The sequence below is a fragment of the Pipistrellus kuhlii genome, unplaced genomic scaffold (genome assembly GCF_014108245.1).
Source record: "Pipistrellus kuhlii isolate mPipKuh1 unplaced genomic scaffold, mPipKuh1.p scaffold_m20_p_100, whole genome shotgun sequence".
Lineage (NCBI taxonomy): Eukaryota > Metazoa > Chordata > Mammalia > Chiroptera > Vespertilionidae > Pipistrellus > Pipistrellus kuhlii.
Window position 1 is genome coordinate 164,230 of NW_023425406.1, and position 141,008 is coordinate 305,237.

At 52.8% G+C, this 141,008-nt stretch overlaps 2 protein-coding genes across 16 annotated transcripts; one reads left to right on the plus strand and one right to left on the minus strand.

Moving 5' to 3' along the window:
• The first annotated feature begins 14,656 nt into the window (after positions 1–14,656).
• On the plus strand, positions 14,657–67,466 carry ATP2B3 (ATPase plasma membrane Ca2+ transporting 3). 11 transcript variants are annotated; one of them, XM_036429985.2, is made up of 21 exons: positions 14,657–15,006; positions 19,764–19,961; positions 20,175–20,432; positions 20,795–20,920; positions 21,554–21,679; positions 25,042–25,083; positions 27,137–27,301; positions 27,603–27,817; positions 28,493–28,735; positions 29,284–29,525; positions 31,912–32,146; positions 35,801–35,980; positions 36,151–36,238; positions 37,033–37,139; positions 37,734–37,925; positions 40,265–40,478; positions 43,467–43,678; positions 45,248–45,355; positions 47,253–47,435; positions 52,903–53,056; positions 64,427–67,466. In XM_036429985.2, the coding sequence occupies exons 1-21, from the start codon at positions 14,799–14,801 to the stop codon at positions 64,450–64,452; spliced, it is 3,522 nt and encodes a 1,173-aa protein (XP_036285878.1). In that variant the 5' UTR covers positions 14,657–14,798; the 3' UTR covers positions 64,453–67,466. The 11 variants fall into 11 exon arrangements, with proteins under 11 accessions (XP_036285878.1, XP_036285882.1, XP_036285872.1 ...); XM_036429989.2 differs by having other exon boundaries at positions 52,903–53,016; XM_036429979.2 differs by having other exon boundaries at positions 52,903–52,989.
• A 4,808-nt stretch (positions 67,467–72,274) lies between these two features.
• CCNQ (cyclin Q) lies at positions 72,275–97,813 on the minus strand. Of its 5 annotated transcripts, none has more exons than XM_036429999.2 (5): positions 97,791–97,813; positions 90,686–90,869; positions 85,869–86,001; positions 83,414–83,641; positions 75,993–76,534 (listed from the first exon to the last, which is right to left on the minus strand). In XM_036429999.2, exons 2-5 carry the CDS (start codon positions 90,853–90,855, stop codon positions 76,445–76,447), a joined length of 621 nt encoding a protein of 206 aa, XP_036285892.1. In that variant the 5' UTR covers positions 90,856–90,869; positions 97,791–97,813; the 3' UTR covers positions 75,993–76,444. The 5 variants fall into 5 exon arrangements, with proteins under 5 accessions (XP_036285889.1, XP_036285892.1, XP_036285887.1 ...); XM_036429994.2 differs by lacking the exon at positions 97,791–97,813 and adding an exon at positions 95,480–95,751; XM_036429995.2 differs by lacking the exon at positions 97,791–97,813 and adding an exon at positions 95,480–95,750 and having other exon boundaries at positions 75,993–76,474.
• Between the last annotated feature and the right edge of the window lie 43,195 nt (positions 97,814–141,008).

Here is a 141,008-nt window from a genome sequence, read left to right on the forward strand (position 1 = left end):
ACCCCTAGTGTAGGCAGTAGAGCGTGATCGGAAGCAAAGCCTCACAGCTGAGGATGGCCAGACGGCCTGGTTCGCCAGACCCTCCTGGATAAAAAACAGGAAAGCAAAGCTGGCAACCCACGAAAGAACAGGGAGATGTAGAGTTGTTATTGGCCAACTCCGTTCCAGCTACTGGGGGCTCAGAGGCTTTGGATATATACACTGAGTGGCCAGATTTTAATGATCTCTGAACGCATAATAATCTGGCCACTCAGTGTATATCCTGTATAATAAAAGGCTAATATGCAAATTGTCCCCTCGACCAGGACTTCAACCAGCAGGCAGGTCGGGCAACTGCCCAAGTCCCCTCCCCCAGGCCAGGCTGGCAGGAACCCAACCATGCACAAATTCATGCACCAGGCCTCCAATATATATAATTTTTCTTTTTTTAATTTTATTTTAGAGAGAGAGGGGGGTCCAGAGAGGGAGAGAGAGAAACATCGATGTGAGAGCAGAAAGAACATTGATCAACTGCCTCCTGCACACACCCCTGCCAGGCATGGAGCCTGCAACCTGGGCATGTGTCCTGACCAGGAATCAAACCGGTGATGACAAGGCCTTTTGGTCTTTTTGCTTCCCTTTGGGAGGCACATCTTTGGCTCATTCCGAATGAAGGCACATTCAAAAGAGCCACCGTGATCACACTTCTTGGACTGGCCTGGGAATATCGTCAGTCCCTGGATGGATGTCCTGACCCTGGGCATCCTGCATACCCACATTTTGATGCAAACCCTGAACCAGGGTGGAGGCTCATGCAGCACTGGGCTCTACTGAACCACTGTTCATGTGATCTCTGGCCCAGGCCAGGATGGTGGCACCGGGCATGACCACACAGGGAGCCCTTCTCCACAGTGGACCAGCCTGGCCGAAAGCACTCAGTGCTCTGCGTGCCCAGCGTGGGGCATGGCATGGCCTGGGCACCTGCTTTCTGGGTGGAATTCGGGCCTCCATCTGCCATACCAGGTCCAGGGGCCTTCCCTGACCACCCATATGGGCCTCAGCTCTGTTCTTCCGGGAAGAACCGGTAGTGAACTGTCCAGTCTTAATTTGGAGCTGCAGGCCTAGGAAGGTAGCAGGTGGCCCAGGGCTAGGTGGACTGGGCTCCTGGGAGGCTCCCACCTGCTGTGACCCAGCGCCCACAGCAGCACAAGAGGGAGGGACAGAGACCCAGGCCCATGCTGGCACCCCAGCTTCTCTCTCTCCTGTGGCCCTCACTCCTCTTTGGTGGATGGCTACAGTGCGGGGCTTGCTAAGGGGAGACTCAGACCCCGATGACGTGTGTCATCATAGAGGAGACACACAAGAAGGGCCTTTGTGCCTCTACAGGAGCCCCACCCACTCCCTCCCAGCATCCCCTGGGCCTGCAGGAGCTTTGTGGTGGCCTCTCCAGGCTTTTCTGGAAATGCTTCTGGATTTGCACACCCAGTCCTCTGTAGGAACCAGCTATTCAGAACCCTGACGGCTCAGTTTGTGTGATTCAGACGGTAGCAGGCCCTGGTGACTTTCAGGTTCTGCTCTCACTGCCTGCTGGGGTTAGTGAGGGTACTGGAGTGGAGCCGAGAAGCCTTGCAGGTGTCCCTCCCCGAGCTGCAGCTTCAGAGGTGCCTCTGATGTGGCCACTGTGTCCTCCTCCGTGGTGCATTGGGTAGCAGACGTACCTACCTGGTCAGCTGGGAAAGGTGGCGCGGATGCTTTGATGTGCCAGTTCTTTGGCCTGGGTCATGGAAGACCAACTAGATTCAATTCCCATCTTTACTCTGCGCACATCTCCTCTGCTCCCCCTTTGCAACCATGCCCAAGACCAAAGTCTTTTCTGAAGGCTCAGAGTGGCCTGTGGCCAGGGTCCCTCAATGGTAACAGTCCTTCCTCAGCTCTTTCTCCTCATTGATTGGGCGCTGACCTCCAGCCAAACTCGGTCCCATAAGGTCCCAGGAGGCCTATTCTGCCAGCAATTTGAGACCCCTGGGTAGAAACCAAGTCAACTCACATATCTCTGGTCTCCCATTTGGGGACTGGCTTTCTAGAACCTTATTGGCCATAGAGAAGTGGGTGTCCTTCCATGACAGCTCTCCTGGCCCCTGACCTTGACCCAATGAGCCCCCAAACCCGTCTTCCCCAGGGTTTCAACCTATTTCCAAAAACAGACCTGCTCCCCACCAGGACGCACAATAGGGCTCCCCTGGATCCTGTCCCCAGGAGGACACATGTGTCCCGGCAGACTCTTCTAGTCACCCCTGGGTCTGCAGCATCCCAAGGCCTCGGTTAGCTGTCATTTCCTTAACTATCTGTTTAGGCCTTGACTGCTCCTGGTGTCTCAGAGATGGCTTTGGGGATCGGCAGGGTGGGCAGCCTGGTACCATGGACAGAGTTGGGGAGACATGGGGGAGGATTGGGACTGGGCACCCTTATTCTGTCCATGTATTCTCTGTCTGTGAAGGCCTGGAGGACAGGGCCCCACGACTTCCTAAACCCCAGGTGTGTGTTCTCTGCTCTTTGTGCGCTGAAAGCATGTCCCAGAGGCCAGCCAAGGTGTATCCGGGTCCCCTGTACCCCATGTCTTCAGACACCACAGGCCAAGCCATGCTCTTCAGGGTAGGCTCGAGACCTCACTGGCCACCAGCTATTCACAGGCTGAAGCAGGAGTGGCGTGGGCCAGAGTGGGCCAGGCCCGGGTGCGAGGAGGGGGCACTGGCTCCAGCTCCCTGCTGCAATGCAGTGCTCTTGGCCACAGCTGCTGTAATTGGATAATTAGTGTCATTATGCTTCCTGCCCATCGCTTCTCGCTCTCCTGCTCCCTCCAGCTCTCCTTTCCCAGCTCTCTCGCCTTCTCTGGCAGGAAACAAATGACTCCCCCCCCACCTCGGGGCAGAGTCGTGACCCCCTTAATGACATACTTCAAGGCTCCAGCCAGAAAGGGGCTTCCAACTTCCTTCTGGGACCTAGGGGCACTCTTTGTGGTGAAGGCCACCATGTGGGTGTGTACCTCCCTCCAGAAGCATCCTGGGGAGCCAACTGCCCCCACAGTGCCTAGCGCTCTCCAAGAAGAATTGAGGGCCGGGCAGGCTCCATGATGGCCTAGCAACAGGGAAGCATCTGACCGGCATATAGGGTCGGCCTCTGGCCAAGGGGAATGTTCTGGCCTCACTGGTGGAGCCCGGTCCTGACCTATGGAATTCTGGGGTCCAGATGGGCTCAGTCAGAGAGAGCTCAGGGCTTCAAGGCAGGCAGAGGGAGGGCGAGTGTGGCAACAAGAAACATTCCTGTCTCTCATCTTCCTGGAGAAGAAACCCTCTAGGGAAATGGGACCTTCCTAGGTATGTGCACTTGGCAACCCCTATCCTGGGAACTCACACGAACCCAGCCAGAAGGAGCAAGGACCCATTGCCCGGACAAAAGGAGAGACCCAGAGAGCTTGAGTAACTTGTGCTGCCTCACACAGCCAACCTTGAATCCAGCATCTACAGTCTCAAGCCCTGAGGTTTACAGGGACAGATGACCTGTCTAGTCACTTTGTTGAATTCTTTTTTTTTATGTTGAACTTTTAAAAAATTTATTTTTGTTGATATTGAGAAGAAGGGAGAGGGAGAGAGAGAAAAACATCAATGATGAGAGAGAATCATTGATCAGCTGCCTCCTGCAGTCTCCACATTGAGGATCCAGCCTGCAACCCGAGCATGTGGGAATCGAACTGTGACCTTCTGGTTCATAGGTCAGTGCTCAACCACTGAGCCACACTGGTTGAGCTATGTTGAACTCTTAAGCGGCTTTAATTATGTATTTGTTGCTTTTCTGGAGTTTTATGGGCAATCACTTGGCAGAGGAACAATGTAGAAATCTATGGAGCTAGACCACCTGAGTCGACCTCTGTTCCTTGCTGGCTGTGTGACCTTGAATGAGCTCTTTAACCTCTCCGTGCCTCAGCAACTTCAGGTCTAAAGGGGGGACAATCTTCCTGCTTCAGAGGCTTATAACCCAGAGGAATGCATCCTCCTACCAAAGCAATGGTCGGCAAACCGCGGCTTGTGAGCCACATGTGGCTCTTTCTCCCCTTGAGTGTTCTAACACCACTTCTTCAAAATAGACTTGCTTAAGCTGAAAAACGACTTCTGCGCATGGGCCACGAAGTTTCAATCGCACTGCACGTGCACGCCTGCACGTGGTATTTTGTGCAAGAGCCACACTCAAGGGGCCAAAGAGCCTTGGTTTGCTGACCACTGCCCCAAAACATGAAAAAGAGTACCCCACACAGCCCCCTTGCCAGGCATTGCCTGTGACCAGATTGTCCTTCTGTCTCTCTCTTTGGTACTCTCATGGTTCTGTCTCCCCCTGCTTTGGCTAGAACTTCTAGGACAATGTCAATTGGCACAGGTGAGGGGGAGCCCAGCTCCTAATCACCACATATTCCAGGGAGCCCATGGAAGTACAGGGGTTGGTAGGTCATGGAGACTCCATGGAGGCCTCTTGGTTCTCCTAGAACCAGAGTTGGCTTTGGACAAGTGTTGGTGTCCCTCATTAGGGCTTCATAAATGTTGGTGTTCCCCATACAGGCCACCATAGTGCTGAAGTTCTTGACCCAGCCTTACAAAGAGTTCAGCATTCTGGAGAAAGGGGCTACGCGTAGATGATTAAAGAGTCCAAAGATGAAAGACATTTTTGAAAGGCATTGAGGGTCAGAGGAGCTTCACCTAGGGGGAACTAAAGACTCTCCCTTGTCCAAGGACCTGTGCTTTTATTATAACATAATTTGTCCCAAGGCAAGGTGGAAACATACACTTCAAAGGGGAAGGTATCAAAGGGTACAGAAGCATTATCAGTATGGGGAATAGCCTACAGCTGTTCAGGTGTTTGGCCAACAGGAGGCAATAAAATGGCCTGAGCTGTCTGGCAGTTAACAATCCTATTCAGGTTTGGGGGAAGTGCCGTTTAGCCTTTTCCAACAGGTAAATTACATATGTGGCTCACCTTTGTTGAGCCCCCCCCAAGTCCCATCAACCTTTTGACAGAACTTTTATAATTATTACATGCTGGAATTGGTTTTCAGCGGGCGTGGAGGGAGGCAGGCGATGGAGGCTGGGTTCCTCCCTGCATACCTGAGTTTGCTAGGTGATGAGCTTGACCTCTTTCATAGAGACCCAGCTTCATGGATATATAGAAAGAGAGAAATTGGTTTCTTTCACACACAAACATCTAGGGCTGGAATGACAGCTACTTGGCTATATGGGACCCAGGCTCCTTTGATGATGTTGCCATCCTCAGCAGGCAGTGTGCCAAACGGAGTAAGATAGCTGCTCCTGCTCCTATCTTGACATCATCGTTCCAGCTGGCAGGAAGGAGGAAAGGGGTAGGGGAGTTCACATTCCTTCCCTTTAAGTACACAACCCTGGAGTTGGCCTTAAACCCCCCGACCCCAATGTGATTAGAATCCCTAATGCTGTCCATGAGTAAGGCATAGCCCAGGCCTTTTTGCTCAAATCCCATTGGCCAGCACATAGTCACATGGCCATATGTAGCTACACCAGAGTTGGGGGAATATAGTCAGTAGCTGGATGACAAGACACCTGGCTAAAAATTAAAATACGACATAGGAAGAGGGGAATTGAAATCAGAGACTAGCAACTGTCTGCCACAACCTCCTGGGGGTTCGTTAGTGCCTCCTAAAGCCATATTGTATTAATAGCACCTGTGGTCTGGAGGCCAGGCCTTCCCCGCATGTTCTGGCCATCCCTTCTGGTCCCTTCTGAGGACAGGGTGGGGTTAGCGCCTCTGAGGAAATGCAGAGCAGCAGCAAGAGAGGAGGCAGGCAAGGGGAGGGGGACGGGGACACAGGGCCACACTTCTTCCACGTAGGTGGGGAAGAGCCCTGCCAATGGCCACCAGCAAGCTCAGCCTCTCAACTCTGTCTGCTTTTCTGCCACCTAGTCGGCCACCAGCCAGCTGAGGCAGGATGAGGGTGGTGTCAAAGGTCGTCAAGGCTAAAGGGTGGGGGTAGGAAATGTATTGAAGTGTCTGATTAGGTTTTCACTCCAGGTAGAGGATGCTCCTGAGAGTTAAAATCCATACGGGTATTCCTAGCCAGTTTGAATCAGTGGAGATAGAGTGTCAGCCTGTGGACTGAAGCGTCACAGGTTCGATTCCCGGTCAAGGGCATGTACCTCGGTTGCAGGCTTGATCCCCAGCCCTGGTTGGGGGCGCATGCAGGAGGCAACCAATCGATGTGTCTCTCTCACATCAGTGTTTCTCTCTGTGTGTGGCTCTTCCTCCCTTCCACTCACTCTAAAAATCAATGGAAAAATATCCTTGACTAATGACTAACAACAAAAAATCCACCCGGGCATAATCATCGGTTGACCTGCAGTCAAGGCAATAGGACTGTTACTATCATTGTGCAGCCCGGGGCATCATGGAAGGCTACTCTGGACACAGTACAAAAGGGCTGGTGGGACCGGTTTGGTTTTTCAATTGCAGCAAAATACACCTTGTATAGAATTTACCATCTTAACCTTTTTTAAGGGTACAGTTCAGTGGCATCAAGTGCATTCACATTGTTATACATCCATCACCACCATCCATCTTCAGAGCTTTTCATTTTCCCAAACTCTGTCCCCACTAAACACTAACTCCTCATCCCTTTTCCCCAGCCCCTGGCAAACACCCTTCTATTTTCTGTCCTTATGAATTTGGCTACTCTAAGGACCTCATATAAGTGGTATCATATATTATTTGTCCTTTTGTGTCTGGCTTATTTCACTTAGCGTAATGTCCTCAATGTGTGTTCATGCTGTAGTGTGTGTCAGAACTAACTTCCCTTTTAAGGCTGAGTAATAGTCCACTGTATAACTAGACCACATTTTGTTCATCCATTCCTGTGTCGATGGACACTTGGGTTGCTTCCACTTTTGGCTGCTGTGAATACTGCTGCTATGAACATGGGTGTGCAAGTCTCTTAGAGAGCTTGTTTCCAATTCTTTTGGGTAGATACCTCAACGTGGGATTGCTGGATCCTGTGGTAATTGTATGTTTAATTTTTTGAGGAACCACCACATCATTTTCTGTAGTGGCCGCACCATACTTCATATTCCCTGTTAGAGCATGTCTTAACTGGATAATTCTGGGCCTTTTCTGGAGACCCCCTGTCCACCCCTTTCTGACTGTGAAGCTCCCGCTGGGACCAAGATTGATTTTTTTTTTCAAGATTTTTTTTATTTTTAGAAAGAGAGGAAGGGAGAGGGAGAGAGAGAGAGAAACATCGATGTACAAATGGAACATCAATCGGCTGCCTCCTGCACAGCCACTACCTGAGATCGAGCCCGCAACCCAGGCTAACCCAGAATCAAACTGACAACCTTTTGGTGCACAGAACAATGCCCGACCGAGCCACACCAGCCAGCACTGGGACCAAGCATTTTTAAAAATCCCCTCCAGGTCTGGTAACCGCTGTTCTAGATTAGACTAAAGCCCTGAGTTACCAGTTCTCAAGGGGTTCACCAACCTGGGTCCCTGCCACCTCCAGGTAGCTAGACTTGTTGGATTTTTCCGGGTTCCAGAATTCTCCTTGGCTGGACGCTAATTAGCCTGTCCTCTGAGCATCTGTCTTTCTGCTGGCCTGAGATGGCCCTTTGAGCCTGGACCTGGCGCTGAATGGGAAGCATCCTTTGGCAGCCCCAGTGGGTCCCTGCGGTGCTCCTGGTGGCCAGTGGCAGCACGACCGGCCCTCCCCTAGGGACAGCCCCACAGGGTTGGAGGTTCGAGTGGGAGGGTGTGTTCGTGAGTTTAAAGAGAGGGTGCCGTGGCAGTGGTTGACCCTTTTCTGCTGTTATTGTTTTTGCCCAAAGCTGTTCCCTGGGAAAGCCACTTGACGTGTGCACAGATTGTACCAGGAACTAGAGGGAGGAAGAACAGAGGGGGGAGGAGGGGCTGTCCCTTTAAATCTGTTTTCTCTGTTTTATTTCCTTTCCTTTTCCCATCCTCCTCCCTCCACTAGCACAAGTGGCGGGGCTGTGGAGGGCCCAGGAGCTGCAGTGACGGTACCTCTGAAATATTAATGAGGCTGTTCTCTGCCTCGGCTCCTTCTCCTGCTCCCTCCTCCCTTCCTGACTAAATGCAGGTCTTGTCCTTGAAGCCCTCTTTTCCTCTCCTGGGTGGTCGCCAAGGTGGTCAAGCAGAGGAGGGGGGGGGCGGGGGGAGTGAGGCCGGGGGCCTGGCAGGAGAGCTAGGTCCTGGCCCAGGAAGGGGCGTCCTGGCAAGTCAAGGGTTAAAGGGGCACCTTGAGCCACTGCTCTCACCTGCCTGGATCAAACCAGTCCCAGAAGAGGGCAGGGCAAGTGGGGTCCCCCCCGAGGGCCCCTGCACCTGCTCCCCCGCCTGCTCTCCACCTGCTGCTAGAGAGCTTGACCCAAAAGGGGCCCCAGCTGGTGTGCAGGCCCCCCCCCCCCTGCTGACCTGTGGGGCCTCCTGCTCCTGCTTCCGTGGGGCTGGGCCTGGGTTGCAGGTGCCTGGAGGTGGAGAGAGGAGGGGACTGTTATTTTAAGGTAATCCCCACCATGAGTCACATAGCTGAGCCGTGGTTTCTTCTGGAAGGTGAGCCCCTGCTCGGTGGATCTGTGGGGAGATGTGGAGGGCAGAGCGCCTCAAAGAGGGTGGCACTGGAGGGCACACGCCCGAGGGCGCAAGGGGCAGGCCTGCATCTCTTGCCCTCTGATTCTGTACCAGGCTGCGTGGGATTTGGCCTTGCTGGGTTATGCCCCCTTCTTGCCTCAGGGCATGGTTTCCGGGGCCTGTGGAAGCCCTGTGAGTGGCAGGACCCCGCCCTTCCCCTCAGGCATCCGGCATGGGCCCATTAGCCGCGCGCAGTGACTTGGAAAGGACACTGGGAACGGGGACTGCCTGGCTTCTAGCTGGTCTACCAGCCGGTCTCTGTACCCTGTGGAGGCAGCAGATGCCCCGCCATCAACGCGGGGACAGGCACCCGCTCAGACCCCAGTAACTGCAGGCTGGCGGTGGACAGGGGCTGCTACGGGACTATATCTCCCCAGTGGAGAGGCGGGGGGGGGGGGGGGTGTTCTGATGCGCTGCAACTTCTGACGTGGGGAACAGCAGTGGGATTTCGTCCTCCCTTCCTTGTTCCCTCCCTCCGTGAAGGCGACACAGGGCAGCCCCACACGGAGCTGAGGAAGCGGAAAGGTCCTGTCTCCTGGCGGCCAAGCGGCCGGGCCACTCGGGACATCGTGACTCTCCCCCGGAGCATAGCCAGGAGGTCTGATCAGGGCGTTTGTGAGGGTGCCGTGAGGAAAGCATCTGGAGTGCGGGCCCCAAGAGAGGGCACCCTGGCACAGAGGTGCCTCCATCTCTTTCAGGAAGTTCTAGAGCCTGGGGGAAGGGTTCAAGGAGGCAAAGTGGGGGATCCAGGCAGATTAAGTCAGAATGCTGGGAGAGCACCCCAAGCCAGGACAAAGGTAGCCAGAAAGGGCCAGAGCTGGGGAGATGATTCCTGGGTTTCTAATCACGTGGGCATGAGCCACTGGGCCTGGGGACAGGAGACCTCTGGGTGGCCAGGCCCTGCTGGAGGGAAAGGTCCAGAAGGCAGTGTGTGGAGCGGGGTGGGGGATGGGAGGAGAAGGGCACAGACTTAAACACAGACTCCCTCTTGCACAACTGGGGCAAGCCCCTGAGGTAGCAGCCTGTTGAAAATGACAGAGCGAGAGTGAGGCGGGCAGGGGAACCACCACAGGTGTCTGCTCTTGCCACCCCAGAATCCTGGCCAATTTGTGCCAGAGTGGAGCAAATGCCAGAAGGTCCCAGTCCCCCTGTGTGGAAGTTTTCAATTCAATTAAGCCAATTAAAGTCCGAAAGATGAAAGAGGACAGAAATGGTACATCCCCTGCCCTTTCGGTGCTATAAACCGTTCTAGGCAGCCAGCCCAGGCCGGAACATCTCTGTTCTTGGCCATTTCAGTGGTGGCTGCTGTCCTTCCTCAGACCGACAGAGGCCATTGCCCAGACTTAGGGAGAATCCAGGAAAACAAGAGCATATGCCATTTGGTCTTTCCAGCTGCCAGCGGTCAAAGGTTGACCTTGATTTAACTGATGGCTCCTCTCTGCTGCCCTCTGGCCTGTGGCGTTAAGACGAGGGAGATTAGTGCGAATGAGCACAGGCTTCGACTTGAGAAGCCCGCAGAGCTGGAGCAGGGCCCCGGCCCACGCTGAGTGGCCTGCTGGAGGTCATGGGCATCCCTGCCCTTCATCCCTGCACCGCACCCTCACAATCTCCTCTCTGAGACAGTGATTCCCCCATTCCCAAGGCTCCCAGCTCCTTGGCCAGTCAGGCCCAGGGCTGACATGCAATGGGCTTCCCAGCAACTCAATAACCACGTGTCTCAAAGAGCTGCGACCCCAAGAGCAGAAAAGACATGCTCACAGCTTGTTGCAATGTCAAGCAGAAGACAACAGGCAGCCTAGTCATGAGATTTTAGATTCAGTGTGGGCAGATAGTTTCTGGGGAACGTTCTATTGGAGTTGCCACTTGAATGCGTTGCAGGTGGAGATGGAACAGAGGGTGTGCAGGGCAGGGCACGTGCAGAGCTCAGAGCTGGTAGGCTGCTCATTGCAGCAGGACGAGCAGGGTCGTGGGCAGGCCAGTGTAGGGCGCGGCTGAGCAGGCCAGAGCTGGAAGGGCCTTTGAGGGAAGTCCTTTGAGGGAATGGGGCCTTTGGCTTGATGGGGGGTGAGGGGATTAAAACAGGGGATGTGGTTTTCTGGAGGCCAGGGCAGCGCCTCGGGGAATGTAGTAACCCACAGCTGGCTGGTGATCAGCCACCCAACTGGAAGGAGACTCCTTAGATGGTAGATGGGACATGGGACCTACTTGTTGGGGATGAGGGAGAAGGAGCAAGCCACTCAGGTGCAGGCAGGGTGCCAGGGGACATTGAAGCATGGAGGGACACAGGGCCAGCCGAGAGGGGCAAAAATGCTTTGAGCCAGGCCTCACTTCTTCACCCAGTCCCCTTATCATGAGTCACTGTGGGCCCAGTCCGCCCCAGCAAAGACAGCTCACAAGTTAGGAGCAGCTCAAGGACCTGACGTGGCTCAGTCTGGGCTGCTATTGCTTAATCAAGGGCAGGGCCATACTGGGGGGCAGGGGCAGGGATTTGGAGGGGGAGGACGGAGCTGGCCTTGGATGAACCCTGGAGGGGTGGGGGATAGGGATGCTATGCTGCTGGCTTGCAAGGTACCCTGCTCCGAGGAATAGGCATTTCCATCGAGCCGCTGGGATGCGCCCACCTAACTATGCATCATTCCCTCTGTCACCCCCGGAGCCCATCAGTGCCATGTGGCAGGAGTCGGCACTCATCCAAGTGGGTGTAGAGGCTGAAAAGATAAAAGGTTCCAAAGAAACAACATTCTTCATCTGCTTCCCTTCTAGAAAGAGCCCCTACGGAGTCCTGAGGCAGCTCCATGGGGGTCACACAGGCACACAGCTAGCCCTGGTGCCCTGGCCACATGTGGCGGGTCTCCGAATGCAGACCAGTGGCCTGCCTGCCAAGGACCTGGGTGACAGCTGAGCCCAGGAAGTGAATGCCCGCCACTCTCTTCAGCCAGTACGAGCAGGGCTGGCATGGCCTGGGGACTCTGCTCAGGGACAACTGGCTCAAGTTTATGCTGGATGCCCTGGCCACCCAGCCCCGGCCCTCACAGGACCAATTGTTCGGTCCTCTCCCAGCAGCCCTGCCTGCCTAGGACCTGGGTGACAGCTGAGCCCAGGAAGCCGACTCACAGGGCGTCTGTGGGCCCAATGCTGGCTGGAGCCTATGAATGCTTAGGTAAACCAGACCCTGCCCCTCCCTCCAGCAGCCAGCAGGCTAAGCAAAGGACCCGAGTGGGGTGGGGGGAGGAGAAGGAAGCTGGCAGGGACAAGGGCATGGGGTAGGACAGAGATGCCAGATGATGCTGTCTGCAGAGGACCAAGGAGTGCAGGTGGCAGTCAAAAGCTTCCATTGCTGTCTCCTTGGCCCGCCGAGGCCTGTGATCAAAGGCAAGAGACCTGGGTGGCCTCATGGCTCTGCCACCTCAACTCAAATGGACGAGTGATTCCTGCCGTGTCCCACCTGGGTGGGTGGGGTGCATTCCTATAGCACTCCAAAAGGAGCCCAGCCTGCCCCATGCACCACAAAAGCTTTGCTTCCTTCCAATCCCAGCGCTGTGCTGCACCCAGGCATCCTGAGCCCCATAGCCCCTGCCCTCACCCAGAATGACCCACGGAAGCTCCCGCCTTCCTCTCGAGTAGCCCTCTGATAGGTGGTGGCCCATGTCACACATGGCTCCAAGTGATCTGCAGCCCCCTTACCCCACCGACCTGTTCCATTATCTGCCTTTTTCCTGCTGTCAGAACACTCTTTTCTCCAGAAGAATGGCTCACTCCACCAACTTGCTCTGGTCTTTTCTTTTTTATTTAAACACTAGAGGCCTGGTGCAAGAAATTTGTGCATGCCCTAGGCCTGGCCGGCGATCAGGGCCCATCTGTGGGGCAATCCATGGGGCTATCAGGGGGGCCCCTGTTGGCACCCACCTTGGCTGGCCTGGGGCCTGTGGACTGCGGTCAGTTCCTGCTTTGAGTGTATGCCCCCTGGTGGTCAGTGCATGCCATAGTGACTGGTCATTCTGCCAGAAGGTCGATTTGCATATTAGGCTTTTATTATATAGGATATTCCCATTGATTTAAGAGAGGAAGGGAAAGGGAGAGATAGAAACATCAATGATGAGAGAGAATTATCAATCAGCTGCCTCCTGCATGCCCCACACAGGGGATTGAGCCCCCAACCTGGGCATGTGCCCTGATTGGGAATTGAACCATGACCTCCAGGTTCATGGTAGATGCTCAACCACTGAGCCACACCATTTGGGCTGATCTTTTCTTAAATGTGCCCCTTCCCTGACTCCTGCTCCCAACTGAAATTGCACCCCCGTCACTCTGATGCCGGTTTCTCACCAGCGGGAACTGCTATGTATCCATCTCCCAGGCAGATGGAGAGCATGGAAATGCATTCAGTCCTGTCCACCCGTCTGTCATCTTGTCCACCCTTCTGTCCCCGGCACAGGCATGTAGTAGATGCTCAGTAAAGACTTGTCAGATGGCAAACTGAATGGACGGACAATGGGGAGATGCGTGGGTGTGGAAGAGGATGGCACATTTGTGGGTATGCCACTTGGTTTCCGCATCTTCCGGCAATGAAGGCTTTTAAAACACGGGCAGCCTTTTCTGAGGCGCCTCTCTGCTTCACAGACGTCTCAGGCAAGGACTGTCCTAAGTGCACGTGCTTTTTCTTGGCAGGTGGGGCCAGCATCCGGAGGAACTGAGGCCCCACCATGTCATAAGCCCCTGAGAGCTGTGGTGCATTCACTAGGCTCTGAGTAAAGGCGGGGGCTCTCCTGAGAGCAAGCAGGCCACAGGACTACTGCGTTTCCATGGGTCGTTCTAGGTCAGAAATCTGGATTGGTGGCCAAGTTCTGCCTTCAGGAGGATCCTCAGAGGTGAGGCATGAGGCTCAGCTGAGCCATGTTGCCAGGAGGCCTCCGCTGGTGTCAAGGCCAAGGCCATGTGCACGGAGACTACTTCAGCCCTAGGAGCTTAGCACATGGCCTTGGTGGATGCTTCCACTCATGCGCAGACAGGCCGCAGGCGGGGAAGGAGAGGTAGAGGAAGATCAGCTGGAAAAGCTAGAGGCTGGGGATAGGCAGGCTCAGCAGGCCCCTGTGCTCCAAACCGCCAGACCCTGGGCAGGTGTGGGCAGAGGCGGTGGGGTATGGGGACAGTGAGAGGGATGACAACTTCATGATGCTCTGCAGAGGAGTGAAGATGATGTGGCCAAGGGTCAGCTGGCTGCTCTCAATGCAAAGGGGGTCGGGGGTGGCACTGTGGGGCAAGGCAACAGACCTGTGGCTGCTTGCTGATTTCTCCTGTGTGCCCTGTCCCCCACCCCACCCCACTTCTACTCTCTTTATCCCCTCCTTTCCACCCTCCCTTCCTTACCCGTTCCCTCTCTCCCTTACCGCTTCCTCTGGGCCTCCTCTCTTCTTTGCCCTCACTTCTCAGGTACCCACAGGGCAGCAGAGACACCCTGACCTGGCACTCAGCTGGCCTTGTCCATGGCTTGGCCTGCTCCCGGGACCCCTGAGCATCACTGAGCCTGCAACTGTGAGCTGTGAGCAGCAGAAGCTGAGCCGGGATTTATAGCATGCGGGCCCCACAGGGCGAGTCTTAATCAGGCAAGAGCTGGAGCATGATGGATTGGACTGATTCCCTGGAGGAGGGGCACGGCCATGGGAGGACTGTGGCACAGCTAACCCACCCATGCTAGGGCAAGACCCTCACTAATCAGTCCCACCCTCCCAGCTTAGGTGCTCGTGGTGAGCAGGAGTAAGGGGTGGCCCAGGCAGGTGAGCCTGGAAGAGTGTGGGGGTCACTGACCCAGCTGGAGGGAGGGGGAAGGATGTTGTACTTAGCGGTATTTAGCAAGTCATGACTTGGACTGAGTGCAGATTTGTGGAGAATGTTCTAGAAGAGTGGACCTTGGTTTTGCCTCAAGCATGCCCCTGGCTTCTTCTCCCTTCCTTCTCCCCAGGTGTCTATACTTGGCCACTTCCCTGCTGCTGCCACTTCCACTACACCTCCCCCAGGCATTGGCACCTCAGGTGGCCGCCGAGGCCACACTGAGGCTGCACCTGTGAGAAGGCCCAGCACTTTCTCCTCCCAGTGTGACAGGCAGGATGGGCGACATGGCCAACAGTTCCATCGAGTTCCACCCCAAGCCCCAGCAGCAGCGGGAGGCCCCCCATGCAGGCGGCTTTGGGTGCACGCTGGCTGAGCTGCGCTCCCTCATGGAGCTCCGAGGGGCCGAGGCTCTGCAGAAGGTCCAAGAAGCCTATGGGGACGTCAGCGGGCTGTGCAGGAGGCTGAAGACCTCGCCCACAGAGGGTAAGTCTGCCAGCAGAGACCTGGCACAGCCACCCAATGGCAGGGGACTCTGGGCATTGTGCCACCGGACACTCTAGGAATCTCCTGAGGATGTCCCCTTTCTATAGGCACTCTTTTTTAAACTACTTTTTTATTGATTTCAGAGAGAAAGGAAGGGAGAAGGAGAGAGAGAGAAACATCAATGATGAGAATCATTGATCGGCTGCCTCCTGCACTTTCCCCACTGGGGATCGAGCCTGAAACCCAGGCATGTGCCCTGACCGGGAATCTAACCCATGACCTCTTGGTTCATGGGTCAACACTCAACCACTGAGCCATGACGGCCGGGCCCTAGAGACACTCTTGACCTTGACCATGCCCTCCTCCGGTGGCCATTTCCCCTTGAGCAGGATCTGGTCTGCTATGGAGTGAGAAGGTCACCCTCTGGGCAACCTGCAGTCTTCAAGGAGCTGTGGCAGGATCCCTGCATCCGCACCTTCATAATGAGTGGCTCCCCTCTCTGGTCTCTTCTTCGGAATAATAGAAACGGAGTGACAGAAAAGGAGAAGGGAGGAGACAGCCTGCACGCATGCGGGATGACCCCTTTCAGTGTTCCAGTACCCCACGTGCTCAGCACTGTGTCCAGTTAATAGAGGCCAGACAAGGAGGAAGAGGTGTAGAGTGGGGCTCTCTGAGGGCTTGGGTTGCAGGAGGCCTCTCCCCGGCAAGGGAGGGCATGGCTTGGGGACAGTGGGGCTTGAGGGGGTGGTGCCCAGAGTGCTAAAGGAGCAAGCCAGAGTCAGCGTAGATCTGAGCAGATGTGCTACAAGGAGCCTTTGGGAGCCTTGGGTGCATCCTAGAGAAGGTTCTAAGCATGAAGGCCTGGCTGCCATTTTGGGTCCCCTCCTCTGCCCTGAGGTCCTCACCTCCTGATCTGAAGGCGATCCTCTGCCCTGCCCTTTGCCAGCCTCCCCCAGTCCTGCCTTCTGGGTCTGCCCAGAAGCCAGGACCACCAGGAGCCAGGCTGGGTCCCAGGTTCCAAGAGCTGGAGTGTTTACCTGCCCAATGGGCACCTCCCTGGCAGGGATGCTGGGCCAGTGCTGATGGACCTCACAGCTCCCCTCTCAGCCATCACATCAGTCTCCCAGGGCCCTGGCCATCGTCTGTCTCCTGCTCCCTGGTCCCATGTGTCTGTGGTGGCACATGGGCTGGCACTGGGAAGTAGAGATGGCCCACCGGGGAGGAAGCGGGCCGAGGACCAGGTGGGAGGGCGTTCACCTGACCGGGTCAGGAACTCCAAGGTGGGTGGCCTTCCCTGACTTCCTGGGTCTCCGTTGGTTTGCACTGTGAAGAGGTCCAGCCCTACACGGCGTGTCACGGGGGGCAGATGGTTTGACTCAGGGCCAGAGGTTCTCTCGCCTTCCCTCCTCCTTGCCCTCCCCCATGATCTGGGGCCATTTAGCCACAAGAGCTCTGGCCTCCCCCAGATAAAAGGAAGCAGATGGGCTTCAGCTGGCAGTTCTTTCCTCTGCCTGTCAGGCTTTGTTAAATATTTAAAATGTCAAGGCCCCTGGGAACCTGCCTGATTCTGCCCCAGCAGTTCTGGAGCGCACCCGGTGCCTGTGGAGGGGCAGGAACGGAGAAGGGCAGGTGCCCAGGTGGGTGGTCTGTGTCCCGAAGGATGAGTGGTACGACGACCACCAACCCCTCTGCTGTTCAATCCCCGGAGCCCTCAAGGTCTGGGCGCCAGGATATGGGTGACTGGCCCTCCAGCAAGTGTGGGATTCCGGAACACCTGCTGACTTAGTCCCCCAGTTCTCAGCCAGACCCCCACTCACTCTTGCTCGGTCACAGTGGACTGAACCTGTCTGAGGGGCCAGCTTAGCTGTGCCCCAGGCCCTACACCAAACCCCCACGAAGGTGGGCAGACTGGGATGCTGGCAGAGAGGTGCTTTGGGAAGAGTGGGGAGGTGTAGGGTGTATTGCAGGAGGGCAATTTTAGCAAGCCAGGAGAATTCCAGAAGCCAAGGAACTGGGTCTTAGGCCAAGCTCAGTAGTAGGCCTGCTTGGGAGACCTGGGTCCTGGCCCTTCCCCTGTCTGGCCTCCACCAGCAATCATGGGAAGGAGGGGGCGGATTAGCCTGGAGCCACACGATGTGGTCTTAATCCAATTCCAATGGCATCTGGCCTCTGCTCTGGGCAAGGCGCCCAACTGTGTCCATGCCAACCGGCGGCCCCTGTCCCCGAACCCTGGACCTGGGCCGCCCTCGGGGGCCTGCTAGGCCAGGGCATGCTTGGAACCAGAGGGGCTGCAGCTGCCTCCCCACCCCGTGACTGCTTCAGCTGTCAGGACCCCTGAGCCCACAGGAAGATCAAGGCCTCCAGCTGGTCTAGGGCAAGGGCGAGAGAAGCATTGCTGCAGTATCAAGGGCAAACCAAGGCCAAGGGACAGGCTGAGAGGGAAGGAGGGAGGAAGGGAGGGAGGAAGGCAAGGAGGGAGGGAGGGAGCTCCTGGGGACGAGGCCCCCTGAGGGCCCAGCTTCTCTCGGGGACAAGCTGGGTTTGTGGGGCGAGGCTGGCGGGATGTAGATCCATGTGGCGCCACAGGCGATAAGCTCTGGGTGGGGGGTTGTCCCTCTCACGGGCTTCTGATCCATGTCCTTTCCTCGAGCAGGGGGAGGGGAGACCCTGGGTGTGTGTCTGAGAGACCCGGGGTTCAGTTCAAATGCCTCCCTGGCCCTGACCACACCTTTTCTATCTCCTGTGGCTCAAGGACACAGGCCCTGGGCAGGAATGGGGCAGAGGCCCTCAAGTGGGTCCCCAGCCCTTAGGAGCTGAGGTCTTGAGCTTCTCCCAGACACCCAACTGGGAAGCTGCAGACTCCAGAAACTTGAGCCACAGCTGGCCCGGCACGATGAGGCCAGGGGGAGAAGGGCAGGGACAGCTGCGGCTCTGCTGGGTGGGGAGGAAAGCATGTGGTCACCGCCTCACTCAGGAGACGTGCCAAGCCTGTGCCGGCTGTGGGCTTTCGCCTTATCAGTCCTTCCACCCCAAGGGGCCCCCCACTGCTCATCCCCAGAAGCCTTCTCTCCCTGCCCAGGGCACACCCACCCTACTCCTTCCCCATTCCTTCGGCATCACACTTAGCACTTCCTGGTCCTCAAGTCCTGTGGGGCCTGGACTTATTTGCCTTCCCAAGCTGGCTGGGAACACCCCATGGACTGGGACCTGGCCTTTCTGGGCCTCCCCTGTCCCTGACAGAGACGCTGGGAGTGGCTGCTACTGCAAGTCACCAGCTGTCCACCAGGTGTCAGTGTGGGCCTGGCACTGGGGGAAGAGACTAGAGAGGCTGGGGGACAAGGGCAGGGGTGGGCACAGGAGCACGAGGGATAGATGAGCCTGGGAGGAAGGCGAATCTTGAGGGCTGAGGGTGGGGCCAGAGGACTTCCGTCATCCCATCTGCCTGCCCCTGGGGACAATGGCCAAGTGGGTGTCTGGCCTTGGGAGGCAGTGGCCTGGATGCCAGTCCCACATGGAAACTTTGGATACTTCCAGGCATGAGCCTGAGGCAGACACCCAGGGGTCTCTGGACAGGCCCGGGCAGGAAGTGGGGTTTCCCAGGAAGAGAAGTAGGCGTCCAGCTTCCAGATGCCAGGCTAGTAGCCCCTTTGTAGCCCTTAATTCTCAGCCTCTGCATTGACCAGGCCCACTCTCCCTCCCTGCCCACACAGCAGCTTGTCCAGGGTGTGGAGGCGCCTCCTAGGGTTCTAGTACCATTGGCTCGGGCCCCTCTCAACTTGTCAGCCCTGTCATAGTGTCTCGTCTGCTCAGACCACAGGGGCCCTGTTTCCCCAGCCTTCACCCTCCTTGTCCTCTGCCTAGTGGCCCAAGAACACCATGGAGTGAATGAGAACCATTGACAAGCCCATTAGCCTTAGAGACATTCGCAACTGCCTAGCGTGCAGATGCAGTGGGGGTCCTGTCCTGCCCTCCTTGTGACCCCCCCCCCCCCAGCTCAGGGATGGAGGCTGGCGCTGCTATGGGGTCTGGAAAAGGCATTGGGAAGCCCGGCCAATGTTGCTCAGTGGTTGAACGTCAATCTGTGAACCAGGAAGTCACTGTTTGATTCCCAGTTAGGGTACATGCCTGGGTTGCAGGCTTGATCCCCAGTGGGGGGCGTCAATGATTCACTCTCATCACTGATGTTTCTCTCTCTCTCTCTCTCTCTCTCTCTCTCTCTCTCTCTCTCTCTCTCTCTCCCTCCCTCCCTCCCTCCCTCCCTCCCTCCCTCCCTCTGAAAACAATTATAGACAGAGAGAGAGAGAGACTGGCATTAGGAAGGAAGCAGCTGCCTCTGGAGGGCAGGCCATGAGAGCATGGGGTTGGGAGGAGTCTCTGTACCCCACCCAGACATGGGTGCCAGGCCCTTGCTCAATGGTATGAGCAAGACTGACAAGATCCCATCATAGTCTCTAGACCTCCCCGGGCACCACAGGAGGATGGCCCAGCCCTTCCACATGCTTCCACATGCTAGGGGCTCCGCATTGTCTAGTGGCTACATGCCCATGCTACCCAGGCAGCTGGGCACTCCCACATACATGCTCCCACATACATTCTCCCACATACATGCCAAGCCAGTGCAGTTTCCACTTTCTGGTGCCTTCGATCTGGAAGGAGAGACAGGCTTGCCAGGGAGCAGGGGGAGAAGGAGCAGGGACACGTGGGGCAGGGCTGCCGGCCACCTTCCCATCATGCTCTGCCTCTGCTCTCCTGTGTAGGCCTTGCCGACAACGCCAATGACTTGGAGAAGCGCAGGCAGATCTATGGCCAGAACTTCATCCCTCCCAAGCAGCCCAAGACCTTCCTGCAGCTGGTGTGGGAGGCCCTGCAGGATGTCACCCTCATCATCCTGGAGGTGGCTGCCATCGTGTCCCTGGGCCTCTCGTTCTATGCACCCCCCGGAGAGGAGAGCGAAGGTGAGGCAAGGGCCCAGAGGGGAGGGGAGGGGGGCCCCGGCAGGAAAGGGCAGGACCAGGACAGCAGCACAGGACAACGGATGGCAGGGAGGGGGGAGGATGGAACCTGAAATGAGGGGCGAGGTCATAGGTTGTCCCCACTCCAGCAGCAGGAAGGAGCTGGCTGGGGCAACCCTCTGCCACCTCTGCACTCTCCTCTGTCGCCCTACATAGCGTGCGGGAATGTGTCGGCTGGGGCAGAAGATGAAGGGGAGGCCGAGGCTGGCTGGATCGAGGGGGCAGCTATCTTGCTGTCTGTCATCTGCGTGGTGCTGGTCACGGCCTTCAATGATTGGAGCAAGGAGAAGCAGTTCCGAGGCCTGCAGAGCCGTATTGAGCAGGAACAGAAGTTCACGGTCATCCGGAACGGGCAGCTCCTCCAAGTCCCCGTGGCCGCGCTGGTGGTGGGGGACATCGCCCAGGTCAAGTATGGTGAGTGTGCCTGCCATCGCTCACTCTGCAAAAGAAAGCTCAGCTCTCATTTTGGGGATAGTGTGAGCTGGAGGAGACCGCCCCCACCCCCTAGGCCCCCATTGCAGACCTCCTCAGGAGCACATGGGCCTCAGCTGTGGGAGGCTGGAGGTGGGGATTGTGGGCAGAAGGCCCCAGGAAACAGGCTGTCCCCACGGCCTGCCAAGGGCTACCTGGGACCCAGACCACAGGGCTTGGGGTAGGTGGGACCCCAGAAAGGAGGAGGCTGGAGGAAGAGGGCTCTGCATCCGAGGCAGGAGGCAGCAGGGTGGAAGGCCGCCTAGACCCATAGCCTGTGGTTCTGGCTGCCTGGCCGGCCTTAGGAGACCTGCTGCCTGCCGACGGCGTGCTCATCCAAGGCAATGACCTCAAAATCGACGAGAGCTCCCTGACCGGAGAGTCCGACCACGTGCGCAAGTCAGCTGACAAAGACCCCATGCTGCTTTCAGGTGAGGCCTCAGGCCACCAGCCCAGCCTGGGGGAGCTGGGAGGTCACTGGCCACCAGCACCCAGGAGCCTTGGAAGCCTTCAACCCCCACAACCAGCCCCTCTGAGTAGCCCTTCTGGTTAGGGAAGCTAAAGACTTCACCCCCCTCAAGGCCAGAGCAGCCTGTGGGGGGCGTGGTGGTGGCGCTCTGGCCCCAGGGAAGGGCATGGGTCTTTCCAACCCCGGAGGAACAGGATGTCTTGAAGGAAGCCCCAAGAGGTGGGGGCTGACTCTGGGTCATCACAGTGCCGTGCTCTAAGCCAGACCCCCAAGAATATCCAGTGAGGACAGGGTTCCCTTTCCAGAAGGTTCTGTCTTAGCCCAGGGTTTATCTCAGTGGCAAATGCAGTCCACAACAGGATGGAGAGGCTGGAAATGGGTCTTGCAAGCGGCTCACCCCGGGCCTGTGGGACAGAAGCTGCTCCAAGCCAGGGAAGATGTTTTGGTCTAGACTTAGGGTCAACACAACCTTCAGGGGCCTCCAGACGCTGAGTCCTGCTTCTGGGATTCCGGGACAGAACGTGTAGGTGCTGAGCATGCCTCCCATCCGGTGGTGCGAATCTCTGTCTCGGTCTCTCTGTGTTGGCTGTGCCAGGCACTCATGTCATGGAAGGTTCTGGAAGAATGGTGGTGACAGCTGTGGGTGTGAACTCCCAGACAGGCATCATCTTTACCTTGCTTGGAGCTGGCGGAGAGGAGGAGGAGAAGAAGGATAAGAAAGGTAAGGTCATGCAGGCCTCCAGTTCCCAGCGCCCATGAGGGGCTGGCCCCCCTTCTACGTAGCTCGCTCGCTCTTCTTTGCCTGCTGCTGGCGGTTCCCCGCTAGCCCATCCCTGGCTCCAGCTCTGGCTCTGGCTCTGGCTCTGGCTCTGGGAGAGACAGCCATACCCTCTCTTCTGATTTCTTTGGGGATCCTCTCTTCTGGGGCCTTTGCCCCAAAGCCAGCAGGTCAACCCCTCCCCCCAATTCTGTGTAAGAGCAGCTTCCTTCAGATGGCGGTTCCCCAAAGGCATGAGGACATGTGTGCCAGGGTGGGGGAGTGCCCTGCTTGGTAGGAATGGGGTCAGAGTGACAAGATCTTAAGAGAATGCTGCCCACCCTCAGGGGTGCCCAATTACCATAGTAAAGTGCTGAGGGTCCCAGGCCAACATGGAAGCCAGGAAAGGCAGGCCAAGGGGGAGGACTCCCATGCAGAAAGCACCCTCCCCCAAAGGATGCCCAGGTCGAGGAAGCTAGATGGGCAGGGGTCCTCCCCGCAAGAGAAAGCAGCGTTAGGGGACAAATGTCTTCTGAGAAGCCAGCTCTGTAGCCACCGTGGCCTCCCTGCTGCCTCCTCTTGCCTCTGCTCTGAGCCCCAGGCATGGCCAGTGTCCCCTCCAGTCCTCAAACAGGGCTCACAGCTGCCCTCAGCATCCACCCCCCTGTCTTGGTCCCGCGGGTCCAGATCCTATTTTCTTCCATGACACAGGTCTTCACCTGCTCATGACTCTCAGTGCTGACCTGGGTCTCCTGGTCCTGGGGTCAAAGCAGGTGGGGCACAGAGTTTTCTAGATGTGCCTCACCCCTGAGGGATCTACCAGGGCCTCTACCGGAAGATGGCCCTGCCCCATACACATGAAGAGAGCTCTCACTGCAAGCCTGCAGCCAGGGCCCCAGTCAGTGAGATGCTGGGGCTGGTGAGCTGGGCATGGATGTAGGGCCAGCAGTACTGGCCTTACCTCAGTCACTCAAGGCCACTGTGCCTAAAGAGCAGGTGGGATCGGTGTGCCCAGCCCCAGCATTACGGGGACAGTTCAGCACAAGGAAGGACGTGTTAGTGTCCCCAGCCCTTGGCCACCCTGCTCCTGGAGGTGGTGAGAGAGGAGATGGATGAACTGCCATTGTCTGGAAGCTTTCATGGGCTCCGCCTCCTGGCATTTTCCAGCTCCTGGCTGGCCAGGCCCACCCCTCACAACCATCTGGCACCCGTGGACCTTCTTCCGTCTTTGCCTGATGGTCCTTCATCAACACCCTGGTGGTAGTTAATAGGGCACTCTTCTTCCTAGGCCCCCTCTCGTTTGACCTTGACAGAACCCCTCCAGCAACCCCCCAGGTCCCTCCTTGCCCTTCTCCAGCACCCCAGGCTGGGCTACTTAAGAGGAAGAGGGGGCATCTCCACTAGCCAGCTTCCTGAAGAAGGGGGATTCTGAGGGGGGCCTGGAGAGGGAGCAGAGCTGGCCAGGCTCAGGGGAAGGGTAGCAGCACCCAAGAGCCCTCGCTGACATCTCAGCCCAAGGACCACTGTGGAGACAGGGAAGTGGCCACGCCCAGCGCCTCCCCCTGGCCCTTGCTGCATCCTGAACGCTCTGCTCCCTGCCCACTTGCTGTCTCCCCACCTGTTTCTTACCTGTTGGTCTTCATTCCTAGCTACCCTTCTCCTCGAGTGCCCTCCTCCCCTTCCTCCTCCCCTCCTTAGGCTTCTGTTCCTCCTAGGCTGAGCTCAGTCTGCCTCTTCCTGCAGCCCTCACCCCAAACTATCCTCCCTCCTTCAAGGGCCTCCCTGGGCCCTGTCTGCAACCTGGGACCTCTGGGGCCCTTCCCTCTCCACCTCCCCCTCCCCGGGCTTCCAACAACACTCCTTCATTGTGCTGCCTTGTCACCACATGTCTACAGATGTCTCTCCTCTACCCAGAAGTCTCCACCTCTGAACCCCTGCACCCCCTCAGGGGTCCCAGGCAGAGAGGATCCAACCCACACTCCATCCTGCCCCGCAAGGGGTCTCTCCCTCCTTCCTGGGGCCCCCAGACAAGACCCTACTACCTGGGAGTCATCTGGGGGGCCCTGCGTAGAAGGGGGGCCCTGTGTTCATGGATCCCCAGCCCATGAACAGGTCAGTCCATAAGCCACTTCCACCCCAGGTTAGGTCATCTCTGAATCCAGCCAGCTCACATGTGGCCTCCAGGGGGCGCTGTGGTACAGAGCCCTGCCCCAAGCACAAGGCCAGGCTCCCTCCCTCTCCTGTCAGATCTCCTGTGCCTCAGTCCAGAGCCGCAGCCATTGGAAACCGAGTGCTGGTTACCTTGACCTTGGGAATCTGTCACTACACAGCCTCTGGCACCCAGGATCAGGCTTTATGGTCACAGAGCAGCTTCAGAGAGCTCCTGCATTGGTGTCAGAGTAGATGGCTACAGGGACTACAGAGGAAGCAGGCTGGGTCCTTTCCCTCGGGTGCACCCACAACCTGAGCCCCCCACTTGGGGTCCAGCCCATTCCATGCCCTAGCTGCTCCCTCCAGCAATAAGGGCCCAGTGCCCAGACTGGCACCTGATCCTGGAAAATGCCTAGGGTTTCCTTTGTCCTCAAAGTACACATAGCCCAGCCCAACATAGCTCAGTGGTTGAGTATCGACCCTATGAACCAGGAGGTCATGGTTTGATTCCCAGTCAGGTCATATGCCCGATTTTGACCTTGATCCCCAGTGGGGGGCATGCAGGAAGCAGCCAATCAATGATTCTCTCATCATTGATGTTTCTCTCTCTCTCCCTCTCAACAAATATATATATTACACATAGACTTGACTGCAAGCCAAGGTGCAGAGGAAATGGATATGCAGGCCACCAGGGATTAGTAGCCGCCTAGACTCTAGCTAACCTCCTCGTGCTGAGTCTGGGAGCTGCATATTTTTACTGGGGGGCCCTGCTCAAGGTGGCAGAGCTGGGACCAGATACCTGACAGCACTCACGCCCCATGGTGACAGCCCTTCCAGAAACCTACTGCCAGCCACACATGACCCAGGGTCCACTGAGAGCTAGCGTAGGGCTCCCTGGAGGGCTGGGGGTAGGGGGTGTCAAGGCCAGTGAGGAGCCCTGGCTAGGGGTTTCACTCATGAAGCCCAAATGCTTGCAGCGCCCATGTGCCATGTGCTGAGAGGTGGCGAGAGGGCACCACGTGAGCCTGGAGAGGACAAGGGCCCTCCTCCCTCTCCTGCCTTCCCCTGTGCTCGCCGCTGGACTGTGCACCCTGCTGTCCTGTGTGCATGTGCGTGTGCCAGGGCCATGTGGATGTTCTCAAGTCTCCGTGTCTGTCGTTCCTTTTCCATTGTAGGCAAGCAGCAGGATGGGGCGATGGAGAGTAGCCAGACCAAAGGTAACGCGCGCCCTGCGCTCAGGATGGGGTGGCGGACGGAGGGCACGACTCGGGGTGGGGGGCTGCCCACCTCAAGTTGCAGGAGAAGCACCTGGACACCAGGTGAGTGGGGCAGGGCGGCCCTCTGCAGGCCCCGCCAAGAGTGTGCAAGGATCACCTGGGAGCTGGCATTCTGGTGAGGAAACTGAGGCTCAGACAGGGTAACTTGCCCAAAGCCTGAGCCAGGCCCTTGGGTTTCCCAGTTCAGCTGCCATCCAAGGGGCCGAGGCCCACTCTCCTCTCAGCCCACATGCTGGTTGGGAGCCGAGCCTCCATGGCCAGGATGAAGGCTTATCAGTGGTCATTTGTAGGCACTGGGGACCCAAAGGTGGATAAAGCACCGCCCCAGTCCTCAGGAAGGTCACTATCCAGATAGAGGGACCAGGAGCCTGGCCAGTGTTGCTCAATGGTTGAGCATCGACCCATGAACCAGAAGGTCATTGGTTTGATTCCTAGTCAGGGCACATGCCTGGGTTGTGGGTTGATCCCCAGTGTGGGGCGTGCAGGAGGCAGCCAATCAATGATCCTCATCCTTGATGTTTCTAGCTCTGTCTCCCTCTCCCTTCCTCTCTGAAATCAATTAAAAAAATATTAAAAATGCAGCGTGGGACCCAGGGACCAAGACATTTTGGACAGGGTGACAGCCTGATGACTAGGGTCCAGGGAGGGACTGGGGCAGGGAGTGACAGTCAGTGGGGTACAAGGTTATAGTGGCCTAGCTGGGCGGGGCCTTGAGTGCTGCTGAGGCCACGAGCTCTGGCCTGAGGCTCAGGAAAGAAGAGGCCACGGCTGAGTGGTCTCGGGCAGCCAAGGAAGAAGGAATGAGTGGGAAGACCAGAAGCAACAAGGAGCATCTGACACAGAGAAGTGGCAGGAGGTGTTCAGAGGCCGTGTCAGGAGCACTCAGAGCCCCATTGAGTGGGGACGAGAGCAGTGAAGTGGGAAGATGAGTGGCAGGGTTGGGTGCCCCCTTCAGGTCACTTGAGGCAGTGCAGTTGGAGACCCTCAGGGCACAGAGTGTGTGAGGCCATAGAGGTGATGGAGGCAGGGTAGGGGACATAACACCACCATCGCTACATCAAGGGCAGCAGGGCCACTGGAGGAGCCACGAGGGGGCCGCCTGTTCCAGAGAGAAGGCAGGGAGGTGGCTGGAGGAGAGGAACAAAAGAGTAGTTCCAGCCCTAACAGGTTTGGTTCAGTGGTTAGAGTGTCGGCCCATGGACTGAAAGGTCCCAGGTTCGATTCCGGTCAAGGGCATGTACCTTGGTTGCGGGCACATCCCCAGTGGTGGATGCATAGGAGGCAGCTGGTTGATGTTTCTCTCTTATCGATGTTTCTAACTCTCTATCCCTCTTCCATCCTCTCTGTAAAAAAAAATCAATAAAATGTATATATTTTAAAAAGAGTAGTTCCATGGAGAGAGGGGTAGAAGGTCCAAGGCCCAGGACAACAGCCTCTGGCAATGAGGGAGCGGGTTGAGAACACTTGAGGTAGTCTGAGTCCTTTTTAGAATATGGGGGGGTGGGGGAGGCAAGAAAAGGAACAGCCTGAGCAGGGAGCAGAAGAAGAGCATACAGGGGCTTCTGGGCACCCCTGAGCAGAGTGGGGCTTGGACACCGATGGGCCAATGAGTCAGTCATCTCAGGGTTCTGGAATGTTCCTTGGACCCCAGGCCTCTGTTCTCAGGCACTGAGATTTGGAGTGTTACAGGACTTGCCCCCCTGTCTGTGTGCCCAAGTCACTTGTGCTTGTGTCTGTCCTCCCTCCCCTGTGAGGCCTCAAGAGAACCATCTCCATCCCAGCCAGGAGGGCCTGGGCTGCCCAGGACCGAGGAGGGAGAGGACCAAGCCCCATGCCGAGTCGCACTCAGAAATCGGAGAACTCTCCACCCACCCCCACCCCGATCCTGTGTTCTCTGGTCTGGTGTGGCATGTCTTTCATTGTGAAAGCCCCCTGTAGCTGTCACCCCAGCAGCCAGGCCCTAACCTTGGCTGTGGGGTTCTTCTGTGTACAGCCAAGAAGCAAGATGGGGCAGTTGCCATGGAAATGCAGCCGCTGAAGAGCGCGGAGGGCGGGGAGATGGAGGAGCGGGAGAAGAAGAAGGCCAGTGTGCCCAAGAAGGAGAAGTCGGTCCTGCAGGGCAAGCTCACCAAACTGGCCGTGCAGATCGGAAAAGCAGGTGGGGGCTGCAGAGCCGTGGCCCGGGGCCCCCTCGGGTGAGGAGGACACCAGGGCCATGGGGAGCAAGTGGGAAACGGATATAGCAGGTGAGGTGAGCCAGACAGCAGGGGGACAGGCCAGGGGGGTGATGGCCATCAGATGCTAAACTCGCCATAAGGCCTAAGGCAGGGAGCATCTCCCCGAACTCAGCTCAGCTCAGGTTGGCATCAGCTGCAGCATCCTTCACCCCCTCCCTTTTGCTCTCTCCCTTTCCTGCCCCTCCCTGCCAATCCCCTCTGTTTCCTCTTGTGGCCCTGCAGGGCTGGTGATGTCCGCCATCACCGTCATCATCCTGGTCCTCTACTTCGTGATTGAGACCTTCGTGGTGAAAGGCAAGGTGTGGCAGGCCGAGTGCACGCCGGTCTACGTGCAGTACTTCGTCAAGTTCTTCATCATTGGTGTCACTGTGCTGGTTGTGGCCGTCCCAGAGGGCCTGCCTCTTGCTGTCACCATCTCCTTAGCTTACTCTGTCAAGGTAATCATACGAAACACGATCATTGAACTAAGAACCCTGTGAGACCAGGATACAAACCCGAAACTGGGCTGTGAAGCCGGTAAGCACGCTGGACACAGGGAGGACTGGAGAAAGTTTGGGATCCATTGCTCAGGGGCGGAGCGGGGAGGCTAAGCTGGGACCTGGAGCGGAACTTGGCCATCCTTCCCCACCCAGCTTCCTGGGTGCAATCACACGAGCCAGGAAGCAGGTGAGCAGTGGGATAGATTTGGCATCTACAGGGTGAGAGCAGGGGGCACAGAGGGGCCAGAGAGTAGACGGGACTGGTGCCACTTGCAAAAGTGGAGGTGAAGGAGGGGGGTGATCAGGAGAGATCCCACTGGGAGACAGTGGGTGGCGCAGGGCAGAGATTGGGGAAAGCTTCAGGGCCAGCACATGACTTGAGAGGGCATGTGGGCAGAGGTGTAGTCCTGGGCAGCGGGGAGGCCCCGGGTAAGCTCTGGGGAGAGCAGCTGCCAGAGCCAGCCTCTCAGCCTCCCTGATAGGGTCCTTAGGCCACACCGTAGGTCTGACCGCCACCCTGCAGCTACTGCAAGTTGTGCCTTGGGCACTGCTGTCAGCCTCCAGTGTGTTAGTGCCACGTGGAAAGCTGATGGGCCAGAGCAGGGTCACCCAGGATGTCCGTGCCCTTTCCAGAAAATGATGAAGGACAACAATCTGGTCCGACACCTGGACGCCTGTGAGACGATGGGCAACGCCACAGCCATCTGCTCGGACAAGACGGGCACACTCACCACCAACCGTATGACCGTGGTCCAGTCCTACCTCGGGGACACCCACTACAAAGAGATTCCGGCCCCCAGCGCCCTGACCCCCAAGATCCTCGACCTCCTGGTCCACGCCATCTCCATCAACAGTGCCTACACCAGCAAAATACTAGTGAGCCAAGAGCGGGGCTGGGATGAGACAAGGGGTCCGGGGCTCACTGTGCTCTCTGGAACACTTTTAAAAAAAAATGATTTCAGAGAGGAAGGGAGGGAGGGAGAGAGAGAGAGAGAGAAATATCAATGATGAGAGAAAATCATGGATCGGCTGCCTCCTGCACGCCTCCCTACTGGGGATCGAGCTTGCAACCCGGACATGTGCCCTTGACTGGGAATTGAACTAGGACCTCCTGGTTCATGGGTCGATGCTCAACCACTGAGCCACACCGGCCAGGCTTTTGAGCTACAATAATCTCTGGGGTGGTGGTCACCTTTCCTTCATCCCTGGCCCCAGTACTTCCGCCCTCGCTGCTTGTTTTGGAAACCCCTTCCAAGCCCAGTGAGTGGTGTGAAACCTGCCCATCTAGTCCACCCCAAAGGCACTCTTCTGGCTCTCTGCCACCACACCCTAAAGACGTGACCATGGCTGCCCTGGGGCCCCAGGGGGAGCAAGGAGGGTGGCCATGGGCCTCCAGTGCCATGCTGCTTTGCCTCTCCTCACAGCCTCCAGAGAAGGAAGGTGCCCTCCCGCGCCAAGTGGGCAACAAGACGGAATGCGCTCTGCTGGGCTTCGTCCTGGACCTGAAGCGGGACTTCCAGCCTGTGCGGGAACGGATTCCGGAAGACAAGCTTTACAAAGTGTACACCTTCAACTCGGTCCGCAAGTCCATGAGCACGGTCATCTGCATGCCGGACGGTGGCTTTCGCCTCTTCAGCAAGGGCGCTTCCGAGATCCTGCTGAAAAAGTGAGGGGGAAAAATAAAAAATTAAATTAAAAAGTGAGGGGGCTGCGGAAGCAAGCCCAAGGCTGGGGGCACCAGAGGCTGGGGCCAGCTGAAACATACAAGCATTCTGGTATCACTGTTGTGCTGAAATACATTGAGTGGCCACATTACTATGATCTCTGAACGCATAATAATCTGGCCACTCAGTGTATATCCTATGTAATAAAAGGCTAATATGCAAATTGTCCCCTTAACCAGGAGTTCGACCAGTAGGCAGCCATGTCCCCTCCCCCTGGCCAGGCTGGCTAGACCTCACCCATGCATGAATTTATGCACTGGGTCTCTAACATCTTATCTAATAAAGAGAGAATATGCAAATTGACCATCACGCCATGAAAAAGATGGCAGTGCCCATAGCCACAAGATGGCGGCACCCAATCCCCTCAGCCCTGCCAGAGTCCTCCAGTCCTTTCAGCCCTGTGGGGAGGTGGGGAGGATGGCAGGCACACAGTGTGTCTGGACTCGCCCTCAGCCCCCCACCACCCAGGGCCAGCCTGTGGCACAGGCAAGCCTCGGATGGTAACTGCCCAGCTGCCCAGGGCTGCCTGAGGATCAGGTAACCAGAGCCAGCCAAGGCTTGTGCTGCCAGCAGTGGCAGCAACAGAGGCATGATGGGGCATCACCTTCCTCTGATCAGTGGGTTGCCTCCCACCCCTGAGGGCTCCCAGATTGTGAGAGGGGGCAGGCTGGGCTGAGGGTTGATGCTCAACCACGGAGCCACCTTCTAAGATGAGATCTTTCTGTGACTCTGTGCACATAGCCAGCCTTCCAGGGCCTTCAGGATGTAGTCCTCAGGAGGACGTCCGGGGCTCCCAGAACCTGTAGGACGACCAAGAGCCCCCCCCCCCCCCACACACACACACACTGGCTGTGTCCTGACCTCTGCTGACCACTACCCCACCCAAAATGCTCTCCCCAAAACTTTCCCCATGCACAGCCTCACCAGTATGGTTCAAAGGCCACCTCCTCCCTGAACTCATCCCATCTGGGTCCTACTGAGTGTAACAGCTGGATTTGGAGAAGTACTGAAGAGGGCTGTAGTTGGGCACTGGGTTGTGTGAACATGAACTAGTTACTCCCCCACCTGAGGCCTTGGTTTCATGGAGATAACAGGAATACTTACCTCCTGGGAGTGTTGAGAGAATTACAAGAGTGAATCCGTGCCAGCTTTTGCTGTGATCATGGCTCCCCCGGGCCTCCTCAGCCAGTTCCTCTCTTTCACCCCTCCTCCGGAACGCCTGCCTCTTGGCCCGTGGCTCCACTGCTCCTTCCTCTTCTACACCTGAATTCTACCAGCTCTTCCCATCTTGGCCCTCTGAGAAGCTTCATCAGAGCTCGTCCCGAGGTTGCTGCCTTGTCATGGCCCACTACCTGGCATTCAGTTTTGGCCAATGTGCCACACTCCTGTTATGTGAGGGGCTGTGATGAGCCTTGCGCTCTGGCCTCCCAGGGGTCTCCTAGCTTACATTCAGCCCCTGGGGCCGCCAGAACAAAAGACCATAATCCTGATTGCTTAAGACAACAGAAATCTATTCTATCCCTGTTCTAGAAACCTGAAGTCTGAAACCAAGATGTGGATAGGGCTATGCTCCCTTTCAGCACCTCCAGGGAAGGGTCCTTTTTGTGTCTCCCAGCTTCGGCTGTCACTGACAGTCCTTGTCATTCCTTGACTTGTAGATGCATCACTCCAGTCTCTGCCTCTGTCATCACATGGTTTTGTTCCCATGTGGGTCTCTCTCTCTGTGTCCTCCTCTGTTCTGTGTGTGTGTGTGTGTGTGTGTGTGTGTGTGTCTGTGTGTGTGTCTGTGTGTGTGTCTGTGTGTGTGTGTGTGTGTGTGTGTGTTAATCCTCACTCAAAGTGTGAGTTTTTTTCCCCACTGATTTTTAAGGAGAGTGGAAGGAGAAAGAGAGAAAGGAGAGAAACATCGATATGAGAGAGACACATTAATCGGTTGCCTCCCACATATGCCCGGACCACCCCAGGGGCTGGGATCGAACTTGCAACCAAGGTATATGCCCTTGACCAGAATTTAAGCCCACAATCCTCCAGTGCTCAGGCCAACATTCTAACAGTTGAGCCACACCGGCCAGGGTTTTTATTAGGACACCAGTCATTGCACTGAGGGTCTACCCTAATCCAGTGTCACCTCAGCTTTGCAACCAACCTATTTCTAAATGAAGTCCCATTCTGGGGTTCTGGGAAGAACATGAATTTGGGGGGACACACTATTCGGCCCCACACAAGCAGAGGGCCTCCCTCCTTAGAGAGATCTCTGCTGAATCGGATGGAGGCTCAGACTGACGCCCACCCAGACTCTCATCGCCCCTTGCTCTGTCTCTGCCGCAGGTGCACCAACATCTTAAACAGCAACGGGGAACTGCGCAGCTTCCGCCCCAGGGACCGGGACGACATGGTGAAGAAGATCATCGAGCCAATGGCTTGTGATGGCCTCCGCACCATCTGCATTGCCTACCGGGACTTCTCTGCTGCTCAGGAGCCGGACTGGGAAAATGAGAATGAAGTTGTGGGCGACCTCACCTGCATAGCCATCGTGGGCATCGAGGACCCCGTGCGGCCCGAGGTAGCCATGCTCTCCTCTGGGATAGGCCCAGAGGATGGGGGTCAGGGGAGGGGCAGCCCTTCTTCCCATTTGGCCCCCAGGGTGTGGCCTTTGGACCTAAATGGAAGGAGAGAACACTCTCTTTCTGCTGCCTTTCGGGCTGTCACACCCCTTCCTGCCAGAGTTAGAGGTAGAGCAAACTGGTCGCCCCCAGGAGTCCAGAAAGGTGGGTGACGACAGAGCCTAGGTCCTCCAAGGGCACAGCCAACACACCCCAGATCAGAGCCTCTACGGCGCACTTGACCTCTCACTCTGCACCCATAGGGGGCTCTGTCCTGCCTGCTGGAAGGTCCCTCCTGCTTGGCCTCCACGCTTCACTCAGGCTCTGTCTCCACCAGGTGAGAGAGGGTGGCAGCTAGAACTTCGACAGCCGTGACACCCACAGGACTGGTGTGTGTCACCCCTGACTTCCTGGGAGGTGCCTACAGTACAGTGGCAGCTCTAGACTTTTCCTCCCAGCTCTCTGGGGCTGTATGACACTGCCAGAAGCTGGAGTGCCTTTGAGTGCATCACACAACCAGGAAAATGACATTTCTTGACTACCAGGACCCTGGCCAAGGCCATAACCAGCCCACCCTCCCCTTCCTCCTCAGCCACTTCCCCAGATGAAGGGATGTGAGTGTGAAACAGCTCTTGGCCACAAAGAACAAGGAGCTCTTCTGGCCTGGTTCCCTGGCCCAAGGAGCCCTGAGTTCTGGTAGAAATATTTGTTGATCAAACTGAAGCTGAGTCATAGATGTGAGGCTGGAGACCTTAGGTGTATTTGCAGATCTTCAGGTCCGAGTTGGCTTGTTGACAGAAGCACCAATGAGTCTACCATAAGGGGAGACGGGGGCACATGGAGCTGCCCTGAGCGGCTGCTCATGAGTGGGGTGAGGCCCGGCTCTGCCCCTGTTCAGTATCTTTCTCAGAGTGGGATGTTATTATTGTGGTAAATTTTCATCTTAGAAAATCCGGAACCCAGGCATACGTGCCTTGAAGGGTACAATGAAGGCCCAGCTGTAGCAGCTGCCAGTGATGGTTGCTTGTTTATTTTTTTATTTTTATTTTTTAATATATTTTATTGATTTTTTACAGAAAGGAGGGAGAGAGATAGAAACATCAATGAGAGAGAAACATCGACCAGCTGCCTCCTGCACATCCCCCATTGGGGATGTGCCCACAACCAAGGTGCATGCCCTTGACTGGAATCAAACCTGGGACCCTTCAGTCGGCAGGCTGATATTCTATCCACTGAGCCAAACTGGTTAGGGCGATGGCTGCTTGTTTAAATTCCAGAAGCGACCTTAGCCAGTTTGGCTCAGTGGATGGAGCACTGGCCTGAGGACTGAAGGGTCCCGGGTTTGATACCAGTCAAGGGCACATACCTTGGTTGCAGGCTCAATCCCTAGCCCTGGTCAGGTGCATGCGGGAGGCAATCAATCGATGTGTCTCTCATCGATGTTCCTCTCTCTATCTCTCCATGTCCCTTCCACTCTCTCCAAAAATCAATGGGAAAAGTATCCTTGGGTGAGGATTAACAACAATAAAAAAATCTAGAAGGAACCTGGGTGACAGGGCCCAAGGAAAGGAACAACATCTCGGGCCTGAAAGAGGCTGAGTGAGAGTCTGCACAACAGATGGCACTGCCAAGGTCAGGTTGGGGAGGCCAGGCGACGGCCTGCAGAGACCAGCCAGCGGGGAGGGGCCAAGGAGTGAGGCCAGGGCCCAGTGGAGTCCTGGTGCTGGTGCAGGCAGGAGAGTGGATGGGTCTCTGCTAAACCTTGGGGACCCGGATGACTGCAGCCAGAGGAGGACTGAGGTTCAGCCCTTGGGAGGAGGTCACAGGGAGTCTGGAGACAGGCTGTATTAATGGTGAGCGGGCTGGGCCACAAGGAGGCAAGTGGGAAAGGACAGTGCCTGATGAAGGAGAGGATGCCCTGGGAGGGAGAGGTCTCCCTCTGCAAGGAGCAGGGGAGTAAGGCTCATCATGGCCACTTGGTGGCAGCAGAGAGTGGTTTCCAGATGCTTCAGGACTGGAGGGAACTCCCTAGAAGGGAAGTATCTCCTGGTAGCTTATTGTCCAGCACCCCACGAGCTGCAGAGAGCAGACGGTGTCCCTGAAGCACATGACTAGGGTTGCAGAAGGCAAGCCCCCTTCCTGGTCACTGTCACAGCCCTGAAGTGGAGCCCCTCTGACTGGACTTCGGGGGCCCCCTTCTTTCTCATGCCCACTCTCCCTGGCTGAGATCATAGCCACTCCCCATGACCTCAAGGTCGTGTCCACCTACAGGCCACCGCCCCTGGGGTCTCCCAGCTGTGCTGTCGCATCCCCACCACCTGGTGGCCCAGCTCACACCCCTGTCCCTGGGCTCCCAGGCCTGGCCGCTCTCTCTCCTCTGGCCCAGCCTGTTCTCATGGCCTCTGTCTTGGCTGGGAGCGCTGAGCACCCATAAGGTGGATGTGCTGGGTCCATTGAACAGAGCAGGGAGCCAGGTCCCAGGCTGCATCCGGGCATCTCACAGGCCTACTAGGCCTGACCTCTTAATCCAATTTCTTGAGCCCTGAGCCTGCTGCTCAGAGATCCTTGTAGCCTCTGCATTGGTTTGGGAGCAAAAGCACCTCACTCCCTTTTCCAGGATATATATATATTGATTTTAGAGAGGAATGAAGAAGGAGAAAGATAAAAATATCAATGATGACAGAAAGTCATTGATTGGCTGCCTCCTGAACTCCCCACCATGGGGATCAAGCCCGAAACCCAGGCATGTGCCCTGACTGGGAATTGAACCATGACCTCCTGGTTCATAGGTAAACGCTCAATCACTGAGTCATGCTAACTGGGCCAATGTTATATTTTGAAAATGGAAATGTATGCTATGTAACCAAGCAATGTTTCGTTTCTTCTAATGAGTAGTAAAGCCTGCAACTCTAAATGTCTTAGGTTTCATATTGTTAAAAAAAAAAAAAAAAAAAAAAAAAAGTGGGGGAAGATGAGTGAGAGAGTTGCTCAGAGTGTGGCCACCAGCCAGCTGACAGCTTGGAGCCTGCCCTAAGTCAGGTCCAAAGAGACAGCCCCACAGTGAGCCCTGCTGTCTGGCAGGGTGGCTGGGGGACAGAGGTTCCTTTCTCATTCTTCCCGAGCTAACTGACAGCCACCATGGTCAGATGGCCTGGTCACCAGGGCTGATCCCAGCTCAGCAGCTCTGGGTCCCTATATATCACAATGGGAAATGAGGCTGCCGTAGTGGCATGCTTCTATAGTCGCCTTTCCATCCACAACTCAGGCAGTGACCCAAGACAGAGCTTCCAGTAGCTTCTCCAAGCCTTGCTTGCAATGTCAGGGCCTAGATCGGAGCGCTGCTAGTCCCAGAAGCCCAGTGAAGGAGGCACCTTGAGGAGGATGTGGGCTGGGGGACTGAGGGAGGCGCCCTTGCCCACTATGAGCTAGGCTGATGGCAGTGGTAGAATATACAAGCCATTCTCCCTGATTTCTCAGGCCATCCTCTCTGCAGAAGTCCTTGCGCAGGACCATGGGGGTGGGGGCAGAGGGTGCTGCAGATCTGGGTGCAGGAAAGCCTGGACACAGCAGTGTCTTGCCTTGATGGCCCCACCCACCTCAATCGTCATTTCCAGGTCCCTGAAGCTATCCGCAAATGCCAGCGTGCTGGCATCACAGTCCGCATGGTGACTGGGGACAACATCAACACAGCCCGGGCCATCGCAGCCAAGTGTGGCATCATCCAGCCCGGAGAGGACTTCCTGTGCCTGGAGGGGAAGGAGTTCAACCGGAGGATCCGCAACGAGAAAGGCGAGGTAGTTGTCAGCCCATTTGCCCTTCCACAGGGGCCTGTGCGGCTGGCTCAGGTTGGCTCGGCTCCGTCCAGGTCCAGGGTTCTGGCCATTCCTCCACCCTCCCCCACCACCTCTGCTCAGCCCTGACTGGCCACCAGGCTCTGCAGTGGCTGTGTGTTTCCCCCTCCCAGATCGAACAAGAGCGTCTGGACAAGGTGTGGCCCAAGCTGAGGGTCCTCGCCCGATCGTCTCCCACAGACAAGCACACTCTGGTCAAAGGTAATGGAGCTCGCTCGCTCTCACTCACCCCTGCCCCTGCCCCTGCCCTGGGTGGCATGATGCTGGCTGGGTGTGGCTGTTACCCCTGCTTGATTTCTGCTCCTAGACACCCAAAGCCAAGGACCCGTTGCGGTTGGAGAGTTGGCTTGTGTCTCCGAGCAAGACACTGGCATTCCCTGAACCTCAGCTTACTCGTTGGGAAAACAATGGAGGCCCCTCAAAGGGCTGACATACCAGAGCTCAGTCCTCCATTTCTCTGGGCTAACAACGTGAATGGAAGATGGCAGTTGAGCCTAGCCTCTAGTAACAGATGGGGAAACTGAGGCCCTGGAGAAGGAGACATTTATCCAACTCACATGGTGTTGGGCTCCTTTCTTCTTTTTTTTAAAAAAAATATTTTTTATTGATTTCAGAGAGAAAAAGAGAGAAACATTAATGATGAGAGAGAATCATTGATCGGCTGCCTCCTGTTTGAGCTCACAACCCTAGGCATGTGCCCTGACCAAGAACCGAACCCTGACCGCCTGGTTTACAGGTTGATGCTCAACTGCTGAGTCATGCTGGCTGGGCTGGGCTCCTCCCTTCCACCAAATCACAGCACCCTGCATCATCTCACTGAGTGATGGACCTGGGCGGGAGGAGGGGGCGGGGCTCTCAGCCTAGACACAGAGACTTGAGCACAGAGGTTTGGGGTAGGAGGCACAGTCAAAATCCCAGAGGGTTTTCAGAGCCAACGGCCCCTATGCCTTTGCCCTGCTGCCCTGGACTGGTCACATGGCCCTGCTGTGTTTCAGGGATCATTGACAGCACCACTGGTGAGCAGCGGCAGGTGGTGGCCGTGACCGGGGACGGCACCAACGATGGGCCAGCGCTCAAGAAGGCAGACGTGGGCTTCGCCATGGTAAGCGACCCGATGCCCACCCGGCTCACCATGCCTGGCACGGCCCATGTCTCTAATACAACAGCTCTAAGCAGGAACCTGGGAGTTAGTGGTAAGGCAGATTGCAGAATGCCTGGATTTCCTTCTTGCTCATTGTGACCGCTTGATTTGGTTTTGTTTTTAATCCTCACCTGAGGATATTTTTCCATTGACTTTTAGGGAGAGTGGAAGAGAGGGAGAGACAGAGAGAAACATCGATGTGAGAGAAACACATTGATTGGTTGCCTCCTGCATGAGCCCCGACCAGGGCCCGGGCTGGGGAGGAACCTGCAACTGAGGTACATGCCTTTGACTGGAATTGGACCCGGGAGCCTTCAATTCACAGGCTATCGCTCTATCCTCTGAGCCAAACTGGCCAGGGACACTCTCTTTGTTTATGAGCAAAGCTGTGAGACAGTCTGCGGTTTGTGGTACAAGGACATGTTGATGAAATGAGAGCTGCTCCCAGCTGCAGGGAGCCCCATTGGGAGGGAGCGGCAGGGAGTCAGCCAGGTGGGCCGGGTGATCAAAGGGGAGTGGGGAATGGGCTCATGTGCCCGTGTGTGCGCCCCCCAGGGCATCGCAGGGACTGACGTGGCCAAGGAGGCCTCAGACATCATCCTGACTGATGACAACTTCACCAGCATCGTCAAGGCGGTCATGTGGGGCCGCAACGTCTACGACAGCATCTCCAAGTTCCTGCAATTCCAGTTGACGGTCAACGTGGTGGCCGTGATCGTGGCCTTCACTGGCGCCTGCATTACTCAGGTGGGCACTGTGGACCGCCTTGCCCAAGGAGAACCCTGGGATCTCCCTCCACAGCCCCTGGGACCTGTAGGAGGCAGCCAGTTTCTGAGGCCCCACCTGCCCCGTACATCTGGACCCCAGTGCGGAGAGCAAGCCCAGGGACCCTGCTGGCAGGAGTGTGCAGGCAAAGAGCTCCCAGGTTGGGAGAATCAGGTGTTTCCTTTGCTGATTTTAATTTTTACTGAGATAAAATTCACATACCAAAAAAAAAAAAAAAAAAAAAAAAAAAAAATCCCCTAATTGGGAGTGCACAATGCAGTAGCACTTAGTACTTTTACAGTGTTGTGCAATTATCATCTCTATCTAGTTCCAGAATCCTTCCATCATCCCAAAAGGAAGCCCTGCACCCATTAGCAAGCACTCCCCCGCCCCACTCCCCCAGCCTCTGGTACCCACCAATCTACTTCCCTTCTCGACAGATTTCCCTATTTATTCTGGACATTTCGTATAAATGCAATCAAACAATGCAGTTGTTTGTGTCTGGCTCCTTTCGCTTAACGCAATGTTTTCAAGGTCCAACTGTATTAGATGGATCCAGACTTCATGCCTTTTGGTGGAGGAATAGTGTTCCATTGTATAGCCGCAGCACGTCGTGCGTCCATCCCTCCGTCCATGGGCACTTGGGTTGCTTGCACCTCTGTGAATAACGCTGCTGTGCACACGCATGAATGCGGCTTTATGTGGACTGGCATTTTCAGTTCTGCTGGGTCTAGACCTACAAGAAGAAGTGCTGGGGCCTCTGGGAACTTGTATTTAACCTTTGAAGGAACCTCTTCACCTTTATCAATAGTCCACTTCTTCCCATTAGTGAGTGTCCAGAACTTGTCTCACTTTCAGAGGTTTTGTATTTGTTTTTAATATACACTTTTATTGATTTCAGAGACGAAGGGAGAGGGAGAGAGAGAGAAACATCAATGATGAGAGAACCATTGATCAGCTGCCTCCTGCACACCCCACCCTGGGGATCAAGCTCGCAACCCGGGCATGTGCCCTGACCTCTTGGTTCATAGGTTGATGTTCAACCACTGAGCCACACTGGCCAGGTGGTTTTGTGTGTTTTTTTAATCCTCACCTGAGGATTATTTCCCCATTGATTTCTGGAGAGAATGGAAGGGAGGGAGGAGGGGGAGGGGGAGAGAAAAAGAGAGAATCATCACTGTGACAGAGACACATTGATTGGTTGCCTCCTACAAATACTCTGACTGGGGCTGGGTAACCAGCAACCAAGGTACATGCCCTTGATCTGGAATCAAATCTGCGACCCTTCTGCAGTCTGACCCTCTAACCACTGAGCCAAACCAGCTAGGGCCAGAGTTTTTTTTGTTTGTTTGTTTTTGTTGTTTTTTTGAGATAAGATTCACATAACAAACTGCACCATAATCGCCATTTTATCCATTTCCAAGTGTACAATTCCATGGTTGTTAGTGAATTCACAATGTACAATCATCACCACTGTCTCATTCCAGAAGGTTTTCATCACCCTGCCTGCTAAGCAACCACTCCCACTCTCCCCTTCCTCAGTCCCACGCACCCATTCATCTGCTTTCTGTCTCTGCGGATCTGTCAGTTCTGGAAGTTTCATGAGAACAGAATCATACAGTATGGGGTTCTTGGTGTCTAGCTTCTGTGGGTCTTATTTTTAACCAACAACTGAGATGAGGAAGAGAAGGAAGGCCCGGTGCAGAGTTTCTGCCTCTTCCTGCTCCTCAGAGTGTAGGGGATGGGACACCACCGATTAATCAGGCTCTTTCACAGGCGGGGGCAACTGCCAATCTCCTGCTAACAATTTGGGCCATACCTTCTAGATCACTGCCGCCAGGTAAGAAGAGGAGACTGGCAACATTTTAAGAGCAGGAATCAGCCCAGTGAAAACTCTCAACTAATCTTAGAAAACATAGGGATGGGGCCTACCTGGGCCTGGCTCAGTGGTAGCACGTCGACCTATGAACCAGGAGGTCACAGTTTGATTCCCCATCAGGACACTTGCCCGGGTCGTGGGCTCGATCCCAGGTGTGGGGCATGCAGGAGGGAGCCGATCCATGATTCTCTCTCATCATTGATGTCTCTCTCTCTCTCTCCCTCCCTTTCCCTTCCATTCTGAAATCAATAAAAATATGTTTGTTTGTTTTTTAAAGGAAACACAGGAATGGAGATGTACCTTTTTATAGGAAGGTTGAATTTGTTGCATTTTCATTTAAATAAAATCCCAGCAATATTGCCCTGAGCTCAGTTGCTTCCCAGGAGCCATGGGCCTGTAGGGTTCCCAGCACCACATTGGAGTGACTGCCTCCTCTCTACAGGACTCTCCTCTCAAAGCCGTGCAAATGTTGTGGGTGAACTTGATTATGGACACATTTGCCTCTCTGGCCCTGGCGACAGAGCCGCCCACCGATTCGCTGCTGCTGCGGAAGCCATATGGCCGGGACAAGCCCCTGATCTCCCGAACCATGATGAAGAACATTCTGGGCCACGCAGTCTACCAGCTCACCATCATCTTCACGCTGCTGTTCGTGGGTAGGTTGGCCCCAGGCATATTGCGTTGCTACTGGATCTTTGGGTTCCCGCCCTGTCTGGGGGTGGAAGGCACAGATGAGCACCTGGGGACCCAATTTCCAAGGAGGACCCACCCCTTGGCCCTCACCTCCCTGCTACCTCTCTCCAAGTATGCCCCACCCAGGTGGCACAGGCCCCTAAGCCGCTGAGAAACTGTCCAATGCTCTACCCAGACCAGGTCACTCACCCACCTGCCCACTCACCCCATGACTATTTGCTTCTCCAGGAGACAATGACCAGAGCACTCTACCAGAAGTTGGGAGGAGGAAGACCAGGAGAGAAAGGGGAGAGGAAGAGGAAGAGGGGGAGGGAAGTAGAGATGGGAAAAGGAAAGGGGGGTAGAGGAGGAGGCACAAGAAGGGAGGCTGGGAGAGGGAGAAAAGGGGACATGGAGAAGAGGAAGGGAGAAGAGAGGAAGAAGGAGGAAGGAGAAAATGGGTAGAGAGGCTGAGGGGGAGCAGAAGGGGAAATGAAGAGAGGAAGAGGAGGGAGAGGGATAAAAGAGGAGGAGAGGAAGGGGGAGGAGGTCAGAAAGCAAGAAGGGGTAAGGGCAGGGGAGGGGAGAGAGGCAGAGACAAGAGTGTGGACAGTAGAGGGAAGAACTGATGGGGAGAGGCTGGGCAGAGGGTGCTCAGGGCGATGATCACAGGGCTCCTAAGCATTGGCTCTACCAGCCCAGACATGGAGGGCACCGAGCCCTCCAGCACACTGGCTCCTGGGAAACCTGGTGCCAATGCTGGCTGTCCAGTCCTCTGAGTTCCTTCTGTGTCGGGTAAGCTCTATGGAGCAGACTCCTTATTATTATTATTTTTTAAATCCTCATTGAAGGATATTTTTCCATGGATTTTTAGAGAGAGTGGAAGGAAAGGGGGAGAGACAGAGAGAGAAACTTCCATGTGAGAGACACCCATCGATTGGCCAGCAACGGAGGTATGTGCCCTTGACCAGAATCGAACCCATGTCCCTTCGGTCCGCAGGCCAACACTCTAGTCACTGAGCCAAATTAGCTAGGGCAGATTCCTTTCATTATACTGGGGGGTGGGTTTGCTGGTTGGTGTGTCTGTGGCCTCTCTCCCTTATACCAGGGTGCTCCCCATGTAACTGTGACCCTGGACTGTAGGTGGCCTGGGTCCCCATCACAGCACTCCAGAGCCTGGTGAGGTGAGGTTTTCAGCCCATATTCCTGGGAGCAGAATCAAAGCTCAGTGTGCAGGAGTCACAGCGGGGGCTCCCAAATGTCAGTATCTGGGGACCCTCTGGGGAGCTTTTTCTATGATTTCTTGGAAGCAGGAACCCCGTGGCCTGTCCAAGGGCCTAGCCCAGCTGCCTTGTCCTAGGGCAGGGCAGGGCAAAGGAGGGCTGGGCTGCCCTCCACCCTGCAGCCCCCTGAGTCCTTCCCAGCCCACCCCCAACTCCACCCAGCAGGCAAATGAGAAAAGATGTGCAAGAGCTCTGTCTTAATTTCTTTGTTTTCCTTTTTTCAAATATATTCCTATTGATCTCAAAGAGGAAGGGAGAAAGAGAGATAGAAGCATCAACAATGAGAGAGAACCATTAATTGGCTGCCTCCTGAATTCCCTCTACAGGGGATCGAGCCCGCAACCCAGGCATGTGCCCTTGACCAGAATTGAACTCGGGACCCTTTCAGTCCACAGGCCGACGCTCTATCCACTGAGCAGGCACACAGTGTGGCTGGACTCGCCCTCAGCCCCCCACCACCCAGGGCCAGCCTGTGGCACAGGCAAGCCTTAGATGGTAACTGCCCAGCTGCCCAGGGCTGCCTAAGGATCAGGTAACCAGAGCTGGCCAAGGCTTGTGCTGCCGGCAGTGGCAGCAACAGAGGCGTGATGGGGCATCACCTTTCCCTGATCACTGGGTTGCCTCCCGCCCCTGAGGGCTCCCAGATTGTGAGAGGGGGCAGGCTGGGCTGAGGGTCCCCCCTCCAGTACATGAATTTTCATGCACGGGGTCTCTAATATATATATTTGTGTGTGTGTTTGTGTGTATTTGTGTATATATCGATACATATATATATATACACATACACATACACACACACTGAGTGGCCAGATTATTATGCTTTCGAAGATCATAATAATCTTGTCCACTCAGTGTAGACATACCACTTACTTTACTTCTTTTTTAAAATATATATATGTGTGCTTTTTTTAATTGATCTCAGAGAAAGGAAGGGAGATGGAGAGAGATAGAAACATCAATGATGAGAGAGAGTCATTGATTGGCTGCCGCCTTCACGCCCTATATTGGGCATCGAGTGGATAATCCAGGCATGTACCCTGACTCATAACGGAACGCTGATCTCCTAGTTCCATGGTCAGCAAACTGTGGCCCTCGAGCCACATACAGCTCTTTGGCCCCTTGAGTGTGGCTCTTCCACAAAATACCACGGCCTGGGTAAGTCTATTTTGAAGAAGTGGCATTAGAAGAACTTTAAGTTTAAAAATTTGGCTCTCAAAAGAAATTTCAGCCGAAACGGGTTTGGCTCAGTAGATAGAGCATCGGCCTGCGGACTGAAAGGTCCCTGGTTCAATTCCGGTTAAGAGCATGTACCTTGGTTGCGGGCACATCCCCAGTAGGGGGTGTGCAAGAGGCAGCTGGTCGATGATTCTCTCTCATCGATGTTTCTCTCTATCCCTTTCTCTTCCTCTCTGTAAGAAATCAATAAAATATATTTTTTAAAAAGAAATTTCAATCGTTGAACTGTTCATATTTGGCTCTGTTGACTAATGAGTTTGCTGACCACTGGCCTAGTTCATAGGTTGATGCTCAACCACTGAGCCACGCTGGTCGGTCCTGTCATTTCTTCATTCCTGCCCTCGGGTTTCAGGTTTTGGTGCCTCCCTCACCCCTGCCCAGGTCCTGCCGCTGACCTTGGCTGTCTCGCCGAGGGGTCAGGGCTGTGCCCCTCATGTGACCCTTGGCTTACAGGGGAGCTTTTCTTCGACATCGACAGCGGGAGGAACGCGCCCCTGCACTCGCCGCCCTCGGAGCACTACACCATCATCTTCAACACCTTCGTCATGATGCAGCTCTTCAACGAGATCAACGCCCGCAAGATCCACGGCGAGCGCAACGTCTTCCATGGTATCTTTGGCAACCCCATCTTCTGCACCATCGTCCTGGGCACCTTCGCCATTCAGGTAGGGGGTGGCCCACTCTTGGGGAAGGCGGGGAGCATGTCCCCCTGTTACTGACCTCTTTACTATTTTTTAATATTCTTATTGATTTCAGAGAGGATGCAAGAGGGGGAGAGAGAGAGAGAGAGAGAGAGAGAGAGAGAGAGAGAGAGAGAGAAACATCGATGATGAGAAAGAATCATTGATCGGCTGCCTCCTGCACGCTCCATACTGGGGATGCTCAACCACTGAACCATATCGGCCAGCCTGGCCTCTTTTTTCCTTTTTCTTAAAAATCCTCACCCAAGGATATTGTTCCATTGATTTTTAGAGAGAGTGGAAGAGAGAGGGAAAGACAGAGAAGAAACATTGATGTGAGAGAAACACATCGATTGGTTGTCTCCTGCACATGCCATGACCAGAATCCGGGCTGGGGAAGAGCCTGCAACCAGGGTACGTGCTCTTGACCGGGAGGTGTCCTTGACCAGAATCGAACCTGGGACCCTTCGGTCCACAGGCAGATGCTCTATCCACTGAGCAAAACCGGCCAGGAGGTGCCTCCTCAGACCTTCTCACAGGTCCCGCTGGGTCTGTCACAGCCATTTCTAACACGGCCCTTTCCCTTGGAGGTGCCCTTGTCCCCAGTGCTGACACACAGGCCTCTCCCCGCCACAGTGCTGCGACAGGCTTGCCAGGCTGCTTCCCAGGAGGGCTGAGCCTTTGAACAGAGGGTATATTCATAAAACGTGACATACCGTGAGGCCCACAGGCCAGAATACTTGTTCCTCACAAGTCTTGGAGGAGGGGTCTGCCCCCCCCCTCCGCGATGGAGGCCACGGGGGCCAATCAGGAGGCTGAGGGAGAGGGGGGTGGGGCAGAGGAAAGGGAGGGGGGCGGGAAAAGATTAACCAAAGAACTTAAATGCATATATGCATTGTCTGTGGACAACAGGGTGATGAAGGCCTGGGCAAAAACCGAGTGAAGGGGGCAATAATGGGGAAGAGGAGACATCCACATCCGTAATACAACAATAAAGGTTCAAAATATGTTTTAAAGAAAGAGAAGCTGTGAGGTGGGGTGAGCAGGCTGAGGACGGGCTAGTGCAAGTGATTTTAGGGTTGGGGGGCGGGAGGGCTATCCCTGATTGTCTGGAACTTGGCCCTGGGTGAATGGGGCGGGGGGGGGGGGGGGGGGGGGGCCGGGGAACAGTGGCCCGAAGTGTAAGCCCAGTGGTGGAGGTGGTTGGTCGCTATATTTAAACTCGCCACTAGGTGGAGACTTTCTCTCAAGGAGGAGGCGATGAGGGAGCAGGGGGCCTGGCGGGGTGACTCTGGTGTGCCCGGGGCTGAAAGAACAAGGCGCGTCCAGCGTATGCACGCAGCGTAAATGTTAAAGAATCTAATTTACAGAGGCTGGAAATGCGGTTCGCCCGCTGAGCCCATCTGCCTGGGAAAAGCAACAGCCTCTCTGACCTCTGAACAGGGAGGAACCAGCCCGCAGGGCAGGATGGGATGGGCCTCGCGTGCTTGTGGAGGAGGGTGGTATGAATAGGTGTGCCGGCTGGACCCGCCTCCCTCCCACCCTCTCCTGCAGATTGTCATTGTCCAGTTTGGTGGAAAGCCCTTCAGCTGCTCCCCACTGTCCACGGAGCAGTGGCTCTGGTGCCTGTTCGTTGGTGTTGGGGAGCTGGTCTGGGGCCAGGTGAGTGTCTGTTTTATCAGCTTCCCTAGTCCCTCCCCCTTCCCCCTGTTTCATTGGCTTTTCTAGTCCCGCCCCCTCCCCCTGTCTCATCAGCTTTTCCTAGTCCCACCCCCTTCCCCCATCTCATTGGCTTTCCCTAGTCCCACCCCTTCCCCCGTCCAATTGCCTTTCCTAGTCCTGCCCCCTTCCCCCTATCTTATCAGCTTTCCCAGTCCCGCCCCCTTCGCATCTGCTCTGCAGCAGTCCCGGTGATGGGCACAAGGCCCAAGGCCCGGGAATGGTGGGCAGCTCAGGGCCCCCACCCCTGCTCCTTGCTCCAGAGCCTTGGAGCCCAAGCCTGGGAAAGCATGTGGCATATTCAGGTTGGTGGCACCACACAGCAGGGCTCAGATGTGGGACATGCCACGACTCAGGTGGCAAGGCCACTGTTAGCAGAAAGAAGGTAAAGGGCTATAGCGGGAATGTCCCGGGGCCTTGGCAAAACCACCCATCACTCCCCTTTTCATGCTGGGACCTGAGACTCATCCCTGAACACTGGGTGCCTTGGAAAATCCCCACCTATCTGAAAACAAACAACATCTTGCTAAATCCTCCACGGGCAAGAGAAAATGGGAGGGAAATGAAGAAATACTTTGAGCTGAGGGAAAGTGAAACCCTGGAACCTCGAGCTCTGGGCTGCAGACAAAGCCATGTGTGTGTGTGTGTGTGTGTGTGTGTGTGTGTGTGTGTTGCGGGGAGGCGGGTCACAGAACCAGATGATTAAGTCAGGAAAAAAGGGAGGGGCCCCCGGGCCTGTGAAAGTGTTTCTCCGGAATCTAGAACACTGCGTACGTAGGATGCTGAGCCCAGGATCCACCCTGTCCTGTGTGTTACTCATCTCAGGCCGCCACAACACATACCACAGACTGGGCGGCTTTGCCAGCATAGGTTATTCTCCAACAGCAATAGGGCCTGGAAGTCCAAGATCAAGTATACATGGGGCGGGTCCAGGAGAGACCGGGCGCAGCTTCCAGGGCCTGGCACTGGTGTGACGATGTGCAGGGGCGCTGCTTCAGGAAAGCATCCGGGGCGGCAGTGTGCAGGGACTTTCCTGGGAGTGGGTCCTGCAGGCCCGGGGTGCCCACGTGGCTGGCCTCAGCCTCAGTCTCCAGCCCCTGGAGGTCTAGGTTGTTTATCGGGCCCAATCCCTCTCCCCCTCAGAAAGCACTGTCAGCATAGACTACCTGCAGGGCGCTCGCCTGGCAAACCAAGGCCGCCTCCTCAGGCAGCGCTGCCAGGTGCCTAGAGCTCAGGAACCTGGAGGTCCCTCCCAGGAGCTGAGGGCCAAGGCCAGAGCTCAGTCTGGTAAGGCGAACCTCTTAGTACACATGCTACATGGGAAGGTTGCACCTGCTGCTCCTGTGACCCTCTGCTTGGCCCTCTGCTCAGCTCCCCAGGGCCAGTTCTGGGTCTGCGCTCTCTCTTTCTTTTTAAAAAAATTTATTTTATAAAGATATTTGTATTGACTTCAGAGAGGAAGAGAGAGGGAGAGGGAGAGAGAGAAACATCAATGATGAGAGAGAATCACTCATCAGCTACTTTCCACATGCCCCACACTGGGGATCGAGCCGGCAACCCGGGCATATGCCCTGACTTGGAATTGAACCGTGACTTCCTGATTCAAAGGTTGAGGCTCAACCACTGTACTACACCGGCCGGGCTGGATCTGCTCTCTTTGATGAACACGGGAAACCACGCCCCTCAGTGGAAAGAGGCTGGCTCTCCCTCTGGAGTGTGGATTTGGCACCGGGCATGAAGCCTTCGGGACAAGAAGGGATGTCCAGTCCTGGGGGTGGGGATACACAGACCCTGCTCTGATGGCCACCCCCACCTCCTGCCCCTCGCCTCTGGCCCCCAGGTCATCGCCACCATTCCCACCAGCCAGCTCAAGTGCCTGAAGGAGGCGGGGCACGGGCCTGGGAAGGACGAGATGACCGACGAGGAGCTGGCCGAGGGGGAGGAAGAAATTGACCACGCCGAGCGGGAGCTCCGCAGAGGCCAAATCCTCTGGTTCCGGGGCCTCAACCGGATCCAGACGCAGGTAAGCTGCCACGCGCTAGGCCACTCGGCTTTTCTGCTTCCGGAGGGTGGCAAGCCAAAGCAGTAGGCAGCGGATGGGCGCGCTGAGCCCGGGACTGACAGGCAAAGCCTTGGGTCTCGCGGCCCCGATCACTGAGGGCAGTTGCTAGTGTCCCTGTGCTGTCCACACACATACCCTCTGGCAGTTGTGGCACTGAGGTGGCCCAGGGGCCTCCCCTAGTGGGGACAGGTGTCAGCTGCAGATGTGCGCTGTGACCAGTCACTGTGTCTCTGCCCCAGGTCACAGAGAAGGGACATTCTGGGGGTGACCGAGATGCCATTTCAAGTAGCCCTGGGCCAGCTCAGCATTCACTGGGTTATGGTGGGGATTCCGTGGGACGATGTCGTTTGGGACATGGACTCTGGCCACCAAGTTGGTCCTTTTGGTCACCCCACTCTACCAATATCAGGGCTGCTGTCCTCTATCTAGTCCCATAGCCACGACTGCCCAGGTTTCACAAGAGCCTGCCTGCCAGGGCCTGCCCCCGCTCTCTGCCCCCAGCTCTTCCCAGCCAGCCTTCTTGCCAGAATGTTCCATACTCTCTGTCTCTCCATGGTTTTCCCACGCGCTCACTTGTGATCCCATCGCAGCCTAGCCTCTGCCCTCCGCGTCCCAGAGGCTCCCGTCAAGGTCTTCAAGGCATCCTCCCGGCTCTCGGGGTCAGGCTGTCCCTCCTTCCTTCCTGCTTCGAAGCTTCTTCCCAGCGCCCTTCTGGAAGCGCCATCATCCCTGCTGTCCCTGGCGGCTTGCTGTCCCCTCTCCACCTCGCTCTCTGCTCCCGCCTGCCATCCCCGCCTCCCGCTGAGACATCGGTCCACCCTGCTGTGGCCCTCGTGTGTTGAAAATCCCCCGGACCCGGGGGCGTCGGACACGATAGGGAAGGAAGGAGGAGCGGGTGAGAGCTGCCCCATGTGCGGATCAGGGATCCTGCCTGACCCTCAGCCCTCTGTCCCCTCCGGTCACCCACAGCCCCGTTCATTCAGCTTCATCCAATCCCCGCCGCCCTGCTCCACTAGGCCGCACGGACGCTGGTCTCTTCTCGGCCAGTTCCTGGGGGCCCCTCACTCACCACCGCCTCCTCCGTCCAGCCTAGAACCGCGGAGCGCCGCGCCCTCGCCAAGATGCCTCCCAGCACCCACCCTGGGCCTGGCCCAGACCACGGGCCCTGCAACCCCAGCTCACCTACTCCCAGACCCCCAGCTCCTGACCTGTGACTCCAGAGCCCCAGGGACATCTCAGAGCCTCTTCTTGTCTCCCCGCACACCCGGGCCTCGGCATGGTTCATCGGCTCAGCTCGGCCTCCTCGAATGCAAGTCCCCAGTCCTGCTGCCACCCCAGACCCCTCCCAGCACAGCCTCTGCTCAGTATACCCCCTCCCAGCCCCTCCTGGCCTTCCTGTGCCCCCTCCACCCCCGCCTCCAGCCCAGGAACCCCAACCCCCCTGCCCCTGACCTGGCTCCGATTGCTTCTCCTCCTGGGGTCCCACCAGAAGGAAGGACCCCGGACTGTTCAGCCCTTCTCCAGAATCTGTTTAGGCAACTTGGACCCCCTCCGCCTGAGGCAGGACCTGAGCCACATCTCTCTCCATGTCTGCCCTCCAGCCCGGCACAGATCACCGCAGGCTCGTCCCAAAGACTCTTCCACGCAGTGTGCCCAAAGCCCCAGGCCCAATGCTACCTCTCAGTGCACACAGCTCGGCAGCTGCTCCGCACAGCGCCTGGGGGGTCATGGGTCTCCACCTCAGGCACCCCTCCTCTCTTCCCCAGCCTCCAGCCTCAACTGTGGCCACGAGCTCCCAGCCTCCTGCCGGCTCCACCAGCCCTTGCTCAGCTCGGGCCCCTCCAGCGCCACCCTCCACACCTTCGCCCGTGTAGCCTCTCCCCTTTGTCCTAAGGGTGAAGTCCAGGGTCCAGACAGTGGCCTTCGGGCCCCTGCCTCTTGGTGTCACCCCACACTCCCTGTGCCCCTGTGACCCCTGCTGCCTTTCCAGATGTGTGCTCCGCTCCCCCGCTTCGCTGTGCCTCCGTGCTGGCCGCTGGTTTGGGCTCCAGGCCTCCCCAGCTCCCGCTGTGTCCCCTCGGGGGGGCCCCACTCATCCTGCAGCTGCCCACTCAAAGGCCACCGCCTTGTGAAGCCTTCTCAGACTCCACTCCCTCCCACCGCCGTGGACCGTCGTGGATGCGCGGCACGCACACTCGTGACACTTCTTTCTCCCCATGGCCAACCATCTGTGCACCCTGCCCAGGGCGCTGGAGTCAGTGAGGAGCAGACTCCCCCAGGGAGTATCCCAAAGCTGCAGTGTGCAGGACCGCCCCCAGAGCTCAGGGTGCTTCAGGGCTGGGTGAGGTGGCACCAGAGAACTCCATGTTTAAGGGGCTCCCCCGGGGTCCGAGGGGCTTCTGCAGTGGAGCGGCAGGGGGCCAGGTCTCTGTGCTACGTCCCTAAGCCATGTGGCCAGGGAAGAACGTCTTAGGTCGGGCAGAACACTGAGCGCCTGGTAGAATAGGAGTAGCCTATGGAGCCAGATGTCTAGGTCTCCCCATTGCCTTCTGGCCACTCAGCTATAAGCCCCGCCCACCCTGGCCTGGCCCTGACAGGCTCTTATCCATCATGCAGAGCGTTAGCAGGGGTGGGGTCGGGAGTGGGAGTGCAGCAGCACCTTGCCTGCTCTGGTCAGCCCAATTCGCGTCCATCAGTGAACCTAAGGTTGAGCCTAGCTTTTCTAGCAGCTGAGACAGCAACCCTACTCGGATGTGAGGCATCTCAGGAGAGGTCAGCACCCGCCACTTTTGCGTCTACAACCCGTGTGCCTGTGGGCTCTGCGCAGGCGCTGCTGCCTGGCTAGTGGAGTGGTTCCAGCAGTCGCAGTGTTGGACTTCCAGGCTGTTGACACTCTCAGTGTCCATGTAGACATTGGTGGGTCAGATCCCTGCTTTCCACAAGAGCAAACAGGGCCCAGAGAGAAGGGACTCAACCAAGGTCACCCAGTGAGAGTGTGGGCCTGCTGGGGCCCACGTCTCCGCGCCCTGATCCACTCCTTCCTCCGGGAGATCTTGAACTTGTCACATCACATCAGATCCACCACACTTCTCAACAATGCCAAGCCGACTTGTTACTTTAGCTCACTTTTGAACAGTGTCTGTTCTTTTTTGTTCAAACTGCCTGCTTGAAAAAACACACACACACACACACACACACACACAAAAAAAACAAAAAACAGAAATAAAGCTTTCCCAGGTTGTACGTACACCCCAAGCTAAGAGAAACATTGGGTAGTTGGCCCTAGATTTGCCACAAAATCCCTGCCCAGGCTTCGGAGGCCAGCACCGCTCTTCATGTTGCTAAGTGGGGGCATCTCTAACCTGCTACTCGCGCTCACCATCATTTCATACTAACATATGAATGCACCACAATAAAGAGAGAATCCTTGAAATCCAGAGCACGGGGGTTTTTGGAGCGCTCATGCCGCGGTGTGTTGCACATTCTCTGTGAACCAACGAGAAGTTTCGGCAGCAATCGGGCTTCCGGGGGTGGAGGCTGGATGACAATTGTGCAGTATTTTGACTGATACCATCATCCCATCTGGACGCCATATGGAGAGGCCAAATCAGAGGCAAGAAAGGCATCTTCCCCTTCCCTCGTCACCTTTGCCACAGCAAGAGTCCCCTCTTGAGACAGATCTACGTCCATAGCCTTAGAAACATCTGCTCATTGTAGAGAGAAGACCCCCCCCCCAAAGGAACGGCGACATCACGGCCTGGGTCATGGGTCATCTTCCTTTAGTGTGTGGAGGCACGCCATCAGAGTGCCAGCCCTCCACGGGGCTCAGCGTGCCTTCCTCATGGGTCTCAGTCTTGGTCCTGAGGGATCCCCTACTCAAGAGCGGGATGTGCTGGGCAGAAGCGGGGCTCGGCGGCTGGATCCATGACAATAAGTCTTTTCTGTGGCGTGCTCATTTGGGTTGGGGTAGGGGAAGTCTCATCACTCAAACTGCCTTCTTCCGAGAAGCCTGCCGCATGTCAGATACCCCGCTGAACCTGGTGGCCACGTCATAGCTACCGCAGGGGCTGGAGGGTGGGGCAGGTCGTTGGGCCCAAATCAGGTCAACAATGCATTCCAGGCTCCAGAAATACATACTTGCTTCACTGTTCACATCATCCAATGAACTGTAGAGCACTTTCCACAAATCAAACCCACCTTCCGAGACCACAATTCCCCCAGCCACCCCCATATTGAGGGCATTCCTAAAGAGATGACCAAAAGCATGCCACCCCGACTAGCCTCCCAGAATGCAGGTACATGGGCTCACAATGGTAGGCATTCACTGTGGCCACTCAGTTGCAGTTTCTGGGAGCCCCACACACGGGTCTGTCCACCCCTTCCAGCCCCCAAGCCCGTCCAAGGCCGGATCAGGAAGTCCAAAGACACTTGACTCCCAGCAAGTTCACCCGTATGGTTCTCATTTTCCGAAGACCCACTTCCCTTTTGACTTCCAGGAAACTTAAAAGGTGGGGGACAAAGCAAAAAACCTTGTCTACTCCCCAGAGTCCAGGCTCTCTGGTCTCCCTCCTGTCTTGCCTGTGGCCCCGCCCCCTCTTTTTATTTTTCATTTTTTAATATACAATATTTGTATTAATATCAAAGAAGAAGGGAGAGAGAGAGAAACATCAATGATGAGAGCGAATCATTGATTGGCTGCCTCCTGCATGTCCCACACTGGGGATGGAGCCCACAACCCAGGCATGTGCCCTGACCAGGAATTGAACCTCCTGGTTCATAGGTCGATGCTCAACCACTGAGCCACACTGGCCAGGCTCCCCCCTCTTTTTAAATCCATTCTTCCACCAAGGCTTCCCCTGGGTGCCCCTCAATCACTTGGATGATCGTAGAAGAAGCGTGATGACCACACCTCCCAGCAGGGCAGGGCAGGGCAGGCTGGCAGGGTGAGGTGCAGGGTAAACGAAGGACAGGCCCAGGGAAGGGTCCCTGTCCCCCTGCGGTGCCACCAGGAGCCTTGTTCCTAATAGGAGCGTGTCATATCCCTCAGGTGTGTTGGGGCGGACAAAAAGGTTGAGACCCACTGTCAACAAAGTATGACAGACACAGGTATTGATTGACGAGTGGCTTGCCATGAGCTTACCGTGAATGCACATGACTAAACGTTTGCAGTGTGCCTGGTTGTTAACCGCCCGCCCTCCCAGCCTTCTGAGTGCTAATCAATTTGCTCAGCAAAACCCTCTCTTGGCGGATGACACAGGGGCCGGCCTGGACCATGGCCACGGCCCCGCCAGGGAGCTGGGCGACCTAGATGAGGCTTTGCTGACACCATATATGCCCAGTGTGGTCCCTGTCCTCACCCAGCCCCACCCCCGTGCTCTAGCCCGGACAACAGTGCAAGCCAAACTTTATCTCATTTTCTCTCCCACAGATGGAGGTAGTGAGTACCTTCAAGAGAAGCGGTTCATTTCAGGGTGCCGTGCGCCGGCGGTCTTCGGTCCTCAGCCAGCTCCATGACGTAACCAATCTTTCTACCCCTACTCACGTAATTCTCTCTGCTGCCAATCCCACCAGTGCCGCTGGGAGTGAGTCTTGAGTCCCCTTTTCTCTCATAAATGGCATCTCTGGGGGAGAAAAAGCCTCTCCAACTCTTCCTTCTCTTTTTTTCCAGTCTTGCATCCTCCGCTCACCGTGGCTTTTCCGTTCTTTCTTTACTGCCCTGTCCAGTCCTTCCCGCTCAGATGGTGTGTTTCTCCAAAGCCATATTCTCTTATGAAATGTACTGAATCCATGGCACTGCTGGACCTTCTGTCCTTTTTTGTTTTGATTTTGATTTTTGATTTTTGATTTTTGGTTTGCATTGAGTGCTCCTCCTGTCATTGGTTTTTCTTTTCTTGAACTTGTCTGCACTTGCCGACGGTTCTCCATGAACTTGGGCTGCTTCTGGCAGTGTCTGGTGGCAGGGGTGGCGGGGGGACCTCGGTCGGTGTTTGGTGGGGCAGCGAAAGGGAGGCAAGCAGGCTCAGGGTCACCTTCCAGGGCTGGAGGGGATGGCAAGGGGCGCTTGGGGCATCACTGGCAGCGGAAAAACCCAGCCCTCCTATTCGGGACTAAAGTGTCAGCTTTCAGAACTTTCCTTGAGGTGCTTTCCAATGGCACTAGGCCTGGTGTGAGCTTCAGGGGGCCTCTGTCACGTGTCCCTAGATGGACTTGGTGGTGGCCAGCTGTTTCTGCTCCAGTGCTACCTGCCCCATGGGCCCTGCCCTGAGCCCTCCCCACCCGGGGGTTAGAGGTGCCTGCACTTACCTCCATTCCCATCAGTTCCCAACGTTACCATCACTCTTTCCAAACAGGCCTGGGCATGAGCAGGTCTTACTTTGATCTGGTCCACCCTTTCTCCTCCTCCCTTTGAGAAACCGGGAGAAATCAACTCCCTTCTATATGGTCCATGTGTCTGCCATGTCCATCACCTTTCAAGAGAACCCAGGGGCTGGCCTGGAGAGGTAGACACTCCCATAACCACTCACATCTTTTCACGAAGACAAAGGGCGAGCCACTAGACCATGGAACCCGCCAGCCCAGGGAACGGTGCGGGCCCCCTGCTCCCACCCAGAGCCTCCTGCTTCTTATAACAAACCGGAGCTTTTCCAAAACCCAACAGTAACCCTTCGAGTATGAGCCCAGAGCCCCTGCCGGGATGGTTCGATGCTTCCTCTTTCCTTTCCTTCCAGTGAGACCAGCAGCTCTCCCCCCGGTGAGCACACCACTTGCCCGCAGACGGGACCATTAACCACGCCGTTTTCCCCACCAGACCCTGGGATTTCCTTTTGCTTGGTTTCATCTCTTTCCCTTGTTTCCTTTGTCTTGTCTTGTCCTTTTTTCCTTTTCTTTTGTTCTTTTTTTTATTTTATTTTTTATTTATTATTTTTTTTTTTTTTTAGGAACTGGTGAGAGGCCCCAGTTTGGGGGTGGGGGGGTGGGGGGAGGTGCATCCCTCCTCTTGCTAAAGCTGCATTTCAGGCCACTCTGCCCTTTAAGGAAGGGATGTGAGCCGCACCGGTCCCCGCCGGGCCACCTTGTCCCCTTTGGAAACACACACATCCCTTCTCCAAACCGCAGCCACATACTCGTCCATCTCCCTCTCACACTCGCTGGGCCACCCACCGGGACCACAGCTAGTGGCCAACAGATGTCACAGGCGGACTGAAAAGCTGTGGCGTCATCCCAGAGAGACCCAGAGGTTAAGGACGGGAGTGGTCACAGCCTCCTAAGACTCAGCCAAGCCCCGATGGGGTGGCATCTTCCTTCCTGAAAACAAGGGGACCTGAGGGGATGCAGATCTGCCTGAGGGACACACTCTGACCTATACCTGTCCCTCCCCCTACACTTGACTTCCTCCACATGTCCCTTTGCCATCTCTCTCTGCCCTTCCTGTCTATCCATCTGCCTGTCCGTTGACTTGTGAGAAAAGCAGCCAACATGGACCCCACTGCGCATGCCCCTGAGGCTCTCTCCATAGTTAGCCTTTTCCCACCAGTGCGCCAGCCCGGGCCTCCCCTCTGTGCTCCTGGCGAGGCCTGCTGGCTTTGGCTCCTTCTGAGTTCCTCTGGCTCACTTCCTGAGGTGGGGGGGGGGGCTTCTCTCTCTCCTCTTCTTCAGCTCCTAGTACCTTCCTTTCTTCTACAGCCACCTGTCCCCCACCCCCACCCCCATCTTCCCACTTCCAGGAGCCCAGCAGAGCCACCTGTCCTCCTGGTCGAGAGCCACTCCAGGGAAGCCTACCTTACACGTGGCCAGACGAGAAGGGCCGCTGTCCCTTCCACACTATGTGCCTCTGGGCAAGGAGCAGGTGGCAGGCCCCGCTGAGAGCTGAGCACCTTCTGTGACAGCAAGGGGTTCCCGATGTCCTGACTCCCAAGGTTCAGCCTAAAAGGCTCACTCCAGTTAAGTGGCAGCACCTCAGAAAGAAAGGACCCCACTGTGGGGAGAGATGCTGATTGGAAGACCAGGCAACACCTGGGGATGCACCTGTTTCTGGAAGCCGCCGACCCAAACTGCTCCGTGCCACCACCATGTGGCAGATCGGTTTGGAACTCTGAACCGGACCCCAGGAAATCACCAAAGCCAGCACCCTCCTCGGGGAAGGCCTAGCAGAGTTGGGGCTAGCCCAAGGCCATCACCCTCTCTTGGAACTTGCCAGAAGGCAGGCAGGGTGCCGGCCACCACAGAGCTCCCAGCCTAGGCGAGAGGCAGCACTGTAGGAGGGGTGGTGGTCGCAGGGGACAAGGTTTCCCCGAGGAGAACTCCCATTCTTGTGCAAAGGTTCCTGTCTTCCTTGCCCACCTGCCAGCCAGTCCACACTTGTCCCATGTGCTGGGGCAAGTGTCTCCACACATCCCAGCCCCTGAGCTGACATCACTTCCGGTGGGAGCCTCAGGCTCTCAAAGGAAGCGGAAGGCCCAGTGCAGGGTGTGGACAAGGAGCCTGAGGGCCAGAGCAATCCGTGGCCTCGGCCCCAGCACTTAGTGTTAATGCAGGGAGTATCTGGAGCTTATCCTTGGAGCCAGAGGGAGAGGGGCAATCCCTAGAGGGATGACCAGGGGAGACCAGAGAGGCTGTGAATCTTGAGACTCAGCGTGTCCACACCCACACCTGCCCACCCTTCATAGCTGACCTCTGGTCCCCTGGGCACCCCACGTGTGCGCACACATGTGCATCTTTGCCCACTCACGAGTCCCGACACCCTCCCTTAGTCACACACAATGACCTCTCAGTGGGGGACAGGGGGAGCCTTGGCTGCCTCTCCCATATTCACTGAGCCATTTCTCCACCCTCCCTGGCCTGGGGACCACTTCCCATCATGGCTGCTTTATTCTCAGGCCAGTGTGTAGCACCTTCCCCTACATAGCCACTGCCTCATCTCACGGGACCTCAGCTGTGGCCTTGAGGCCCGCCCATATGAGTAGGTCAGGAGAGAGCATTCATTAATAATAACCATGTTCAGCCTTTTTTTTAAAACCAAAGGTCTACAAAATCCTATCCCCTCTTGGTACATCAATCCCCCCTTTTCCGCCCCAATCACATTCCCCAGTTGAGTGTCAGGATCCCCTAAGCCAGTGGTTGGTAAACTCATTAGTCAACAGAGCCAAGTATCAACAGTACAACGATTGCCATTTCTTTGGAGAGCCACATTGTTTAAACTTAAACTTCTTCTAACGCCACTTCTTCAACATAAACTCGCCCAGGCCGTGGTGTGTTGAGGAAGAGCCACACTCAAGGGGCCAAAGAGCTGCATGTGGCTCGCGAGCTGCAGTTTGCCGACCACGGGCCCTAAGGTGTGGCTAGCAATGAGTGGCAAGTCTAGGCGCCAGATGGCTGCCTCCAGGTGTGAGTTGGTACACACAGACACATCCTGGCAGGCCCTCCCCAGCCACACATCCAAAGTCCCTTCCCCACCAATTGCCCCAATGGCCCTCCCATGCCAACAGGCAGCTGAGCCAGGCCCAGCCCTTCCTGAAGTCACGCCCGGGCCTCTATACTCAAACATTTACAATGGTTCATGACAGGACTCCTGACCTGGCCTTGATAAAGGGACAGGCACCGGTGGTGAGTTTGCTAAGATGTGGCCAGAAGGACTCCCTTTGGACTCTTTCATTCTGATTAACCATGCCCCAAACAGATTACAGCAGTTGCTTAATTTTTTAAAATATATTTTTATTGATTTCTGAGAGAAAGGGAGAGGAGAGATAGAAACATTAACGCTGAAAGAGAATCCTGCATGCCCCTTACCGGGGATCAAGCCCACAACCTGGGCATGCGTCCTGACCTGGAATCGAACCGTGACCTCCATGTTCATAGATCGATGCTCAACCACTGAGCCACAGCAGCCAGGCAGCAGTTGCTTTATTTTAATTGGCTTTTGCAACCTTCTGTCCAACTTGGCAAAGCCGGGCCAGGTGAGCCCCCGAGATTGCCTTGGACACACCCTTCTGGAGCCCAGAAAGAACACGCTCATCACACACACTCAAGGGCGGCAGCCCGTCACTGAAGCAGTCCCAGGGACAAGGAAGCCTTGCAAAGGAAAAGCAGCCTGTTTGCTCCTTCCTCAGGAAGTTCATAGATTTACAGCCAAGTCTCCCCACTCGGGTTTCTGGGAAAAGTGTATTGGCATTTTTTTCTTGGCTATTGCACACTGGGCATGGTCTCCACGCTAGGAACAGTACCAGCCCTGCCAGTCCCCAGCCTTCCTGCAACCATAGGCAAGGGCCTTCTGGGCAATTCCTAAAGCACACGGCAGCTCACAGCCTAGGCCAGACCCCGGAAGCCCTGCTCTGAGCCCTCCCCAGTAGGCACTTCTAGGCTGACTCCCAGGGCTGGGAGCCAGGGCCCAGGGAGCTCAGGAAACTGATACGAGGCCTTGCAACTGGACATGGCCAGGATGAGAGGGGGGCTGATGCCCTGAAAAGCCCGGACTCGCCGTGCGTGGGTCAGCTCAACGCAACGTCCTGCTTACATTGGCACACATGCCTGCACACAGGCTAGGGGGCAATCTGCACACAACTTTGGCTTGCTGACATCCACCAAGCTGTGTCTGTGATTTGGTTTGGGTTCAATCCCTCAGGAAAGGGCCAGCTTTTTGAAGTTTGCATTTTCACGTTTCCTAATCCCATGGCAAGGACAGGGAGCCCTCCCTCTACTGCCCCTTCCATCGTGGCCACGTCACCCCACACCTCTTCGTGTTGTGTTCAAGTCATGGTTCATGCTCACACCTGCAAGGCGCGGGGCGGGGTCTGGGCCTGGGAAACAGTTCCCACAGCGCCCCCTGGCTGCGGCGTCCAGAATTTGCTCTAAATCCAAAGCTCAGATTCCAGGGGAAGCCATCTTTCTCCCTGCAGAAGGTTCTGGATTCGTGGTTGGTACAGAGACAGGCGTGCTGGTCAAGTGTGGGGGGCTTTGAGAGAGCAGCGGAAGGGTGTAGCAGGAGTCAGAAGAATTCAGTGAGCAGAGGGCAGAGAGCGTGGGGACCCCCCAGAGCCTGCCTCTCCCACAGCACAGCAGGGCAAGGCCAGAAGGCGTCAAGTATAGTTTTTGTTGATTGTTGTCATCGTTGTTCAGGAGCCTTTGCTATTATTTTTCTCTTCTCTTCTTTCCTTTCGGTTCCTTTTTGCATTTCTTTAATGGGGTGGGCATTCCCCCAGTCCTTGGCTTGCCTCCCTGCTTCCTCGGCCCTTCTGTACCCCCACCCCCACCTGCATCACCAACTAAAGGGATTTGAAGGTCCACCCAAAAGCAGGCACCTCCACTTTCAGCTGTGACCTCTGCCCCTTCCTCAGGAGTAGGGTCCCCTTGCAGAGTCTGACATAAGCAGCCGTGGGCTTCAGCTCGGTGTGCCTGGGGTGGTCCTGGGAGTCTGGAGCATCCTCTACCATCCCCACCAATGGAACCCCCGGTTCGGGGGGAGACAGGCCAGGGCTGACATGTGGGGCAGGGGGTGGGCAGCAAACACAAGCAGAGAAGCCAGCTTACACAAAGTCAGGTGCTCATGGCCTCCGAAGAGAATAAGGCAGAGCAGGAAGAGTGTTAGGAGTGCTGTTTTAGACAGGGGCTGTGTCCGGGACTGGCTGGGCATGGGAACCAAGTGCCAAATCAGGAGAACAGGCCAGCAGGGGAGGGTCTGGCAGAAGAATACCCTGGGCAGGTGCAATGGCTTGGGAGAGGGAGGGGGGACTCAAGCCAGCTAGTGACGTGGGTACAGAGACCCTGGGCTGGCAAAGCCATCGTGGAAGACACTGCCAGGCCAGGTGGGCCCCCTACTTTCAGCACTCGCCCCTGAACCCCTGCTGGTTGCAGGTGCCATGTTAGGTGCTGGGAACATCAGTGAGCCAGCCAGACAGACCCCTGCCCTTGGGGGCCTTATGTTCCAGAGAGAGGAGACAGAGGAGAGGATAATTGGATGTGTAGGCTGTTTAAGGGTGAGCCCTGTTGGGGAGAAAATGGATCAGAAGTGGTGCAGGGGTGCTGAGGGAAGCACCTCTTAAAGAGGGACAGAGGTGAAGGGGAGCTGGGGGGGCTCACTGGAGAAGAGCCTTCCCGGCAGAGGGTGTGCAAAGGCCCTGGGGCAAGAGTGTGCCTGGCACACTTGGGGAACAGCCAAGAGGCCTAGGCTGGAGACAGCAAAAGAGGAAGAGGAGGAGAAGGGCTGAGACAGGCTCTGCCAGGACTTCCGGTTTTCCTTCGCAGGAGGCACAGCTACTGAAGGGTTTGGATCAGTGGTGGGTGTAGCAGGCTCCAGTTTCTCTTGGAAAGGATTGCTCAGGCTACCGTGCTGAAAATAGACTCTGGAGGTCGCGGGCAGCAGCAGGAAAGCCAAGCAGGAGGCGTGGGGGTGGGTTGCTGTGGAAGAGGCAGGGGGAACTATGAGTGTGTGGAGAGAGCCGTGGAAGGGGCTGGTGGGGAACTGGTCCTGAGCAGGGCAGATCTGAGTAGCAGGAAATGCATGGGTGTAGACCAAGCATGTCAAACTCGAGGCCAATGGGCTGCATGCCTAAATGAGGCATGCGGCCCGCCGGCCTCGAGTTTGGCATGCTTGGTGTATACAAAAAAGCCCAAAGATGAGCCCTGGGCCCTTGGACGTGAGAGGATGGGGAGAGGAAAGAGGAGGACCTGGAGGCTAAAGGCAGGCTGGGAAGCAGGGGTGTGGTAAGGGGTTCCCTGGGTACCCAGCAGGGAGTTCCCAAGGAATGGAGTCAGGAGAAAGCAGGGTGAAATGGAGGCTGTAAGTTCCAACAACTGTCTCCAAGCCATCGCCAGCAGCCAGAGGCGACTTTGGCACCAAGAGAGGGTCTCTTTCAAGATGGGACAAATGAGTAACCTAGATAAGGGACAGGGAGGTGGTTGGGCAACATCCTGAGTGGGTCCAGGGCCAGGCAGTAAAGGAAGCAGCAGAGCTGTGGGGGGGGGGGGGGGGGGACATAGTGTCTCAGTTGAGGTGACACAGGGAGCCCCCCAACCCCAGCACGCTGGATCCTCCTTGACCTTCTCAAAGGCCTCAGCCACACCCTCAGAGTCACTCATCCTTAATGGGGACTGTTTCCATGTCTCCTTTTAGTTTATTTTTTAAATATATTTTTATTGAGCAAGGGAGAGGGAGAGAGAGAGAGAAACACCAATGATGAGAGAAAATCATTGATTGGCTGCCTCCTGCATGTCCCACACTGGGGATTGAGCCCACAACCCAGGCATGTGCATGAACCGGGAATCAAACCGTGACCTCCTGGTTCATAGGTCGATGCTCAACCTCTGGGCTCTTTTTTCTTTAAAATTCTCCTGCTGGGGTGGTTGAAGTCCCCATGGGCCAGGTGGGGGAGGGCAGGGCCTGACTCAGTAGTCAGAGAGCAGGGCCCCCAGGGATGCCTGCCACCCAGGAAAAGACAGAGGGTCCAGGCAGGTGGAATCTCTGCCCTCAGGGCTGGTGAAGCCCAAGAGGCCTCAAGGGCCTGGCAGTGGGACATTCTACCACGAAGAGGTTGGGAACCAGGGCCCATGGGATACACTGATGGGCACTGGGCTCAGGTGTCCAGCTGAGGCCCAGCTGGAGCCCTGCCCTGAGACGGGAAGGCTAGGTGAGGGCCAGAGTGGGCAGGGCCAAGCTGAGGGCGCTCCACAGCCTTCTTCAATGGCCATTGGCCATCCAAGGAGAGGTGAGGGCAATTATATGATATCATAATCAATAAAAAAATTTTTTTTAAAAAAGGAGAGGTGAGGGGCAGCAGGCACATACGTCTAGCGCACTGGGAATGGGCGGGCCCCAGCCTCGGACACGGGTGGTGGCAGTACAGGGTGTGCTTTGCATCAAGGCGGCGCTGTAGGCGGCATTAACAGACAGCCTTGAGGGTGTGAGGTCCCTGTAGGAGTGGTAGAAATGGAGGGGGTGGCCTGAGGACCCCACCCTGGGACCATCCCAGGCCAGGAGAGGAGCCTGAGGAGGCAGTGAGGGCCATGTGCTGTGAGGACATCCCTGGGACCCGGGTGCAAGCTTGGGCCTCCAGGGTGGCATCTCTTAGAAATGTTTGCCATTTCTCACCAAGCCAGTGATTTGGGAATGGACCATGCCCTTCAGTGCTGAGTGGCCTAACCCTCCCCTCCCCCGCAGCTTCCCCATCATAAGACAAACACCAACCTTTGTTAATAGCCTGAGATTTGCATGCAGGGGAGTGGAACCTGCAGATCAGCTAAAGCCCCCCAGCAGCGGGAACATTTGAGGAGTCCCCTGTTGGTGACTGAGCGCCTGCTGGGTGCCAGGTTCTGGCAATAGGCGGGCCCAATCCCTCCCCCAAAGCCAGGGACAAGACAGGCATCAAAGTGAGTCTCTGATTCCATCCAGGAGGAGCGCCCTGGAGTAAACTTCTGGTTTAGAGCAGCAGAAGCTGGGAGGGGAGGGCTGACTACATTTCTTGGGCAAAGACTTGGGAGTTCAACTAGGTGCACTGAGCAGGGACCTGGCTTGATCACGTGACCCAGCTCTGAGTGAGGGGACGGGCTCAGCAAGAGGAAAAGGTGTAGCCAGAGCCATGAGATCCTGGCTGGCAAAACCACCACATAAGGGTCCCCCATGGTCAAGGGCAACATTGACAGCAACTTGCTCTCATTTCTGTGACTTCAGGGGTGTGGCCCACCACTGAAATGGGTATCCCACACCAGCACTCAGCCACCACAGATATCATGGTGGCTCCCCCTGAATTCTGCAGCAGAAAAGGCCCAAATAGTGAAGTCTATCTCCAATGGCTACAAAAGGAGGACATTTGGTTTCTTTTTATTAAACCTGGCAAGTGATTCTCGATTTCTGGGGGGAATTAAGGACTGGGGTGCAGATAGTCGGCCGTCTGCAATCCAGAAGACGTGGCTTCACCAAATTAAGGGAAAATCCTAACCTGATTTCATATATGGAGGTAGAAAATGCCCATTTTATGCATCTCTTTGGCTCCGTGTTTTGCACTTGAGAGGCTATGAGTTTAAAGTGATCTAGGAGCGCCAGGCAGATGCTGAGGGTTGAAAGGAACTCGTTGTCAACACAGTGATTCATGGTCTAAAGGGACAGCAAACTTCTCCTTAAAAAAAAAGGGCTTGGCAGGCCAAGTCTCAGTCACACCTACACAATGCCCTCGGATCTCCAAGGCGGCCATAGGCAATGCATACATGAAGAGCACCGGCTGTGTACCAATAAAACTTTATTTACAAATCCAGGTCAAGGGCCAGCGTTAGCCCTCAGGCCACAATTCACCAACACCTTATCTAAACCAAGAAAACCAAATCCTAGAACCTTGGGGCTGGAATGACTTTGGGACTCACAGGTGCTCACCCACTTACATAGGGAGGGACTGGCTTCCCCATCCCAGCACAAGGCCAGCCAGCTCAGGCCCAGGCTGCGGGCCAAAAAGTGAGCAAAGAGAGGCAGAAACTCTGGCTTGGAAGCCTGATGAGACTTGAGCCCATGTGTAGAGGGTGGAGCACCAGTGAAGGGAGGGGTTAGAGAGACCCAGTGGCTAATTCTGGGAGCAGGATCTTGCAGGAGGTGCAGGGTCAAAGGGCCACCAGGGGTGGGGGCGGGGGGGAGGAAGAGCAGGGCATTGTGGGAAGCTCTTCCCTGTGGGGAGTTATGTTGACCTGAGGTCTGCAGATGCTAGCGGGGTGGCCAGGGAAGGAGGCATAGAAAAGTCAGAGTAGAAGGACAGAAAGAAGTTGCCTTGGAGAGTAAAGAGGAGGAGGGGTACACATCATGGGAAAGGCTGGAGGGGCAGGTAGCAGCTGATTACAAAGAGCCTCTGGTGGCAGGAGATGTGTGGATGGAAGGGTCTGCTAAGGAAAAGATGAGCCGATCAGATGCACCAAACTGTGGGCCAGGCGCTGTAAAGAGACACAAGGACCTGCCAGCGTGGATCAAAACATCTGGACAGGACAGACTTAGTAGGTGCCACTCTAAAGTGGAGCCATTTTCAGTCTTGGATGCTTCCAGATGGGGCCCTGGAAAGCTCTGGAGCTGGAGCTCTGAGGAAGGGCCTGGGCCACAGGCCCTGGTTATAGTCAGGCGAGTCCCAGAGCCATATCCAGAGCTATGCCCCAGGAGGTGGACCTGGGGGTAGTGGACAGAGAGGAGGGTCAGGGCCAGGCCAGAGGAAGGAGCAATGGATGAGATGGGGCCAGAGTAGCCAGCGAGGTACGAGGGGCCAGGCATGGGCAATGTCTGGGAAGCCGGAAATTTCCAGAAAGAGGAGCAGTTGGCTGTGTTGAGTATCCTTGAGGGATCAAAAAAGATAGAGACACAGAAACGCTGCTGAACTTAGCAGGGACGCTGATGGCTGAATGGCGTGGGCATGGTGGGTGCTGGCTAATGGCCAAGAGAGCTGGGAGGGAAGCGAAGAGATCCCTAGAGAAGCCAGGCAGGGAGACCCACTCAAGAAAGGTTGGCAATGCACCCACAGACTCTCTGGTAAGAGAAGGTGAGGAGCCGTCTCCCAGTGTTCTCCCTTTTTTGCATCATCTTTCTGTTCGACCAAATTGGAGTTCAGATCTGGCTGAGACCCCAGGGGCCACCTAAGCCAGAGGAGGTAGCAGCCGAGAGCCCGGTGCTTCTGTCACTCAGGGCTTCCAGAATATCTGCCCGGGGCAGCCTAGGGAAAGCCACCGCCACTCATCCTGCATGTGGGTCAGTTGACAAGACCGAGACCCAGACTAAAACCCTCACCACAGCCAGGCAGAGCCACCCCAACCGGCCCGGCCCATTCCAATGGATGAGCATTTGTCACACGGAGATCCCCTGCCATGGATGTGGGTGGAACTTGCCAGCACCTGGCCTGCCATTGACTGTCTACTTTCTTTCTTCTTTCCTCCCCTCCTTCCTTGCTCCCTCCCTCCCTCCACTATCCCCTCCCCCATCCCTTGGGCCCCTGTCCCTCCAGATCCGAGTGGTGAAAGCATTCCGTAGCTCGCTCTACGAAGGCCTGGAGAAACCGGAATCCAAGACTTCCATCCATAACTTCATGGCAACGCCCGAATTCCTGATCAACGACTACACCCACAACATCCCGCTCATAGATGACACGGACGTGGATGAGAACGAGGAGCGCCTGCGGGCCCCCCCGCCCCCCTCCCCCAACCAGAACAACAACGCCATAGACAGCGGCATCTACCTGACCACGCATGGCACCAAGTCAGCTACCTCGTCAGTGTTTTCTTCCAGACCCGGGAGCCCGCTCCACAGCGTGGAGACGTCCCTCTAAGCATAACTGCTGTCCGCACGCGCACCCACCCTGCACACACGGGCACCCGGCGGGACACACAGGCCTGCAGCAGGAGGGCACAGCCACGGCGGCTGGACACACGTTGCTCGCTCGCACAGCACTTGCAAGAAGCCAAACGATTCAAGGCTTCTTACCTCGGACCAAGGAGATGGAGGAGGAGGAGGAAGAGGAGGAGGAGGAGGAGGAGGAGGAGGAGGAGGAGGAGGAGGAGGAGGAGGAGGAGGAGAGCAAAGGAAAAAACTAGAGAACAAGAAGAGCCATGTTCCCCACTTTTTTCTATCGAAGCTTTTTTTTAATGAATACTACAGTGCCACCAGATTTCTGTCATCGGGCTGTGCGGTGGGGCACAGGGTTGGTTTCAGTTTCTTGGCAATTTTGTTGCACCTACTGGAGAGTCACCAGATCACCAGATTCATGCAAAAGGAAAGCCCGCCCGAGAGAGCCACCTGCAAACGTATGCGAACCGCCAAGCACCCCATCCCCGGGACACATGCAGTCTGTGCGTGTGTGCGTGCGTGTGCGTATAGGCATATACGTGCATATTTAAAGAATAAGGAACTATTTATCGGCATGATCTTTCCATTGCTCTTAGCAGATGTTCTTCTTTTGAAATTTCATTATTTATTGTGACAGGTTGATTTGTTCAGGGAACTAGACTGCAAGAATCTCTTTTTGGTTGCTTGCCTTGCTTCACACTCCTCCCCTCTCCTCCCTCCTCCTGGCACCGTCCCGGGCAAGGTCATCATCGCGATTCCCAGCAGATGGACAAGGTTAAGGTGCAAGCAATTACAGTTGAAACATTTGCACTTTGAGACTCCCTACCTACAGAGGAAAATAAAAAGAATCCCTTTTGGTGGAATTTTTATTTAAAAGGAAAATACCAAAGTATTGATGAGGATGATTCCTCCCAGGAGGTAGAAGGGGGCATTTTGCTTTCAGTTTCCTTTGGTTTCAACTCCAATTCCAAGTGCTGAATTCTGGCTGCTGGGCTTTCTCTGACCACAATCCAAGTTCAAGACTCTGCCCTGTGCTGCCTCTGATCCCATGTGGGGACCCGGAACGGGGGGAGGAGTGACAAGAGTCAGACAGAAACCAGTGGAAGAAGAGGTACCATCAAAACCCAAGAGGAGCTGATGTGGCTGCGATACAGACCCAGCCCTCCTGCACCTCCCACCGGACTCCCATTCTTTGCTTTGGCAAATGCCAAGTAATTGTTGCCGAGGCGCCCATAACACTGCTCAGAAAGTTCTCAGTCACCACCCTCCTAGCACTCTTCCGAAACCAGTCTTCTCGTTCAACAACTAGAACGCTTGAAAGCATGGATTTGTGTCTGCAGCCACTTACAGTGACATTAGGGAACCAGATACCGAGGCAAAGCCCCCGAGAGCCATGGCACCTCGCGGCAGTTGCTCTAATCCCACCTGTGGCACTTTCTCGTGAGTCTGGAAGGCTGAGGAGGTCAGCTTCACCACGTGGGCCGAACACCTGATCTGCAGGCACGGAGAGCTGGGCCTGGGCTCCCCAGATGGTTCCCTCGGGAGCCTCTCCTTGCAGTGTGGGCACCCAGTGTGCCAAGCCTCAGTTTCCCCGAATGCACCCTAGCCAGGGAGGGAAATGCAGAGAAAGCAGAGATCCTTTTAACATTGGAATTCACCTGCCTCACGTTCCCCAGAGGGAGACAGTCGGGGTCCAACCTCGGCTCCTCCGTGGGCCTGTCACTGGGGCCTGGGGCTAAGCCACTGGGGGGCGGCTGAGGACTGAGGGACAGAGGGTCAGAATGGAAACTGCAGGTGCAGATGGGCACACTGAGCAGTTGAGCAGCAGCTGGACTGGTGTCAAGGCTGATCCGCCCATCACACCTCTCACTCGCTCCCCACCAGCCGGGTCTTGTCTTACCTCCACCTGCACCGTGAGCATCCGCGCTGGCGGCCAAAACACGCTCGGGCTGCGCTGTGAGCATGGATACCATGTGACCCCTGAGCAAGAGTAGTCAAACCTTGGGCAAAGGAATTTCGGTTCAAAAAGAAAATCCCACTTCAAATGCCAGCTCCAGATAACTTAAAGCCATCCCTTTCTTCCAAAGGGCACATCAAGAATGTCACCCATGTGTACATTGTCCCCTATGTCCTTGTTTCGACCACCACAAAAAGGGCAACTCAATTCGGTGAGGGTCTGTGTTCTTAACCAAGAAGTCAAGTTGGATAGGTTTCCATTGAAGGAGATGAGCTCCATTGCGCTCCACCCATGGGCTTCTTTTCATTCTGTTGTAGATACACTGGTAGAACTGACGATCCATATATATTTAAAGCACCCTCGCTGCTGCTGTACAAAGTTGCCTACTGTACATGTCGATTGTTTAGTCCTAGGTTGCCTTTCCGTGGGGTGTGTGGTTCCGAAAAGTGGGAGGGCTGTGACCTCGGCTCATTGCTCTGGCTTCTGTTGTCTTCAGTCCGAGGGACCTGTGTCACCAGGGAGCCCCTCTCTATAAAACATTATATTCTATGGAATGGCTTGGTCAACCGTGTTCAGTTATTAAATATGTTTTACATTTTTATCTGCCTGTTATAAAGATGAAAAAAATATCTTAACGAGGAACACCACAGATGCATACTAATTTAAAGTCTGTAGTTGAATTTCCTAATTAAAGAATAGACCAAAATTTCTGTGTATAAAAAAATGAAAGGCTTCTACAATCCTGGTCTGGGTAACGGGTGTGATTTATTTGGTGGATTCTTATCTGGAACATAAGAAAGTTGTGTTTGTCTGCTTCACCTGCTGGGCCAAGCTCTGAGAGTGGCGGGGTTCCCCTGAGTGTATGGCCACCCGTTTGATCATATTGAAGGAGTTCACCCACCTTGTGGGGCCAGATGCGCTCCTGGCAGAGGTTAGCACAGCAGTCCTCTGTCTTGACCTAGAAAGGCCTGGCCTGAACATCCTCCCTGATATGTTCTCAGAGGCAGGTGGGGGACCAGAGATGATCACAACAATCCAACGCCAGCAAATCAAGCCCAACACCAAGATCTTTACACATGGGTAGACTCCCTCTTTTTTAAATTATTATGTTTTTATTTGTTTCAGAGAAAGGAAGAGAGAGAGATAGAAACATCAACGATGAGAGAGAATCATTGATCAGCTGCCTCCTGCATGCCCCATACTGGAGATGGAGCCCACAACCTGGGCATGTGCCCTGACCAGGAATCGAACTGTGACCTCCTGGTTCATAGGTTGACACTCAACCACTGAGCCGCACAGCCAGGCTAACTCTTCTTTTTATTATGCTAAAAGATAAACAATATAAACATTACCATCTTAATCACTTTAACCAGTTCACTGTCATTAAGCATATTCACTTTGCTGTGCATACATCCTCACCATCCACACACAGAACTTTTCATTTTCCCAAACTGAACTAACTCTGTCCCCACTAGACACTAACTCCCCAACACCCTCCCCTAGCCCCTGGCACCAACCGCCCTACTTTCTATCTCTATGAGTTTGACTGCTCCAGAAACCTCACAGAATTCAATCATATTTGTCCTTTTGTGACTAGCTTATTTCACTTAGCACAATATCCTCGAGGTTCATCTATGTCAGTGGTTCTCAACCTTCCTAATGCCACGACCCTTTAATACAGTTCCTCATGTTGTGGTGACCCCCAACCATAAAATTATTTTCGTTGCTACTTCATAACTGTAATTTTGCTACTGTTATTGAATCATAATGTAAATATCTGTATTTTCCGATCGTCTTAGGCGACCCTGCTAGCGGTCACGACCCACAGGTTGAGAACCACTGCTGTAGAGCCTAAGACCATTATAAAACACATATTTACATTATGATTTATTAACAGTAGCAAAATTATAGTTATGAAGTAGCAACAAAAATAATTTTATGGTTGGGGTCACCACAACATGAGGATGTATTAAAGGGTAGCAGCATTAGAAAGGTTGAGAACCACTGATCTATGTAGGAACATGTATCAGAATTTCCTTCCTTTTTTTTTTTTTTCCGTTAATCCTCACCTGAGGATATTTGTCCCATTGATTTTTACAGAGAGCAGAAGAGAGGGGGAAAGACTGAAACATCAATGTGAGAGAGACACATCAATTGGTTGCCTCCCGAATGAACCCCTAACCAGGGCTCAGGCTGCGGAGGAGCCTGCAACCAAGGTACATGCCCTTGACTGGAACCAACCCAGGGCCCTTTAATCCGTGGGCCAATGCTCTATTATCCACTGAGCCAAAGCAGCTAGGGTAGAATTTCCTTCCTTTTCAAGAATGAATGACATTCTATGGCATGGATAGCCTCTGTTTTGTCCATCCATGCATCCATCAATGGCCACTTGGTTTGATTTCACCTTTTGACTACTGTGAGTGATGCTGTTGTGAACACTGGTGTACAAATATGTGTTTGAGTTCCTACTCTCAACCCGTTTGGGCACATACTCAGAGTTGGAATTGCTAGATTATACAGTAACGCTATGTTTAATTTTTTGAAGAACTGACAAACTGTTTACCACAGCACCTGCACTATTTTATACCCCACACCCCACCCCAAGCAGTACCCAAGGCTTCCAATCAGACTTCCTCTTTAACCCAAAGCCATGGCAAGATAAACTATTATTTCTCTCATTCACTTGCTCCATGGTCATTCACCCATTCATTTCTTCACTCACCAGGTGTCTTTGAACACCTGTGTTAGGGGACATCTGTGATCTATGGCCTGTACCCAGCAGAGTCACAGAGTCAGCTCTGACCTGGGACTTGCAAATGACCACTGCAGTGACAGCATCAAGACTCCTGCATCTCATTTCCCCGTATTCCTATTTTTCCACTCCGCACGCCACCCTTTTAGACTTGGCAGTGCCAGAGGATGCATTTTCCAGGGAAGGTGCCAGGAAAGGAGAAAAATAGTTTCTCCGTTTTCCCTCTCAACCACCAGAATCTATATTTCTTAAAAAAAAAAAAAAAAAAAAAAAAAAAAAAAAAGACAAATAGCTAAAAACAGCAAACAAATAACAAAGAGCCCTTGCTTCTTCATTGATGTGTGAGTCCACCTTGAACCATGAAGCTAAGTTAAGTCTCGATTGAGCCAAATACCATAGCAAGATAGCACCTGATGGAGAGATATTTTGCTCCCCCCAAAAGAATCATTCATTTGTGTCTGTGGATTCTTTTCCATGGATTCACACTATCAAATATGACATTGGAGGGAAATGGTACTTAACCAAATGGCTTGGAGCAACACTACAACACTCATCCCTCCACAAAGCTGACCCTGTCTTCACCACCCAATGATGCCCTGTGAGCCAGGGTTTGTCCTGGTAGCCTGGGGAAGGCCCATGGAGGAATTTTTGGGGGCGACTGTTCCACAAACTGGGGGGTTTCAAACAACAAACATTTATCCTGTCATAATTCTGGAAGCCAGAAGTCTGAAATCAAGGAGTAGGCAGGGACGTGCTTAAGGGACGGGACCTTCCTGTCTCTCCCAGCTTCTGCTAGTGGGCCGGCAGTCCTTGGCTCATGGCCACATCACTTGTCTCTGCTCCACTGTCACATGACCTTCTCTCTATGCATCTGTGTCTTTACTTGTCCTTCTCCCTCTCTGGGTGTCTCTTCTCTTCTAAGGACACCAGTCATGTTTCACTAGCCCCCCACCCTGCCACACACACACACGCACATGCACACACTCCTGTAGGATCTCATATCATCTTGGCAACACCTGCAAAGACCTGATTTCCAAAAAAGGTCCCATCCCTAGGGATTAGGATGTGGACACCTCTTCTGGGGGACACCATTCACTCCATCACAGTTGGAAAGGAAGAGATGGGTCAAGTCCCTCATAGGACCTGGCTGCCATCTTCTTTCTACCAGGTTGACATGCAGAGTAAGGCTCAGCCATTTATCACTTTACAGTCATGAAGATGTGCTCTGGACTGAAAAGCTCCCTGGGAGCTTCTGGTCCAAGACAATCTTCTCAATCTCCTACTGCTGACCTTATTTAAATTATTTTCATATTTCTTCTTTTTTAATACATTTTTAGCTATTTTTAGAGAGGAAGGAGAGGGAGAGTGAAACATCAATGATGAGAGAGAACAATTGATCAGCTGCCCCCTGCATGCCCCCTACTGGGGATCAAATCAGAAATCCCAGGCATGTGCCCTGAATGGGAATCGAACCATGACCTCCTAGTTCATTGGTTGATGCTCAACCACTGAGCCACGTTGGCTGGGCTCATTGCTGATCTTTTCGACACTAAAATAAAGGAGAGGAGACATTATATATCTTTAATCCTCATTTTTTTTATGGTAATAGGAAGCCCAAATGAACAAACAAATACCACATTTATATCCTGTGTCCAAGTATCCTTACAAAACAGGACTGGCATGTCACACATTTCCGGACAGTGTCACATATATCCCAATACCTTCCCTTCATCTCTACTCCAATGACAACACATGCTGACGGTGGAGCTTCCAGTCCTGGCCACATCAGGAAAACACACAGAGTGACACATACTGAGATGACAAGTCCAGAGGCCAGCCCTGGGTTCTGAGCCTGGATGCCAAACCGGTCCTCCAAGGGTTTCCAAAGCCAGCAAGTCCCCAGGACAGTGTGATGGGCCACAAACAGATCAAGAGACCTCCTCCTCCTCCTCCTCCTCCTCCTCCTTCTCCTCCTCCTCTTCCTCCTCCTCCTTTTCTTCTTTCTCCTCCTCCTTTTCCTTCTTCCTTCTTTTCCTCCTTCTCCTCCTCCTCCTCCTCTTCTTCTTCTTATTATTATTATTATTACTATTTTAATTATTATTATTGCTTTTCTCCCCTCCCACCCCCCCCCTTTTTTGTCAAGAGATTTCAAAATAGTAATCACCATCTGAGATGATTTGCTACAACCTGCTCAACTTATAAATTGGAAAATTTCACCTGACTGGTGTGACTCAGTGATTGAGTGTCGACCTATGAACCAGGAAGTCTCAGTTCAATTCCCAGTCAGGGCACATGCCCGGGTTGTGGGCTCCATTCCCAAGAGGGAGTGTGCAGGAAGCAGCCATCAATGATTCTCTTTCACCATTGATGTTTCTCCCTCCCTTCCTCTCAGAAATCAATAAAACTCATTTTTTAAGTGGGAAACTGAGTCCCATGGAGAGAAAGCCACTCACCTGGTATCCTGTCATAAGAAAAGGAAACCTAGCCCTGTTTGGCTTGACTCAGTGGATAGAGCATCAGCTTGTGGACTGAAGGGTCCCAGGTTTGATTCCACTCAAGGACATATGCGGGTTGCAGGCTTGATCCCCAGTGGATTGGTGTGCAGGAGGCAACCAATCAGTGATTCTCTCTCATCATTGATGTTCCTCTCTCTCTCTCTCCCTCTCCTTTTCTCTCTAAAAATCAATAAAGTACATATTTTTTTAAAAAGAGAAAGAAAAGGAAACCTAGACTCACAAATTCTCCACAAAGACTGCATTAGCCCCCGCCATCCAGAGCTTTCTGGGACATGCTCTCCTGGGTCAGCATGGTAGCTATCATCGGCATGTGAGGATGCTCATTGATTCCTTAGGGAGCTTTACCACTGTCCCCTTGGCTCTGACCTGCCCTGGGCCGGATGTGGGGAGGGGACACATTGGAGCAGACGTAGGTGGAGAGCCCTCCCCTCCAGAGCAGGGGTTCTGCCTTCTGAGAGCTGAGAGCAGGCCTCCGGTCAAGTGCATGGGGCAGCTGCCTCCCTGGAGCTGACCCTGAGGAGATGCAAAGAAATGGAAGCTTCTGTCAGAGCCGAGATGACAGGGAATCCCAAAGTGAAACGTCCATCTCTTAGTTCTATTCAAATCAATAGTCAGTACTGGCCAAGTGCAGGGCCCTGTCAACACAGCACAGGCAAGGCCTGGGGGACGGAGGGTCGGGGTGCCTGTGCCCCATTTCAGGGAAGAAGGGCATGACAGAGGCAAGGTGCTTTTTATTTTATTTTTAATGTTTATTGATTTCAGAGAGGAAGGGAGAGGGAGAAATAGAAACATCAGTGATGAGAATCATTGATCAGCTGCCTCCTGCATGCCTCACACTGGGGACTGAGCCCAAAACCCAGGCATGCACCCTGACTGGGAATTGAACCATGACCTCCTGCTTCATAGGTCGATGCTCAACCACTGAGCCACACCAGCCGGATGTGAGTGCTTTTTTAACAGCAGAAGCAGAAAGGACTGGCAAGAGCACTGAAGCTGGCCTCATAGGCCAGCCGGGCTGGGCCCCCCATCTACTACCCTCCAAGCCCAGAGTCCCAGCCCTGGGCCCAAGCTTGGGTGCCAGCCCTGTGCTCCAAGGGCTCCCAGTGAAGCTGGGTGTACACATGTGGGAAGGACACAGAAGAAAAGGGGGCACGTGCTTGGATCCCTGACTCTGAAGATAGCCAGGTCACTTTATAAACTCAAGCAAGGCCCACTGCCTGACAGTCACGAGTATGTGACTCCTCCTTGTGGCCCAACCAGGGAGGAGAGCACCAAAGCACCTTGGTGGGCTCCAGGCACTTCAGCCATCCCCATACCATCGGCACCCCAGGACATGGAAGCCACTGTCCACAGCCCACACTCCCCTGGTAACAACCTCCCAAATGAAGTGAAGTGCCTGGGACAGTCCCCCAGACCCTACGCCATCATGTGTTGATAGGATGGTCCCATCAGTGTGCATTGAGCCCAGTGGGAGTTCCCAGAGAGAATCCAGGCTGGTCTGCTTCTCTAATGCATCCAAAAACCGTCCTTCGTGGAGAGGTACCTTTTGAGCCCAGCTGGTGTGGCTCAGTGGTTGAGTACTAACCCATGTCATGCCACAGGCCAGGTTTCAGGCTCAATCCCAGTGTGGAACATGCAGGAGGCAGCTGATCAATGACTCTCTCTCATCATTGATGTTTCTCTCTCCCTCTCCACTCCTGATATCAATAAAAACATATTTATTTTTAAAAAGAGGTGCCAGCCGAAACTGGTTTGGCTCAGTGGTAGAGCGTCGGTCTGCGGACTGAAAGGTCCCGGGTTCGATTCCGGTCAGGGGCATGTACGTTGGCTGCGGGCACATCCCCAGTAGCGGGTGTGCAAGAGGCAGCTGGTCGATGTTTCTCTCTCATCGACGTTTCTAGCTCTCTATCTCTCTCTCCCTTCCTCTCTGTAAAAAATCAATAAAATATATTTTAAAAATAAAAATAAATAAATAAATAAAAAGAGGTGCCACCCTGGCCCAACTTGCCCAATGATTAGAGAATCCACCTATAGACCAAAGGTGACTGCCAGAAGCCGATCATTGTTTTAATAATAGAAAGCTGTGGACAGGGAATTTGGAGTGCTGGTCAACCTTAATTGCTAAAGGGTCAGAGCTAATTACTAGATATTGGTAGTTGAAGCAACCCCACCTATTGGTCCTAAATTCACTGATTGGTTTTTATTGGAGTTTCCTGCCTAGGGCATATAGGTGTATCCTATAATTTTAATCTTAATAAAAGGGATGGAAAAGCCAGAGTGAGGAGTAGTCCTCGTACTAGAGTTGGACTACTACCTGGCCCCCATTTCCCAGATTAAATCTTTTCTAAAGTCTCTTTTCATTTGTGTGCAGCCTTCTCCAGAACCCGAACCCTGAATCACGCAGGACGTGAAAGGGGTTTCCACAGGTCACTTATTCAATTCCCAGTCAAGGGCATACACCTCCGTTACAGGTTCAATCCCCAGCCCTGGTCAGTACAGGAGGCAACCAATTGATGTTTCTCTCTCTCCCTCCCGCCGTCCCACTCTCTAAAACTCAATGGAAAAATTATCCTCAGATGAGGATTAAAAAAAATAAAAGAGGGGCCTTTTGAGTGGGAGTCGGGATGGGGATGGGGTGCCATGGTTCTGTGATTCTCTCCCCATCTAGACTCGGTATTTTGGCATTAAACATTACTTCCTGCTGGGTGAAAAATGCCAATCTGCCGAAACCGGTTTGGCTCAGTGGATAGAGCATCGGCCTGTGGACCGAAGGGTCCCAGGTTCGATTCCAGTCAAGGGCATGTACCTGGGTTGCAGGCACATCCCTAGTAGGGGGTGTGCAAGAGGCAGCTGATTGATGTTTCTCTCTCATCGATGTTTCTAGCTCTCTATCCCTCTCTCTTCCTCTCAGTAAAAAATCAATAAAAAATTTTTTAAATGCTAATTTGTAAAGGTTTACATACTCTGTGATTCCAACTATATGAACTTCTGAAAGACAAAGTATAAGAGCTTTGGAAGATCACTGGTTGTAGGGACTTGGAGGGAGGTAGTGATGAATGGAGCACATGATTCTTAGGGCAGAGAAATTCTTCTGTATGAGTCATGATGGACACATGTCAGTATACATTCGTCAGAACCCATAGAATCTACAACCCAAAGAATGAACCCTAATGTAAACTATGGCCTTTAATAATAATGTATCAATGTTGGCTCATCAATTGTAACAAATGTACCACACATGTGCAAGATGTACAGTACTAGGAAATAAGGGGGGAACAAAGGTATGTGGGAAATCTCTAATTCCTGATCATTTTTTCTAAAAACCTAAAATTTCTCTAAAAAAATCATAATGTTTGCCCGGCCGGCATGGCTCAGTGGTTGAGCATTGACCTATGAACCAGAAGGTCACAGTTCGATTCCTGGTCAGGGCACATGCCTGGGTTGCGGGCTGCATCCCCAGTGGAGGGCATGCAGGAGGCAGCTGATCAATGATTCTCTCTCATCATTGATGTTTCGCTCTCCCTCTCCCCTCCTCTCTGAAATCAATAAAAATATATTTTTAAAAAATCATATCCTCAGGTGATTAAAAATAAGTTTATTAATGCTTAGGAAAAAGTGTATAACTTCCTACTTATATGTTAGTCAGATATGGTGAGTTTTGTTTTGTTTTGTTTTGTTTTTAATCCAAATGACAAATCCCTAAGCCCCCTTTCCAAAATGTATGCTCATTCCACCAAGCAGGACAATTGCCAAGCCCAAGCCTTGTGACTGTCCCAGTGGAGGAGTGATGACACTTAGGCTCCTTTAAGACACCGGCATGACATGGGTATGCACTGTGCCATCATGCCCTCAGGAGGCGATGCAGGGCCCGCCCCAGGACCATCTCAGGAGCACCGGGGACAATCCCACATGGACAGCAGAGCATTTGAGGGGAAACCAAGCCAGGACAGCACCCCTAAACACCCTTGGCAGCACTGGCTACAAAGCAAAGAAACTCTGTGCGTTTGTCATATCTTTTATTAAACAAAATAAAATTTTTTCTATGTTAATTCATTCATACTTTCTATAAATCTGGCCTTTAAAAAAAATCCCCTGGGGTACACCATCCCATCCATTCTTGGAGTTTCCTTCCACTGATCCCAAACCTCAACTGTAGTCTACGTCCTTTCAAAGGACAAAAAGCAGACCTGGACGCCTCAGAGCCGCCCACAGCACACTCCTGCCCGCGGGAGGTGCTGCTCCCGGTCACCATCTGGACCATGGCTGCCGGGGACAGTCAAAGCCTGAGAATCAAAGTGGCATCATGTCATCGCCTTCACCGGCCCGTCTGCAGCAGCACAAAACCAGTCCTCCCAGCCAGTCCTCTGGGGACCGGCGGTCACGGCGATGTGGTGGCGCCGCCCCCTGGCCGCCGGGTGTCCCAGGCTTCTCTTTGGGCAGGCCTGGACCAGGGCCTTAAGGGATCTCTGTGTCCATGGTATAAATCTGAATGAGATCAGACACAATGTTATCAATGATTGGCTTGGTAAGGTCTTCACTAAACACCTAGAAAGGAGAAGGAAAACAGGTTCCGATTAGACTCCCTCTGTGAGAACCGAGGCTCCTGCCGCTAAGTGTCAAGTCGCGTTGCACGGGGTGGGGGAGGGGGATGGCACGAGGACTTGCTATTGGAGGTGACGGCTGCTCACTGCAATGACAGTTCAGTCCCCACCTGCTGAGGTTGATCACAAAGCAGAGAACATTCCAGATGGAAAAGGCCTGGGTGATCACCTGACTCCAACAGGAGAGGGGGCCTGTCCCAGGTTACACAGGCAGTTGGTCACAGGGCTGAGCCCAGAACATAGGCTCCTGCCTCCCCACCATCCTAACCCGGGCCCTCTCAGATCAGGGGGGGCCTCTCAGGTCAGGGGGGTCTCTGGGCATCTTAAGAGAGAAAGGGGTGGGAGTCCACTTCCAGAAATAAGCAGGCTGGGTCACCTGGACCCCACCCCACCCCAGGCTGGCCACTTCTCTATAGGGTGGACCAGCCATCCCCTTAACTGTGCCGGAGAGGTGACAAAATTGTAAGGCAAGTCCCCAGGAGCCCAAATCAAGGATGGGGTGCAGCTCAGGGCTGACCCTGCATGTTCCCAGGGAAGTTCTGGCCTTGGCCCTCAGCTCCTGGGAGGGACCTCCAGGTACCTGAGCTCTAGGCACCTGGCAGCGCTGCCTGAGGAGGCGGCCTTGGTTTGCCGGGCGAGCGCCCTGCAGGTAGTCTATGCTGACAGTGCTTTCTGAGGGGGAGAGGGGTTGGGCCCGATAAACAACCTAGACCTCCAGGGGCTGGAGACTGAGGCTGAGGCCAGCCACGTGGGCACCCCGGGCCTGCAGGACCCACTCCCAGGAAAGTCCCTGCACACTGCCGCCCCGGATGCTTTCCTGAAGCAGCGCCCCTGCACATCGTCACACCAGTGCCAGGCCCTGGAAGCTGCGCCCGGTCTCTCCTGGACCCGCCCCATGTATACTCATTTTATTTTATTTTTAAAATATATTTCATTGATTTATTTTTTTGACAGAGAGGAAGGGAGAGGGATAGAGAGTTAGAAACATCCATGAGAGAGAAACATCGATCAGCTGCCTCCTGAACATCCCCTACTGGGGATGTGCCCACAACCAAGGTACATGCCCTTGACCGGAATCGACCCTGGGACCCTTCAGTCTGTAGGTCGATGCTCTATCCATTGAGCCAAACTGGTTAGGGCTGTACAATCATTTTCATTTTGCTTGGCAGGGTCCACTACCTGTATACTCCTGGTGATGACACTGCAGAGCTCAAGTCAAGAAGTGACCTTTAAAAAGTAGTCCATGCCCGGCTGGTGTGGCTCAGTGGTGGCTGATTCTCCATCAGAGCGCATGCCCAGGTTTCAGGCTTGATCCCCAGTAGGGGGCTTGATCCCTGTGCAGGAGGCTGCCGATCAATGGTTTTTTTCTTATCATTGATGTTTCTAACTCTCTCTTCCTCTGCCTTCCTTTTTGAAATCAATAAAAATATATTTTTTTAAGTAGTCCACAGCCAAAGACAAGAGGACTCTTCGAGACATTGAGACCTTCTATAACAAGCATGCCAAACTTGCGGCCCACAACGAATATTTGTGCGGTCCAGCCAATATAACAGTATGTAAGAAACATTTTAATAAAAATTTTATAACTTCCTTTATACATAATTATTAATAATAAACTACAATGTTCGCTAATGACTGATGACTATAATTGTGGTGCATTCATTTCCCTTATGCGCCTTATGGGCAGTGCACCATTTCTCTCCTCTCATATTGGGCCTAGTAATAATTAATGTCGTTTTTAAATATTCGTTTAAAATCTTGCTTGGCGTTGACTTGTATTGACATAACCTTCAAACACGTGGTATCTACAGAATGTGTGAAGTGCAATTAACAAGTTTTGCTTGAAAAAGTTTGTGTTTGGTTTGGTTTTTGTTGCAAAACTAGGGCTAAGAAGAAGGCGGATGAAGAGCATATTCGGCACTGCATGCTTTACGAGTTCCAATTAGGAAGAAAAGCAAGTGAGGCTGCAAAAAACATCTGTAGTGCTCTTTGTCAAGATGCAGTTAGCGCCAGAAAATGCCAGCGTTGGTTTGAGAAATTTCACGAGGGAAATTTTTCGTTAGATGACAAGAGTGGTCGAGGCCGTGTGTCCAATTTTGATCAAGAAGCTCTTCAAGCTCTTTTGGTGCAAAATCCTCAAATTACCCAACAAGAGCTTGCGACAACTTTAAATTGTTCACAAAAAAAACAATTTCCAATCAATTGCGTGCACTTGGCAAAGTCCAAAAGTTTGGAAAATGGGTTCCTCATGAGTTGACCGACAACAACCGTAATCAAAGAGTCACAATTTGCAGTTCGCTCCTCTCTCGTCAAAACCATTTGCCGTTTTTAGAGCAAATTGTTACCGGAGATGAAGAATGGATGCTGTATGTTAATTTGAAAAGGCGGCCTCAATGGTTGGACAAAAATGAGGCTCCGCAGCCCACGCCAAAACCTGACTTGCATGCGAAAAAAGTGATGTTGTGTGTTTGGTGGAATTTTAAAGGAATTCTTCATTATGAACTTTTACCATCTAACCAAACCATTACAAGTGCAGTGTATAGTGCCCAATTGGAAAGGTTAGCCCAAGCTTTAAGAGAAAAAGAACCCGCGCTGATTAATTGGAAGGGCGTAATTCTTCACCACGATAACGCACGACCGCATACTGCAAGAATCACTGCTGAAAAACTGCGCCAGTTGGAATGGGAAGTTCTCCCTCAACCTGCATATTCTCCTGATATTGCCCCTTCCGATTACCATTTGTTTCGTTCTTTGCAAAACTTTCTTCTTGGAAAAAAATTTAATAATGAAGAATGCCTCAAAAATGCATTGACCGAATTTTTTGCATCAAAATCACAAGAATTTTACAACAGAGGGATTAAAATGCTTCCTGAGCGTTGGGCACAAGTAGTAGAAAACAACGGAAACTATATTGTTGATTAAATTTTGTTGTATTGTTTAAATAAATTCGATTTAAAAAAAGTATTAGAAAACGACATTAATTATTACTAGACCTAATACTAGCAGCGAATAGTTTAGCAGCTGATGGCCACATCTTTAGTCTTGTACTAACTTGTTTGGTGTGTGCACAGGAAATATTTCTCCTTTGGAAAACAAGAAAAATAGGTTTATTTGTGTGACGCTTATTAATTAAGGTAGTTATTCAGTGTCTGGTAAGGTAATGTTCAAGGAAAATATTAATTTTTATTAAAATGTTCTGTTATTTTATGTTAACAGTGACTCATTTATTTCAGCCCTTTGTATTCAGCGTGTCTCTATCAAAATAAACCTACGTTTCCGTGGAAATGGAAGCTTTTGTTGTTTTGTGGCCCGCATACACTTCAACCTTGGTTCTGTGGCCCGTGTTAGCCTTTGAGTTTGACATGCTTGCTCTACACCTCCATCGAGGAGATGCCCCTCAATGCTGCTGACCTCAGCTGAGAGGGGCTGGCCGGCTACCTCACCCCAGCCAGTGTTCTCAGTCCTTGGCAGGCTGAGGAGGAGCAGGAGTGGGGAGAGAAGAAAGCCAAGGGATGGACATCTTGTCATTTTTTTCTCTTTCTCTTTTTTTCCTTTGAGTAAATGTCACTTTTTGAGGCAATAAAATAAAATAAAATAAAATAAGAAAACTAAAGTAGTCCAGGATCAAAAGCTGGAAGCCACCCAAGCGCCCCTCCATGGAGGGCTGGACAAACACAGTGTGATCCACCCAGCCCATGGCCTAGTATGCAGCCTTAAAGAGGAGGGAAACTGACACGTACTCCCACACACTCATTTGGAGGCGGTGCCTCACGGACTACAGGCACCGTGGAGCGCAGGCTTCTGGTGGGCAATCGCGTCAAGCTTTGCTAAGTCTCCTGACTGCACGGTGGAGCCCCAGCCCCCAGCAGACAGGTGACAACAGAGAGACGGTTGCTGCAAACAGTGGCGGCGGAGAGCATGCGAGCAGAGAAAGTGTTTACAGATCAGACATGAGTGTCAGGACGAGGCAGGCAGGCGCCATGGGGAGCTGTTGCTCACGGCTCGCCGAGTCCACACGATGCACCAGGCCCAGAATCATCCAGAAAAGGTGAAGAGTTGGGTGAACCTGAGCACCCCCCACCCCGAAGAAACCACTTCTTCCCAGTTGTAACAATTACTGGTTAAGTCTGTGGTGCCCAGAAGACAGGGTCCTAGTGGAGCCGCTTCCGAGCTCCTTTCTCTCGCGAGAGCCTAGAGCATGAAGCGAGAGTCTGAAGCAGAGGCGGATGGTACAGTGGCTCCCAAGAGCAAGTGAAGAGGAAGGAGAGCAGGAAGGCAGACACAGAGGAGAGACGCAGGGACAGTGGAAACCAGTGATGACATTGCAGATCCAAGCAGCTGAGGGACTGGGGCCTCCGTGCCCACCAGGTGCCCTGAGAAAAGAGGGCCAGGGACTGGCAGGTCCTCTGCCACCACCTGATTGCAACAGAGCAGGGGTACTGCAGGCATGGGATCTGGGAGCCCCAAGAAGCCCATGCATGGAGCAATACTTTCTGTGCATACAGATGCCCTTCCATCTCCATGCTATGGAGGTGCATCTGGCCCGAGATAGACTATGGATACATTTGTTCAGACATCTGAGCCCCTACTGTGTGCCAGGTCCAGGCACTGGATGAGAGGCAGTTGATAAAGCAGACAAAACCCCCGGGCTCCAAGCGCTTATAGTCTGGCAAGGGGCGGTTGGGGGAATTTGATAGACAATGAAGGCCAGCAGAGCAAAGAGCAGGAAAAACTGTGGACTCCCATGGAGGGCGAGCAGACAGCTGGGAGGGAGTGTCAGGAAGGGGGAGGCCCCATGTAAGCCAAGAGCTGCAAGGGGGGGTGGGGAAGAGGGGTAGTGAGGAGCTGGCCCAGGACGGCACCTATGGGGCACACTTCCTTATGGGAAATAGATCATCGATGACACATTTAGAAGACTCTGGCCATTGTGGGTTTGTGCAGGAGGAGGGTACACCAAAAGGAGACATCTCTGGTTACCTCGAATTCTGCTTACATAGAACCTTATTCTAGGCCAGTGGTCAGCAAACTGTGGCTCGAGACCACTGGGATAGGGACTTAATCACTAGGAACAACAACAGCCTGTAATTATTGGAATCTAGGTCAGTGGTCGGCAAACTCATTAGTTAACAGACCACTGTTCTAGACCAAGCATGTCAAACTCGAGGCCAGCAGGCTGCATGCGACCCACAACAAATATGTTTGCAGCCTAGCCAATATAATGGTATGTAAGAAATGCTTTAATAAAAATTTTATAACTTAATTTTTACAACATCCTGTTATACATAACTAGAGGCCCGAAGCACAAAATTCGTGCAAGGGGCTTGGCCCTCGCAGCCCTGGCTTCGTCCATAGGATGTCCAGTCTAATAAGCATATTACACTTTTATTATTATAGATTATTAATAATGAACTACAATGATCGCTAATGACTGATGACTATAATCGTGGTGCATTCATTTCCCTTATGCACCTTACGTGCAGGCGCACCATTTCTCTCCACTCATACCAGCAGCGAATATTTTAGAGCCGATGGCCACGTCTTTAGTCTTGGACTGACTTGTTTGGCATTCAAAGCAGGAAATATTTCTCTTTTGGAGAACAAGAAAAATAGGTTTATTTGCGTGACACTTATTAATTTGTGCAGTTATTCAGTGTCTGGCAAGTGAATGTTCAAGAAAAAATATTACTTTTTATTAAAATGTTCTGTCATTTTATGTGAACGATGACTTGTGTATTTCAGCCCTTTGTGTATTCAGCGTGTCTCTATCGAAATAAACCTACATTTCTATGAAAATGGAAGCTTTTGTTGTTTTGCGGCCCACATACACTTCAACCTTGGTTATGTGGCCCATGCTAGCCTTTGAGTTTGACATGCTTGTCCTAGACCAAGGCTAGACAATGAGGTGTTATGAAGAGAAGAGCAGCAGACTTCAAGTATAGAAAAGAAAAAAACAGAAAATAGTCTCAGAATCCCATTCTAAAATAAGGGGGCCACTCGGGGGAAATCTGACAGAGGGCAGAAGTCCTTGAGTACAGCCCTTTTAAGGGACAGGTGTCACCTTGCTCTCTACAAATGTCACTTTGGATTCTGCATGTCTAGGAGAAGCAGGGGAACCTACCCACCATCATGTCATCTCTCTCTCTACCTGTCTATCATCTAGCTAATCTACTCACCCATCCATCCACCTACTAGCTCTCTACCTATCTACCTATCTTTCATCCATCTAATCTATCCATCTATCCATCTTCTATCTATCTATCTTTCTCCATCATCTATCTACCGAGCCATCATCCCTCCATCTTTTTAGAGCAGCAATTGCCAACCTTTCAGACCTCATGGACCACCAGTGTGACCGCTGTTTTAAAGCACCACCCCCATACTTCTGATGCGAAGCCAAGTCTATTAACCTCTGACCTATGGCAAGCTTCCACTCCATTCAATGAAAGTGCTTGACTGAGCTCAGTAATTCTCAACGAGGGGGACCCCGACCCCGGGACACTTGGCAATATCTAGAGGCATCTTTGGTTGGTACGACTAGTGGGGAGATGCCTCTGGCGCTGAGTGGGCAGAGCCAGCAATGCTGCTCAACATCCTAGTGCCCAAGATGCCTCAGCTCAGAGAGTGGTCCAGCCCCAAACGCCCGCAGTGCTAAGGGAAGCGTCCCTGCCTTCGACTTAGAAATGACAGGGCATCTTCAAGCTTCCATGTTCCCATGTGGCCCACATCTCTCTGCCGGGTCATCGCTACGAAGAGACAGGGACTTCGAAAGTCCGTAGGCAAAGGAAAGGGGGACACATGCCAGTGCACTGAGCAGTCACCTCACCTGCCACCATGGCTTCTCGGCCTCGGCCTCGGCGGGCACCTCGACCCCATAGACCTGCAGGGCCAGGTGGAGCACCGCCACGGCTATGTGCTGAGCCTGGAACCGGAGGCACAGCCCCCCGTGGTAGCTGTCCCGCAGCAGGGCCCAGGCAGTGACGGAGATGGGGGTCCGTTGCCAGCTGTAACGATTCAGCCAGTTCTTGAGAGAAATCAGGTAGTGGAGCAGGTACTGCAAAGACACGCCAGTCAGCCTCTTGGCTCGCAGGGCTCTGGCCCCGAGTCACCCACCTCCTCACTGTGGGGCACTGCGCTGCCGCTGCCCGCCAGCCACTCTCCCGAAAGCTGTCTCGATGTGTATAAAGTATGGATCGGCCCGAGTCACCTCCTGAGCAAACCTTCCAGGGCTGCTCTGTGTCACTTAGAACAGTGGTTGGCAAACGGCGGCTTTCGAGCCACGTGCACAGCGTCTCCTATCACCCCCACTTCTAATGCCACTTCTGTGCATGGGCCACGAAGTTTCAATCGCACTGTACGTGCGTGCCCACATGTGGTATTCTGTGGAAGAGCCACACTCAAGGGGCCAAAGAGCCGCTTGTGGCTCACAAGCCACGGTTTGCCGACCACTGACTTAGAATAAAGCAAGCCCCGGTGCCTTCTGCTGGCATCCGATCCCGGCCTCCGTCTCGGCCTCATCGCCCGCACCCCACCTTCCTTGACCACCAGGTGCCTCCACCTCAGGGCCCTGACATTCACTGATCCCTCAGCCTGAAACTATCTCCACTCCTGCCGCAGTCCCCATGTGCCCGCCCACGCCTGTCCCCAGGCCTCACTCGTGTAACCTGCCTGGACCACTCTTCATAGCAACCCCCGTGAAATCCCTCTCTCTCCATTGCATGGCCCTGCTCTGGCCACTGTCACCATCATTGCCCCCCCCCCATACCTCCTTCAAACATAAGCTCCAGAGACAGCACCCTCATCTACAGAACAGAGCATGGCGCCCATGTGCCCATGGACCGAGACAGGACCCTGCCTTCGGGGGAACTAGAGACAGGTGACTGCATTTTGCAACAGCACCCAGGGCTGTGAGCTCTTTATCAATGAACTTCCAGTTCCGTTATGTCAGCTCCCGCCCCGGGGAGACGGCTGCTTTGCCTGAACCTCAACTGAACACACTAGTAAGTCCTACCATGGGGGGCTCCAGCACACCTAGAGGAGGGGCCTCGCCCACCGCTTCCCTGACCCCAGTGCCAGGGAAAGGCATGGCTCGCTCGCAGGTCACACACGCCCCTCCTCCCCCAGCGGGTGCTATTCTTCCCAGGACTCTGCCCTCTGACTGCCTGGCAGAGCTAGGGGCCCTCCTGCCTTGCCCCTGCATTGAGCCGGTGCCAGGAAACTCAACTTTCAAAATTGCCGCCAGGGGTTTCCAGGAGTAGGTTTGTGGTGATGAAGGGAGGGATGAGATAATAAAAAAATGGGGGGGGGGGGGCAACAATGAGGGATCCTTAAGGTGATACGAGTTATTTTGTATCTAACTGGGGTGGTGGATACATGACACACGAGCATCAATTAGATTGTATGGCACCAGCGCGGTACAGGTAACGACCAGGCGACACCAGGAACCCGGCACTATAGCAATGTCCACGCCCCGGCTGCTACACTGTATTCGTTTTACAAAATGTTTCCATTGCGAGACAGGGCAAAGTGTCTTATCTTAAATGGGGAGTCTCTGGGTTATTTCCAACTGCTTAGATATCTACACTTACCTCAATAAAAACTCAATTACAAAGAAACAAAATCCTGGCATAGAGCCCCACAATCCCCCCACCCCCACCCACAATGTCCAAGTGCTTTAAGGGTTTAACGTGTTCTTTTTGCTGCTGTTTGAAACAGTGCTTCTGTTGGGATTTATTTGTTTTAGCAGTCAAAGGGGTACCGATACGTGCAGTGATCAAGGACACATACCTTGGTTGTAGGTTCAATCCCTGGCATTGGGGCGCATGGGCGAGAAAACCAATCGATGTGATTCTCTCACATCAATGTTTCTGTCCTTCTCTCTGTCTCTCTCTTCCTTCCTCTAAAAATCAATTTTTAAAAAAAAACTGAACTGGATGCAAACTCCCAGGCAGAGCAGCAGGTCTTGGGGACAGGCACTCTAGCAAGTCACGAACCAAGCCTGTTTCGTGTGGCTCACTGAGCGCACAGTGTATGTGGGTCACGGGATCGTCAAGGGCTTCAGAGGACAGCCCGGATCCCGGCTCGTGGCCACAGCTGAGCGGGCAGAAAGGCAGAACCTCAGAAAACTCCACGAGTGGGTCAGGAGAGGCTGCCTGAGCCAGTCACTGCGTGCCATCTGGAGCCCCGGTGCCCAGCTGTGACCCTGCGCTTCTAACATCCCCCATGTGCTCTCAAGGATTCGACGGGTGCACTTCCGGTATAAAGAACGCAGAGGTCCGTACCTTGTGTGGGTGCTGAAAGGAGACTTGGAAGCGCAGGACCCGCAGCACAAGGAGCTCACACTGCACGATGCTGTCCCGGATCACCCAGAATCGGGAGTCCAGCTCCAAGGGCTCGCTGCCCGGGTGGAAGTACCTGCGGAGAAATGGCGGTGCTTATGGCAGCCAGGGAAGTGGCCCTGAGCAGTCCCTGAAGTCATGTGATGTCCCTGAAGTCACGTGCTGTCCAGATCTAAACTCCAATATCCTTCTGCGATACTATTAACATAGTGTCAATCTGCCAGGATGGGTTTGACTTAGTGGATAGAGCGTCGGGCTGCGGACTCAAGGGTCCTGGGTTTGATTCTGGTCAAGGGCATGTTTCTTGGTTGCGGGCACATCCCCAGTGGGGGGTGCAGGAGGCAGCTGGTGGATGTTTCTCTCTCATCGACGTTTCTAACTCTCTGTCCCTCTCAATTCCTCTCTGTGTAAAATCAATAAAATATATTTTTTTTATTTTTTTTTTCAGATAAATGTTTTTTATTTCTCTTTCAGACTTTGTTTTGTTATGCCCAGACTTCGTGATCGCCAAGGACCACCAGGGAGCCGAGTCTGATGCAATAAGCAAAAGAGCCTGTACCATGCTAGCAATGGGCTCCTCCCACTCATGCCGGCAGCATGGCGGAAGAGAGAGAATTTCTCCCAGTGCAGGGGTTTTGAGGGCTAGGGATAACTCCGCCCTACGGGGCGGAGTTGGGAGCTCATCCTCGCCCTGCCCTGCCCTTATTTTTTTAAAACATAGTGTCAATCTACTTCTGTTTTGTTTTTGTGTTGTTTGTTGTTGTTGTTGTTATTGTTGTAGATGTTTTAATCCTCAACCAATGATATTTTTCCACTGATTTTTAGAGAGAGTGGAAGAGAGAGGGAAAGACAAAGAGAAACATCAATGTGAGAGAAATGCATGGATTGGTTGCCTCCTCACATGCATGCCCCAACCATGGCCCAGGCCAGGGAGGAACCTGAAACTGAGGTATGTGCCCTTGACTGGAATTGAACCCAGGACCCTTGGGTCTACAGACCAATGCTTTACCCATTGAGCCAAACTAGCTAGGGCTACTTCTGTGTTTTGTTTTGTTTTGTTTTGTTTTGTTTTGTGTGTGTATGTGTGTGTTAGTTTGATTTTTTAAAAAGGTTGTTTCGGATTAGACTGAATTGAAGTGTTTTAATACATATTTTATTGATTTCTTTACAGATAGGAAGGGAGAGGGATAGAGAGTTAGAAACATCAATGAGAGAGAAACATTGATCAGCTGCCTCTTGCACACCCCCTACTGTGGCCACAACCAAGGTGCATGCCCTTGACTAGAATCAAACCTGGGACCCTTCAGTCTGCAGGCTGACACTCTATCCACTGAGCCAAACCGGTTAGGGCACTACTTCTGTTTTTATAAATTGTTCATCTACAGTCTAATGTACAGGATAAAAACAGTAACCAATGAAAGAGAGAAGCCAGCTTCTAGTTTTAAGTCCTGATGGGCTGTCCCATATCACCCAGCAAGATGTCAAGTATAAAGGTAGGTTCTAGCTGGTGTGGCTCAGTGGATAGAGCGTTGACCTGTGGACTGCAGGGTTCGATTCCAATCAAGGGCACATACCTCAGCTGGAGGCTCGATCCCCGGGCTGGCATGGGCACAAGTGGGAAGCAACCAATTAATGTGTTTGTCATATCAATGTTTCTCTCTCTCTCTCTCTCCCCCTCCCTTCCACTCTCTCTCAAAAAATAAACTAAAAACCTCTCTGCCAATGACTCATCCTTCCTAGCTCGTCACTCATTTTCCAGTTCCCACAGAACTTCACCTGGTCCCCATGTCTAGTTAGCAATCAATACAATTTCCCCTCTGCCAGTGCTCCCTGCTGGGGGCCTGGCAATTACGGGTGGACTCCCGCAGTCCTCCCTCGCCGCCCTCTCCTCTTTTCCTCTCAGTCTTTTGAGGTACACTGTGAACCTGCCGTGCTTTTAGTGGGTGGGGAGTGCTTTTTCTCTAACCTGTTTATTAAAAGAGAAACAGCACAGAACAGTTTTCTTCCCTAATGATTAGAGTTCCTGGAACAGCTATGAGGCCCCGCTAGTCAGTAACTTTCCATAAATCATTTTCTCCTGGGTCCTGAGGGCCTGGATGCAGCCTGCCCGCTCGCTGGACCCCACATCCTTCCCCTACAACAGGGGATGGGGAACCATTTTTTTAAAATATATTTTTTTAATTGATTTTGTACAGAGAGGGAGAGAGAGAGCGAGTTAGAAACATCGATGAGAGAGAGTCATCGATCAGCTGTCTCTTGCATACCCCCTACTGGGGACGTGCCCACAACCAAGGTACATGCCCTTGGCTGGAATCGAACCCGGGACCCTTCAGTCCCCAAGCCGGCGCTCTATCCACTGAGCCAAACCGGTTTCAGAGGGAACCATTTTTTTTGCCAAGAGCCAGGTGGATATTTATAACATCATTCACAGGCCATACAAAATGATCCACTTAAAAATTAGCCTGCTTTAGCCCTAGCTGGTTTGGCCCAGTGGATAGAGCGTTGACCTGTGGACTAAAGGGTCCCAGGATCAGTTCTGGTAAATGGCACATGCTCCGGTTGTGGGTTTGATCCTCAGTGCAGGGTATGCAGGAGGCAGCTGATCAATGATTCTCTCTCATCATGATATTATATTTCTCTCTCTCTCTCCCTTCCTCTCTGAAATCAATAAAAAAAAAATTTTTTTTTTAATGAGCCTGCTTTATTTGGTCAAATATTTCATTAACTCAGCCCTAATGCCTTGGCAGAGCCAGCCAAATGATTTTGCAGGTCTCTGATGGCCCGCGGGCCAGATGTTCCCCACCCCTGCCCTACAGGAACACAGTTGGGCCCAGAGGTAATGCCCACACTAGGCCCAGAGACACTCCTTAGCAGCCCTGACTGGGTTTCTCTCACCATCTACATATAAATAAGAGGAGCTCTGGTTGATGTGGCTCAGTTGGTTGGGCATCATCCCATGCACAAAAAGGTCACTTGTTCAATTCCAGTCGACACACATGCCTGGGTTGTGGGCTTGATACCCGGTAGGGGGTGTGCAGGCAGTGGCCGATCAATGTTTCACTCTCACATCAATGTTTCTCCTCTCTCTCTCCCCCTCTCCCTTCCTCTCTCTCTAATATCAATTAAAAAGATCTTTAAAGCCGGGACTGGTTTGGCTCAATGGATAGAGCGTCAGCTTGGGGACTGAAAGGTCCTGGGTTCGATTCCAGTCAAGGGCATGTACCTTGGTTGCGGGCACATCCCCAGTGAGGGTGTGTGCAAGAGGCAGCTGATCGATGACTCTCTCTCGTCGATGTTTCTAACTCTCTATCTCTCTCCCTTCCTCTCTGTACAAAATCAATAAAATGTATTAAAAAAAAAAAAACACACCCTATTAAAAAAAAAAAAAAAAAAAAAAAAAAGATCTTTAAAAATAAATATATGCGCCCTAACTGGTTTGGCTCAGTGGATAGAGCATTGGCCTGCGGACTCAAGGGTCCTAGGTTCGATTCCAGTTGGGGGCATGTACCTTGGTTGCAAGCACATGCAAGAGGGAATGTGCAGGAGGCAGCTGATTGATGTTTCTCTCTCATTGATGTTTCTCTCTATCCCTCTTCCTTCCTCTCTGTAAAAATCAATAAATTTTTTTAAATAATAAAAAATAAATATATGTAAGTAAATATAAGACATTTGCCCAGCTGGATCCATATACTACCCTCTTTCCTGTCCAATGGACCATATCTGTGGTCGGCAAACTGCGGCTCGCGAGCCACATGCGGCTCTTTGGCCCCTTGAGTGTAGCTCTTCCACAAAATACCACGGCCTGGGCGAGTCTATGTTGAAGAAGTAGCATTAGAAAAAGTTTAAGTTCGCCGAAACCGGTTTGGCTCAGTGGTAGAGCGTCAGACTGCGAACTGAAAGGTCCCAGGTTCGATTCCGGTCAAGGGCATGTACATTGGTTGTGGGCACATCCCCAGTAGGGGGTGTGCAAGAGGCAGCTGGTCGATGTTTCTCTCTCATCGACGTTTCTAGCTCTCTATCTCTCTCCCTTCCTCTCTGTAAAAAATCAATAAAATATATTTAAAAAAAGAAAAAGTTTAAGTTTAAAAACCTTGATTCTCAAAAGAAATTTCAATCATTATACTGTTGATATTTGGCTCTGTTGACTAATGAGTTTGCCGACCACAAAATCAGATGAACTTGTTCAACACATCTCTCCAAGCTCCTTCTACTCCAGCCACGCCTCCCTCACCTTCCTCACCCTGACACCCAGACTTCTTCATATCAACCCCCTCCCCACTCCACCTGGCCTTTGAGGCTTCCCATCATCTGGTCCAAACTTGTTTCCCACAGACCCCCTCCAGGCTTCTGACACCAGCTCATGCCCACGTTTTTTTGTTTGTTTGTTTTTTAATACATTGACTTCAGACAGGAAGAGAGCGGGAGAGAGAGCTAGAAACATCAATCATGAGAGAATCGCTGATCAGCTGCCTTCTCCTGCCTGGGATAGGGCCCATGATCCGGGCATGTGCCCTGACAGGGAATCGAACTGTGGTCTCCTGGTTCATAAGTCAACGCTCAACCACTGAGCCATGCCGGCCAAGCTCACTGCCACCTTTGCCGCTAGTACTTCCAGCCCTGGTTCAAGGCCACCCAGGTGCTTTCTTCGAAGCTTGACTGCTAGTGCCTGGCAGGCAGAGCACAGTGGGACCCTTCTCTGCCCTCCCCATCCGGTGGACACCAGGAAGTGTCCCCAAAGGCCTGGGCCTGGAAGCTGTCACCTGTTGGACACGTTGATGATGTCACGCGTTCGCAGGGGCTGTTCTTCCACCTTGCCAGCCAAGTAAAGGGAAGACATGGCGACCAAGTAGGGGTCATAGGCATCCACGTTGGTCTCGCAGAAGAACTTATGGTAAATGGTACAGGCGGTGGCGACGGGAATGGACTGCATCCCTAGTTTGACACCTACCAAGAGAAAATAGGCAGGAGATACCTCAACCCAGCACCCACCCCCTCCTCCAGGGCTGGGGGTGAAGGGAGCTGCTGGGCTGTGCCCTAAGCCACAGACCCGCTGGGACAAGACCAAGACCTTGCAGCCCAGCCAGCAATGACTGGGTCTTTCCTGGAGTCCTCGGCCTGAGGGGCTTAGAGAGAGCCTTCTCACTCTAATGGCCTAGCAGGCCCCTAGGGCTTATGCTCAAAGCTCCAGTCACTCAGCAGACCCTGCCCTTCTCCCACGCCCCCAGGTCACCCCCAGCCTCAGCTCTGCAGACCACACAGGCAAAGCAATGAGACCACTGCTCAGGTAGCTCCTGGCATTGCAGCTTCTGCACATCTTAAAGGACCACCCCGCTGTTGTGTGTGTGTTGCCAGCAAGTGCCTAACTAGAGATCAGCACCGCCCTCTGATCAGCTAACCAAAATCCTGCTAAGATGAGCGAAAAACAACCTCTGAGCTTCAGACAGATATCACAGGTCCTGAGGTTACTAGTCCTGGGGTTTGTTAACCAATGTCTCCCCAACAAATCCAATCAATTGATCAATATGCACTGAGTGGCCAGGTTATTATGATCTCTGAACATATGATAATCTGGCCACTCAGTATATATATATTAGAGGCCTGGTGCATGAATTCATGCATGGGTGGGGCCTGGCCAGCCTGGCCAGGGGGAGGGGACATGGACGGTTAGCCGGCCTGCCTGCTGGTCAAACTCCTGATCGAGGGGACAATTTTCATATTAGCCTTTTATTATATAGGATATACACTGAGTGACCAGATTATTATGCATTCAGAGATCATAATAATCTGGCCACTCAGTGTAAAGATTAGACTCAGGCCCTGGCCAGTGTGGATAGGTTGGTTGGAGCATCATCCCGTACACCAGAAGGTGGGGAGTTCAATTCCCAGTCAGGGCACACCACCAGGGTGCAGGTTCCACCCATCCCCAGTAGGGATGTGTGCAGAAGGCAACCACTTGATGTTTCTCTCTCACATTGATGTTTCTCTCTCTCTCTCTCTCTCTCTCTCTCTCTCTCTCTCTCTCTCTCTCTCTCTCTCTCTCTATCTCTATCTCTCTGTCTTTCTGTCTCACCCTTCCTCTCTCTTTAAAAAATCAACTTAACCCCTCTTTCCCTCAAAAAAGATTATACTTGCCTGGCTGGTGTCGCTCAGTGGTTGAGCGTCCACCCATGAACCAGAAGTCACAGTTCAATTCCCATTCAGGGCACATGCCTGGGTAGCAGGAGGCAGCTGATCAATGATTCTCTCTCATCATGGATGTTTCTGTCTTTCTCTCCCTTTCCCTTCCTTTCTTAAGTCCATAAAATATGTTGTGTTTTTTTTTGTTTTTGTTTTTTTTAAAAAAAGGTTTTATTCATGCCGAAACTGGTTTGGCTCAGTGGATAGAGTGTCAGTCTGCGGACTGAGGGGTCCCGAGTTCGATTCTGGCCAAGGGCATGTACCTTGGCTGTAGGCACATCCCCAGTGGGGGGTGTGCAGGAGGCAGCTGATCGATGTTTCTCTCTCTATCCCTCTCCCTTTCTCTCTGTAAAAAATCAAAAAATATATATATTTTTTAAAAAGGTTTTATTCAACACTGGTTTCCTAGTCTGCAGGTTAGAAAAGGCAGGCAGAGTGCCTGCCAAAGGCAGCTGCAGGCAGAGCAGGAGAAAAGCCACAGCCAGACCCAGGGAGGAAAACGGACACATTGACAAGGGAACAGAATGCAAAAAACAGCTGCCCAGGCCAGGTGGTTCAGTTGGTTGAGTGCCGTTCCGTGCACCAAAAGGCTGCTGGTTCGATTCGCATCAGGGCACATGCCTGGTTGCAGGCTTGATCCCAGGAAGGGGATGAGCAGGAGGCAGCTGATGGATGCTGGGCTCTCACATCGATGTTTCTCCCTCTCTCCCTCTCTCTCTAAAACAAACAGGCAAACAAACAAACAAAAACATAACAATGTGGTTTGCTTCCAGGTTAACGCTCTCCCTCCACTCCACCCTTAGAGCTTCTAAGTAAATCACTGCAATGGGTCAGAGAATCAAATCAAATGGCCAAGATTAACAAGAGAAGGTTAGCCGAAACTGGTTTGGCTCAGTGGTAGAGCGTCGGTCTGCGGACTGAAAGGTCCCAGGTTCGATTCCGGTCAAGGGCATGTACATTGGTTGCGGGCACATCCCCAGTAGGGGGTGTGCAAGAGGCAGCTGGTCGATGTTTCTCTCTCATCGACGTTTCTAGCTCTCTATCTCTCTCCCTTCCTCTCTGTAAAAAATCAATAAAATATATTTTTTTAAAAAAAACAAGAGAAGGTTAAATGGCAGCAGATAAATTAAAAGAAGGTGGAGAACCACCAACAATCATTGAGATCACCGTTAACATCTTCTCTGAGAAACTCTATCAGCTCCCTAGGGCTACTTTAACAAATTACCACAAACTCAGTGGCTTAAAACAACACACTTTTTCCCCCCTCTCACCATCCTGGTGGTCAAAAGTTTAAAATGAGTCTTGGGGGCTAAGCTCAAGGTGCTTGGCAGGACTGGCTCGTTCTGGAGGCTCCAGGGGAGAATCTGTTTTTTTATCCTTTCCAGCTTCTGGACACACGTGCACTCTTTGGCTTGTGGCCCCCTCCTGTACCTTCAAAACAGGCAGCGTAGCACCTTCTAACTCGGCTTCCATCACACGGCCTTCCCTTCTGCCGGTCCCTCCCCTGCCTCTCTCTTTGAGGATGGGTATGATTATATCAGGCCCATCAGATAATCTAGGCTAGTTCCCCCAACACAAGATGCTTAAGTCCATCTGTCATGACTCTTTCTTTTTAAATATATTTTATTGATTTTTACAGAGAGGAAGGGAGAGAGATAGAGAGCTAGAAACGTCGATGAGAGAGAAACACCGACCAGCTGCCTCTTGCACACCCCCTACCGGGGATGTGCCCACAACCAATGTACATGCCCCTGACCGGAATCGAACCTGGGACCTTTCAGTCCGCAGACTGACGCTCTACCACTGAGCCAAACCGGTTTCGGCTGTCATGACTCTTTTGCTACATAAGGTAACACCCGCAGGTTCCGGGGCTGAGAATGGGAACTTCTCCAGAGGACCAGTATTCAGCTTCGTGCAGAAGGCAAAGGCAATATGTTTTAATAGAGCCGTCCTTCAAAAGTGATACCCAAAGAGCTTTAAGTATCTCAAGATTTAAACTTCAGCCTGGCCAGCACATGGCTCAGTGGTTGAGCATCCACCTATGTGAATCAGGAGGTCACGGTTCAATTCCCAATCAGGGCACGTGCCCAGGTTGCAGGAGGCAGCTGATTGATGATTCTCTCTCATCATTGATGTCTCTGTCTCTCTCTGTCTCTCTCTCTGTCTCTCTCTCTGTCTCTCTCTCTCTCTCTCTCTCTCTCTGTCTTCCTTCCTCTCTGAATTCAATAAATATTAAAAAAAAAAAAAAGATTTAAATTTCAGTTACATCAACAGTTCCTACAGGGGACCCTTTATATTCCAGAGGTGTCAATACGGTGGTTTTGCTGCCTCTGACCTCTAACCTTCCACCAAGTCTTGTTTTATGCAGCCAACTCTCAAAAGGCAGCTTGCTTTCCTGTATTACATGGACCCTCAGAGCAGATGGAATAGAGCATTTGAGGGGACACTGCCATCCTTCCCAATACACTTTGCAACTCTTCTTAGAAATATTATGGTTCTGCCCTAACCCATTTCGCTCAGTGGATAGAGCGTCAGCCTTCGGACTGAAGGGTCCCGGGTTCGATTCCAGCCAAGGGCATGTTGCGGGCACATCCCCAGTGGGGCGTGTGCAGGAGGCAGCTGATCGATGTTTCTCTCTCATTGATGTTTCTAACTCTCTAGCCCTCTCCCTTCCTCTCTGTTAAAAAAAAATCAATAAAATATATTTTTTAAAGAAATATTATGGCTCTGCATCATTTCCACCAACTGCCTGCCTTGACTTGAGACCCTTCCACCCCCCTCTCCCTCAAAGTGCACACAAAGTAACAAACACAGAAAGTAACCGCCTACCAGCTGATTTAGATACTTTTGACAGCTGAACAATGCCTCTCCAGGAATCCGATTGTTTCGTTGCCTAACTTGGGATCAGGGGTGCCCAAAACCACCGCGGGCGCCCTGGGTACCCGGTGTGACAGGATCTCTGCAACGAGGATTGTCACAAGCCTCTGCAAGCACGTGCTCAAAGGCTCGGTGCAACCAAGTGCCATCAGTGGCCCTGCATGCTCCGGGACAGGACTGGCAAAAGGCACAGGACACTCAACTAGCTGCAGGCACCCCGACTCGGCCCCCTTCTAGCTGGGGCCAGTTCCTCTCTCTGGACCTGAGCGCAGGGTGGTGAAATGACAATGCCCGCGTCTGCCTTGCAACTCAAAGCCTAGTACCCAGGGCGTGGCGGAAGGCAGAGGCCCGGCTCAGGCCGGATCTCTTCCTCCAGCTCAGCCACGCGGGCTCCGCGTGGTGCGGGGCCCCTCCTCCAGGGATCGGGGCCCCGCAACCCGCAGACCCTGGCCTCCACATCCCGCCCGCGCGGGACTGACTCTCTTCCCGGCCACGGTTACCTGCCTCCATGATGAACCTTGTCACACGGAAGTGCACCCTCGCCTGGGGTGCGGGCCACCCCTTGGCGCCCGGTGCCGCGTCCTCCCCTCCGCAGCTGTCCTGGCTAAGGTCCTCCATGGGGCCCCGCCCGGAGGCCCCAGACCCCCGGCGGGAAGGGCTAGAGTCCCCAGCGCGTGGCCGCCGCCGGCGGGGGTCCTAGCGGCGGGCGCGGCCGCCCTGCCCCGCCCGGCGGCCCCACCTGCCCCGCCCCGCCCGGCCCGGCCCGCCACCCCGGTCCCCCCCCCCTCCGGGGGCGAGCGCGCGGCGGCGCGCAGAAGGCGGGAGGAGGAGCGGGCGCAGGCTCCAGCCCGGGCAGGCGCAGGCGCAGAGCCGCTGCAGCCTGGCACTCGCACCCCGGGCTGCCCACCGCGCCCCCTGAGCCCCGCCCCCGAAGCCTTAGGTCCGCCCCCGGAATACGCAGGCCCCGCCTCCAGGATCGCGTCACGCCCTGGGACCCCGCACGCTCCGCCCCCATTCGCCTCTAGTCCTGCCCTTGGGAACGTGGGGCCCGCAGCCCAGTCCCCAAAGGTCACATGCCCAACCCAAGGGAGCTGCACGCCGGAGCCTCCGGGGCGCAACGGGGTCACCCCCAGGCACCTGAGCCGGGGTCCGGCTAAGGTGTCACTCCGGGACCTGGAGAGCCTGCCAAGCCCGGCCCCAGGCGCAGGGCGCTTACGGGAGTTCACGCTGAGACTTGGGCGGCTCCCAACAGGAAATGGCGTGGGATTCAGTGTCAGTTTCCTAAAAGCCAAATGCAGGTTTGCCTTAGCGCCCTGGGGTGCAGAGGAGCCCCCAGGAGGTGCTGCGCGCTGAATGAGGGCGTTAGGGGTGTTTGTCTCCGTTTTGCAGCAGATCCCTGCAGCCCTTGGGGATCTGGTTGCTGCTCGCCTTCCCAGCCTGGCCCGCAGTAGCAAGTTTCCCGTGTTTGCCGGATGAATGTTGAGTGTTCAATTCACAGAGCCATGCCTCGTTTCGTTGGTGTCTGGCGCAAACAGGAAATGGTGCAGCAGGCCTTATAGGCGTGTGTGGCACAGCCTCACTCGGGCCATTCTGATTTGAGAGAGCTGGGAAGGTGAGAGGAAAAGTCACTGTACCCAAGCCCTTCTGCCAGGGGCACAAGGCTCCACCTCCTGATGGCTCCATCCCCCAACCCCCCCTCCCCAGCCTTCATTCCCCTCAGACCCCCACCCCACCAGCTCCCCCCAGTCTTCTCTCCACCTCAGCCAGCTGTTTCCCATGGCTGCTGAAACCAATGACCACAAGCTGCGGGCTTAAAACAACAGGAATTTACCGGCTCCCAATTACAGAGGCCGGAAGTCTGAGACGGGTGCCTGAAGGACCGTGCCCCCTCCGGAAGCTCTGGGGGGGGGGGGGGGGACCTGTCTTACCTCTTCCAGCTTTTGGTGGCCTCAGGCATCCCTTGGCTTGTGGCCACATCACTCCTATCTCTGCTTCCACCTTCACACAAGGACACATTGTATTTGGGGCCGCCAGGGAAATCCAGGATGGGCTCATCTGAAGATCCTTAACTTCATTACTTCTGCAAAGACCCCTTTGCCAATAAGGTCACGTTCACAGGTTCCAGGAATCAGGACGTGGGCACATCTTTTGGGGGCGCTACTCCTTAGCCCACAATGTCAGCTTCCTAAAATGTGAGGCTGAACGGGAGGCCTAGGTCTGATATGCCAGTCCTTGTGGGGTCGCCAGCCTCAGGTGCCACCACTTTGCCACTCATGGCAAGGACCTAGGGCAGCTCCCTGAAGATGATGGAGACCCAGCTGAGGGTCTTTGCGCATGCCCAGCCCAGTGAAGGAATTCCTGCCTCACGTCCTTCTCCCCAGCTTTCTCTGGCCCAGCCGAGATTGAAATCCAGAGAGCCTGGAGCACCCACCTAAAGCTGTGGTCGGAAAACTGCGGCTCGCGAGCCACATGCGGCTCTTTGGCCCCTTGAGTGTGGCTCTTCCACAAAATAGCACGGCCTGGGCGAGTCTATGTTGAAGAAGTGGCGTTAGAAGAAGTTGAAGTTTAAAAATGTGGCTCTCCAAAGGAATTTCAATCGTTGTACTGTTGATATTTGGCTCTGTTGACTAATGAGTTTGCCGTCTTTGGGGATCCCAGCCTCCCATATCCATGTACTTCATACATTGTTCTTCATGCACTCACATATAAACACACACATGCCCATCAGGCACTCCCCCCACGGACAGAGAGGTGCACACGTGTATACACGTGCCCACATCAAAACCGTAGCCTCTGGCCCCGGCCTGTCACCTCCTCACCTACTGTGCTCGCCAGCTAAGCAGTGCGGCTGGGACTCTCGCTGCTCCCCTGGGCCTGTTGTGATGTGAAGAGGCAAGTGGTAGGTGCCCGTGAATGTAAGGCGAGGGAATGACTCAATGAACACATGAATTTTTTAAGCCCTGGGTCACGGGCCATCCTCCTGGCAGGCAGCCTGGGTGCAGTGGTTGACAAATGAATAATTTACTAGCCACCCATCGGAACCGGCAAACCCCTAGGCAGCACCTCCTTTCCTACCAGCGGGGCACACCCACTGAGGGGGCCCCCCCTTCCCTGTCACCTGTCACCGCTCCCAAATGTGGCGTGCCCCCTCTCTCCCCAACTTCTGGACCCTTGACCTCCCCCAGGGATCCACCTAGGCCCCGCACAGAGAAGGCAAGCGATAGAGGTGATGCAGAAGAGGATTGTATGGTATTTGCCTCACTGCCTTATCTAGCCTTCCTCATGGGGCCCATCCTGCTATTGTGGATCACATGAAGGAGGGAGGGAAGGAGGGAGGGAGAGAGGGAAGAAGGGAGGGAAGGAAGAAGGTGGGGCTCAGGCTGAAGCTCATATGAAGCAGAGAAGAGGGAGAGGTATTCAGGGCACAGAGGAAGGCTGTGCCCAGCAAGGTCCCAGGAAAGCCTGGGAATCTTTTTGTTCTTTTAATATATTTTTATTTTAATTTTTCGTATATTTTTATCGATTTCAGGAAGGACCAGAGAGGGGGAGAGAGAGAGAGAGAGAGAGAGAGAAACATCAATGATGAGAGAGAATCATTGATCGGCTGCCTCCTGCATGTCCCACACTGGGAATAGAGCCTGCAACCCGGACATGTACCCTGACCGGGAATTGAACCATGACCTTCATGACTTCAACCATTGAGTCACATCGGCCGGGCTAGGCCTGGGAGATCTTCAGAGATGGGACCATATCCAAAGTGTCGAGTCACTCCCATCTTCCCCAGGGGCCTTCGCCCGAGGAGCACTCTGTTGAAGAGCAGCCTCATTCAAGTCCAGTTACCTCTTGTCCTTGGAACCTTCTTGATACTTGAGAACCAAATTCCACTGTCACCCATTCTTCCAGCTCTGCCCCTTTCTTTTCTTTCTTTCTTTATCCCCCCCCCCCCCCCTCACCAAAGGATATTTTTCCAATGGTTTTTACAAAGAGTGGAAGGGAGAGGAAGAGCAAAGAGAAATATCCGTGTGAGAGAAACACATGGATTGGTTGCCTCCTGCACTCACCCCCACCTGTCCCTGGGCTGGGGAGAGCCAACAACCCAGGCACATACATGCCCTTGATGGGATTCAAACCTGGGACCCTTCCGTCTGCAGGCAGTGCCCTATCCACTGAGCAAAACTGGTGCCAGCATGGGCAACTGCTCAAGCCTCTCCTCTCCCGCCACCAGCAAACCCAGCAGCCCCACTCCGGGTCCCCCTCCCCTTCCCTGTCACCCCTCTCAGCTCCACGTCTCTGGAACCACTTGTGTCCCTAGAGTCCATGCCCTCCCACATGCTCTGCCCTTGGTCCCTCAAATCCTGCGCCTGATGCATGAGGCTGTCTCCCACCCCACCCCCATCCTTCTTTTAGACCAGTGGTCGGCAAACTCATCAGTCAACAGAGCCAAATATCAACAGTACAACGATTGACATTTCTTTTGAGAGCCACATTTTTTAAACTTAAACTTCTTCTAATGCCACTTCTTCAACATAGACTCTCCCAGGCCGTGGTATTTCGTGGAAAAGCCACACTCAAGGGGCCAAAGAGCCGCATGTGGCTCGCAAGCCGCAGTTTGCCGACCACTGACTTAGACTGTTCAGGCAATATAACAAAATACCACACACTGGATGGCTAATAAAGAACAGAAATTGCTTTCTCACCGTTCTGGGGAGTGGAAGTCCAAGATGAGGGTGCCAGCATGGTGGGGTCCTGGTGAGAACCCCTTCTGTGTTGCAGACAGACCTCTTCTCACCATGTCCCCCCAAGGTGGAATCTCACCATTCCATTCCTGAGGGATCTGTCCTCCTAACCTAATCATCCACAAAGCACCCCCGCCCAACACCATCACCTTGGGGGCTAGGGTTTCGCCATATGATCTGGCAGGGGAGATGCACTCTATAGAGTGCCCGCCAAGGTCATGTGCCACCTCGCAGTGGGCCACTCTGTAATCAAGAGCGTGGCTCCCAACTCTGCTGTCTTGCTGGCTGGCTGCCCACAGCCATGATGCCTCATCGCTCTGCCCCCTCACTTGAGCCCACTTCTGGGCAAGCTGACCAAAAAGCCTGGGTGCTCTCTCCTTTGGGAGTTCAAACCACATACAGGACCGGCCCCACCCCCAACCTGGACAAAGAGCCCCGCCTGCCTCCTTTCTGTGACCTTTCAAGCCATGCTCTGACCAGCGTGGGGACCTGCTCTGTTCTCCGCCAGAAAGCTCAGGAAGTGAGGAGGGAACCTTTTCACAACCTCTTGGTGGGTGTGGCATCACCAGTCTCCACATTCAAACCAAATCTGGGGCGGGGGGCCATCCTGTCCCCATAGAGTGGCCACGACACGCTCCCTCCTGCCCTACACACTTGCCCCTTGTGGGCGCGGGCAGGCTCTCCTGCCCTCCCCCTCCCTCCCTGTTGACTGAGTGCCCACGTGGGCCGTGATCAGGCCTGGCGCTGGGACAAAGCAGACAGGGTCTCCCTTCAGTAGCCTGCCCTCCCCCCTCCCCCCCACACTCCAGACAGAGCAACCTTTGTGAGAGTGAAGTCTGATCGGGGGCCCTTCCCTCCCCGAGCCCCACAGGAGCCGGACCAGCTGCCAGAACGCAGCTCCCTTTACCTGGCAGGTCAGGGTTCACTTTTATTAAAGACTCTGGGAATTTCCTTACAAGTGAGGACACTGGGGGGATTATGCTTCTTTGTTAATTTGTTGCCTGGGATTATTTCCTTTTTTCAGAGTTTTGAATAAAAACAGGCTCAAGACAGAGAAAAAATGTGGAGTGGGGGTGGGGTGGCCTAGGAGGGGTCCATGGGGGGGGGGGGGGATAGGTATTACATTCAACAATAAAGATTTAATTTGGATTTTTTAAAAATATATTTTTATTGATTTCAGAGAGGAAGGGAGAGGGAGAGAGAAACAAAAACATTAATGATGAGAATAATGGATTGGCTGCCTCCTGCACAGCCCACACTGGGGACTGAGCCCACAACCCGGGCATGTGCCTTGACTGGGAATCTGGGAATCGAACTGTGACCTCCTGGTTCATAGGTCAATGCTCAAGTGCTGAGGCATGCTGGCTGGGCTAAGATTTAAGAGAGGGAGGGAGGGAGAGGGGGAGAGAGAGAGAGAGAGAGAGAGAGAGAGGGGGGGGGGGGGGGGAGAGGGAGAGAGAGAGAGGGAGAGGTATGGAGCCAGCTCTGAGTACCCACAAGATCTTGTGTGGGACCAAGTTGGACGTCAGGAGAGGTGCCAAGAGTTGCAGGAGGTGCAGGAGGGTAGAGAGCCCACCCCAACAATAACTATGCCTGAGCAGCTGCTATGAATCCAGAGACAGAAAGTGGATGAGTGTTTGCCCGGGGCTGAGGGGCCGGAGAAGCAGTGCGGTGACTGCTAATGGACACAGGGTTTCTTGGGGGTGGGGGGTGGGGGGTGGGGAGAAAATGCACTGGAATTAGATTATAATGATGGGTTCGCAACTCTGAATATACTCAAAACCATTGAATTGTAGAGTTTAAATGGATGAATTATATATCAGTAAAACTGTTATTTTTCTTATTGTTAATCCTCACCTGAGGACCTATTTTTCTATTGATTTTTAGAGAGTGGAAGGGAGGAGGAGGAGGAGGAGGAGGAGGAGGAGGAGGAGGAGGAGAAGAAGAAGAAGAAGAAGGAGAGAGAGAGAGAGAGAGAGAGAGAGAGAGAGAGAGAGAGAGAGATCTTACATCAATTGGTTGCCTTCCTGCACATGCTCTGACCAGGGCCAAGAATTAAGCCTGCAATGGAAGTACATGCTCTTGACCAGAATTGAACCTGGTACCCTTCAGTCCGCGGGCCAATGCTCTATCCACTGAGCCAAATCGGCTAGACTAGAGCAATAAAGCTGTTAGTTTAAAAGCTACCAGAAACAGCCTAGACAGAGTGGCTCAGTGGCTGAGCATCAAGTTTGATTCCAAGCATATGCCTGGGTTGAGGGCTCGATCCCCAGAGGGGGACTGCAGGAGGCAACCAATCCATGATTCTCTCTCATCATTGATGTTTCTCCCTCTCTCCCTCTCCCTTCCTCTCTGAAATCAATAAAAAGATATATTTTTTAAAGTTACCAGAAACAATTGTACCATCAAAAACAAAAACCTTCTGTGGGGAGAGAGGGTCTCAAAAACAAGAGCCAGCAGACTGGCCAGCAAAGCGGGTCAGAGGGCAGAGCAGTGCAGGTGGAGGAATGGCAACATGGGAATGGAGCCAGGGAGTTCTTCAGAGAGCCCAGCCTCTGTGAAGTCCCAGACCCTCGGAGCAGAAGCAGAGAAGCCACAATCCATCAACAATGGTGCCACTGCAGTGAGGGTGGCCCAGGGACTCTGGGTACCAAGAAGACAAGACAGTGCAGGGAAGTGTAGTGAGGACCAGAGGGGGTTGGGTACATCCTCAAAAGGGGGCTAATAGTGTCAGTTCCGAAACAGAAGGCTCCTTGGGGGGAGGAGCTTAAGTAGGTTGTCGGAGATGGGGATCACCCAGGCCTAAGGTGTTCTTCACTCTGTAGTAAGGGGCGGTGGGGACATCTTAACCAGAGTCCATCTTAAGGTGACCTCCTTAACCCATAGACCACGTGGAGACAGAGGCAGGGATTAGAGTGATGTGGCCACTAGCCAAGGGATGCCTGCAACCACCAGAAGCTGGAAGAGGAGAGGAAGAACCCTCCTCTGGAGCGTATGGAGGGAGCTCGGCCCTGCAGGCACCTCAGTTTCAGACGTCTAACCTCGAGGACTGGGGGAGAAGAGATGCCTGTTGTTTGCACCCCATGTTTGTGGTCATACAAGGTTCCAGGGGAGAAGGTGGTTCAGTCTTTCCCTTGACTTCTGCTGATGAACTTGACACTATAAAGGTGTTGCTTCTAATGGATGGGCCCCCCAGAAATGCTGTTGGTGGAGAGAAGAGGCCCAAGAAGGCATGACCTTCATCCCAGGGGAGTGGGAGTCAAACAGATGGAAAGAACAAAGATGAAGAAATCATATCTGAGAAGACCAGGTGGCTTCTCAAGGTTGCTCATCATGTGGATGTCATTACTTGTTACCTCAAGTAGCCCCCACTGAGATTGGAAAATGACATCATCCTTGCCAGGCCCCTCTCCTGTGTACTGTGTCATTGTCCCTCTGGAACTGCAGCCCTCTGGGTGTGTCCGCTGGACCCTCTTGGGGTTACTGCCAGCAAAGCCCTGGTTCATAGGTCGATGCTCAACCACTGGTTGAGATGGCTGAGGCTCAGGGCCAGAGCTATGCTTTCTCCTTCTCCTCCTCCTCCTTCTTTTCCTCCTCCTCCTCCTCCTCCTCCTCCTCCTCCTCCTCCTCCTCCTCCTCCTCCTCCTCCTCCTGAGTTCTCTACTCCTGTTCCTTTGGCCATGGAGCTAGCACAGCCCAGACTCTCCTGTATGCCCACCATCATTTGACCAACTCCTCCTCCAAGGACCTTGGAGGAGTTTGACTGACTGGATGAGCCAAGTTTATGAACACATTCCTCTGAAACAGGAAGACACTTTTTAAAAATATTGTCTTTGATTTCAGAGAGGGAGGGAGAAAGAGAGAGAGAGAGAGAGAGAGAGAGAGAGAGAGAGAGAGAGAGAGAGAGAGATATCAATGATGAGAGAGAATCATGGATCGGCTGCTTCCTGCACACCCCACATTGGGAATCAAGCCCGCAACCCGGGCATGTATCCTGATGGGGAATCGAACCGTGACCTCCTGGTGCATAGGTCAATGCTCAACCCCTGAGCCACGCTAGCAAAACCAGCTGGTGGGATGGTCCATTGTCTGTACAGGCTCCTGTAGAAAGGAGTGTAGGGAAGGAGACAGAGACCCAGGACACTCGTTTGGCAGGGCTACCCTAAGGGCACCTGTGCCCATTGCCTCGGGTGTCATTCTTTGCGCGCCACTGCCACACACCTCAAAAGGGACGCAGGGAAAAGGATGGGTAAGGTCATAGAGCTTGTCTTTGCTATTTGCTATTTGTTCACTAGGCAAGGAAGTCAAATCCTTAACTCACTTGGCAGGCAGGCAGTAGAGAATGTCTAAATTGCTACATGAAGAAATAGATATGGAAGCCAGTCCTCCAGTGATAGGAAGGCAACTCTCAAAAGAGTTATAATGTTCAGGTGAAGATAAGCAAACAAAATAGTAAAGTGCATTCGGACTGGAAAGGGAGAAATAAAACTCTGTTTGTAGATGACACAATCTTGTATAGATAGAATTACACTGAGTAGCCAGATTATGATAATCTCTGAACGCATAATAATCTGGCCACTCAGCGTATATCCTATATAATAAAAAGCTAATATGCAAATTGTCCCTGCAACCAACAGTTCGACCAGCAGGCAGGCCGGCCAACCGCCCATGTGCCCTCCCCCTGGCCAGGCTGGCTGGGCCCCACCCATGCACGAATTCATGCACTAGGCTTTATATATATATATATATATATATATATATATATATATATATATATATATATATATATATATATATATACTGAGTGTCCAGATTATTATGTGATCAGAGATCATAATAATCTGGCCACTCAGTGAATATATGAATGGAATAGAATTGAGAGCCCAGAAATAAGCCCATACTGCTATGGTCAATTGATTTTCAACAGGGTGACAAGAAATGTATTCAATGGGAAAAATTTCTTCAACAAATGGTCCTGGGATAACTGGATAGGTACAAACAAAAGAATGAAGTTGGACCTCTAACTCACATCATATAGAAAAATTAACTCAAAATGGATCATAAGTCTAAATGTAAGAGCTAAAACTATAAAACTCTTTTAAAAACAGAGGCACGAACCCAGCCGGCATGGCTCAGTGGTTGAACATCGACCTATGAACCAGAAGGTCACAGGTTTGATTCCTGGTTAGGACACATGCCCGGGTTGAGGACTTGATCCCCAGTGGTGGGTGTGCAGGAGGTGGCCGATCAATGATTCTCTTGCATCATTGATGTTTCTATCTGTCTCTCCCTCCCCCAGCCTCTCTGAAACCAATAAAAATATATTTTAAAAACAGAGACACAAATCTTTGTGACCTTAGAGGAGGCAATGGCTTCTTATATGTGATACCAGTAGCATAAGCAACAAAAGAAAAAATAGATAAACTGGACTTCATCAAAATTAAACAGTTCAATAACAAGACAAATAACCCAAATAATAAGAGGCAAAAGATCTGAGTAGACATTTCTCTGAAGACTATCTATAAAGTGCCCACATCACTAGACATTAGGGAAATGCGAATCAAAACCATGAGATACCACATCACACCCACTAGAGTATCTATAATTAAAAAGAGGTAATAACAAGTGTTGGCAAGGATGTGGAGAAATTGGAACCCTCCTATATTGCTGGTGGGAATTTAAAATGGTGCAGCCACTGTGGAAAAGTCTGGCAGTTCCTCAAAAAGTTAAACATAGAGTTACCATATGACACAGCAGATCCACTCCTAGGTATAGACCCAAGAGAAAAGGAAGCATATGGCCACACAAAATCTTGTAAATGAATGCTCGTGGCAGATTTATTCATGAGAACCAGAAAGTGAAATCAATGCAAGTATTCATCAATAGATGAATGAATAAACAAAATATTATTCGGCCATAAAAAGGAATGAAACACTATACATGTTACAACATAGATGAGCTTTGAAAACATTATACTACTTCAAAGAAGCCAAACACAGATTGTATGATTCCATTTATGTGAAAGGTCAGAATAGGCAAATCCAGAGACAGAAAGGAGATTCATGGTTGCCAAAGGCTGGGGCGGGGGGAATAAGGAGTGACTACTTGATGGGTATGGGCTTTGGGGGGTTGGGGGGGCTGATAAAAATATTCTAGAATAAGACAGAGGCGATGCTTGCACAATATGGTGATAGTGGTGAATATTATAAAAAATTATCAAATTTTGTACCTTGGATGAATTGGTATGTAAATTTTATCTCAATAAAGATGTATTTTTTTAAACAAAGGCCAGGGCCTGGCCAGTGTGCCTCAGTTGGTTGGATCTATGTTCCATACATGGAAAGGTCATGGGTTTAATTAGCAATCAGGGTAGATATCTAAGTTGCGGATTTGGTACCCAATTAGGGCATGTACAGGAGGTCACTGCTATTCTCTCTCTCTCTCTCCCTCTCTCTCTCTCTCTCTCTCTCTCTCTCTCTCTCTCTCTCTCTCTCTCTCTCTCTCTCATCAATAAACATATCCTCAAGTGAGGATTTTAAAAATAAAATAAAAGCCAGAAAGGAACCCTTAGATTGTTACTGCCCTAGAGCAACTCTAGCAAGAAGGTATAGGAGGTTGTCCTGAGTGAAGGTTATACAATAGAAGCTGGGCTCATGGCTGGCGAGTGCAGCGCAGTGGCGGGAGCCTCTCCCACCTCTGCAGCAGTGCTAAGGACTCCTCGGGGAGTGTCTGACTGCAGCAGGAGCGGGCCTAAGCTGGCAGGTGGACATCCCCTGAGGGGTCCTGGACTGCAAATGGGTGCAGGCCAGGCTGAGGGACCCCTCCCAAGTACACAAATGTCGTGCATTGGGCCTCTAGTAGTTATATAAGATGTCATTGTGGGAAGCTGGGAGAAGGGTACACAGGGCCTCACTATACTGAACTTCCTATGCATCCATTAATAATTTCAAAATAAAAACAAAACAAAAAAAGTCAGATGGGCTGTACTCTTATCTGGAGGCTCTAGAAGATTCTGCTTCCAAGTTCATTCAAGTTGGCAGAATCCAGTTTCTTGAGGCTGTGGGACTGAGGTTACAGTTTCCTTGACACAAGATCCCTTCATTTTCAAGTTGGCAATGGCAGATGGGAGTCCTTCTCATTGTCTTGAATATTTCTCACTCCCATCTGGCCTCAGTCAGTAAAGCTCTGCTTATAAGCACTCCTGTTCTGACATGGGACCCAGTTGGTAATCCAAGCTAATCTTCCTGTGCTCAGGTCAATAGTAGCCTTAATTATATATGCAAAAGCCATGCAATGTAGCATATTCATTAGTATAACAGAGGCCAAAATTCTGCCTACCACAGGTGGATTATTTAAAAACTATTTGGACCTAACTGGCGTGGCTCAGTGGTTGAGTGTTGACCTATGAACCAGGAGGTTACGGTTCGATTCCGGGTCAGGGCACATGCCCAGGCTGTGGGTCCGATCCTCAGTGTGGAGCCTGTAGGAGGCAGCCAATCAATGAGTCTCTTTCATCATTGATGTTTCTCCCTCCCTCTCCCTCTTCCTTCCTCTCTGAAATCAATCAAAACATATTTTAAAAACTATTTGAAATCTAAACACCCCAGAATGGGTGAAGAGTTGAGTTTTGGGGAAGCATTAAGGAGTTGTCCCCAGTTTGGAGCAGCCTAAAGGAACAGGTTTGAGCTGCCATCACCCAAGGAGAGGGCAGCGGGCGGAAAGAACAGCCAGACAGGAGCCAGCTGCTCTCCCCTTCTCAGACATTCTCCCACGCTGTCCTGCCCCAAGCTTAGCCTGCGGTGTTCTCTTTGGACCCAGCATCGGAGGACCAGTTTCCTGTGTGTCGCCTTTCACCTCCAAAGACCCTTTACTTAGTCAAGGCTGGAAGGAATCTTAGTGAGTCAGGGCGGCAGCTGGCCCCTGAAGTCCGCGCTCTGTCTGCAGTCTGCCGCTAGGGGGCAGAGTCGTCTGCGCCAAAAGCCACACAACCGGAGTGCGCTGCGTGCGTGTGCTCCTGCACGCACTCATGTGAGTGTGTGTGTGTGTGTGTGTGTGTGTGTGTGTGTGTGTGTGTGTACGTGTGCTGAGGGGCGCTTGTCGCTAGATTGAAGGAATCTGTCTCCCCAAGTCAGAGCCTCCTCACCCTGCCTTGTGGGCAGAAACAGGCAAGCAGGCTCTTAGAATAGAGGGGGAGTCCCCAAGGGGCCCTGGTCTCACCTCAGTCGCCCCCAAGCACCCATCTTCGCCTGTTCTGGCTGAAAAAGGGAATCAATCGGGAGCTAGAGACAGTCTCGTGACTACAAAGGCCTCGAAGGGGCCACAAGTGGTCTCTTTCGGAGACAGAGGGGGCGCAGGTCACTTATCAGCCCTCCCAAACTCAGGCCCAGCGCCCTCACCACCGGCTCCCCAGCATTGAAATTCACAGCAAAATGCAAAACTAGTGAATAACTGGGCTCAGGTCCCAGAAATAGGCTGCCCTTTCTACGGGGTGACGGGAAGATCCTCCCCGCTTCCTGTTGCCATGGTTTCCACTCAGCTACCAGGCAGCCCGGTGCCGGGGAAGCCATTTCCCGCAATGGGATGCTGGAGCCGCCTGGATGTGCAGCTGGTGCGGCCAAAAGAGAGGCGGGCGAGAAAACAAACAAACAAAAAACCCTGGTTCCAGAGATCCCACTGGCCAGAGAGTAAATATCAAGGCAGTTCACGCTCCTTGAGCACACAGATCAAGAGCCTGGACCAGAGGCTGCGGCAGAAAATATCCACACAACAACAACAAAAAATGTTAAAACCAGCACACGCTCAGGGAGAATGCACTACTGGGCTGGGCTCTGGACATGGCTTCCCAGGAGGAGGTGGCCCGAGAAACACAGCAAGGGGAGAGTCCCTTGGCCATGCTCCCCATGGAGGGGTGCTTTGGGGGTCCCCAGTCTACACAGCCCAACAAACTCTCTGACATTTGGGACCTAGGCAATTGCTAAGACGTCTGAGCTAGGAGCCCTGGGGGCCCAGGAATTCCCCAGAGGCCTGCCCGCCCCTGACAGCCCGTCACCCATCCAGGAGGGCAGGTGGGTGAGGAAAAGAGGCCTCTGGTCTCCCAACCTGCAGGCTGCCCAACGCGGACTCAGGGACCCCCTCAAAGTCCAGCCTGGTGATTTTTGGCCACACAGTCTCTCCCTGCCCCCATAGCCTAAAGGATGGGGTAGGGAGGGGCCGAAAGCCAGCCTGGCTCCACTTCAGGAAAGGAGAGGGCCCATTGCGGTGCTGCCCTCCTGCCCCCAGATGCCCGTCTTGACTGCCTCCAGGAGGCCCCTTGCCCCTGCGCTCAGCTGCCGCTCCCTGCTCTGCCCACGTGACAGCCCCAGGTGAGGCCCACCTGCTGGCCCCATCCGGCGGGGAGGGGCAAGGAGGCGACCCCAAGGTCTCGTGAGAGGAACTCCGAGCCCCTGAACAAGGGATCGGAGCTGGGCCTGCAGCCCCTCTGGCACTTCCTGGGGCTCCACCAGCCTTCCCACTGGGGGAACTCACAATAGGGTTTGTTTATGCCAGTCACGGTGTGTGCTGGCACGTCCCCCCACCCCCACCCCCTCACCCCCAACCATTAACTTTTCTGGTCCTTTGGGTGATTAAAATTCAGCCGAGACTCACATCCCACTCAAAGCTCCCCCTCCCCACCCCCAGGACTAGAATGGACCGGAATGGAGAAGGGGGGGGCGGGAGGGGTGCTCTGACCTCTCCTCCCCTCCCAGCCCCCCTCCTCGGGCACCCGCCCAAGGTCGAGGGGAGGAGGGTGCTCCATCTTTGCCTGTGGCTTCTGCCAAGGAGGGGGGTCACCCCTTTCTCAGGGTGGGCTCAGTCCCCTCCTTGCTAAGGACTCTTTGAAGCTGCCCAGCCATGTCCACTTGTGTCCACACCACAGCCCTCTCTCTAGGTGGCCATCCCCTACAAGGCCAGCTGCCTGGGCGACCTCCCTAACCTGGGGCAGAGGGGAGCTGGGTATGGGTGCCTTGACTTTTCTTTTCTTTTTTTTAATAAATATATTTTATTGATTTTTTACAGAGAGGAAGGGAGAGGGATAGAGAGCTAGAAATGTCGATGAGAGAGAATCATCGACCAGCTGCCTTCTGCACACTCCTCCACTGGGGATGGGCTCGCAACCAATATACATGCCCCTGACCGGAATCGAACCTGGGATCTTTCAGTCCGCAGACCGACGCTCTATCCACTGAGCCAAACCAGTTTCGGCAGGTGCCTTGACTTTTCCTTCCTCAGTTTCTCCTGGCTCATCTGGGCAGCCCCTCCAGCTAGCCCACTGCCTCCAGGAAGCCCACCAGGCTGACAGGCGCCCACCCACGAGTCCAGCACGCGATTCCTCTCCCAGGGCCATGTGCCCCCTCTCCCCAGACCTTGATCCCCAGACCTTGACCCCCCTCCTCTCCGTACTTGGGAGGCAGCCTGGAACTGGGCTTCCCAGAGACAACAAGGAATCCTTCTCCCCAAGGGACACTCTCTAAGTCACCCCCTCATTGGACTGAGAGTTACTCTTCCTCCCCCATTAAACCATGCACAGCTTTGCCCAGCTGCCAGTGTGGCTCAGTGGTCAGTGGTTGAACATTGACCTATGAACCAGGAGATCACGGTTAGATTCCCAGTCAGGGCACGTGTCCGGATTGCGGGCTAGATCAATGATGCAGCCAATCAATGATTCTCTCTCATCATTGATGTTTCTATCTCTCTTTCCCTCTCCCTTCCTCTTGGAAATCCATAAACATTTATTTTTTATTTTTATTATATATTTTATTGATTTTTCTTACAGAGAGGAAGGGAGAGGGAGAGAGAGTTAGAAACATCAATCAGAGAGAAACATCGATCAGCTGCCTCCTGCACACCCACTACTGGGGATGTGCTCGCAACCAAGGTACATGCCCTTGACCGGAATCGAACCTGGGACCCTTCAGTCCGCAGGCCGACGCTCTATCCACTGAGCCAAACCGGTTTCAGTAAACATTTATTTTTAAGGAAAATATTCACAGCTTCTGCGTGAGGGACAGCAGGGAAAGCGGAATGAGGGACACAGCCTGGCCCTCCAAAGGTGGCGCAGGCTCACAGCGGGGGGCTGCTCAAGGAAAGCTTCCAGGGGAGGGCGCTGGAGGCAGAAAAGGATCTAGAGATCTAGAGAGAGCCCTCCAGGCCTAGGAAAAGGCATGGACACGTCACAGGGAGGCGCTGGGGCCGCCTTGGGTGCAGGCCTCCAGAGGCAGCAGGCCGGGGCCACGTCTACACCGGGCCTTATTTTCTCCCAGCTGTTTGGCATTGTAAGGATTTTTCAAAAACAAACAAAAGATAACAAAGCATTCCTGGGCAGCCTGTTTTAATCCGTGTTTCTAAGGCAGTTAATGTGGATCTCCGGGCCAGCGCCATAGTAAACAGCGCATGGATTAACGGGCCTCCGACTATCTGAAGGACACGGAGCCTTGCCCCGTTTTTCGTAAGAGGAGGATGGCGTGAGCTGCCCAGGATCAAGAAGGGCTTTTGACAGCAAAGCCGTTGGGGTCCAGAGGCCAAGAGAAGGCAGGAGGGTGCTTAGAACATTTGCGACATCTTCTGCTTATCTTTTTCTTTAAAAAAAAAAAAAAAATCTTTTATTTCAGAGAGGAAGAGGGAGGGAGAGATAGAAACTTCAATGAGGAGAAAGAATCACTGATCTGCTGCCTCCTGCACGTCCCACACTGGGGATGGAGCCTACGTGTGCCCTGACTGGGAATCGGACCACTACCTCCTGGTTCCTAGATCGTTGCGCAAACCACTGAGCCATGCTGGCCGGGCCCGCTTGTCTCTGAAACACTTGAGATTACTTTTTTTTTTTTTTTAATATATTTTTATTGATTTTTTTTACAGAGAGGAAGAGAGAGGGACAGAGAGCTAGAAACATCGATGAGAGAGAAACATCGGCCAGCTGCCTCTTGCATACCCCCTACCGGGGATGTGCCCGCAACCAATGTACATGCCCTTGTCCGGAATCAAACCTGGGACCTTTCAGTCCGCAGACCGACGCTCTACCACCGAGCCAAACCAGTTTCGGCTACTTTTTTTTTTTTTTTTTGCCTGTTGGCTTAAAGATCTTTTCCTAAAGTTGTTTGTTGTCAGCATAGTGAATTTTATTAAGATACATTGTGCATCGTTCTGCCTCCCAAGCCCATTTTACTTTGTGAGACACAGCATGTACCTCGCCCCCACCGGTGCCTTCATGAGACAGAACCAGAGGCAGGCAACTCCAAGGCCAAGGGCGAATGGGCAGCTCTAGAAAATGCTGCAATATGGAGGCCTGTTTACAGCTAAAGTGCAGTCTGATTTTGAAAGCAGCAGAAAAACAGCCTGCGGGCGAGCCAGTAACCGGTTACCCAGCGGCGAAGCAGTCCTTGCAAACACGCCTTAGAGACAGAGCCTGCCTTCGGTGAATTGGTTTCAAAATGCTTAATTTTTTTTTTAATTAGGCAAATTGATCATTAGAGGACTGATTAAGCTGGAGTCACTGTTAGAATAAATGGTGGAAATAAGTCCCTTCATTTGAATTCCAAATTGGGGCCTGGAGGTGACCTGGTAATTAGGTGAGCTGGTTGTTAGGCAAACTGGCTGTGGGTGGATGGGGTGGCCCATGGATCCGGTGGCTGGATGTAACCTTGAGTCTTCTCTCCTCCAGGAGCCGGGGTGTGGGGCCTCGCTGCGGAGCAGGGGCCTCAAGAGGAAGTACAAATGTTCCTCACGCTTGACCCCATGGCCCAGCACGGAGGCCGCTCAGGGGCCCCCAGCAGGGTCGCGGGGCCTCCGCTGGATCCCACGTGAGCACTAGTTAAGGACCAGGGTGGGGGAGGGGGCCAGGAAGGGGAGGCGGGGGCGATCAGCAGGTGAGAAGCACTTGAGCTACAATTTAGCAAACGAGTGCAAAAGCACTTTAGTACCATGCCCACAGTGCCAGCCTAGCCAGGGTACCAGCTGCGGTGGCCAAGACTCCAGGGTCAGAGCACAGGGCCAAGCTCCCTGAGGAGGTACGAGGGCCCAAAGATAACTCCTGAGCTTCCCAGCCGCTGCCTGCTCACAGCGCCTCTCCATGGGTAATCCAGCAGAACTTTCGGGGTTTAAAATGGTTTCTGTTAGAACTGAGAAGATGCAAAAGGAATTTACAAAATAGGCGTAAGTAGCCTCGCTGGTGTTGCTCAGGGGTTGAGCGTCGACCTCTGAACCGGGAGATTACGGTTTGATTCCGGGTCAGGGCACATGCCTGGGTTGCGGGCTCCATCTGCAGTGTGGGGCGTGCAGGAGGCAGCCGATCAGTGATTCTCATCATGGCTGTTTCTATCTCTCTCTCCCTCTTCCTTCATCTCTGAAATCAATACAAATATGTTTTTAAAAATATGCATGGCCCAGCCTGTGTGGCTCAGTGGTTGAGCATCGACCTATGAACCAGGAGGTCACAGTTTCATCCCTGGTCAGGGCACATGCCCGGGTTGTAGGCTCGATCCCCAGTGTGGGGCGTGCAGATGATTCTCTTTCATCATTGATGTTTCTCTCTATCTCTCTCCCTCTCTGATATCAATAAAAAAATATTTTTAAAAAATAAGGGTGAGTAGAAAGAGCAATACCATGAGCCCTTGCATACCCACCACCCAGCTTGGAAAAAAGAAAGGTGACATTGCCTGTGAAGGACCTTGGGTGTCCCTTCTCATTCCTCCCCCCCACACTCTCCCCTCTCCACATCAGCGCATTTCCTTATGGCTTCCCTGCCTTTGTATGCATCCCCAAACAATATAGGCTTTCATTTCACCTGATGGGAACTTTACCTAAACGGAATCATGCTGTTCGAATTCTTCCGCAAAGCGCTTTTACATAGAACGTGAAAATTCCCAAGACGTGGCCCTGCTGCTCCATAAGAGCTGGAATCCACGCGTCCTCTGAGCCTCTGCTCTGTTTCAGAACTAATCTCCATCAGTCTGCCCCCCCTGATCGGCCTGATGGGCGGTTGCAACTCTGCCCGTTTGTGAACAGGCGCCCTGAGGGCCAGCACATCCAGAGAGAATGCCCTGGGCCCCAGGAGGCCTGCATCCTCCCCTTGGCAAAGGAACATACAGATCACCTCCCAAGTGGTTTTATCAGTTCCCAGGCCACCTTAGTATCTGAGTATGTTTTTTGTTATTTTTTTGTGCTTCCCAGGCTAGCCAGAAACTGATGTTGTCAGATTTTATTTTCCATATGGACAACTACTTGCCCAAGCATTTTTTTAAATATATATTTTATTGATTTTTCAGAGAGGAAGGGAGAGAGATAGAGAGTTAGAAACATCAATGAGAGAAACATCGACCAGCTGCCTCCTGCACGCCCGCTACTGGGGATGTGCCCACAACCAAGGTACATGCCCTTGACCGGAATCGAACCCGGGACCCTTCAGTCCGCAGGCTGATGCTCTATCCACTGAGCCAAACCGGTTTCGGCTGTCCAAGCATTTTTTATGGAAAACCATCTCCTTCCCACCAGCTTGTCATAAATTGAGTTTCTACATGTGGCTTGTCTGTTTTTGAATTCTCTACTCTATCCTGTCGGTCTATTTGCCCATCCTTTGCCAATGCTGTGCTGCCTTAATTCAGTACCTTCAGAACAATTCTTAGAATTTGCTACGCCAATTCCCCACCCACCCACCCACCTCCTTCCTCACAGTGGAAAGCCAAATAATAAACACAGAAGGAGTGATGATAAATGCAGATGTGCGCAAGTTTCTAAACTATTCTTGGCCATTTGCTCTTCCATATAACTTTAAGAACCACCTTCTCCTGCCCCTTCTATTACATTTAAACGTGGCCCTTCTATGACAATTGCCTTCGAATTTCTAAATCAAATTGGGAAGAATTGGCACATTCAAAGCATCGATTTCAGGGGGGCAATTCTGGGAGGCCAAGGTAATGGCAGCCAAGTCAATCTGGAGCTCTCCACCGAGCTTCCAAATAAAAATTAATTTTTTTAAGAAAAAGACTAGAACAAATAAAACCACATAAAACCCATGCCCTTAGTATAACTGGAAGGCAGAGAGCATCTGAACTTCAAATTATCTAAAATAAATAAAATCTCAAGGAGAGTGGAAATGTCCTAAATGAAATACAAATGGAAACAAATGGACCAAGGCATGCGCCACACAATACATATCCACCCTGGAGTGGGAGAGAGGAACCGACCCAGGGACCTTTCCAATGCCGTCCTTGGACCATGTGTCCTCTGGCTAAGGACAAAGGAACTCAAAACTCAATATTGGATTCTAAAGAGTAGTTTTATTTTGTGCAAAGCCTTGAGCGGACAATTCTAAAACTACTTTCTGAGTGTTCTTGGGTCGAATGAGCACATCAATATATTGTAGATGATGGGAACAAGTTTTCTCAGCAACAAAGATGTTACAAATAAGCAAGTGGGGCTGGCCGGCGTGGCTCAGTGGTGACAGTTGGATTCCTGGTCAGGGCACATGTCGAAGGCAGTCAATTAATGATTCTCTCCCAGCATTGATATTTCTATCCCTCTCCTCTCCCTTCATCTCTAAAATCAATAAAATATATATATTTTAAAAACAAATAAGCAAGTGGAAAGAAGGGTAAATATACCTGAAATTAGAGGTGTCAGTATGAACTCATGGAATTCATAGTAATAGATGAATAGATGGATAGATAATTGATAGATAGACAGACAGAAGGATGAGATAGATAATAAATATAGATATGTGAAAGTATACACACATATATGTGTGTATATATATATACACATCTACATATATGCATAAATGTGTGTATATATACATATACATATGTGGTGTGTGTATGTGTGCGTGTGTGTAATTTCCAAATAGGTTTCTAAGTGCAATTATCCACTCAAAATGAACTAGGGATCCTAGGCTAAATGGCTGGTTCTAGGGATGGGAGACAGGGAAAGTCTAGAGGAGCTTAGAAGACCTTGTTCTTCCAGAAGGTAAGAAATCCCTGATCCATCTATATACATAAAAGCCTAAGTGACTGGCTATATAAAAGCCTAAGTGACTGGATGACCAGTCACCAGTAGCTATGATGCACACTGACCACCAGGGGGGTCACTCAATGCAGGAGCGGAAACCACAGACATGGAAACATGGAACAAACTGATAAATCTCAGAGTGAAGAGAGGAGGGGAAAGGGCAGGAAGAAATTAACCAAAGATCTTCTATGCATACTAGAAGTCCTCTTGCATTCCAGGACCCCTTGGGGGGTGATGGAGAGCCAGTTTCAGCCTGATCTCCGCAGGCCAGGCCGAGGGACCCCACCAGTGCAGGAATCCATGTACCAGGCCTCTAGTGTTTACATAAATAAATAAGTGGAGAGAAGGAAAGCTCTTCTTCACCATAGAAAGCCAAGTCATAAATATAGAAGGAGTGACAGAACTGGAAAGTCACCATTTGGCAACCATTGTAGTAATGCTTGGTTGAAGCAAAAATGATAAATGGATGAAAACAAACTAGTGGGTGAAAGTTTAATAAGGAATGGTCTCAAAATATCTCCCCACAGGTGAAAAATAACAGCAAACAACAGCAACTTGACAGTGAAGAAACCTAGCAGACACGACCTTAACCACGTGATCTAAGTGACCATCACCAGCGATAGGACAATCACCGTGCCTACAGATCTGATGCACAAAGGACACATCACTTCTTGGACATTCCTACCAAAACTACAAAACTTGAATCTCATGGTGAGGAGGCATCAAACAAACCCAAACAGAGGGACATTCCACAAAAGATCTGGCCTTTGCCCTTGAAAAACGCCAATGTAATCAAACACAAACAATGCAATGTAATTCATTGCATTGAATCTGTAGATCCATTGTATACTTAACTAGTGCTCTAAGACAGATTTTATATACAGAGCACTAAGTTAGGTATGCAATTTTACCTATATGTTCCCAAAAATTCTAGTTTAGCACTTCTTAGTTGGGATTCAGGAATCTGTGTTTTAACAACTCCACCAGGTGATTCTCATCATGAGAGAAGGTTGGGAAACTCTGGGTTATAGTGTTGGATTGATGTTTGTCTCATAGTTTTGTTAACTGTGGTGTGGTTAGATAAGAGACTGTTCCTTGTTATTAGGAAATACACACTCAAGTATTTAGAGAGAAATTAAAATAGTGTCTCGATTGATTTGAAATATTCAGAAAATAATTGTGTGTATCTTTGTGCACGTGTGTGTGTGTGTGTGTGTGTGTGGTATGGAGAGAGAGAGAGAGAAAGTGAGAGAGAGAGAGAGAGAGAGAGAGAGAGAGAGAGAGAGAGAGAGAGAGAGAGAAGAAGAAGAAGAAGAAGAAGAAGAAGAAGAAGAAGAAGAACAACAACAACAACAACAACAACAACAACAACTGAAGAAGAAGAAGAAGAAGAAGAAGAAGAAGAAGAAGAAGAAGAAGAAGAGTAAAATGTCAATATTTGAGAGATCTATATGAAGTGTGTAGAAGAAATCTACTATTCTTTTTTTAGCAGCTATATTGAGATATAATTCACAGGTCATACAATTTACCTATTGGGACCACACCTAGAAGTGAGATTGCTGGGTCACATGGTAACTCTATGTTTAACTTTTTGAGACACTGCCAAACTGTAAAACAGCTGCACCACTGTCCATTTCCACCAGCAACGTATGAGGGTTTCAGCTTCTCTGTGTTCTCACCAACATGTTTTGTCCAGCCATTTTCCATTCCAGCCATCTCAGTGGGCGTAGAGTAGTATCTCATGATGATTATTTGCATTTTCCTAATGACTAATGCTGTTGAGCATCTTTTCATGTGCTCCTTGGCTTCTGGCACATTTCCTTTGGAGAGATATCTATTTGAATTCTTTGTCCATTTTTTTGAATTGAGTCATTTGTCTTTTTATTGTGGAGTCATAAGGCTTCTTTATATAGCCTAGACACACGTCCCTTCTCTGATACATTGCAAGTATCTTCCCTCGATCTGTGGGTTGTCCTTTCACTTTCTTGATGGTATCATTTGCAGCACAGAAATCTTTTAATGAAGTCTAATTTATCGATTTATCTTTTATCACTTGTGCTTTTGTGTCACAACTGAAGAAACCATTGTCGGATCCAAGGTCATGAAGATTTACACCTGTTTTCTTCTAAGAGTTTTACTACTTCTAAGAGTTTTACATCGATCAGCTGCCTCCTATGCACACCCTGACCGAGGATCTTATCCCTTACATTTAGGTTTCTGATCCATTTTTGCAATTTTTTTTTTGTATGGTGTGAGGTTGGAATCCAGTTTCATTTTCTTGCATGTGGATATCTAGTTATCCCCCGCCATTTGTTAAAGACAATTGTTTCTCCCATTGAATTGTCTTGGCAGCCTTGTCAAAAACTTAATTGCCCATGAACATAAGGGCTTATATCTGGATTCTCAATTCTAGAACATTAATTTATTAGTCTATCCTTATGCCACTACTATGCAGTCTTAATTCCCATAGCTTTGTAGTATGTTTTGAAATAGACAAGTGAAAGTCTTCCTTCTTTTTCAAGATTGTTTTGAAATTACATTTCCATGTGAATTTTAGACTTGGCTTATCAAAATATCAGCTGGTATTTTTATAGGCATTGCATTGAATCTGTAGATCCATTTGGAGAGTACTTTCATCTTAATATCAATTCTTTGATCCGTAAATATGGGATGTCTTTCTACTTACTTAGATGTTCTTTAATGTCCTTCAAAAAAATACTATTGTGCAGTCTTGTCCTTCTGTTGAACTCATTCCTAAGTATTTTATTCTTTATAAATATAACTGTTCTCTTCATTATATTTGGATTGCTCATTGCTGTGTATAGAAACACGGTAGGTTTTTGCACATTGACCTAATATCCTGCAACCTTGCTAAATTTGTTTATTAGTTCTAATAGTTTTTAGTGGATTCCATAGGATTTCCTATATTCAAGATAATGTCATTTGTGGTTAGGGATAGTGTTACTTCTTCCTCTCCAATCTAAATGCTTTTTACTTCTTTTTTTTTGCATTATTTCTCTGGCTAGAACCTCCAATACAATGTTGCCTGCAAGTTATAAGAGCAGACATCTCGGGGAAATTGTTGTGCTTTCACTATTAAGTATTATGTTAGCTGTGGATTTATCCGGTTGGAAATGTTCCTTTCTATTTATTTCTACTATTCCTGTAACTTTAAATTTGAAATTACGTTTTTTAAATTTATTGTTAAATATAATTTATTGATTTCTGAGAGGAAGGGAGAGGGAGGGAGGGAGAAACATCACTGATGAAAGAGAATCATAGATCAGCCCCTAGTGAGGATCAAGCCTGCGACCCAGGCATGTGCCCTTGACCAGAATTGAACCTGGGACCCTTCAGTCCACAGGCCGACACTCTATCCACTGAGCCAAACCGGCCAGGGCTGAAGTTATGTTTTTATACATTAAAAGGAAAACAATATGTTCCTCCCTAACCAGTTTGGCTCAGTGGATAGAGTGTCAGCCTTCGGACTGAAGGGTCCCAGGTTCAATTCTGGTCAAGGGCATGTACCTTGGTTGAGGGCACATCCCTAGTGGGGGGTGTGCAGGAGGCAGCTGGTCGATGACTCTCATTGATGTTTCTCTCTATCTCTCTCCCTTCCTCTCTGTAAAAAACTCAATGAAATATATATATATATTTTTTTTAAACAATCTGTTCAAATCCAAGAACATAGAATATATTTATTTGTAAACTTCCCTTCAATGTCTTTCAAACTATTATACGTTTCTACATAATGTTCTTGCATGTTATTATTAGATTTATTCTTAGGTAGTCATAGTGTTATGATAGTGTAAGCGTTATCTTTCTTTCTTTTATAAATTCTGTCTCTGTTTATTTTTGTGTATTGATTTTGTATCCAGAAACCATGCTAGATTTTATTTATTTAATTAACTTATCTGTAGATTCTTTAGGTTTCGTTTTTGTTTTTTGTTTTTTTTACATAAACTATCATATCATTGGCAAATAGTTTCTAAAATTTTTTATTTACTACACTGGCCAGAACTCAAATACAATGCCAAATAAAGTGGGTGTTAGACAGTAACCTTGTACCTGATCTCAGATGTAAAGCTTTCAACATTTTACAATTAGTAATTTTTTGCTATTTTACCCAGATGTTCCCAGGTGTGCATTTTTCCTCATTTATTCTGCATGGAGTTTCTAAGCCTTCCTTAATCTTGGAGTTTAGCTCCCCCCCTCCTCAGTTTTTGAAAGTTCTAAGCCACTATTTCTGTCTCTCATTGAAAAATTATTTTTAGTGGGGGCAGGGCATGACTTACTTTTTTAAAATACTTAATAGTGAAAGCACAACAATTTTATTGATTTTTTTCAGAGAGGAAGGAAGAGGGATAGAGAGTTAGAAACCTCCATCAGCTTCTTCTTGCACACCTCCTACTGGGGATGTGCCCACAACCAAGGTACATGCCCTTGACCGGAATCGAACCTGGGACCTTTCAGTCCGCAGGCCAAGGCTCCATCCACTGAACCGAACCGATTACGGCATGACTTACTTTTTCAAACTTCAATAAATTGTTACAAAATAGACTTTAGAAAATAAATTACAAACTGTAGCAAAAGACCCTCCTTCCACAGGCAACATTTCTGCCCGGCCTCTCTCTGAGTCTGCCTCTCCCTGGTGTGGCAATGTGGTGGTGATGGTGGCCCTCGTTGTGGCAGAGCCTGGCACCAGGTCTCTTGCAGGACTGGCCATAATGAATAGCATGGTGACAAAGGTGGGGGAGGAGGTCCTTCAAGGACAGGGACACGAGGAACACCTCACCCCCTGCTTGGGAAAGAAGCCAGATCTGGTCCTGTTTGCACATGTTTCTGTCATTTTTAGTTCTAGAATTTTCAAATGGCTCTTTTTTACAGTTTCATTTCTCTGCCGTATTGCCATTTATATCTTTGGGCAATCTATCCTTAGTTGTTTTATTCTTTTAAAGCACATTTTTATTTTTTATTATTTTTAATCTACTTATTTGAAGGAGAGGGATATGTGTGAAAGGAACATTGATCTGTTGCCTCCTCTACACGCCCTGAGCGGGGATGGAACCCGAAACCTTTCAGTGTACAGAATGACCCTCCAACCAACTGAGCCACCCGGCCAGGCTATTTTCCCAGCTTTTCTAATTGTCTTCCTTAGGGAGGTCTGAATGAACGAATTTATCACTCCCCAAAGTGGCAGTCCTTCAGCGACTTTTTCAATTCAATTATTTCATTTTTCACGGGTAGAAGTATTATTTCGTTATTCTTCCCTTTCAGCACTTACCCTTTGAGACCCGAATCAAAGGTGGGCTCCTCCAGAGATATCCAACCCAGAACCATTTCAAAAGAGATTCTCGGGGGGAGGAATGTATGGACTTCCAGCTGCGAGACCACGTGGTGCAGCCTTGTGAGGCCAAGCGCCCCTCCCTCCAGTTCCGAGTCTGGAAAGAAGCCATGTTCCTGGAGATGCGGTGGGTGAAGGCTGGGGTCTCCGGCTCAGCCTTGCAATGATGACATACCTACTTGCATGGCTCACCTCCACGCAGTGGGGAGAGGGGCTGTTTTCTTCTTACACATCCTGTTTTGCAAGCCTTGGGCTTTGCGGCCTGTCCCCACAATCCGGGAGGCCATAAAATCTAAAACTCAAGGTCAGCAGGGTCCACAGGTACCCTCAGGGTGAAGGTTAACCTCGGTATGCTGTTTACCTCTCCAGGTTCCTGTCTTGACTTAATTTTTTCGCTTCGGATTCCTTACTGTTTCACCATCTCACCGGAGCCTTTTGCAAAGATGATTGTTAAATCTTTTGTGAAGCGATTTCGGCGATTTTTTTTATCAGCAACGTTATTCAAAGAATCTAGTTTATCACCCGGACTGAAGGAAACGGCAATCAACTGTACATTTTAAAATGTCACAAAACCTATCTGCGTGTGGACATCAAAACAGCTTCCCTCGTGGTTTTCTGATTGCTGGAGTCTGGACACATTCATCTAAGATAAATGTCTTTCTTTCGCTCGTGGTTTGTTGCTGACCGGCAGCCTTGTGTGTTTTTATTGTAGATATTTTTGCAACAATAACTACATTCTGACTTAGATGTGTCACCGAATGGCTGTCCCCCTACTAGATAACAATAGAGATCACATCTGGTTTGTTTTCTCCTCTGTCAGTAAAGATTAGGTGCAGATACACCTATGAGAAAAAAGAAAAAAAGAGGGAAAAAAAACACCTCATAATAATAGTGGCTTAATCAAGGTACACATTTACTTGTCTTGTGCATTAATGAAGTCCAGAGGGAAAACATTTTAGGACTAGGATAGATATTCCACAAAATCATTCAGGATCAAGGATGTTTCCAGATTATTCTCAACTCACTGCTCCATGATCCTTAGGGGAAGCCTTCATTGCCTTGATCCAAGATGGTAGCTAGAGCCCCAGACATCCCCCCAGAATGGAGATGAGGAAGAGAACACAGGAAAGGGTGATTAAGGGGAACAAAAGGTACCATCCAAACCTTCCAGTTAAATATCACTGGCCAGGCTCGGCCAGTGTGGCTCAGTGGTTGAGCATCAACCTATGAACCAGGAGGTCACGGTTCCATTTCTGGTCAGGGCATATGCCCAGGTTGTGGCTTGATCCCCAGTGGGGGACGTGCAGGAGGCAGTCGATCAGTGATTCTCTCTCATCATTGATGTTTCTGTCTTTCTTCCTTCCTCTTTAAAATTATACATATATTTTAAAGTTCATTTTTTAAAAAAATTACAGAAAATAGGGGGGAATATAAATTAAAAGGATGAGCAAAACCCAACCAGTAAAAAATGCAGACAATCCACTTAGAAAATGGACAAAGGGCATTCCACCAAAAAGGCCATGCGGGTGGCAAATGGGCACAGCTTTCCATGTTAGGCATCAGGCAAACGCAGGTCAGAACCCAGCGCAACATGACTGTGCGTTTGCTTGAAGGACTGAAATCCAAGGCACATTGCAATGCGGGCGAGGTCATGGAGAAATGGGCATGGGCCCGGCTGGTGTGGCTCAGTGGTTGAGCATCGACCAATGAACCAGGAGGTCACGGTTCGATTCCTGGTTAGGGCCCATCCCTGGGTGGCGGGCTCAATCCCCAGAGTGGGGTGTGTAGGAGGCAGCCAATCACAGATTCTCATCATTGATGTATCTAGCTCTCTCTCCTTCTCCCTTCCTCTTTGAAATCGATGAAAAAATATATATACTTTTAAAAGACAATGGGGCAGCCACTCCGGAAAACAATTTGTCAGTTTCTTATAAAACTATACATCTAACCGAAACTGGTTTGGCTCAGTGGATAGAGCGTCGATCTGCGAACTGAGGGGTCCCGGGTTCGATTCTGGTCAAGGGCATGTACATTGGTTGTGGGCACATCCCTGGTGGGGGTTGTGCAGGAGGCAGCTGGTCAATGTTTGTCTCTCACTGATGTTTCTGACTATCTCTCTCCCTTCCTCTCTGTAGAAAAATCAATAAAATATATATATATATTTTTAAAAAACTACACATCTATGGAAGATGGCATGAGCACTGCATTTTGATTGTAGCGGCATCACATAGATCCACAGGGACAATGGGAGTCGGAGGCACATGCACATGCATGCGCACAAATGCGACGGGGAGCCACTCTGTGATGACGGTGGTCTCATCTGAGGGTGATGCGAGAGGCTGAAGCTGGGGAGCCGGGGAGAGGGGAGCCGGCCTCCTGCCCCTTTCTTTGCAACTTCCTGTGACCCCAACTACACTATTTCAAAATAAGAAATTGCCAGAGCGACTCCAGGAAATCAAAGAAGGATCTCAATGAAACATACAAGCAAATTGTTGATCACTGTTGACACTGGCCGATGGGTCCTCGGGGCTTCATTAACCATTCTCCCTCCCTTTGCTTTTGGTTGACATGTTTCATGATAAACAGTTTTCTTAAGAGGCACTGCTAAACCAATGTCTGTTGAATGAATAAATGAAGGATTAATGAGTAACCCCAGTCTAAACCTGTGGCTCTATAGATAATAGAAGCAAGACTCAGGGCGGGAGAGGCCTGCTCAAGGCCACACTAAATAGCAGAGGCCGAGCCAGGCATCAAAAGCCGGGGCTCCTGATCTCCGGCTTAAACATATTTTTTAAACTTTACACAAGCATTACGTAAACACAAGCTTTAAAAAAAAAAAAAAAAAGAAGAAGAAGAAGAAGACCATGAAATGAGGGCTCTAACATGGGGTGGGAGAAACCTGAGGGCTCCAGCTTGGGGAAGGGGAGGGACTGGGGCGCCCGGCCTGGGGTAGTCCCCAGGAAAAGGCCAGGGGAGGCCCAGGATGTCAGGGCCAGGGGCCCAGCAGCTGGCCAGGACTCCGCCATGAGAGCTTTCCTTGGCGATGAAATCACCAGAATGCCTGGTGTGTTTGAACGTCTTGAGAGAACATTTACACACCGGGACGAGTCTGGGGTTGAATTAGTGATAAGTGCATGGGAAGCTAAGCAAACAGCCAGCCAAAGGACAATTATTAACTCCTGGGAAAACAAAATGCTGTGCAGAGAAGAAAAGTAACCACGCTTGCATGGCTTAACTGTGAATGGCCTTTACGTGGCTGCATAATTTTCAAGGATGGGGGGATCGGCGGGAGCGGGGAGAACAGAGCCCTGGGCTTACGGAGGAAGCACTGGAGCGGGCTGAGGTTGGAAGGGCAGCAGCCTCCGGGTGGGGCAGCCTGGTGAGCCAAGATTTGGGGGCTTAACAAGAGAGGAGTCTACGTGTCGTTTCTCAGGATGTGGCCCATCCCTCTTCAAGGGCCCAGAGGATTGTATGCTCAGACTTCATGCTCCTCCCCCTACTCCCGTCCTCCCCGGGCCCCATGTTTTCCTGAGGCGACAGAACCCACCACCCCAGCTGTGCCTCTTGCCCTCCCTTCCTCCTGTCCCTCTCGATGGCCTGTCCTTGCTTTGCTTGAGGGCAGCCCCTCTGCAGGAGCCACTCCCTGCTGGCCACTCCAATCCTTCAATGCCCACCCCCCTCTCAGCCACCAGAGAGAGGCCTCAAACACCAACCTGTGCACCTACCCAGCCAGGCACACCCAGGCCGCTCTGAAGAGGGACTTCTGTCCGGCTCTGTGCTGGACAAGGGGTAGGTGACAGGGAGAAGGAGGACACCCAGTTCCCCATAGCCAGATCCTCACCCGAGGATATTTTTCCATTGATTTTTATTTTTTTAAATGTATTTTATTGATTTTTCACAGAGAGGAAGGAAGAGGGATAGAGAGTTAGAAACATCAATGAGAGAGAAATATCGATCAGTTGTCCCACTGCCCCACAGTGGGAATGTGCCCATAACCAAAGTACATGCCCTTGACCAGAATCGAACCTGAGACCTTCAGCCGAAAGTTCAAGGCTCTTGTCCTGCAAGCCAGGATGTCCTTCGCTATTTGATGAATGAATGAATTGGCCATCAATGGGGCTTCACCATTTGATGAATGAATGAATGAATGAAGAGGCCACCCCTGGCTCTATCCACTGAGTAAAACCAAAGGGCGTCCATCTCATTTTTCTTTCTCTCTGCCATAACACCCCTCCCACAGGCCTGACAGCCCATCTATCTGTCCGTCTGTCTGCAGCTTCAGCTCCATGATCTCTGACCTTGACTAGGGGTGGGGTGCAGCAGAAGAATCTGACAGACTGGTTCTCTGAGGTGTCCTTGGGTCTGTGTGTCAAGATTAGGGTATGGCCCTAGCTGGTTTGGCTCACTGGGTAGAGCATCAGCCTGCGGACTGAAGGGTCCCAGGTTTGATTCTGGTCAAGGGCACATGCCCAGGTTGTGGGCTGGATCCTCAGTAGGAGGCATGCAGGAGGCAGCCAATCAATGATTCTCTCTCATCATCGATGTTTCTCTCTCTCTCCCTCTCCTTTCCTCTCTGAAACCAATAGAAATATATATTTTTTTAAAAGATTGGGGGATGGCACTGTGAGCCAGGGGAGTAAAAGTCATAGCCAAGAGATGCAGAATGTTCATTCAATCCAAGGCACAAGGAGGGGAAGGCCAGGGGGACTCAAGTGGGGGCAGAAGTCTACAGAAGGGTTCGTGCTAGCCTGAGCACTAGCACTGCCCCTTTGGGGGTAGGCAGGGCTTACAGGAATCCAAACTCACCATGAAGCTAGGTGCTCAGAGCTTCCAGACCTGGACGGCTTCACAGCTCCATGGAGGTAGCCACCCAGAGCCCGCCGGTCACCAGAGAGCACGGGACTGGAGAATCAGGGACCTGCCACAACCACACTGGTTCCAAGGGGCTTTGGAAGGGTGCCCTCTATCTGAATAACCATCTGGCTGCCCTGGTTGAATGTCAGCACCATGATAAGCCACTTGGTTTTCTTCACTTTCCTATCAGAACTTGGCACAGTGAGTGGCCCATCATAGGTGCTTCACTGTTTGATGAATGAATGAAGTGGCCATCATAAGTGCTTCACTATTTGATGAATGAATGAAGTGGTCATCATAGGTGCTCCACTATTTGATGAATGAATGAAGAGACCCATCATAAGTGCTTCACTCTCTGATGAGTGAATGAAGTGGCCCATCAAAGGTGCTTCACTCTTTGATGAATGAATGAAGAGGCCATCATAGATGCATTACTATTTGATGAATGAATGAAGAGGCCCAACATTCCCTGCAAGTTCAGGGAACAGAGGCTGGTCTGGACAGCCCCTACAATGGGCCACTGCCACCACGGCATGGCTGCTGCGCCCTCTCCCTCTTTGAGAGAGATCAGGGTGTGGCTGGCAGTGCCCAGGTACAAGTGGCCTCCTGCTCAAAGCCACACAAGTCTGGAGCTTGGGGGCCCCTGAGAACATGTCACCCAAGACCTGCTCCAGCTCCTTGTTGTCCTGAATCCAAGTCTCTTCCCTGTGGTCAGGTCTCTTGGGCCACCAGTAGGGGCAGTGGCCTCTGAGCTAATGATCACCAAGCACCAGGGCTACATACGAAGGGACCACGACCCGGCAGACCACAGTCAAGGGGGTGAGGCAGGCACCGGAGGTGTCCTCCTCCTCCTGAGGGGGGCGGACGGAGGTAGGGTGTTGGGGAAGTGTGTGAGGAGGCATTGGGGAGGAAATGTGGGGTACTGGCCCTCTTGCCATCTCGCTGGCTCCATTCTCCCTCATCTGAGGTATCCCAGGATGGGCAGGTGAGGCAGCTAGAGTGCGGGGGAACTAGCCAGGCCAGAGGCAGCTTCTTCCTCGGGCAAGTTGACATGAAGGCCTCAGCAGGGAAGGGGCCGGGAGAAGGGGTAGAGGGTGAACTAGCAGTGAGAAAGCCAGGCCTAAAGTGGCCGTGGGTCAACTTCAAAAGGGGAAAGGGGCCCGACTGGCGTGGCTCACAGGTTGAGCACTGACCTATGAATCAGGAGGTCACAGTTCGATTCCTGGTCAGGACACTTGATCCTCAGAGTGGGGTATGCAGGAGGCAGCCAATCAATGATTCACTCTCTCCCTCTCCCTTCCTCTCTGAAATCAATAGAAATATCTATTTTTAAAGGAGGGCAGGGGTCTAGGCCAGTGGTTGGCAAATCATGGCTCATGAGCCACATGCAGCTCTTTGGCCCCTTGAGTGTGGCTCTTCTATGAAATACCACGGCCTAGGCGAGTCTATGTTGAAGAAGTGGTGTTAGAAGAAGTTGAAGTTTAAAAAATATGGCTCTCGAAAGAAATTCCAATCGTTGTATTGTTGGTATTTGGCTCTGTTGACTGATGAGTTTGCCGACCACTGGTCTAGGTGGTACCTGCAGAGAGTGAACATCTCCCCCAGGGCCACTGTGGGTGCCATGTGGTGGATAAAAGAGTGAAGGTTCTCCTGAGAGCCCATGGCCACAGTCAGCTGTAGTCCACACAGACCACCTGGCCCCATCTCACCTCCGTCCACTTCCCTTCTCTGTGGCAGGTGGCCGGACCTGCTCTGAGGGAAGTCACCTCACCCCTGGAAGCAGGGACGGAGCCCCGAGGGCAGCGAGCCCAGGTTCCAAGCCCAGATTTGGAATCGCGGCCCACGTCTGCGCCCATCGGGGCAGGCAGCTGGCCCGCTCTGCTGGGAGGACCCAAGGGGGATGGGGAGACCCTCCGAACTGGGCTTGGGCTTCTGGGGGGCTGCCCGGAAGTTGTGAGTTCACAAGTCAGCGCCTGGTCCTCCATACGTGACAGGTCAAAGCCAGTGCGGGTAGAAGATATCTCCAAGGATCACATGAGGAAAGCAGGGTCCTGGGGCAGAGGCAGGCCCAGACAGTGACTGCTCCAGGCATTTGCCCACACTGGAGGCAGAGTCAAGGGGAAGCAAGGACGTAACCAGAAGAAAAGGCATGTGCGTCAACTCAGTGCAAAGGTCAGCGGGATGGAAGCTGGAGCCCAGAGGACAGCGGCCAGGAGCCTCCGGGGGCCGCGGGATGGAAGCCAGGCACGGAGCCTAGGACAGTCTCCCACTGCCTGCACTCCCTCGCCCAGCCCAGGCTTGCAGACAAGCCCCTGCTCCGTGGTCCCACCTCCCACTTGCCATCTCATGAGGATGCTCCGGGAAGGCCTGACGTCCTCCAGCCCAGCCCAGACTAGCCTCACTTGCACATACTCACGTCCGCCAAGTGCTATTGCCAAGCAGCTGAGCCATCCTGGAATGTCTGGCTCTCCTCACCCGCCTTGCGTCTGATGCGGGTCCAGTTGCAATTGCTTCTCTTCCTCCCAGATGCCTTACAGGCCTGTCCACTTCTTATCTCTCCACACAAATGCAAGCTGCTTGGGGGAGAGGGAAGGGATGTCTAATTGATTTCAGAGTGGAAGGGAGAGGGAGACAGAGAGAGAGAGACAGCAATGATGAGAGAGACTCACTGATCAGCTGCCTCCTGCATGCCCCCCACAGATTGAGCCTGCAACCCAGACATGTGCCCTGATCGGGAATTGAACCTGGTTCATAGGTGGCCTCCTGGTTCATAGGTGGACGCTCAACCATTGAGCCATGTCAGCTGGGCTGCTTGGGGTTTTCTAGAAGGCTGTGGTTCTCTCCCCTCCAGCAGTCCCCCTGAGAGGCAGAGTGAAGGTTGGGACACACACACACACACACACACACACACACACACACACACACACATACCTGCTTTTGCTACACATAATGGGTGAAAAGCATTTGATCGCCACACCATTCTGTTACCGCAGAGGTGAGCTTCCTGCGTGAGGACTGAGCTGGTGGGGTCAGCACCAGGCACTAAGCACTATGGCCCTGCTGTGGGTCAATGGAAACCTCCCCCTCTCCCTCCCGCAGCAGGCCTGCTCCATCCCACCTCATCCGGCCCAGACCTGCTGGGCCCTGCTCTGCCTCATCTGGCCTCCCCTCACCCAGCCCTTGGAGGGTCCAGAGAGCCAGGAGCAGGCATAAGAGGGGACAGGGGGAGGGGCTAGCCCGAGGCTGCCAGCAACAAGGGGCCCATGTCAGGGTGAGAGGCAGCGCTGAGGGGCAGCTCCAAGGACAAACATGTCTGCTTTCTACCTGACCGGCCTGCAGAGGCAAACAGCCGTGTGTGTGTGTGTGTGTGTGTGTGTGTGTGTGTGTGTGTGTGTCAGAGGCTCTGCGAGCTGGCATTCAGGATGCATCCTGAGGCTGCTGAACAAAGGAGACAGCCTCTACTCTCTCCTTCCCCAAAGTGTTCTCTGATGCAGCAGCCATGTGACCATGAATGTCTGGCTCTCCTGCGCCTCCAGCCTTATATACAGACATGCGTACATACCACAGGGAAAGGCCCTGAACAGATTAAGCATTTTCATGCGTCCATGTTGTTCCATCGGGCTGGTATGACTTTCTTCCCTGTTCCACTCCTATTTCTTGTTTTCCTTTAATATATTTTTTATTGATTTCAGAGAGGAAAAGGAGAAAGAGAGAGAGAAACATCAGTGATGAGAGAGAATCATTAATCGGCTGTCTCCTATACGCCCCACACTGGGGATCAAGCCTACAACCCGGGCATATGCCCTGACCAGGAATCAAACCATGAACTCCTGGTTCATAGGTTGACGCTCAACCACTCACTGAGCCACACTGGTCAGACTAATGAACTATTTCAGGACTCAATTCCAGGGCCCCCACCCTCTTGGGAGCTTTCCCTGGTCCCCCTTTCCATGGATTTTGTGGGCCACTTGTTGAAGGCAGTCCTCTTTCTCCCAGGCCCTCAGCTACTATGTCAGTGATAGAATATCCCTCAGACTTAGAATATCCCTGGAAACCAATCGAGTCAGTTCATTCATTCATTCCATGGATATGTGTTGGATGCCAACTATATTATGCTTCCTCCCTGAAGATAAGCTCTTAGTTAACAGAACTAGTCATCAATTACTATGTATATTTAGGAAAAACTGAAATTCAGAGCAGGATTTAAAGAAATACTATCAAGTAAGAATAAACTAAGGACTTGTGTTCATGTCAACTATGAACAGCTAGTGCTTGTTAAACCTGGCTCTGTCTTTGAGGTGAAATAAGCAAACACCTCTTCATGGAAGGGAGAGAGAGAGAGAGAGAAACATCAATGAAGAGAGAGCACATGTCTGCTTAATTAATTTCAACAACATAGGATAAAAGTCATTTCACCAAGAAGACAGCACTCATCATGAAGACAGCATTCACCAAACAACAGAGCTGCAAAATATGTGAAGCAAAAACTGGTAGAACTGGCCCCACCTAGACAGTGTGGCTCAGTGGTTGTTCATCAACCTATGAACCAGGAGGTCATGGTTCGATTCCCAGTCAGGGCATATACCCGGGTTGTGGGCTCCATCCCCAGTGTGGGGAGTGCAGGAGACAGCCAATCAATGATTCTCTCTCATCATTGATGTTTCTATCCCTCTCTCCCTCTCCCTTCCTCTCTAAAGTCAATAAAAATATATATTTTTTAAAACCCAGCCCCACCCATGCCTCACCTACACTGGGGCTCCCCAAGCAAGTGGAAATGGTTGTGTTCCCTTTCTCTCCAAGACCATGTTGAAAACTGTAACTGGTAAAAAGAAAATACATCTGAATAAATACAGAAGAATTAATTTCAACAACATAGGATAAAGATCATTCCACCAAGAAAACAGCACTCGTCATGTGCATTCACCAAACAACAGAGCTGCAAAATATGTGAAGAAAAACTGGTAGAACTGGCCCTGACTAGTGTGACTCAGTTAGTTGAGCATTGTCCCATCCACCAAAAGGTCGCTGGTTCAGTTCCAGTCAAGGGACATGCCTGGGTTGCAGACTCTATCCCAAGTAGGAGGTCTCTCCCTCTCTCTTCCTCTCTCCTAAAAAAAACAAAAAAACAAAAAAACAGATTTTTTAAAAATTGGTATAACTGAAAGGAGGAATAAACAAATCTACAATTATAGTAGTTGGCCCACAATTACAGTACCGGTAGTTGCAGACTTCAACGCTCCACCCAACTAGAAAGAAAATCAGCAAGGATGTAGAAAAAGTCAATAACACCATCAATAAACAAGATCAAATGGGCATTACAGGACACTCTACCCAACAACAATAGAAACCTATTGTTTACAAGTAATCATGTCACAGCTAGACCATATCCCAAGCCATAAAACAAGCCTCAACAAATTGAAAAGAACTGGACTCATCGAAGTGTGTTCTCCAGTCACAACAGAATCAAACTAGAAATCAATAACAAAAAACTAACAGAAATCTCTAAACACTAGGGAACTGAACAACACACTTCTAAACAATCCATGGGGCAAAGAGGAAGTCTGAAGAGAAAGTTTTAAATACACCTAAATAAATGAAAATAAAACTACAATATAGCAAAATTTGTGAGATGCAGCTAAAGCAGTCCTGAGGAGGGATATTTATAGCAAAAACAGAAAGATGGACTGTTTCTTTTCCTAGAAAGGAATTAATTTATCTGAAGTAGGACAGTGCATAGAGTAAGAGTGGCCAGTTTGACTTGACTTGCTCAATCAACAGTATCTGTCAGGCCCAAAGCTTGAGAAATATGCCCTTTAAGATAAAATTAAAATCTACTGATAGCAGGAAGTTGGGAAACTTTAGAGCTCTTACGTTTCACTGGATCTAGATTTAAAATCAGTAGAGTTACACTAGCCCTAGCCATTTTGGCCCAAGTGGATAGAGCATCAGCCCACCGACCGAAGGGTCCCGGGTTCGTTCTGGTCAAGGGCATGTACCTTGGTTGCGGGCTCCTCCCCGGCCTGGACCCTGATTGGGGCTCGTGCAGGAGGCAACCAATTGATGTTTCTCTCACATCGATGTTTCTCTCTGTCTCTCCCTCTTCACTCTCTCTAAAAATCAATGGGAAAAGTACCCTCAAGTGAGGATTGAAAACAAAGAACAAAATAAGAGCTGCACTGAACCTTGGGTCTACCTCAAACTGACCGAATTATTCCGAGCAAGTCAGTCAGATGTTCCGGATGTTACTGAAACGTTGAGCTTCCAGCTCCTAGGGATATTTGGGCATTAAATGATACAACGGATGAGAAAGAAAACAGTAAAGCTCTGTCTGAGCTTCCAGAGGCTGCCACAGCAAAGTCCCATGAACTGGGTTCCTTAAAACAACAGGAGTTGCCCAGAAGTCCGAGCTCAAGTCGGCAGCTGGGCAGGAGTCCCTCAAAAGGCGCAGGGGAAGGATCTGCTCAAGGCGTCTCCCCACCTTCTGGAGGGGGGGTTTGCTCTTTGGGGCTCCTTGGTTCCTACAACTCTGCTCCCATCTTCACATGGGGTCCTCCCTCTGGGTGTCTGTGTCCAAATGTCCTTTTTTCAGCTTTTCAGAAGGACACCAGTCGGATTAGATTAGAAGCCCATACCACTCGGTATGACCTCATCTTAATTACATCTGCAACGATCCCCGTGTCCAAATAAGGCCGCCTTCACAGGTACAGAGATTAGGACTTCAGGGTATGAGGGGAGGGAGATATAATTTAAACTGTAATAAGTTCTATACACATTTGAGCTTGGGCACGTGCGCGTGCGTGCATGAGACAATGTGTCTCAGCCGCTGAAGGCGACGCCCCCCCCCCCTCTCCCAGTCAGCCTGGATGGCTCTGGAGGTGTATTTTACACCCGTAAAAGTTGGTGCACACCAACTTGTAGACACTGTGTGACCCCCTGGCTCCTTGCAGTTGTTTAACATACATGTTTGCTTTTGTTTCATCTTGTTTGAATTTTATCCATTTCAAAAGAGGAAGGAAGGAGAGAGAGAAACATCAGTGATGAGAGAGAATCGTCCATCAGCTGCCTCCTGCACGCCCCACACTAGGGATGGAGCCCGAAACCGGACATGTGGCCTGACCGGGAATGGAACCATTCATAGGTCGCCACTCAACCACTGAGCCACACCAGCCAGGCTTAAATATGTTTTTATTGATTTTTTTATTTTTATTTTTTAGGAAAGAGAAAGGGAGAGGGAGAGACCCCCTACTTGCTGCCACAGCGGAGTCAAGTCCAAGCCAGCAAGTGCCTCCATTCCACACACACACCCCCCCTTAGGCTTGCAGTGTGTACAGCAGCTCCTACCCCGGGACCCCTGCAGAGCCCTGGGACTCAGCCAGGCTCCTGGTGCGCAGGCGTGCACCCTCCCAGGGGAATTCTGTGCAGTCGCATGCACACTCTGTCCCTCGCCCTTCTCAGAGGTGCTGTGCTTATCTCCTCTCCCAGATGACAAGCACTCACGCGAGGCCATGGTTTCCGCAGTAACGGAGGCCCACGGCTGACTGGTCATGGAACCTGCAGCAAAGGTGTTCCTGGGACCACCCAGGCACTGACATGGTAGCTCGTTCTCCTCCCTCCCCTATCCACCTTTCCTCCTCGGCACATGCCCAGCAAGCACCTCGGGGCTGGGCGGGAGCGGGGGCAGTCAGCCCCATCCTTAGAAAGCACACAGTCAGCCCTCAGAGCGGAAACAAAGGCGGGAACACGAGCAGCCGTGGGCCCCAGCGGCTGCCTGCGGTGACATCAGGATGCGGTGGGCAGGTGAGCGGAGTGGGAGAGGAGGCTGGGGAATACCAATAGGCCATGGAGGCCGTCCAATAATGCCTGCAGGCTGTGGGGTACACCAGAGCCCAGAGAAAGGGCTCAAAGGTGGGTATCTGGGTGCCTCGCCAGGAATTCAGAGTCCTCATCTGGCGGCAGAACAGGGCCACAGGAATGAGGAGGCTGCATGACGTGTGCCAACAGTGAGGGGGGAGCAGGGGGGCGGCCCCAAGGCGGGGCAGCGCCCTGGCAAGCGGCAGGAACAACCAGGTGGCCAGACAGCTGTGGGCCAGCGCTGGATAGTGGCATGTGTGGCGAGTCCCACACATGGGCATGGCCCAGAGGCAGGCCGGCGGTCCTGGTCCTCTCTGTACTCCGATGGACTAGCTCAGGGCCAGGCACAGAGCACGGTGCTGTGAAGGTCCACGCCGGGTTACACAACTGCCCAACTCAACAGCTTTCGTTCAGGAATCATTGGTGGTGCCAGGCCCGATGCCAAGTACACTGGAGCACAGAGGCTCCCGCAGTGTCTGCGGCCCGCCAGCTGGCTGTGCACAAAACGAGATGACAGGCCCCAGCCAGCGTGGCTCAGGGGTTGAGCATCGACCTATGAACCAGGAGGTCATGGTTCGATTTGTGGTCAAGGGCACATGACCGGGTTAAGGACTCAACCCCTGGTGGGAACTAGGGGGGGTGCAGGAGGCAGCCAATCAATGATTCTCTGTCATCATTGATGTTTCTATCTCTCTCTCCCTTCCCGTCTAAGATGAACAAAAATATATATCTTTTTCAAAAGCACGAGTTGACAGGGAAATCCTACAACACATGAGGGGAGAGCAGGGTGACACCCAAGGCATGTGCTTGGAGCTGTGGGGGTGGAGGGGAGAGCTCCGCAGGCAGGGACATCCTGTGTGCCAGGGCCCCCAGCCAAGAAGCAGCCTGGTGAGGATAAGGGCAGGGCCCAGTGCAGGCCCAGGGGTTGAGCCCCATTCCAGAGCCAGGCTGGTTGCAAAGTGCTGGAGACAGATGCCAACATATGGCCCCTGTCCTCCAAACATCCTATCAACTTCCGGAGGTGGGACGGCCAAGGACTGCAGGGATCCAAGGCTGGGAGGCCACGGCAGCCTGTGCCAGGCGGCCCCAGCGAAGGGAAAAAAGTGATATGCCAAGCAGATGGGGCTATGACGTGAGCGGCATCAGGCATGGCAGGCGAAGGCTCTGGAGGAGGATGGATGGTGGGAATGTGTTTTGCACACTGGCCGAGAGCTAGTGAACTGGGGGCAAAGAGCAGGTGAAAGAGTAGCCGCACAGAAGCCACGTCTACCAGGAAGCTCACATTGTGAGTTGATTTAGAATAAGACAAAGGGACGGGAGACATCCTGGTACATTCTGGCAGCCGCCTGCAGCATTCTGGGGCTGGAGGAGTGACCTGGGAGAGGAGGGCTGGAGAGGCGGCGGGAGCGGTCACACAGGGCGTGTGAGCTGGCCACAGCGCTTGAACTTTGTTCTCAAGGCCACTGAGAACCATTGAAACGGACAGAGGAGGGGAGTGCCTGAGGGCCTCCGCTTTCGGACAATCACCGTGTCCACCCTGTGGGGGATGGGTGGGAGGGCTGAGCTCGGAGGCTTTGGACAGTGAGGAGGAGGTAGGGCGTGGCCGGGGACAGGAGGTAATTACCCTTGCAAGCTCTTTAGCTGGTAAGAGACAGAGGCGAACTGAATGCGACCCCTGAGGTCGTGATGTGGGTGACTGGAGGGGAGATAGCGAGTTCCCTGAGGGACGCAACCCATGTGAAAAGCCAGGGCATCCAAGTGGCCATGGCCAACTGGCAGTTGGAGCCGTGGGCATGGCCCCAGGAGATGCTGATGTCATAGTCATCACCCAAGGAAGCAGCTGAAGTCATCCAGTGAGATCATAGAAGGGAGATGGGTGAGGGTTGCAGGGCCTGGGAGAAGGGACAACAGGCCAGGGGGATGGGAAGAAAGCTGGGCACGTGGGACATTGTGGAGGGCAGAGAGGGTGAGCGTGTCAGCAGGAGGGCACAGAGGGTCTGAGTGACAGCGAGACTGAAGCTGGCGCCTCTTCTGAGCCTGGACACAGGTGGCAAGGTACAGCTGCTGGGAGTTTGGAGGAAGGAAGGGCACGAATTCCAGGAAGCTCTCACCTGAAGGCCCTTGATGCTGGGAGAGACTGGCCTGAACTGGTGGAGGTTGGGAGTGGCTGCTGAGGATTGTGGGAAGGAAGGTGGCCAGGAACAAGTAAGGGATTCTACAGGTGGAGAGTGGGGCTCCAAGTAGAGACGGGGCCTGGGTCACCAGAGAAGCGCTGAGAAACAAGCGCTCAGATGAGGGCTGACATGGTGGGAGGGAGGCCATGAGCCCACAGCGGAGGCCACAAAGACCCTGGAGTTTGGCAGGAAGGTGGACAAGTCACGTTGGGAAGCTAGGGGACACCAACTGGCACTGGGATCTGGGTGGTGGGTGTGGGAGAGCTTAGGAGAGAGGTGGACCACATGGGTGCCTCCACTCGGAAGGCATGGGTGTCATGGGATTTTGAGAGCCATTGAGGCACGTGGGCGGAGGCAAGGCTGGTGCTGGGAGGATAAGGGCCATTGGTGGCAAGGAGACATGGCGGTGAGAGTCATGGTGGAGGGCAGGAGGCTGGGGTGGCCGCTGAGGATTGTGGGAAGTAAGGTGGCCAGGAACAAGTAAGGGATCTTACAGGCGGAGAGTGGGGCTCTGTACCGGGCACCACAAGCCCCCCTACCTGTCTCTTGGGACCTGCAGAGCCTGGCCAGCCACAACGGACTGACCAGGACCCAGAGCGGGAGCAAGACAAGTCCACCTCGGATCACAGCAACTTTGACGCTTGGCAAGCCCTCCTAGCCTTATAGCCTTAGGGCCCCCGAACCCAACTCCACCCGCCTTTCCCTTCTGGGACTGCAGCGCATGGGCCAGAACGCCACAGGGAAGCTGAGGTCATGGTCACAGTCCCTGTGGCTCAGGCCAGCTCTCCATCGGCAGGTTGACAATCGGGCTCCATGACACCCTCATGGTCCCACCCCAAGCTGGCCCAGAGTGGGGATCCCATGAAGACAGGCTTTGACTGCTTAGAAGACTAGTCTCAGATCACTGCTCCAGGTTGGTGACAGGCGAATCAAACAGGATCCTAGAGGCATGAGTCTTAGCGAAATGGCATTGGCCATGGGGGAGAGGAGCCAGCTGTGGGGTACCGGGCACTCACCCAATGCTGGGGGTTCAGGATGGGACAGGAGACAGTGGGGGCTGATTCACCACACCCCCAGGCTCACCACAACTGAGGCCTTCCAATCATCTCCAAGCAGGACAGTGAGGGAACCCCTAGAAGGGGCTCGGTGACTCATCCCGGCCCCCCTCTGGGAGGGCCAGTGTGGAGGCCAGGCTGTATGCCTGACCCTGAGTGTGGGGCCTTAGCTGTCCTCTTCCCTCACATGGAATCTCTCAATGGATCTGATTGACCCCTCCGGCTTCGCAGCCACTGGATCCTAACACCCCCCCCCCCTTTTGCCCTCTCTCTGCCCAGGGGCTGGCTCTTCGGGGCGGCAGGTCACGTGGTCTCAAATCTGGGCTGGGCGCTCTCAGGATGCAAATGAGTCACCAATGTGGGAAGCAGGTACTGCGGCAGGGTAATAGCTACTCTAAATTTAGACGGAAAATCCCCACAGAGTTGGCAGAAATATCCTGAGCCTTCCTGGTGGCAAGACTCTCAAGCAGGAAAGTGGGGAGGGGGCAGCAGGAGCTGGGGGCTCCATAGAGGATGGGGGCAGGGCCAAGAAAGGGTCACAGAGGGGAAGGCCTCATCTGGGCCGGAATGCACCTGTTCCAGAGGCCCGGATGTCACCCTGGAGCCACGGCCTAGGGCCCCACCCTGGTGGGGTTGGCCTGGACGCAAAGGTGGACCGGGCCCTCGCTGCAGTCAATTCAGACTTTGTGGGCAGCTCTCCAGCACCCCTCTTGCCATCTGGGAGCTGCCTCCTTCCTTGTTCTGGCTGGGTCTCTGTCCCACTCCTGCTTGCCTGGCTCGGTCCTTGACCCTGCCTCTCAGTGCCTCAGTTTCTTCATTTCAAAGCTTTATCAAATGCTGCCGGAATGGTTAGTAACGGCATGGTGGTGCCGGGTGTCCTCATTACCCACCTGGTAACTAGGAGCTACGATTCTCATCACCCCAGGAGTCTGGGATGGGGCCTTCCCTGCAAGCCAGGGGCGGGGAGGCACACCTGCATCTGCCTCCCTGGGCCAAGCAGCTCTGTGAGCTGACCCTGAATGGCACCTCCTGAGGCCTGGGCCCTGAAGACCCGGCCACCGTCCCCGCTTCTGTCACTATCTGACTCCTGCCCTAGCAGGAGATCCCTGCCACTCGCAGCTCTGGATTTGGGCTCCAACTTCCCCAAAGAGGCTGGAGGGCCTTGGGTAAGTCCCTGCCATGGGCTTTAGCTGCCTCCTGCCCTCCTGACTAGGGCTTCCTGGCCCATTACTGGGGTCACAGAGATGATCCAAGAGCAAATCAGAGGGTGGAGATCCTCCCCCCTCCACACACACACACCTCAGGATGGGGGAGAGGTGCACAGAGCTGGTGCACCCTGACCCCAGAGCAGCACGTGACCCAGCCTGGCATCAGGCCTTGGTCTGAGTGCAGGGAGCCAAAGGGGGTCCAGGCTGGGCCTTGCAGTGTTGGCAGGCGCAGGGAAGTGGCGGGAGGAGGCAGCCAGGAGTCGTCAGCTTCCTTCTCTCCTCCCCTTCCACAGTGTGAGGGCTGGAGGGGCTCCCCACTCTCTCCCCTCTGCCCTCTCGCCTCCCTTTGCCTGTCCAGCCAATGGGCCCGGGCATCTGGCTCCCTCCTTGTCTGAGGATTGTATCATCTGTCATGTATATCCACACACATGCGCAATGTATATCCACACACGTGTGCCGCTGCTTGGGAGGACAAGACAAGGAGAAGGAACCTGCGCAGCTGGCTGGAGGGGGTTTGAACCTGAAGCTGAGCCCTCCTGGAATGGGGGTATTAATGGCTGCTAGCCCCTGGCCTCTTGGAAATCAGGAAATCAATCTCTGCACAGGCTGGCTCTCGGCCTCCCCTCCCTCCTCCCTCACTCCCCCCTGCTCCTGCCTGGCACGGCCTCTCACCCCTTCACCCCGGCTGCAGGTGCAGATCTGGAAGCTGCCATGGGGCCATTTGCTTTCAAATATCCTGATGCAGCTCCGATGGGAGCTGCGGTGGCGGGCAGGTGGGGCACTCGGGAACTGGGTCTAGAATGTGCTTCTGAAGGCATGGCAACTGGTCTCAGGTCTAGAAAATGCTGCCGAAGGAGCCTCCGAGGGGGGAGGGGCAGTGGCGGAGGATGGCAGCCTGGGGGGCAGTTGTCATGTGAGCAAATGACTTCAGCTGCAGCTAGTGCTGTCAGTAGGACCAAACGGTTCCCCAGAATTAAAGCCTCAGATGTGGGTGCATCCAAGTTGCCAGGGCCCCACAGATGCCAGCGGGGTCTCCATGCCGGGGCCAGACGGGGTGGTGGGCCTCTCCTCCAAGCTTGCTCGCATGTCACGTGACCCGGAATCAGCCAAGGCCCAGCACAGTGCGGCGCGTCAAAGCAGCTGGCATGCCCAGGCTTACAGCTTCTCCCTCCCAAGCAAGGCCCAGCTCTCTGCCCCTCCACCTTGCAAAGGACTGCCAGTTCCTGGTGCCCCTCTGAGAGCTCTTAGGAAAGGGGTCAAGGCTTCAGAGGAGGGGGTGAGGGCTGGAGCTGCCCAGTCACCCCGTGAGAGGTTTCTGCGGGGAGCAGATGGCACCTGAGCACATGGACTTGACTGCCTTCAAGATGGAGCCCCAGCTGCGCCTTTATTCTTCTTAAGTATGTTTTTTTATTGATTTCAGAGAGGAATGAAGAGGGAGAGAGAAATGGACGCATCCATGATGAGAGGGATCCGTTGATTGGCTGTGCAGGGATGGAACCCGCCACCCAGGCACGGGCCCTGACCAGGAATAGAACCGGGACCTCCCGGTTCATAGGTTGATGCTCAGCAGCTGAGCCACACCGGGCTGGCCCAGCTGTGCCTTTAAAACAGCCTCAATGCTGCCACGGCTGGCCCCGCACTCAAGTCCACTTCAAGAAAATCCTCCATTCTATTCCTCAACAGGGCACAGGCCAGGCCTTGTTAGCCAAGACTGGTCTCTGGGGATGCGGAGGGAGGTCCCATTTCCTGAGGTGGAGCAGGCCTGTGCCTGCGGAGCTCCTGGCCTGGCCTGGCCATTGTGTTCGCTCTTTTTTCCTCCAGCACCGGCGGCGGGTCTGGTTGCCTGGAGAGCTGAGGCGCTGTGGGAGGGCTGGGGGGGGGGGAGGTTTGCAGGGGTGGGGGGCAGCATCATTCAATCCAAATGTTCCTCCTCCAGCCAGGCAGCCCTGACTCACTAAAAGCACAAGGTGGTGGGGGCGGGGGGGGGGGGGGGGGGGGGGAGTCCGTTATCCAATCTTTCCAGAAACTCCGCTGTGAGTCATCTCGCCAAGTTTTTGCCAGGGGGGCAACCAAGTGCCCGGGCCATGGGCACGGCGGCCATCCGGGAGGACCACCAAAGGGGTGCGAAGCAATGCTATCTTTTTTGGTCTCCGTGCTTTTTCCTTTTCGGGCTCACAGAATGGCCCCATTGCTATATGGCTCGGCTTTTAGTGTAGGGTTTCTCAGCAAAGTCCCCCGGACTGGACAATAGCAGCGCTGTCACAGCGCGGGGACCTAAACACAGCTTCGTCTGCTCACGGGCGTGATGGCGATTGGGGTTGGCTCCACACTGAGCCCCAGAGCCCTGATATGGAAGGAGAAGAGAAAAGACAGCCTGGCCCTGATGGGGGGGGGGGGGGGGCGGTGCGGGGATGGGGCTGCCTGGGCCTCCATCTGGCAGACGCACCTACTAAGCAGGACCCTGGCCTGACTCACTCATCGTGGATGCAAACTGCCATGAAACTAGGAGGGCCCTTGGAGATCAAGAGATCCCCTCTCCCCAAGTGTGCAGGTGAGGAAACTGAGGCACCACAGACAAAGCTGTGTCCTCTCGTGTCCAGGGGTAATGACTCAGGGGAATCAGCGCTGCCGCAGACACAAGCCAGGCAGCCAGGCAGCCAGGCAGCCAGGCCTGCCTTGGCTGCCCCTCATCCGCGCAGTGGCTGGCATCCCAGCTCTGCCATCTCTCTCTAGACGTCATCTCAGCCAGGCCTCGCCTCATACGCCTCT

Excerpts from the sequence above, each read along its gene's own strand:
- CCNQ (XM_036429994.2), bottom strand. The coding sequence starts at position 95,597 with ATGGAGGACCTTAGCCAGGACAGCTGCGGAGGGGAGGACGCGGCACCG. Across the intron at positions 90,870-95,479 it reads AAGGTTCATCATGGAGGCAG|GTGTCAAACTAGGGATGCAG; the intron begins GTAACCGTGGCC and ends TTCTCTTGGTAG. Across the intron at positions 83,642-85,868 it reads CCTTTCAGCACCCACACAAG|TACCTGCTCCACTACCTGAT; the intron begins GTACGGACCTCT and ends GTGTCTTTGCAG.
- ATP2B3 (XM_036429989.2), top strand. The coding sequence starts at position 14,799 with ATGGGCGACATGGCCAACAGTTCCATCGAGTTCCACCCCAAGCCCCAG. Across the intron at positions 15,007-19,763 it reads GAAGACCTCGCCCACAGAGG|GCCTTGCCGACAACGCCAAT; the intron begins GTAAGTCTGCCA and ends TCTCCTGTGTAG. Across the intron at positions 45,356-47,252 it reads GGGAGCTGGTCTGGGGCCAG|GTCATCGCCACCATTCCCAC; the intron begins GTGAGTGTCTGT and ends TCTGGCCCCCAG.